We start from the raw sequence: 142,092 nt of genomic DNA, 5'->3' as shown, positions 1-142,092 counted from the left end.
TTTTCTGAGCAGCAGCTCTTTCCCTGGAGAGACTGTGAGCCTTGGATTGCAAAGAATGTTCCCATGCAGCTTCCACAGCACCGCCCGTCGTGGAAATCGGGTTTCTGCCAACTCTCCGGCCGTCGAGGAGGCAGCGGCGGCATCCCGGCACCCCTCCGGCGCGCTTGCCGGGCGGCCCGGGGCGCGGGGCCCGGCTCCCCGCCCCGCCTGCGGTAGCGCCGCGGCGGCCCGCGGGCCCGGGCCCCTTCCCGGCGCGGGGCGGCAGCGACACCTGGCGGCGGGCGGTGAGGGCCGCGGGCCCGGCCGCCCCCGGCTGTCGGTGCCCTGGCGCTCGCCGAGAGCGGAGAAACGCGCCGTGCCCGGGGGCGCCCGGCCGCGGCTCCCCGGGACCGAGGAACGCCTGCAGGCCTCGCCCTCCCCTGCCGTGTCTGCAGCGTCTCTCGGCCTGGCCTGGCTCGCACCTCCTGCAGATGCCGCCGTCTGCCTCAGTCCCGCGGGCAAGGGACGAGAGAGCCTCGCAGGAGCTGGGCGCGCAGTGAGCCCTTGGAGACCATCTGCTCCTTTCAGAGCCTTCCCCCAGCTTTCAAGGAACGTGCTCACCTTGGCCCTCCCCTCCCTTGGCTGCGTCGCAGGCCCTGGTCAGGTCTGGCCACCGCTCCGTGGCCTCTCGTCGTGGCTGAAGTGTGTGTTCTTTTCCGTCGGGTTTCCGCTGACCGCCTCCAAGTGCGAGGCCACAGCCAAAGAGGGGCTGCTGAGGGCCCCGTGTGCCTTGACAGCTGCGTGCTCTGGACGGGCTGTGAGCAGATGGCGTTGGCGAGGGGAGGAGGACAACGCATCGCGATCCTAGAGGAGGCGAGAGCGATGCGAGCACGGAGCAGTGGCTTTTGGTGCAAAGCGTGTTCCCTGCCAGGTTTCTCTCCCCTTCCTTGCATCAGTCACCCTGAATTTGGCTTTGTATCTACTAAAAAGTTGCAAATCCTTAGGTAAAATCTTAATATCACATACAGAAGTGATACACAGCAGAACATGTTTTAAAAATATTCATGCCTGTCTCGAGGCCCTGCTGAATTCTGCACTGAGGTTTCCTCCATGCAACACTGCAAGAGCAGATTTGTCCTTGCTTGAGAACACCACATCTGCAGCACCTACCCATCAGGCTAGAAATTTACCTGCTTAGAAAAATTACCCTGCCTCACAAAGTTACCCTGTCTGCTCCAGTTTTAAGACTCAACATTCATATTTACCCAACCTTTGACAGGAAGCCATGAGAACAGCCCTGACCCTATCAAGACCTCTGATCTGCTCTGCAGGCAGCCTATGGAGGCCTGTCTGGTTGCCTGCTGGCATTTTAACCTGCTCAGCGGGGTAATCAGTGCTCTGACACTAATACCTTCCTCAGGCCGTGTGCTCTGATGGGCAATTTCTTGTCTCTTGTGGTGCCAAGTGTAAGTTCACTGTCTGAATAAGGCTGGGGTACTGCTTAAAATAGACTTTTTATGTGCCGTGTTGGATTTGTGCAATGTTCTATAAACTGCTTTGAAAGGAGATGTTAGTTTATGTATTTGAACTCTTCAGACTGAGGGTTTTCAAAGATCATTGGCATTCACATCCTGGGGTACGATTAAGCCATCAGGTTCAATAAAACCTCTTCCCTTTCTTATTTTTCCATGCCTTTGCCTGAAGGAGTCTCTGATTCATACCTGACTGAGTAAAGAATGTCAAGCAACTCAGCTGCTCTGGGAAGAGGGAGAAATCCCCAATTACTACATGCTGGCATTTCAGCCTCTGTCCCTGCTCTAGGCAATATCATGTGAAGCATTGCAGTGGGAAGAGGTGTGCTGATGGAATTTCAGTGGAGTGGAAAATGCCCTGGAATGTCTCAAGAGCTCCATCACAAGAGGGAAGATGTGCTGGAAATAGTGGGTGTGGGAGATATTCTAGTCTGTTTGGTTGCTCTGTCCCAGTTCAGCTATAGCGTGGAGGCATATGATTTAGTGAATACTCTCTTAAGAGTCTCAGAAGAAGAGGAAGGGTGAAAAACATTGCAAGTCAAGGCAATGCTATGAAAACCAGGGCTCCCACGTCGACAGAACTTGTTGGCAATTGTACCAACCCACACAATTTTGTTTGGGCTTTTCTTGTCCCACTGTGAAGGGGTCTGGTGAAGCAGGTGATCCTGCTCTGAGAGGAGTTTTTTGGGGACAACAGCTGCAAAGAGCTATGTCCAAACGGGAGAGGTTTGATGCAATGGTTACAGGGAGGCCCAGCAGCATGATGCCTCATGGGCTGAGAGACAGATATATGTTGTACAGCAAAACCCCCTCTGGTTCTGTTACGATGGTTTCTGCAGCTGAAGAGCAGCTCTGGTCTTGGGGAAGCACTTCATTGCCACAGAGGATGGCTGATGTAAACCCAACTGTCACTGTTGAGCAATATGGCACACTAGCTGCAAGCTGGAGCCTGGTGGTCACATACTTCCCTACGACAATGACTCTGCAAGCAAAGGCAGCAGTGTTGAAATGCCCTCTGTGTGCTAAAAATGGAGTGAGTGATAAGCTACGCATCTGCCTCCTCCCGGAAGCCCAAAACGAAGGGTCTGAGAACAGCAAGTGCTGACATCTTGGCGATGCTGTGGTGGCTGCCTGTGGGAGCGCAGGACTGATAGACACACGGTTTTGGTATTACAGGTATTCCTGGTACTGTTGGTCCCATGTTTCTGCAGTCGTTTCTGAGGCTTAACCGAAGAGCAGAACATCTGTCCAGGGTCAGACGAGGGGCCAGCCATCCCGGCACCCTATCGCTTAGGGTTTGCCAGCAGCAGATGCCAAGGGAAGAATGGAAGAACAGGGCAGCTGGTATCTCCCCAGTGCAGTCCTGGTCTCCAGTTATCCGTGACCCGGGAGCCTTTCAGAAGTGGTATCTCTGAAGTTAAAGGGCCTGATGTGGTTTTTTCCCCTGATTTTCCCAACTGCTTTTGCCAGCAATGGCCCCTTGAGCAACAGGAGGGGCGCAGTCTGAGGAAGACTGCTCTGCCAAGCTGCTTTTCCTAACATGTTCCCATGCAGGAGAGGGCCTAGTATATATAGTTCAGGACTGTAGTCGCAGAGCAAGAGCGTGTGAGTTTAATACAGGCCTTTGCTTGCTATGCCATGTAGTACTCATCAGTGCTTTGTACCCAGGATGTTCGTTTGATAAGATCTCCAGAGACTGGTAGCGGAGAAACTTGGCCAATACGTGGTTTCTGAAAGTAATATGCAGAGAAAAGTAATTTAGAATGTTCAGTAAAAGACAACAATTAGCATCAGAAGCCAAATTGCTCTCTGTCTTCATTGTCTGTGAAAAAGAATCCACACAAGCCTGTCTTTTTGACAACTGAAATGCTTGTTAAAATTTTTTTATGTTAAAAAAAAAAAAAAAAAAGAGAGAATCGCTGGCTGTCTTTCTAGTATTCCAGATCTGGATTCTGTTCTCAGGGATAATGTGTTTGGAGTAACTGCATTGACATCAGCAGTGAATAAAATGCAGCTCCATAGCTCCTAATTTCTTTAAGAGATGAAGTCTATCAATCTTGCACACCCAGAGTAAGACTTTACTCTTTGTCTAGCCACATAACAAGATTACTGCAAGAGAAAATATAGTCCTTTGAGGGAGTAAATATGGGAGAACATGGCCTTATTTTTTTCAATGATGTGCTGGAATTAAGGAGAGGGATGGCTGCAATATGAGCTTATTTTGAGGCAAGGTTGTGATTCATTCTTGGCACCTGTAAACAGAGAACTGGTCTCGAATGAACAGGGATGGCAGACTTGGGGAAAACAAAAGGAAGTCTGGTTTTCCTCTACTCATATAAAAATCTAGATGTACTAATTAAGAGGGAATAAGAATGAACCCAATCTACCTGAATCCCCTTGACCTCTATTTTTCTGCTTCTTTAGAATGACAATATTAACACTACTATTATTCATTGTATACTATTATTAATAGTGTGTGCTGTACAGCATGTCTTTTGGGTCATTCAATAGTGTGACAGTTAGTGGGGTTTTCTTATCTGTCACTGTCCATCTGAAAAACAGCTTTGAACCTTCTGGTTTGTGTCTGTCTTTTTCTCTTGCTCTTTTTTTTTTCTTAACCAGAAGTCTAAAATAAAAGTGACAAATGCATAATCAACCACGAACAGAAACATCCTCTGTTTGCTGGAGTCCAGCCTCTGACACTCATTGTTGTGTGCCTGCCTGAAAAAGGGGCAGGAAGGGAGGGAGATACCACTTACAGCAAAAGTGGAAGGTCCACGTGGTGTGTTGATTTGTTTTTTCTTTTCTGAATTATGTAAAGAATGGAAATGGAAACAAGGTGTTCATCAACTCAAAGCCCAGGTTAGCCAGTGAGGCAGGGTTCAGCTGAGCGTGCATTTTGCTGAAGGCAGAAGCAAGCAGGCAGACTAGCAATGAAGTCTTGTTCCCACAGGCAGACTGGTGGTGAGGATGCAATGTCTCTGACCTAGCTTGCTGGCTGAAGAGATTCCTCCACAGTGCCCAACTGCACGGGTTAAAGGCCAGGGCTGTGGGAGGATGTCCCCAGTGAGTTCCTCCATCATGCACAGCTCAGCCTTCAAGGAATAGTTGTCATTTTTCCTGCATCATGTAGTGTTTTTTTTAGTGCCTAGAGCTAAGCTGTGGCTTCATCAACCATATTCTGGAGGGAAGGAACTGTGACAACACTCACACCACCTTGGTCCCTGGAGAATACAGCACCGTGAGTGCTTCCAGATGTAAGGCTCAGGTGGTCTCCCATTTCCTCTTCCCCTCCCCTCACTGCGTCATGTGAAAGACCCTCTTTGTACTGTTCTTCCCCTGTGCATTCATGCTCAGCTCATGCTGGACCCCTCAGCCTCACCCAAACAGCACCTGCAATGCTGAGAAGTGTCAGAATTCAGTGACAGCTGGACAAATTGCCAAGGATGGTGTTTAGAGCTGACTGCTGGAGGATTTGCTGCTGGCTTCTTTAGACCCTGGGGCATTGACACTGTGCTGCAGGGCAAGTCAGCAACTGCTGTTCATAGAGATAGCTTGGGAGAAAGTCCAGTAGCAACTGGCTCTTCGAGATTTAATCTGAAAGGTCTCCAAGACCTAGGATGGAGGAAAACAATTTGGAAGTGATACTTAAAAAGGTTAGCAAATGGAGGAGTAAATGGTATTCTTCACCTGGGAGGAGAATCAGAGGGAGAGTGGTTTGGTATTTTTCATTTTGATGTATGAATAATTTGTATTTGCATCTCTTCATACGGTGGCTTCAAAATGATGGCCTCAATTCTGGATGCTGCTGGATGGCTGAACTGGGTTGGCTGAGGAAACTGAGATGACGGTCACCGATGATGGGAATCAGGCCTGACTTGGTAACATATAGCTTTAAATCCTTCATCAAGAAGAGTATGTTGGCTTTGAAGATATCTGTTCAATGAACTATCCCAAGGAAGTCTCCTGGCATCCTCTGAAGGTACGCTGACCGATGGACCAAAGTCTGCATTCGTCTGGCCCTAGCTAAGCCAGTACGGATTAATGAGTGCGGAGCAGCACTGGTGTAGAATGAGCCCAAATTTGTCTGTGTCCAGTACAAACCTGCTAATCCTTCGTGCCTTACTCCATGGCAGGTAAAAAGTTCAAGAACTTGAAACTACAGTGTGAGATGACTTGCTGCGTGCTAATCAAGTGGACTCTGTCACCCATTTTTAGCAACTTTTTTTCAAGTTTTCCAAGAAAATGTTGTGGTTTGGGGAACACTATGCAGAAACCTCTGAGACAGTATTTGTTGGCAGTCTGTAATCCCCCCAGCTTCTCTACCTCCTTTCTTCCTCTTCCCAGAGCAAGCCACAGAGCTGCATGCTGCAAACGTACTAAAAAAACTAGCTTGATTAGGAAATGTTGAGTGCAATTTCAAGGCTATTGCACAGCGTGGGGTAGTGTGGTGACATTTGCAAACTGTAGAGGAAATCAGCTTTGCTGTGAAACATCCACCTTGGTCATCAACATTGGCCTATAGGACTGTGCAGCAATTAGGTGCAGTGCAAAGCAGGGTGTCCTGGCTGGAGGGAGACACTTGATCTCCTGCTGACCCAGTTAATGAGGCTCAGGCTTGTGGTGGCATGTTTGCTAGAAGGTTTTCATTGACTGAAGCTCATGCTGGCATACATAAATAAGCTTTAAGCTAGCAGGTTTGGATAGCACTGTGGGATGCAGGCAAGGGATTCAATGCAGGTCGTCAGTGAAGAATCTCAGCTTCTGATGGGAGGTTTGCAGACATGCCCTTAGGCCTTTTTGTTGAGTGTGCAGGGGTCTTGCTTTTCACACTGATTCAGTTTGATTACTGGTTTGTTGTTTTGTTCTTTTTTTTTAATTAGTCTGTTTCTTGCCCTGGAAATGTAAAGGTAGTAATAATTTGTGCGACCACCCAAGGGGAGCATGAAATATCCATAGAGCACTGTTCCACATGACTCAGATCCCAGATTCGCCAGGCTTGCTACTAGGTGTGGCCAGATGCCGCAAAAATGAGCAGGACAAAATCACTAGACTTGTAAAGAGTCTCCTAAACTCCTGAGATCCAAAGGACCCGATCTGCAGGCGTCTGCAGTTTGGAGGCCGGGGATCCACATTCTTGTCTAGAGGGCTGTTTTTACCTACCAGCCTATCTGCAGATTTAATACCGTAGTTTGGGCATCTGCGTTTGATGCTTTCCACAATTCATTTTTGAGATGCAGTGGCCAAAAAAGACCATTTTGATTAACTGCTCTGACCTCCTGAATAAGAAATGCAGTGCATTTCTACGGTTGACGTTAGAGCAGCATGGGGATGTTTGCCATGAAGGTGAAGCCAATCTTGCTCTGAGCATTGCAGTTTGTTCAGGGCAATTTCATTTGTGGAGGCATGGGTTGACACTGCTCTTGTTCTCCTAATGAAAACATTTGAATAGTCTCTACATTTTGCATACGCATACACACACAGAGTCCTCAGCTTGTTTCTTTGCCTGGGGGCCTGAATCAATTCTGCTCCACACTGTTGTACATCAGGACTAGTATCAGTAAAGTGCAGTGAATCCCATAGATGTAAATGACACGTGAGCAAGATCAGAAATAAGCTGCAGTGTTTTATATATCAATCATATTGCCAGCTTGGTGTAGAAACTAGAAAAAAAGAGTGATTCGTTCAAATCTTCTGTTCATGTAGCAGAAAATGAAGGGTGATGCATAGTTAACTGCTTCTGTTTGAGAAGATAATTGGTAAGATCTCTGCTAGAGATGGATGTGGACTGAGGATTTTGGATCTGAATTTAGGTCTGAGCTTTTGAAAGTTACAAAATGTAGTGGCATTTGCTTTGGGTGTTCTCAGTCTCTCATGAGGTTTTTAAATTCAGCACGGACTTACGTTCCAATGAGAGTGACCAAATGTTTTCTCTTTCAGCACTTTCTTTGTGCTGCATCCCCACAAAGAATGGAAATAAAACATCTGCCCTTTTTTCTTTCCATAGACCTTGTCTTGGAAGTTCATCCATTTCAAAGTCTTTTGAGTACAAGTAGGAGAAAGAGAGAGTGAAAAACAAAGCCTAGGAAAAAAGCTATGCAAACCACATGAACAAATCTACTTCTTTCCCCCATTTAAAGCCAAAGTAAAAACACAACAAAACCACCCAGACCTTTCCATTCCTCTTTTATTGTATATTTTAAAACACAGGCAAATGAAAGGGGAACTGGACAGTAACGTATTCCTCATTATCTAACTATCCCTTGGGCACAAGGGCCAGGTTTTGCTTTTAGCAGGAAGGTTGGCCTCGCTCGTGTCCACGTGCAGGTTCAGGAGTAGCTTGTGAGCACTCCCAAGGAGCTCAGTGTGCACAGTTACTTGCAGGTATAAGCGTTTTCCAGATCAGGGGCTTGTACAGCGCTGCAGGAACAGAATAAAATATGTGGCTGCAGCCCAAGCATGCTGATAACGTAACTGAAAGCTGCTGGATTAATGCAGGCCCTGGCAGCAGGCACTAGAGGATCTCCATGCGGTTTGGCTGCAGCAGTGCGGATGCTAGGAAAGGAAAACCTGAGGCAAAAACTGAAAAGGTGGAAGCCGAGTGCTGGTCCCACAAGAAGGATCCTGAAGTCTCCATCGCACTGGCATGGCTAGCTGATGGCAAAATATAGTGCAGACAGGGTGACGTATTTTTTAATGAGTCCTGGCCTTACAAAATATGCTGTACACCCTGCTGGCCTAGAGAGACTAGGAACATCTCTCTAAAATTCCTGCTTTTGCTTGAATCAATCTGGCTTCTGCATCACTAGCTGTACTGCTAGCTTGAGCACAGGCAGCTCGTTGGCCTCCGTTTCAAGAGCTGTGTTGACTAGTCGTGCTCCCCACCAGGTTAGAGGAAAATAACGCTGAGAGGATGAGGTGTGTACCCGAGAGCACCTCGTATTGCGGGCGGTCCAGGAGAGGAAAGGAGGTGAGCAACAGTGGAACTTGCTTTGGTTATAACTCGAAACAAAACACTGGTGTTTGCTTTTCTGCGCGGGAGCTGTGGATGTTGAGCTGCTCCAGAGACGGGACCTCCGAGACGCTGGTGGGTGTGCAGCGGCACTGGTAGTGGCAGGAGCGGAGGACGGTGCCGGCTCTAACATCAGGCTCTGTGGCCGGGAGAGTGAAGCCCGTCTGCCCACGCGAGTGCCGGGGCACAGAGGAACAGAGGCACTGCTGCCCGTGTCCATGTGTTCAGAAGGGAGATGAGCCCTGCAGGGAAACTTTTGGAGCAAAACTGCCTGTGCGGGCTGGAGAGTCAGCTCTCCCCCGTGAGCAGGGCTCTGCTCCTTACGCAGCCGGAGGGGTAAGAGACCCCTCTGGGCAGAGCGTGGGAATGAGCCTGCCTCTGGAGCCGAAGCCTTTGTGGTGGTTTCTGCCTCGGTGGCCCTCCCCAGCCGAGGGCGCGGGGCCTGACAGCCAGGGGCCGGTGGCCATGCAGTGGCCGGACTTGGGGCAGCTGGTGTGGCTGCTGGCATAGCTTCCCCAGAGACCTGCCCTGGGGCACGAGGAAGGCAGCCACCAGCTCCGTGTGGCCCAGGCCCTCTGAGGGGACACGGTCACACGGGCTGAAGGCATGAGGTGCTTGCCCTCCCCCAGCCGCTTCTCGCCCTGCTCGTGTGCTTTAGGCCGTGGCGGCAGGATGGGGAGAGCTGCTTTCACAACCTGGACATGTTGTCACTCTCATCCAGACATTTCCTGTTATCTAACCTCAGCCTTATCTTCCCCATTCGCAGCTTCCTCTCGAAGGAGGAGCAGCCCCTTCAAAAACGAGCTGTGTGCCTGGGCTGTGCCCCCACCGCGCTGCTCCTGTGCAGCCTGCAGCGCCGGCCCTACGCTGCCAGCCCCACACTGCCGGCCTTGCCCGCCGTGGGCCAGGCTGGGTCAGCACGGTAGGTGTCAGGTCCCCGTCCTGCCTGGTGGACAGGGTGGCTGGGGATGGGGGAGGATCGGTCCCTTGGGGGTGACCTCCTGTTTCTCCTCTGGGAGGTCCCAGAGGACCACAGGGGTTAGGACACCAAAACCTGCAGGGTCTCTGCATTCCTGGCAATGCAGAAAGCTGTCCTCCCACCCCACAGTACACCTTGAGCTTGAGGGGGACTGAAGGCAGCTTTGGGCTCCCCCCCCTTGGCATTGGGAGCATGTCTGCCTGCGCCAGAAGAGCTTTTTGGTATCTCCCTTCAGGGGAAAAGCAGTGGTGTTGGGCAGGGTGAACTTCGGTAAGGGCAGGTCAGGGGACGCAAAAGCCACAAGTCCCAGCTGGGGACCGTGATTCATTGATGAGGATGAATTACAGTTAATAGCGATAGTGATGTGTACATAGCCCGACTTGGTACCAGGATGCATGTGTGTGCGCTCCCCCGGCTCGCACACACACACATGCTGCAGATGAGTTGCTGGCAGTCGGGAGATTTTGATCTAAATTAGTCATAGATGAGACAGCGCATAAAGAGCAGGGGAAGTTGCAGGATGGAGGAGGGTTTTACCAGGGAGAGATGGTGTTCCAGCCGGGTGTGAATGTGCTCCTCAGCTCCTTTTCTTGCTGTCCCGGTGGCTTCAGGATGGTGGACAAAGGTTTACCGCGCACCCTTCTTCCCTCCGCTTGGGTGTCGGGCGCAAGCAGCCATGAGGGCAGAGTCTGGCGCGTTGGGGAGGGGCTGGGGGCTCAGGTGAGTGCGGTGGCTGCGGGATGGTGTGCGTCCAGTGGCCTCCAGGTAACGGGGTTTATTGGGCCCTTCCGGGCTGCTTTTGGGTGAGCCATGAGGCGCCGGTTGCAGTGTTTCTTGTTCTTGGCCTCACAAGCTCTTCCTGCAGCCGTCGCTGAAACCCACAATATCCCCACTGAAGTGTTCGCTGCCTCTTGGAATGGCGCCTTGCACGTGTGACAGGCTCTGTACCCCCAGCTGCAGGGCAGCCAGGACTGCGGCCGGCACCTTGCCTTTCTGTCTCCTACAGCCAGACCAGGCTTGGGGTCTGGATCTGGCTTTTGAACGTCCCCAGCCTCAGTGGCACGTCTGCTGCCAGAGCAGGTCTACCGGCTCCTGGAGGTTTGCGCAGCGGGGTTGGCCTGTCCTCTGGGTCCTCCTGTGGGGCAGGTTTTTGCTATGAATGGCTGCCTGCCAGGAAAGGACGGTTTGCTCCTGGGCACTCCAGGGAAAATCTCCCCGGGGTTCGGGACCCTCTGCAGGAGGGGGGCGGCTCTGCAGGCGCCAGCCGCCTGCCCCTGGAGACTGCGTGAAACAAGGGCAGCTGCGCGGCGGCGGCGTTTCCTCACGGCGCAGGGCGGAGGGGAGAGCCGTGTTCGGCTGCTCCCAGGAGGGGAGCGCGGGGCCACGCAGGCGAGCGGTCGGTGGGCTGGGTAGCCCACCAGCGACACTGAGGCAGCAGCAGCGGGAGGGCATGGCAGGGGGGTGTCGAGGGACAAGTTATGAAACTGTGCGGTTTCTTGTTAGAAGCAGGGCATATTTCTCGGGGGGGGGGGGCCGTACCGATTTTTTTTTTCACGTTTTGGAGCAGATTTCATTGAAGAGGAAGTTGGGACTTAAAAGAGACTAGGGAGTAGACATTTATCATGAAGCAGGGCTAGGCAGAGGGGACGTCCAGCCTGGGCTGAGCAAGGAGGCGTTGCTCTTAGTCTTATGATAAAAACAAGGAAAAAAATCAGCATATGCAGGCCTGTGTTGTTGAGGTGACAGGGTGGCATGGATGGAAGTGGTGGGAACATGTGGCTGGTATTATGCTTCCTGCAGTTGCTTGGGGACCGTCCTCACTTTGGGCTCTCTCTCACCTAGATCCTCTCCAAAGCTGGGACAACTGCTGTACTTGCCAGATCACAGGTTCCAGGAGCTTTCCTTAGGACAGGGCAGCTGCTCACCACACAGTCCTGTAAACTGCAGCCCAAAGACAGCTGGAAGCCTGGGCTGAGGTGGCAAGGGACCTCCCAGTCACCCTAGAGCTGGAAGGAGAGGGCATCACCTCCTGGTTTTAGTGAGGGCAGGGACAAGGGTGTTGCAAAAGTTGTCCCTGAGCTGCTGTTGCAGCGGAGACTTGTATGCCACTAAGAAGGCTCCCTGTGCCCACCTGAGCCCTCTTGGCTCATGGGCAGCTATAGCATCCCGAGCCTGGAGTTGCTCCTTGCGGCAGAGCAGGCAGGCACAGAGCTGCTTTGGCACCTGCCAGCTAAGGAGCAGGAGCTATTAATTAACCAGCTGCACCATTTGGCCTCTTGCTCTGTTTTTGTATTGTTAACTGTCTCATCCAAGTTGGCAGATGTGCTGCAGAGAACTATGCTTGGATATACAAGCCCAGCTTGTCTGTGATGAAGAAAGCCCTTTGGGCTGCAGCTCCAGGCTTTGCTGAAGCCTGCCTGATAGATGAGATTGACCTTACTGAGCTGAATATCCCAACATTTGTCAGGCAAAGCTCCCAGCAGTGTCAGCTGGGAGCACAGGAAGATCCCATATGGAGCAAGATGACATCCAGGTCTGCCATGAACAAAGCCTTGTTTGGGTTTGACTTCTTTATAACAAAGGCTTTCAGCTCTTAGGAGAAGCACACTCCAAGGTAACTGATGGGCAGTTCAGCAGACTGTTCAGCAGACCCTATTGCCCACAGATCTGTGGGGATTCTTGCTTTCAATCCAGGCTGTGATTCGGGTTTCACTAAGTGGAAAACAGAGGTGGTCTTGATTCCAGTTCGAATCCTGCATAATAAGTGCATGAAATGGCTGCAGCCTGCATCTTGGGGCACTGCTACTCAGCATGTGAAAACCACACAGCCACACATTTATGCATGCTGTTATTAGGTTTAGAGTCAAGTATATCCAATAATTTTACTTCTCATTTATTTTTATCACAAGTCACAGAGCAGTCTGACAGCCCTGTAAAAATACCTGAGAGATGACGTGCAGTTTTAAGGGGGAAAGCCGAAGCTTTTTGTGACTTCGATAAGGGACTGGCTGAAAAATTCAGGAAGAAGAACTCCTGTTTTCCCCTCAGAGTATGCAGTTGATTGCTCAGTCTGTTTTATAACACTGAGTTTTTACTTGGAAATACCCACTTCAGCTCGAAACCAGAAGCTCTGACAATGACAAATCCATTCAGATCAGATGCTATCGTTACAGGGTGGGGTAGCAAGCTCCATTCCCATCTGCTGATAGAATTATCTCCCCTGTGTACCCTCCTTTTATCTGTTGCTGACAGCAACATTTCAAGTGGCTGTTTTTCCCCTCAGAAAGCCACAGTGGAGGATTATTTTAAGCTGCAATTGCAGAAGCAGTGCTGTCTTGTTTTGGTGGTTTTTTCTCTCCCTTTCAAGGCCAGCTCTTCCACTGTTAGAAATCAGTATTGAAGTTGAGGGAAGTCTGGGCACCGATACCTGCTGAAGAGCCTGCCTGGCTTTTCTTCATGCAGCCTCCCCATCATGCTTTGATATGGCTGAGAGTCCTTTTGGGGATGACAGCTTCATTTTTCTTTTACCCCTGTGCTCTCATTAGTCTGCGGTGTCTAACTCTCACTGAAAATCGTTTTCAGTCAGAGAGAGTGCATCCCTGCTTTATTAACATCAGCAACAACTATGCAAACCATTCAGAGCTTGTTAAAAAAACTTTTACTTTTCATGGTACAGCAGAGTTTGGTGTGGAAGGAGACTAATTTGACCAACCACACTGAGAGGCTTGAGACAAGGACCCAGGTATCTTTATGACTGGTCTCTTGCTAAAACCCACAGATCAGAGTATTTTGGATTAAGAAACGTTAACTCAGAGCCTGGGCTACATTAAAACTTTTGCACAGGGGTAACAGTGCTGGGAAGGCCCAGCTCCCCGAGGACAGTTTGTCACTCTTCTCCCATGGCCGGTGCCTGGCTGCTTCTTCCTGCCGACAGTATCACCACAGTGGTGCAAGAGCATGAGAGGGATAACAGAAGTCCGTTTTAATTGTGCTTAAGCCAGTATGTCTTTTGCTAGGCTGACCTTAATTCAGCTTATTAACACTGTTTTCTAATGCTCGTGAAATATGCATGCTGCTTTTATCCATTGCAACATACTTCTTTTATCTATGATTTTGATTGATTGAAATTCATTTTGAATTAAGAGCCAGAACAAAGAACTGTTCACTATCTACATCTCACCAAAGGCCTAATGTGGAGGGCAGTGGGAATGTAAGAATTGCAAAGCCTTTGTAGTAACCCAGTCTAGAAACTGATTTTATCTTTAAAGCTGTAGCTGTTCCCTTGCTGTTAAATCTTATTTCACTCTCTGCTGGTTTCGGAGCACGTATAAAGAATATGTATTTGACATTACCATTTTTTATTTTGTGCCTTCACATGAAAAAACCCTTGCCTTTTCCAGGTATATTTCTATGTCTGTAATATTAGACTGGATCCTATGATCATCTGTATAAAATAGAGTCCCAGAAGTTAGAGATAGAAAAGGGTTAATAAATTGCCTGCTGTATAATGCTGTTAATATACTTCAGCTGAATTCTACTTTTGTGTCTTTAATGGTCTGCCTTCCAAAGTATAATTAAGATATCCATTTTAGTTTTTCATTTCGATACTAAAAATAGTGCAGTTGCCTTCTCACAAACTGGTGCCGCTGGTCATGTGAAATTAAAATCAGGGGGGAAGCTAAAAGCACCATGCTTAAAACTCAGTTGTGTCTGGGCCTGACTGCAGAGAGTATAAATGACATTAAAATAGTGTTATGAAGAATGGGTGTGGTTTAGGAGCCATGATGAATTTTTCTGGGAGAGTTGCAGGGTGTCAGAATTTCAAATCTGTTTTTAGCCTCATGTTCTGAACAGTCAACCTCCGAGGACATTGAGCACAGCGATAATTAGCAATGTCTTCTCTTGTGTATGTTTTGTTAGGTAATTCTCTTCAAGTGCATGTCTGCATTTAGTGCACATTTGTTAAAAGAATAAGGGAACCATCTTTTGGTCTTTGTACAAAGGAATAGCATGTGTGTGTGGATACGCTCACGCTTAAAGGTTGGATTATGTCAGTGTAGGGGGTGGAAAGCTCCATTTATTGCAGGAGAGGCTTTTTCTGTCTGCTGGAAATGAAGCAGAAGGGGGTTAGTTTGACAATGGAAGAGAAAGTTTCACTTCATTCCTGAAGAAGTTAATTGTTTCCCTACATGGCAGTTTGGTTTTCATTTAGCATCATGATCCTTACAGCGATTCTGCCTAACAGAGGAGCTTCCTGCTGGCAGGCAGAGGTGGGGACTGGAGTTTGCAGGGACATCAGGCTGCTATGGCTGCATTTTTTTGCAAAAGCAAACACATATGGTGCTGGACTTCAAGCCAGTGCTGGCAGCTGACCTTGCCTCCAGCCGAGTCAAAGATGAACCCCTCCATGTGTGGCAGAGTTGTATGTCTTTTTCAGACAGGCTTGAAGAGGTGCCTCTCCAGGTCTTAGGTCTAGGTTAAAAAAAAAATTATTTAGCTCTCAGTGGTACAGTAAGAGGTAAAACCCTGAGCCCGTTCCTGCCAAGTAGGTATTTTGGTTTTGGCATGCATGGAGCCACCAACCTGTGTTAAATACAAAGTCCCCCTCCTTCTTTGGGATCTGTCAGACTGGTTACAACTGAAATATTCACATATCTAGAATTAGGCACTTTGCTGAAGTACTTTACAAGGACATTGGGGTGTGTGTGACCACTTGAATGCAAAAGTACCCCAGGGACTCAAATAGAAGGAATTAAATGTGAGAAGCCTGAACAACTTGTTTAAATTTAGGGGGTTAAAAATGAAAGCTGTGAAATGTTAGATTATCATGCCCTTATCTCTGTCCAATGCGAAATGGCTCCCCTGCAATATGTTCTCTGGGTCTTTGTCTAGACTTTTTCTATCTAGAGAGACATTGGTCTTCATGATGCTGTACCCAAAGGGCAGGTCTGAGTGTTTGCATGGACATTTTGTCAATATTTCAAGCTAACAATATAGCCATATAGCTAAGGCAGAAGGTTAGCTTGGAGCTCTCGGCATCATTTCCAGCTCCACAGAGCTTCAGCCTTTAAATTAATATAGTGGACATTTTCCTCAGCAGAAGGTAGTGTCTGCTTGTGTGGTTCTCTCACCCAAAGAAAAGTGTTGGAGGGGAAATGTGGGAGAGATGATGATGTTTTTTGCTAACTGTAAAAAGCTTCTGAAGTTGACAGCCGCTTCAGCCCTTCTTTTCCCTCTCCATTTGCCCAGGTGGCACTCCAGCGAAGACCTCTGCGAGCCCACCGAGAGGTGCAGTGCAGCACTGCGTGTATTTGACAAGCTGAGTTTGACACTCAGTGTGCAGAGTGTCAGTTTGTCAAATACCCCAAGTGAGGCATTTGCTGAGCAACGTGGCGGCACACCAAGGGCACTGGCTCCTTCCTCCCCCTCGGATGAGAGCCCTTCCTGTCCCTCTTCTGCTCCTTTCCAAACACCCAGCGAGGTACTGAATGACCCATCCCATCGCTCCTGAATGCGTGACTCTGATCCTGTGCTGTCAGCTTTCCCTGCCACCCCGGCTTCAGAAGCACCTGTTGGGGTACTCCTAATGGCAAATCTGTAAAGAAGTGGTGCTGGTACAGTTCCTCCGATTTGTGAAGGCAGAGAATTGAGCTCTGGCTCCTTATTCTTCGCAGCCAAAGATGATGCTGTTCTCTTCTACAGCATTAATTAGCCAGTTTTTAATTAATAATCCTGCTCAGTTAACAAGGGTTCTGGCAACTATGATCACAACATCATGGGTAAGGGTGGCGTTATCCGTAATACGGAATACTTTCTTTGGACATGTAGGAATCTTTTTTTTATTTGAAGTTGGAGTACAAACTAATGAGGCTGCTGTTTAACTTCCCTCTATCCCATTAGCCAGTGAAAAATACACGTTTGTTCAATTTATTTTTAAATTAGGCCATGGAGTCCATTGCTTCAAGTCCTTGAAGCCTTGTTGGGAGAAGACTCCTTGTTTTTGGATGGTTATTCCTAGTCAGCATGTGCAGCAAGGTTGCCTATTGCTTTTCTTGCATTTCTGCTATTTAGTTAAAGTAATTCCCCCTAAGTCATCCCACTTGAAGCTCTAATGATTGGTAAACATTTTTAATAACTGACTTGTAGCATATCACTTGTACGTGAGGGTGGAGAGAATGGCAGAGGGGGAGTGCCCAGCCCAGTTTGACAAATCAAACTCTCTGAAAGCATTTAACATTGAAAACTCAGAAACTAAGAGAAAATTCCAAGACACTACTGGCTTGTTTTAGGACAGTACCACCAGTAAATTTTGAAATATTTGAGAATATTGATAAATTTTAATACTAAGCTTTTGGTGTTCTTGCTGCAACTATTTCTTACTAAATATTTTGAAGAAGTTGAAATTTGTACGAAGCTGAGACACTATACAATGAATGTATGGCATTGCCTAAGCAAACTGTGTTCTGCTTTTTGAATAGGGCCTATCAGTAGGGTGTATTGTGCACTTCTGGACAAACATGGTCCTACTCATTATGACTCACACTCCCGTGGTCTCCCTCAAGCACCTACTCATGAGACTCAAACATCACCCTGATCTTTATCACTGAGGTCAACTTCAAAAGAGAACAAAATCTATTATTTCAGGGTTTGTTTTGTCCCCAGTGGATCCTTAATGTAGCAGGCAGCTGTGTCCACCCCAACGCTTTCTGCCATCACAGACCTCAAGGTTTCAACAGACCTAAACTTCTGCACCACAGCTAGCCAAGTGTTCATTTAGGTTCTTCATAATTGTTTTCTCATGCATTTCCAGTTTTTACTTTCAGTAGAGTTTGCCCCTCTGCTTTTTAAATAACAACTCCCCCAGTTCCTTCTAGATGGCTAGAGGGAAGGGGAAGAAAGTTAACCCCTTCCTCACTTACAGGAACAAGTACCAAACTACAGGGGGACAGATTTCTCTGAGACTTCCTCTCCCTTCTGCCCGTTGGGCATGGCAGGTTCAGAGGGGCTCTGAAGGCCAGGGCAAACCTGGCCAGTGTAAAAAGCCATGGGCTCCCCTCTGCCAAAGGTGTACTTCAGTTGCTCTGAAGCAAGGGAAGCTGCAAGTCTCATGACATTGTGCTGGCCACTAGAAATAGTGTGTTTTTTGGAGGCACTGTGGTTTCAGAGCAGAAGCTGAGGTTTCCCTTCTGTGCTGGAGCAGAGCTCACGCTCAGCAGATGAGTCATGTCACTGGCTGAATGACCAGTGCAAGGAATGGAGAAGTGCTCTTGTTTGACAGTGATACAACACAGCAAAGCCCTCTGTGGCTGCCAGAAGAAAAATGTTATGCTTCCAACAGGTTTTACTACCAAACATGCCAAAAATATATTAAAAAAAAAAAAATAATCACACACTTGCTGCACAGGGAGACACAACAGCCTTGGCACTGGAGAGAGGCTTTTTGTGTTTCCACTGTTCTGCTGCTTATGACCAAAACCTTTTTGCTGCCCAACTAGAGGCAGTGCCAACAGAAGGTATACCAGGTCTGCTCCAGCTGGGGCATCTCCTACCCCTGTTTTAACTCCTGTTACCTTCTTCCTCTGCAGCTTCTCCCAGGCTTCAGGTCTTTGGGGAAGCTGCCTGGACCTTCTCAGAGCATATCAGAGCTGGGAGGAATCAAAAGTTGGAAAAAATTATGGTGTTACATAGTTAATGAAGGAACTTGGAGCTGAGAGTTTATACTGGCAGCAAATCTTGCACAAATAGGCTAAAAAAAAGAGAGCACCATGTCCTGTGTTTTAGGCCTGGATCTGCTGAGGTGATGGTGCGGAAGCTGAGAGGTTTTCAGTTCCCTTCTCCACACAGCATCAACCGTGCTCCGCACCCCTCATTTCTTCTGTTCTGCATCACCCCTGAGGCCGCTGACACCAGCGGCTGCTGCTCCAGGCTGGTGCCTCCAGGCCAGCTTCTGGCGTGGATGCGCTAGCTACAGCAAACACGCCGCTGCGTGGGCTGAATTACCTCACCGCAGCTGCAAAGCACGAGCGAGCCTGGCGCACGTTTCACGTGGTCCTCGCACTCCTTGGCGGGGGTCAGAGCACAGCTCCCCTCCTCTCCAGCGGGGACGCGGGAGCTGGCCAGGTCAGAGAGCGCAGCACCGACGTACAAGCGAAGAGACCAGTGCTGGGAGCGGGCCCGGGCCCTGCCATAGGCCTCGCAAGGACAGGCAGGGCCTGCCGGCTGCTGCCCGCCTCCCCTGGGCAGCGCCACAGCACAGCCGTGCCTGCGTGTCCATTGCTGCGTTTGCAAAACCTTCGTAACGCAGGCAGGAGGCTTTTCTCTCTGATCTTGCCTGATAATCACCTGATGTCCTGAAGGAGCGGTGTCATCGTAATTCAGAGCACTAAAGATAAACGTGAGGCTCTTCTTCCCAGCACTCGGGATGTAAAAAGCTATGTGGACCTGCTTAGGCTGCTGACCTGGGAAAGGAAGATCCATGGCAGCAGAACCAAAAGCCATGCGGGTCCAAGTCCGTGCCAAGGAGGAGAGCTTGCATGGCCCAGGGCTCACCTGCTTCCCCGTGCTCCGCCAGCTGCACTGGCTGATTTAATAAAAGCCAGTAACTCTCCCTGCAAGTTGGCTTTGCTAAATCCAGGTGGCATCCCCCTCGCGACCCTGGTCTGCTTGCCAGGCCTGTAGGACAGAGAGACCCTGCCTGGAGAGCGCGGCAGCAGCTCCCCAGCACCCCACGGAGGATGCAAACCATTAGCGAGGAGGAAGCAAACCGGGCTGTTGCGTAACAGAGCCTGGTGCCGGAAACGCACGGCAGCTGAAGGCTGGGAAGCTGCTCCTTTTGTAGAAAGGAGCTTTTCTCACCCCCCTGTCCGCAAAGCCCCCCACCTTGCTCCTGGAGGATTAGCCTCCTCCTCTCCCCGCTCTGCAGGGCTGCTCGGGTCCCAGCCCCTTCCTCCTGCTGCAGCTTGTAGCCCCCTCTCCTGCCTCCCTGGGCTCTGGCAGGAGCTGTGGTCCTTCAGACGTCTCTTCTCAGGCTCTTGAGCAGACTCCTCTCCTCTTTAAAAGGGTAACCCCAGTCAAACCTGCAAGTCAAACCGTGGCCATGACTGTACCCCTACGTGTTCTGCAGAATTAAATCAGAAGGACTGAGAAAAGCATAAATTTGCAGGCAACAGAAAAAGGAAGGTGCTGGATGGTGAAATACCAAGGAAGTCAGAATTCATATGCAACAAAATCCTTCAAAGCCTTTTGTATTTGCCATGGGAAAGAAAATACATTGTGCTAGCGAAGCACTTTTTGAGGCATTTTACAAACATGAGCACTCATAGCGCCCCATAACATAGGTCAGCATTAATATGTCTGTTGTAATCAGCCAGATTGACTCGTGTCCCACAGGGTGAATCAGTCTGTTGCGTCCAGGGAGGTCCCTTGCCCAATCATTATTCCAAATGCCTCAAAATTCTATTTTATTAGGCCTCTGGCCCCTACACTGTAAAAATAAAATGCTAGCATTTCCTTCAACACGAATGCTGCTTTCCAGGAGAAAACCCAGAGGGTGGCAGTTAGGAGGCTCATCACCTACAGGGCCATTCCCTCTTTCTCTAAGTAATGAGCTCATCTGATAGCAAAAATGACATTCCTGGGACATCAACCCCCCTCTAGCCGTCCCTTTACCATGCTCTAATAAAAAAGGCTCAAGTACAAGCAGGATGTATAACCAGTATTTGCTGAGCTGTAAAGGCCAGAGGACACAGTTCCCGGCTCCTCGCAGTCTGGGATGTCCTAACACAGGGACAAGCACTTGGGAGTACACCTTGCTGGTGTTCTTGGCTAGCAGCACTGCACCCAGCTACACCTTGATTTGCAGGCTAACGATATTTGTGTTTCCACTCCTTCAGATCCTTTCTTCCTCACCTTGGTCTTTCAGGCCACTCAGAAATTATTTGCCCTTTAAAAGTAGGTAGATAACCACTTGTCTGAGGGTTTCTGCACCAATGGGCAGAGCCTCATTTGCCAAAGCCCAAGAAGTTTATGCAGTTCCCCTGGGTTAAAGCAAGCAGTGAGACTAGTATATTTATCAGAGCAGAAGGCAGACAGGAAGAAGAGTTTCCTCTGGTAAAGTTTACCATTCAATATTTGAAGCCCTGCACAACTGCTTATGTGGAAATGCTGGCTCTCTGCTAAATTCTTTCCATTTCATATTCTGATTCTATTGCATTCACAAGGTTCTCATACTCAGGATTTTTCCTGATGCATATGCTGTTGTGGCTGTTGTCTTTCATGGTGAAAGTGTCACTGGATATTTCAGTCTTGGAATTTGTCTCCTTGTGTAGGCACTTAACGGGGACTTCCACATCAGCCTCTGGTCTTGTGACATCTGCGGTGCTATGGCTGAAACAAAGAGGCATCATTGAGAAGGATGACTAAATCAGAAGTCATTTGATTTACACCTTAGTCAAAGACAAAATCTACCGCATAATCTGTGGAACAGCAAAATTTATATTAATCATCTAGTGAGAACCTGGGAGGCTCTGAAAGACACTAGAAAGTAACATTAAAAGTATTACGCACACAAAAAGCAGCAATAAACAGTTAACGTTGCTACCATAAGCTCTCATGGCATTATCATATTATTCTCAAAAGAGTTACCAGCAGATAGTCTAGCCTTCAGAAAGTGACTGCCAGTACTAATTGGGAGAAATGGCGATGTGTGAGGCTACAGATGACTGAGGTATGTCTCTGAATAGGAAAGTAGTATGAAGGGATTAAAGGCTGAGGTTAGGACAGGGCAGAAGATATAGTCATATAACTGTAAGCAAATACGAATTGCACAAAGTAATACTTGGATAAGCACTGGGACGCATTTCTTAAGGAGAAAGGCATATACAGAAGGAAGTTATCTCGAGGGAAGAGCTGAGAATTCCTATCCTTTGCTTTGTGAAATAATGGTGGGACTTTACTACAGAGAACAGCTTTCCCATGGCATCTGCAAGGCAGAGCAAAGGACCCAGAATATCTTTCTCTTATTCTAACGTAATGAAGAACAGACTCTTGCTACCTCCTGCACTGAAATGTTAATGTTGTCATGCTGCTAACTAAATGGACGCCCAAGGTATTCAGATCCTCCCCTGCCAGTCAAAGAAAATCCTTGGCTTTTCACTGGGAAAAGAGGTTTTTGGGAACAGACATCGGTATGATGCCCTCAAAGTCTTCTTAGCATCCCAGGTGAAAACCTGTACTCACAAAGCAACTTCATAGAGAGGTTCTGCAAAAAAAAGAAGAATCAAAGATGTGTATCAATGTATTTTACCATTAACGTGCTACAGAAGAAAAGCCAGCTGCTCCCAGTTATTCCCACCTGCAGGAACAAGTCTCCCACCCTGCCTCTCGCTAGAAGGGACCAGCTGGGGCTGGGCTTGGAGCAGGGGCCGGGGCGGGGGATGGGGATATCCGGGATGTCAGGGATTTCGGGCATGTCCGGGGTGTCCAGAGCCGTCCGCCCTCCCCGGCCCTCGGACCAGGGCTGCCCTCTGCCGCCCGCGGGCGGAGCTTCTCGCCGCTGACACCGCCCCCGGCCCCGCCCCATTTTCACCCGCCTAGTTCGGCCCCGCCCCACCGGCCCCACCCCCGCTGCTCACCCGCCTTGTTCCGCCGCCGGCGCAGCAGCGCGGCCGAGAGAGCCACGAGCGCGACGCCGCCCAGCGCGGCCACCAGCGCGTAGAGATGCGGGGCCGGCGCGGCCCGCGGGGCACCTGCGGGCGGAGGCGAGAGCGCTGTGACGGCGGCGGCGGCGGGTGGGGCGACCCTGCCGGGCCCCAGCGCCCGCCCGCCGCGCCGGGCACCACGCCTGTGAAGTGCCTTAAACTGAGCGAAACCCGCAGCTGCAGCCGAAGCCCAGCCGAGCCGCGAGGGCCGGGGCTGAGGTCCGCGTGAGCGTTTTCAGCCCCTTTCAGGCAGAAACACAAAGCAAGCTTCAGGCAGTAAATGCACTCCGGCAGGCCTGAGGGTGGGCCGCCGGCAGGGCAGCTCCTGCCTGGAGAAAACCCGATGTTTTGACAGGCCAGGGGCTTGTTCCCTGCAGCAGCCAGGTTTGGTGTTTGGTCTACAGAAGGCATTTGCCAACCTGCCCTTGCCAGTGCAAATCTTAGGTTTTCCAGCACGAAACTCCACTCACCTGTGGCAAGGGGAGGCCCCTCCGAAATAGCATCCCTCCAGGAGACCAGCGTTGCTGTGGGCGCATCTGCCAAAGCGTAAGGGTGAATGCATCATAACCCTTCCTGGACCTGCCCTGCGGCCTCGGGAGAGCTGTGTTTGCTCTGCTGAGCAGCAGCGGGGCAGGCAGCGATCTCCGCTCACCACAGAGCCCGTCTGGCTGCCCAGCGCTGGGGGCTCACCAACACAACGCTCCTGGGCTGGGCATAACTGCTGAAGCTGCCGGCCCCGTTTTGATGAGCACCCTGCTTTGATTCCCTCAGGCTAACGCATCTGAGGTAGACAGAAAGAAAGCACCCATTGGACCTGCTGCTCTCAGAGCGATGAGCCATATTTTTATCCCTGACATGCCATCCTGTGCATGTTCTGCCAGCAGGCTTGCAGGCAGCACGTGGCACTCACGTCCCCCCTCCTCCCTGGCCATCGCCCCAGGGGCCCCTGGCAGCCCTGGCTGACATGGTACATCTCCAGGCACCAGCTCTTGTGGGTGGCTACAGCACAACCAGGGAATGCCTTGTCCTGCTGGGACTCATCCTGGTTTCCACAGGACTTTCTCACTTCACCTCTCCGATGGTGGCTCCCTGGCTGCTCTGGGGTGCTTTAGCATCAGCAGCTGCACCGTAAGGCTCCCTCCCAGCCAGGTTTCTTGCCCCAGGTGACCTTCTGTTGAAGCTGTCCAACACCCTGGTTTCCCAGGCCGTGGTCCCTCCAGCACTGGCTCTGCTGCTGTCCTGGGGGGCTCCAATCCAGCTACTCACAGCTGGGCACCTGTGCCCGGGGGGCAGGGTGGATCCTTTCTATCCCCCCGCAAAGAGGATCTGCAGCCCAAAGGGGATGTCAAGTAGATTTGTCTCACTCACCTTCTCCGTCACTCATGGAGCGCCAGGGCGGAAGAAGCCCTTCCCCGGCAGCCCAGGTCACGTACCTGTGGGCACTCGCTGGGGCGCATCACCTTGGGGGCTGAGCGGGGGTCTGCTGTGCCTGCTGGCCTCAGGGCTGGGCTGCTGTGTGACTAGGCTCTCTGCGGGAGAGACGGGTCATCAGGCCTTTTCCCCCACACCCTGTCTGCAGTACAAGCTAGGTAAGAGCAAGACATGCCAAGGGCAGGAGCCAGGCTCCCATCCTGCACGGTCCTGATCCCAGAGGGACACAGGGGACATTCTCCTGACCCCTCCCATGATCAGGCACACTCCGAAGCAGGGAGGGTGCCAGCCCCTGTGGTTTCCTCTGGGTGGCAATCAAGACACAATTCATATTCAGCATCATGTCTGATCCCGCTGTGGAAGGGGCAACTCCCTGCCTCAGTCTTGTGCAGCGGAGATGAGGAGCTGTAGGCTGGGGACTCACCTCTCACCGTCAGCTCAACGGCGTCGCTCTGCTGCGCAGCCCCTGCCCCAACCCTGTTTTCGGCCTCACAGAAGTACTTCCCGGTGTCGGAGGGCCGCAGGCTGTCCCACGCCAGCTCGGCCCGGCTGCTCAGGAGCAGGGCTTTCCCTCCCGGGGTGCCCCTGAACCAGCGGTAGCTGATGGGGGGGGTCCCGCTGGCCACACAGGTCAGGCTGGTCCGGGCTCCTGCCGGGACCGTCAGCCCCAGCTCTCCGGCCCTGATGACAGGCTTGGTGGCTGCAACTGGAAGACAAAGCAGATGGGCCCGGGTCATGCTGGCCTTGGCTGCGGTGGGGCGGCTTCCTGCCCCCTCCACAGCAGTTCTCGCTCTGGCTTTCAGTGCTTTCCCAGGAGGAAGGAGGGCACCGCTCTCACGTCACCTCTCTGCACAGGTTAAGCTCAGTTCACCCGTGCCTAAAGCCAGGTTTGCACCAGCTATGCCACCATTGCTACTGCTGTATCACACAGGTCCTGCTCTGTTGAGTGGGTGCCCCTTGCAGAAAGGCAGTTCTTTCTAGCACACACTGAGGGTGCTCGGGAAGTGGAGAAGGCAGATTTGGCTAGTACAACACACACTTGCTGTCCCACTTGCTACGAGAACCACAGAGATGCTGGCTACCTGCACAAAACCAAAACCAGATCTGGATGTTGTCTCAAGCACCGTGGGTTCAAGTGGCCCATTGGTAGATCCAGATTGGGGTGTTTCCTAACTGATTGCCCTTCCCCGTCCATCCCTACACCTCCACGAGTGGAGAAGAAGGGCTAACACAGCAAGGGAGGAGGATGCCTCGACACCCAACCTGGATGTGGGTAGACAGTATGGTGTGAAGGACTATTCCCACCAGCTGCTGCTTCTCCTACATGCTCTGGGGATTAGACTGGCTACGCAAGAGTAGGGCTTTATTGCTGGATTTACCTTTGACAACTTTAACCGTAGTGGTCACCTCCTTTGTTATCAGGCTGTTATTTTTAGACCTCCAGGTGACTTGACAGGTATAGCGTCCACTGTCGGGGATTTCAAGGCTCTTGATTAGAAGTGAGGCATCCCCTGGGCTGTGCTTTGGGACGCTGACCCGGTCTCGGAACTGAGACAACAAGACGTGGTCACCAGAATCATCCCTCCGAAAGATGGTAGAGGTGCTATACTCTCGCTCCATACTCCAGATGAGCGTTTGCTGTGTGAAACCTTCAGAGGGTGTGTAGGTACACGGTAAAGTGGTGGATTCCATCCATGTGCCCATGACCTGGTGGTCACCAGACAGATCCAGGAGGGCTGCAGGGAACAGTTGAAGGGAAGAAATAAGAATGTAGCAGAAGAGGAGAACGCCCTTAGGATAGATGGGAATCACGAGGCAGTGGAAGCCAGCATGCAGCCACATCTTAGAGATGCTGTAGACCACAGCCAGCTAAACCAGGGCCTGTCCCCATCTCACTGAGCATGGGGAAGTCAACAGTTGCTTCAACCTCATGGCTATTTTTATTGTTTCTCTCTGGACACTTGCCAGTTCTCAATTCCTCTTGGTACAGAGAGGCACAAATCCTGCTCCTGGTGGCAGCATCACAGCTACAGCCTTCACAAGACCTTAAGGAGCATCTCTTATTCCTGGTCTCTAGCCCCAGCCTTTACACCCTACTTCTGCTGCTTGGCTTTTTGCTTACACTTGGACATGATGAGTCAAACAGCAACGGCCTCCCCCCACTGAGCTGGGATGCTCTGACAACACCACTTGCAGTGTTGACTTCTACCTTCTCTGTGGGAGGAAGGATGAACAAAGCAAGTTTACTGCTTCACTGCAATCAACAATGAATACAACATGTTTGCATTCATTAACGTCACCATTTTTTTAAGCAACTTCCCCGGTGCTCACAGGACCCAGCAGTACAGCTGTGTGGGGAGAAGCGCTTCTCTGCGCAACAGCCTGTCCCAGAGCCAACAGGAGGTGCCAGTCGAGGGAAGGCAAGGAAGGACCTGTGGCTCTGCATCCACGGGGACAGCCGAGGGGACTGCCAGGGCTGAGCATGGTGGAAGCTTGTTTCTGACATGGAGCTTTAGTTTTCCTTTAACAGATGACTTTGAGAGGGCAGGCACAGCCCCATTCTTCAAATCTCACATCCCAGTCAAACACAACTCCTTGATGTGTCAGTCTTTAAAGGTTTTCCATTTCTTTTCTTCCTCTTTTCACAGACTCCCACCGAATAAAACTAAGAAGGGTGGAAGCTATTTAGAAGACTGCTCAGAAATATCCTCAAGGCATTTGGTACACTCAAGATCAAGCATGTTTGCTATCCAGCGTATTCATCTGCACACAATTTTGTTTAAACATCTCTCCCATATTGTTATGCATTGCTGTGTGCCATGAAATAGCTGCCAGCATCCGCTGATTCCCTGTGGAGCAGCTGCTGTCTGTATATGACCGATTTCAACATTAGCAGGGATGACTCTAAAGGAGAGCTGATTGGAAGGAATGGGAGGAACTCAGCAAAAATAAAAATCCCTGAGACAGCATTTTAAAAAGAAATGTTTCCTCCCAGTGACACTTCTTAAACTGGGATGTAGTCTTCCAGACAAACAATGTGAATTCTCCCAGCAGAGGGGAATAGAGCTGGACGAGGCAATAACCTGAAGGGCCATGTCAGAGATCAGAAGGGGGATCAGAGGGATTTGGATTATCTATAACATGTGATAACAGAAAAAAAAAAAATAGAACTCTTCTATTCTGGCCCATTTTCTAAGACGATTGAGCATCTTCCTTCCTAGCCTGCCAGCACCAGCCGTCCTGGTGGCACAAAAGTGGCATGCAGGCAGGAGCCTTTAGGGATCTGTTTTGAAGTGCTGGACCTGGAACAGGAACAGTGGACCAAACCCAGTCTTTCTGCTTTAGCCTTTTAGAGAACTTCAGCTCTGACCTGCATTTCTTGGATCATACCTGCTTCAACCAGATAAGCACCCTGCCAAGCACTCAAGCGGGCACAGGAGAAGAGGGGATGGGTTTTGTGTGAAACCTTCAGAGGGTGAATTCTCCCAGTCTCTCCAGCTGTCTGCCCACTGAGACCATGGCTTCTCTGGGAAGAGCTTCTTGTAAGTAGCAAATTACCTGAATTTAGCTGGACTTGGCTCACCTCTTCTGGCTCACCATACCCCCTTATTCTGCTCTCCTTTTCCACTCCTCCCCAGAAAGGCACTGGTTATGTTAATTGTGCATTAACTTACAATAAGTTGCTTGAGGCAGATGCCAGAGGTCTACAAGGCTGGGTTTTTATGATAAAATGGGGAACATGCTTCAACCCATTTTTCTAAATGTCAGGAGCAATTCTGTGCTTCTGTATACAACTTGTTAAGGCACCTTTCTCCTGTTTCCCAAAACCTTTCTCTGCCAGTGTCAGTGTCACATGTGCCCTGGGAGCGGCACATATATTGAAGCAAAGATTCCAGTAGCACCTCTCCTAATGCACCTAAAGAGTCAGCAGATCAGGAGAGACCACGGGGAATCGTGTGTGCTTGCACCTAGTCTCACAATTACAGCTCCTCTTCCCAGGACCATGCTAACAATGCTGATGCATTTATGAAATTCTAGAAGAATGCATATTCTAGCTTCACAAAGACTGTTTTGGCAGCTAACACACCAGAGCAGGTCCTCTCCAAGGGTCCTGAACGATCTTGTTCTGTTCTTGCTTTGGGGCACAGGAGCTGACTTTTTGCCCAATACTACCCCATCTGCTCCACTCTTGAAAGCACCTTATGGTATCTGATACCAAAGGAGACTCTTGGGAATTCTCAAGCTCTATTTTTCATACAAGAAAATAAAGACTTTTTACAGCTGACAACTTTAAAAAAATTAAGACACTATAACTCAAAAGATTTTCCCTACTCTCTTAGTACTCTGATTTTTGTTCTTATAGATTGAAGCATTTACTCACCATTGCAGCTGATGAAAGCCATCATGAACACCACTAGGTGCACAACTACTTCCATTCTCCCAGGTCCGTCCTCCTTTCCCTGAGCTTTGTGAGAGACCCCCACTATCCTGGGATCAGAATGCAAGTGAAGAACACTTCCCTTTCTTCTGTCCTTTGTCATCTAGGATCCTCTTTCTGAAATATCACGAGTCCATTTCACTGCTGACTTAGGTGAAGAGTAAAAGATTGACAAAGACTATAAAGATCTTTCCAGTTCCATTTCATGTTCCCCTGTCCCCAGCCACTTCTTTTACCATTCTCTTGACTTTTCCGACTAGTGCTCTTTTTTCTTATTCTTCATAATTGTGTGTTTCTTTTTTTCTTTCCTTTTTCCTTTTTTTTTTAATTTTCTTCCACATTTGCATTCACTTCACAGTGAAAGAGCTATATGATGACTACACAGTCAAGCGCTTGGTAGCAAAAGAAAGCAAACTTGAGGATGCCTGTGAAGGATGAATTCAGTTCCCTCTGACTTGTGTGTGATGATATTGCTCAGCAGAGTGCTCAGCATCTCTCTTCATGGTACCATGAGGTCTCAAAACTGGGCAGCCAGAAATGGATTAGAAAAGCACAGGTCTGAGTGCAAGGACTCACCTAACACCATGCACGAGCATGAGGCAGAGACCAGTTTGTTGGTGCTCAGTTCCATTTCCTTCGTGTCTTCCCCTGCTGATGGTACTTGGCTCTTCCAGAACATGCATGTACCAGCTTCTGCAGTGACAGACTCTCTGAGGACAACCCTGTTCACCTCCTGAGTAGGTCAGTCTGTGACCTGAGTGAGAAAGACAACCAGCCCTGGTTTCTTCGCCAAACAGTCTGAGCCTTTTAGACCAGAACACTTAGGACGCCACTTTTACTGGTTTTTTTTCTGTTTTAACAGAAAATATGCAGAGAAGAGGTATTTAAAAAACCCCAACATCCTGCTTTTTACTATGATAGGCATTTCCCTGCAAAAGCTCCATTTTCTACTACCTGCCCAGAAACTGTGCCCTATTGCAGTGCAGCTGCAGTTACACCTACCAGGGCCATGGAAGAAGGTGTGAAAAGCTAACAAGGGTCATCCGCATTTAACGTTACACAAGCTTTTAACATCTACTGGTGATCAGATGGTCACTGCATGGTGCTCTCATTTTCATAGATCACAGGCTGTCTTGGTACACATTTCTGCTGCAATAGTCCAGTTCATGGGCAAAAGTCATCACGTTTCATGCTCTGCAGCACACGCAGCGTTTCCTGAGGAGGTGACTTATGACTGGCAGCAGAAGGACTTCAATCCAGGAGACGTTCTGGGTATGGTCTGTAGGGCTACCTTTAAAAATACATCAAAAAGTTATCAATAGGTGTTATGCACAGGATTAATGTGTGCCTGCTAATTATTACCAAAAGGAGAAGGAATTACAGAGGATACGAAACACGTATAAAAGCAAATCTACTGACCTAGTGAATTCTGTTATAGGCTTCTAATCGTCCACTAAAGCAACTTGTTGGCATTTATTCAATAGACAGGCCTTATCATATAGTTTTAAACAACTGCACCAGGCGAATAGTATCTTCGAGCAGGAGGCAGGTGTGTGTGAAACAGAGAGAGCCGTTTTCTGTTGGAGCTGGGAGGGAAAGGTAACTGGCGTAATTTTGCCACAGCTACGTCCATCACGACAGATAGCTGTTTGCTTTACCTGAAGTGTTTGCATCGCAACTGAGCTCAGATCATTCTCTGGAAGCGCTGCCATTTGTCAGCGCAGGGCAGTGAAAGCTGGAGGCTATCTTCGTTTTCCCAAAGTCAGCCAACTGATGAGAAATGTGAAGGTCTCATTTCAGTCTTTGGGCGGAGGCATGTCCATACTCGGATGGCTTGCTGAATGCGATTTCAGCTGAACTCTGCTTATTGTTGCAGTAAAACTTGCCTGTGGCAAGCATGGGCAGCCTGGAGCAAAAGGCTGAATGTGATGTGCAAGACCTGGTGCAAAAAATTCATACGATGTTTCAGGCTAAGAGCTACCACCAGCTGTCACCCTCCCGAAGAAGACAAGGGAGGCCGCCCCAGCACCCGTTCTTGCAGAGCACATCCTTGTTGGTGCAGTAGAAACTTTTTGCTGCCTTTTGTTCTTGACTTCTTTGCTGAAGCTGCCAGTGTGGTACCAGTTCATACTGCCTGTACCCCACCTGCCCACTCTGCCACCAAGGAGGCATGAGCTATGTTTGAGTCCTGCCTAAAAGCAAGCGAGCAAGCGAACAAACAAGCACTCGTTAAAATTCAAGCAATGTCACTGAAAGAGTGGGTCTGAGTCTATTTTCAGAGAGATGATTTAAAAGCAACATTTTGCACAACCTGGCCCACGACTGCTAATAGAAGCTTGTCCCAAGAAACTTTCCCCTAAGCGAAAGACTTTAAAAGAAGCTGGATTTTGGGGAACATGCCCTGGAATAAGCTGAAAACCCAAGCTAAAACTGCTGATATGACTACTTTCTGAACAGGACATGCAAGACTTCCTGAAGCTGTAATTATACAGGGTAAAAAAATGACTATTTAGCTAAAACAGACACAAAGAACTGTAGTTCCTCAAACATGACGTGACATCTTTCTCTCCTGGGACAGAGATGTAGCTGCTAGTTTTCTCCTCCCTGAGTCACACAGCCCATTTCTTTCTTACCAGAGGGACTCCTCATAGTTTTGCATCTGAACGCATGAAGAAAAAGCCTTTAATGTCTCTCACATTATGGCTAGTTACCTGGTTTATTATAATGAAGTATATTTATTTCAGTGTTTCTGCTTTGGATTGAATCCATTGCTTTCTCCCTTGCGGTGCCAGGCAGGTGAGGCACCCTGCAGCCCCCCACCTTCCTTCCACATACTGGACATAACATGCTTCCAAGCATCATTTCTTCAAGTATCACAGCGCAGGCAAAGTGACCGGTTCTGCAATTCTGCTACTACATATCAGGCTGATTAGAGGTGGCACAGTAAAGTCCACATTTCCCTGAAAATGAGTGCAGATGGGACCTCAGACCCTACTCATAGGGACCAGCTCTGCAGAGCCTGCATCTTGCACTCATGCTTTGACATAGTCTGCCAGAGGCTAGAGAGGTTTACTACAGTTTTCCTGGTAATGAAATAGGATTTTTTTTAGCCTGCAAGGGCTGAAATTCAGTACTAAGCTTTGAGCAAACCACCAAAAAGTAGGTAACTGAAGAAGAAAGGTCTCAAAGTACTCTTTTTTTAATCATCTGCACTCAGAAAAAAAGGCAATTTTTACTGCAAGACTTAAGACATTCTTACTTGGTCCAGCCACAGCCAACTCACAGATCTGACTAAACAGACTGGGGTTTACTGAGTGCTTTTTGGATGTCCCACAGAAGCTAGCTGTACGAGCCTCTACAGTCACGTACACCACAATTCTCTCACGTATACCAGACAACCATATAGACAGTCATGAAAACATCACTTTTGTCCTACCTAAAGAAACAGAAACTTCGTGTAAACGAGCATCTCCTTCAAGGCCTGTGTGACAGAAACCTGGTATCCAAGTGCTTTTTCTGAAAGTTAACTTCGCTTCCCCGGAATTCCCAGGTCCATGACATCAGTTCTGGGTTACCCATTTTCTCGGCCAAATCCTTGCAGACACTTTCTAGCACTAGGAAAGGGACCCATATATATGATGCCATCTGAGTACTCATCTCCTACTTGGTGCCACAGATGGGCTTCACAAATTCAGCTATTGGAGCAATACAGATTTTACTTTTACCCGCCGTTACCACACGCACTAGCTCCTGATGGTTTTGGTAGCCCCACTACCATACCAGAGCTTGCTCTTTGCAAGCTTCCCAGTTCCTCCTTTAGGGGCTCCACGAAGGCTGGCTGAGCTCCGGTTTTGGTAAACACAAGTGCTGCTCTAGAAAGATCTGCCTGAACCTCAGCTTGCCTGTGGCATGCCGCTGTACGCCGTCACGTGCCGCACGAGAGGCACCACAATGGTCCTTTTTCCCAGAGGTATCCCACCCTGATTTAGGAGGCGGTCCCTGTCTTGCACTGTCCAACAGCACATGCAGACATACGACACGCAGAGAACCTAGCTCAGGGATTTCTTTTTGGTTTCATGAACTTGCCCTAAAAAGGTTTATTTAACATCATTAGCTCCCAGTCACGGCTGCCCAGCCAGTGTAAAACTGCTACTTAGCCATGTTTGTCTGGCTACATTGCCCGTGGCTTTGCAATGCAACCGGAACGGAACTGTTTTTTTGATTTCGTGGCACAGCTGAGGGATACCCGACAGCCATCATCCCTAGATGCCCCATGTTCCCATTGCAATAAGTTTGTTTCTGGGATGGAGCTCAGACGGGTGCGCTGCTTTCCAGTAACAGTGACATTCCCTTCCCACTCCCTCCCTACCAAACACATGTGCACACACACGTTTTTAAAAACCCCTTTTTAAAGAACGAGAACATTACTATAGGGCTCCAAAAACTGCAACCTCATCTAGAATTGAAAGATTAAGAAAACATGACAGTTTCCCAGAAAATTTCAACACTGTCCCTTTGTCAGCACACTAAGACACTATCCAGTCATGATTTTCCTGTTGTACTCTGGCAAAGACTTCTAGTGATAACTGTGTGCCTTGCAATGCTATTGCAACAGTCTTCCTCCCCTACTTACCTTCCTGCTGAGGAAGGCTCTTGGAATTCACTGCCTTTTTATGCTCTTCCTAATAGAACTCATTTTCTTTCACATCCTAAACATTTCATTTCATCAGCTCTGAACCTCAAACCAGACTAGCAGCAGCTCTTGCACCTTCGGTTCCCCAAACTGTGGCTGACCACAGCCTCCAACCACCACCTGACACAGCATCCCAAACATGCCAAAGTCTAGCAGATTCCCAGCAATTCCTCTGCTTTCAGAGGGACCTAATACGCTCCTAGGAGCGGAACTCCTGGGCACACACAGACATTCACACCCCCCCCCGCCCCCATTTATAGGCAAAATAAAGAAAAGCCCAACAAAATCTACTAACTTCGCAGTCCTGAAGTTTAATGATTTTCAATTGCTTCTCCATATTTGCAGTAAGCTGCATGTACACGTTGACAGTTTTTTTCCATGACATCACCACCCACAAAAGCTGCTGTTTGCTCCCTTTCCATTTTGAAATCAGTGTTTCCCAGCCCTTGATTTTTAAGTACACTCTTAACAAAGAAATAAAATTTGTGGTACAGGAAATTCAGGGAGAAAACATAAGGTCAGATAAGTACCTGTAAAGTGTGCCTGGCGGTTTGTGAATTTTGATGAACTTATATCATTCATTCCTCTAGTTTCTCATTGGACCTCTGTGTACTTCGAGTTTTCATAGCACTGGATGAGTAGCATTGCACTCCACACATTTCTGTATTGCATAAAAGTAGTACTTTTCCTCGCCCTTTAAAAGTGCTACCAGATAATTTTAGCTAATATCCGTTTCCTTTTCTCTTTGGAGAAACTGTAAAGAGATAGTCCCTATTCATCTTCTCCACACCGGTCATGATGAGCACACATTGTCATTTTGCCTCGTTCTTCTCTTTTTCCAAGCTAAGTGGTTTCAAGCCACTAATTATCTTTTATTACCATTCTCAGCAACTTTTCTAGCTTTGTTAAACCCTTTCAAGATGAGAGACCTACCCGCATACATAAGGTGGACGCATTCCATGGGTTTTACAGTATCACAATCCTGTTTTCCATTGCATTGTAATGCCTTTCCTAATAGCACCTAATACTCTTTTTGAATGCTGGTGAATTTTGAGCTGATGTGTGCAGAGAACTGCAAATGCAAATCTTTCCTAGTGCGAACAGCAAATCTGGGGGCTCACGAATCCTGTATCTGTGTCACCGATATCCCCCTCACCTCTCAGACCACTCATTTTGTTTTACATCTGTCCACATGGCTTTTAATTGGACGTGGTATTGCCCTATTGTTCATTATAAAAGGGTTCTTCTGTAACTCCACAGTATCCATGTTACAGATTTACTCAGGGTAGTAGAAGTTATGAATAACAAAGATTTTCAGCTCCCTACTTACCCTTCAGGCCTCCTAAGTCAGGAGGAAAGTACTTCATGAGTATCTACTGAGGAGCTGTAATTGTGAGTGCTTGCTGGTATTTTGAAAGATGAGCTGGTCATGGAAAAATATTCATATCAAAATAATTTAGGCATATGTAAACAATCCTATCCACACACTTATTTGAAAGAAATTAGATGATTTTCCATATTAAATATGCATTAAGAGAGAATGGAGAAGGTGAACTCAGAAAGAATGTGCCTTGTTGCAGTACCAGAATTGCCCAAGCTGTCCAGCACCAAAACTATAGAAAGTGTGTCTGCATCTTAATGCAAGTGCTGCAGAAAGGCATATTGAGTACAGCACGATGGGTACATGGGATATTTCTTCTTTCTTTACTGCTGCCCCTAGTGCAGTAGGTTTTATCCTGGCTTTAATTGGTCTTTCAGTGTTTCTTAAGGGCCATCTCACATTCAAAAGGACATTCTGCCACCCATGCTGCACCTCAGGCAGATGGAGGAGAAACGCTGATTCCCAGGTCAGCCTCATCCTGCACTTCTTACCCAAAGACGATGAGGATGTTGAGCAGCCCTTGGTGCTGGTTCTACTCCCACCACATGAAGGCTGTGAATGAGGATCCTTTTGGTCATATAAAGCAGTAAGTGTTGTACAGTGCTCTTGGCCTGGGATCTGCATAACATAGCTTTCTTCTACAGAGGTGGTGAAAGGGAGCCGAGAAAGGCAAAATCAGAAGATCTGTACAGCAGTCTGCAACTGAAGTTCCTAAAGGGGTTTGCATTTTCACTGCAGAGATTGTTAAGGCTTCACAAATCATGGAGGAGCAAAAACTGCTTGTCCAGACTATTTTTCAAAGGCAAAGATGAATAGGAAGAAAAATTTTTCCTGGACAAAAGTACTCTTCAGGACTGCTACCTGTGGAGCACTGTTGGTTGTCATACAGTGTCCCCTACTTCATATTCAGATTCCTGGGTGTTTCCAACACAGTCGTACCCATTCTTTTTTGTATTTATTTCCTCATATCTTTTGTTTTTCACGGGCTCCATCACATAGTTGTTTTCTGTGGAGGAGATGGCTTCCTCATAATGACCTGTACTTTCATGCCTTGAAGAAGCTCCTGCTCTCGAGTTATGGCTGAAATCAAAATACAATATGAAAGAAGAGTTGCAACCAGAGTAGACAAAACATCTCCCAACCATCAAGATTTTGAGCAAGATTGTGGTCTGATTCAAACCCCTGTAAACCTGGGCCTTGGATTACAACAGTATTCTGAAGGAGAGAATCTTGTCCTTTGCTTCCAGGTGGCAGGAGAACCTTGGACATTATAGCAGCATTGCATCCAAGCCAGGGAGAGTTTCAGAGGCAGCAAAAGGTATGTAAGCAACACAAGAATTACCACCATTTCTTGGAATGGCACAACCAGACAACTGCTCTTTGCAAGATTATATATATATAGAGAGAGAGATATATGTATTAAAAAAAAAAATGGTTGAGGAATGGTAAGTGGTGAACTGAATGCAGCCCACATCCATGTGGCTTATGATATCTAATATCTTTAAAATGAAGGTAAATCCTCTGAAGAGAAGTGACATCACACCATTTGTTCAGGGTTCAACTGTTACTCTAAAATGCTGCTTTATAAACTGCTTGGGAAGCACAGCACCTGGGCAAACGCTGCTGCCATGTCCTACCATGGCACTCAAGTCATCAGCACTTTATATCTAGATAAGTGGTTCTCCTTGTACGTTTTGACTGGATTATGAGGCTTTTCGGTATAGCTTCTATAGGTTACAAGTAGAGGAGGACGCTGAAACCTGAGTTTAGAAAAAGCTATATCTTCCTGACACAGCTATGATTAAGAGGGGCAAGTTCAGCCAAGGATATTTCAGGGACAAACCAGAATATAATCTGTGCATCAGGAGCCTTAACTTTCTATAAGGGGAATTCCTGTTCTTTGCATTTGAAAAACACACTTGGAATTTAACCTTGGCAATAGTCTTCAATAGGCCCCATTGGGCTGAGGAGTTAATAAACAGCCCTTGCTCATTTTTACGATTCTAATATTGCAAAGGAAAAGGTATTTCTTCCTACATTGTGTGCTGATGTGGAAAGCACACAGATCATCAGCACAACATACTACTGAGCTAACTGTGAACCTCTTCATCCATATAGCTTAAGAGGATTTTCAGCTTGACAGCTAAATAGCACAGTTTTGGGTTTTTTCCCCCTGCTCTGATGCAGTCCCCAAAGACTCATCAACATGTTAGATAAAGGGTTATACTCACAATTTTACTTCATAGACTTGAGCTGGAAAAGAATAAATCAGAAATTTCTGTCAATAAGTTACATTTATATTCTCAAAAAAGAATTTCTATTATGTCTTTGCTGTATATAAGAAAGCAACTTCTGAAGACAGAGTAAGAACCTTAGAGGTCATGTTAGATGGCTGATGACTCCTATTCCCAGGATTCAGTCCAAGAAAATGCAAATCACCCATGTCCCAGCTGTAGCATAACTGGGTCAAAATAACTGGCCCGAGGTCAAAGTTAAAATTGAGTTTAGAAACTAGACTTCCCCAATTCCCACAATTTTCCTATTCATAAGGAGTTCAATAAAGAATGATTTAGAAAGAGGTTATTCTGGATTCCTTTAAAAAAGTATTTAATAATAATTACTATTAATTAGTAGCACAGAATTGTAGAAAGGTAATTAAAGAGACAAAGGGACAAGGAGAAAACTATGGCCATCACTATTAAAAAACCCCAACATGTTCTCCGCACATTGCGGAGTCTATTAGTGAGAAAGGAGACTAAGAACGCATTTGGTCAGGAGTTCTCTAGCATTAGTACAGAAGAGACAGAAACATTCAGTAAATACATCCTACGCCTGAAGGCTAGAAGGGAAATTAATTCATATTGAACAGGGAGAATTAATTATGACCTCTTTTCCTCCGAGTACTAAGGGAAATGTTAAACAGCAGCTGGTGCAAACAGGTATTTTAAAGCAGCAGGTCAAGATTAACTTGCTACTAGGTACCTTAAAAGACCAGATCAAACTTGGCCGAGCAGGTAAGCTCGAGAGCTGCGGGGTGGCCGTGAGGACCAGAGGGGAAGAGCCGTCCCCAAGGAACCAGCATGGTGGAGAAGCCGAGCACCATGGGATGACGTGGGGCGGGGCAGAGACCGAGATCCCCCCCGGAGCCAGCGCAGGCCCGAGTGCCGCAGAGGCCCCTTCCTTACCGCGCCAGCCCTTCCCGCGGCGGAGGAGCACGGCTGGGGCGGGCGGTGTGGCCGAACTCAGGGCACTGGGCCTGGAGGGCGGCTCCATTGCTGCCCGCCGGGCGTCCCCTCCGGCCGGCGCCTGGCAGACCCTGCCCGACGGCTGCCACTGGTTTTCCCTGAGGACAAGAGGCGTCTCCACCTCGTTCGATCCTCCAGCGCCCGTTTTGATCGACTGCCCGGATGACGCCGGTGCCAGAGCTGCTAGCGGTAGCTGCGAGGGCAGCACTGGCCCCATCCCCAAAAACCCTCAACAGTGAAACCAAGCTGAGTGCGGTGTAAAATGCTGGCGTGGCATTATAAAACACATTCAAGTTTTCCAGAACGTTCTACTCACCGTCTTTGGGCTTTCTAATGCAAATGATAAAAAAGACGACAAGGAAAACCACAGCACCGCAGACCACAGCGATCAGGACGACCAGGTAGAGGGACAGGCGAGTCCTCTGGAAATCTAGAGCGATACAGCAGAAGACTTTCTCACAGAGAAGCCCTCCGGGGTCGCGGTGGCAGCAGCGGTTAGGTGATGCTGCCCACCTCCCCCAGGACAACAGCCGCCAGCCCTGCCGTGGGCACGCGGGGCTGCACTGCATGTGCCTGTCCCTGCCCGTCCCCATCCGACCAGCACCTTGCTCGCCTGGCTCCGGAGGCTCGACTGTGTGAGCCGGACAGCCTCGCTGTGCGTACATCTTGCCGAGAGTCTGCGGCCATGAAGACGGCCGGCAGAGTTGCCTAATGCTGAAGCTAACTGAGGCTGTGAGCTGGGCAGAATAGTTTCATTACATGTCATGAAATAAAGGGTCTCAGCTCTGCATCGTGCACCATCTCGCAGAGCCTGGATATGTTAGAGCCCAGAGGGTGTATGAAGAGCGGCATGTTTTCCTGGAACACGTAACAGGAGCAACGGCCAGTTTGATTTTTTTTTTTTTTTCACGTTCTGTATTACCACTCATATGTTCCTCATACTCAAAACGAAGTCCTGATTCCTCATCTAAACTTGCTAAACTGCAACAGGCAGTGTTACACAGCCAGCAAGAGTTTAAAAAAAGCCAAAGAGGAATAAATACGTGTTTTAAATACACAGCCTCTTGTGCATCAGAAAAGAGCAGTTGCTCCAAAGAGGAGGCGGCGAATGGAATACAGGAAAGAAGGAAGGATGGGAAGCCAGAGCCAGTGGAGAGAAGAGCTTCAGCGTGCAGAAGACCAAGGCTTTTTGCATTTTCTTCTTTCAGGGGAGGGAAGTAGGAATGTTGTTCTGTTCCAGTACAGAAGGACTCCAAATGTTCTGCATCCAGCTGTGGGGACTCACCTCTCACCGTCAGCTCAACGGCGTCGCTCTGCTGCGCAGCCCCTGCCCCAACCCTGTTTTCGGCCTCACAGAAGTACTTCCCGGTGTCAGAGGGCTGCAGGCTGTCCCACGCCAGCTCGGCCCGGCTGCTCAGGAGCAGGGCTTTCCCTCCCGGGGTGCCCCTGAACCAGCGGTAGCTGATGGGGGGGGACCCGCTGGCCACACAGGTCAGGCTGGTCCGGGCTCCTGCCGGGACCGTCAGCCCCAGCTCTCCGGCCCTGATGACAGGCTTGGTGGCTGCAACTGGAAGACAAAGCAGATGGGCCCGGGTCATGCTGGCCCTGGCTGCGGTGGGGCGGCTTCCTGCCCCCTCCACAGCAGTTCTCGCTCTGGCTTTCAGTGCTTTCCCAGGAGGAAGGAGGGCACCGCTCTCACGTCACCTCTCTGCACAGGTTAAGCTTGGCTTAGCTGTGCCTCTACCAGCTATGCCACCCATTACAACTCCTACACCCACCAAGGCCTGCTCTGCTGGGTTGATGCCATCTCCATTCCTCTATAAATCATCACTGCCCAGGCAAAAGGAGATCGGGCATGGGCAGGTGAAGCTTGATTGAAGAAAAGCAATGCAATATGCCAGGGACTTCCCCTCTGGTCCATGTCCCTTGGATACACTGAGCCATCGGACACAGGTAGAGCCAGGGACAAACTGGTAAGCAAGAGGCCACAAATCCTCTGCCAGCCCCCAAACCACAGGGCATGGTATCATGGGCAGAATTCCTCTCTCTGACCTATTTGCTGCCACTTGCCGGAGTCTGACACTGCTCAGCAAAACGCTTCTGCATTGGAAGCGGGGGGTCATGGCCTACCTGGTCTATTCAATTCCTAAAAGCCTTCCTGAGCCAAGCCTTCCACTCCTGCACAGCTTCCTTCTTGGGTTTACCTTTAACAACCTCCACTTTAGTGGTGATCTCTTTTGCTATCAGGCTGTTGTTGCTGGCTTTCCAGGTGACCTGGCAAGTGTAGGTTCCCCTGTCAGAGACCTCCAGGTTGAAGATGTGGAGAGAAACGTTCCCTGGGGCATCCTTCAGGACGCTGACCCTGTCCCTGTACTCGGACAGGAGAACATGGTCGCCAGAGCTGTCCCTCCGAAAGACGGTGCCAGAGCTCTGGTCATGTACCACAGTCCACGTCAGCGTTTGCTGCACAAGGTCCTTCACAGGCACATAGGCACATGGCAAGATGGTAGATCCCTTCCATATGCCATTGATCTCATCAGGGCCACTCAGGTCTAGAAGAGCTGCAGGAAGAACGGAGAAAGAAAATTTTTTAAAAAAGCAATCACGGTGAAGGCAGCTCCTGGGTGATGAAGCAGTGGCGAGAGCATCAGCAAGTGGAATCCACCAAATCAAAAGCACGGGCAGTAGATGATAAGGGAGAGTCTGTTCAGGGATGGGCTAACAACAAAGCAACGTGGCACGAGGAAGACAGATGGGAGACAGCCGACTGCTGGCGCTGACGCGTGCCACGTGCAGTTTGGCTCTCCTGCTCTGCGTGGTGCTCGCCTGCAAGCAAGTGAACAGCAGGCAGCGCACAGGATCAGAATTAACAGATGACTTAAACCTGAGGGAAGGAGTTTGTCTCAAGCCTGGGCTGAGCAGCTCCCCGGTCACAGCTGGCGCCTGCCCCTGCCACCCAGCATCGCTCTCAGGGCTTTCTTGGAAAGCCCCGCACGTTAACAGCAAACCACAGTTTGTATGGGTTTTTTTCTCCTCCACTGGCCACTTGTTCTTCTGAAAGACACTGGTTTTTCAGACTAAGCTGAATTTAAGCAATCAGACAAGTCTAAAACTCTTGAAGTTTTCCTATAAAAATGAGGTCCATTGACTTTTCCCCCAGTACATTTTTGTCACTCTTAGGGCTGGACCTATGCTTCCATAGATGCTTCTTTACCCTTTTCTCCTGGTTTCCAAACCTCCCCTTTCCTGGAGGGGAAACACTAGGACTAACGAGACCCTTCGTGCTGGGCTGCTTGCTGTGCTCCATGAAATAACGGTCACAATGGGGAATATGGGATCTTTGTACTCTAAGTACGTAGGCAGCGTTTCCACAGCCTTCGTGCACTGTGGCACTCCACAGCCACTGGGTTTGAAACAACTGAACACTGAGCTGGCAGCATGCAAAGACATTGGCCTTTTCACTGTATTTCTATTCCCAGAACAGAACCAGCCCCATACAAACACATACGGACACACCAGTACCAGGGAAGCAACCACCCCAAGCAGGTGACTTTTCCATAGACTCACCATTGCAGAAGAGAAGACGACTCACAAGCAGGGCTGCTCTCACCAGCATTCCCATCCTTCCCAGGGCTGCAGCCTCTCCCTCTCACATAGGACAGACTTGCTCTCTCTAAGTCAGGGGGTAAATCAGCAACACTTCCCTCTCTTCATCAACAAGAACACAGGACAGCTGCTGATGGTTTATTCCTTCCTCTTTTTCAGAAAAGAAGTGTCTCAGTGATGACTGTCAGAGGTGTGGTCAGAACAGAAGTCCTAAGGGAGGATGAAAAGAGGAAAGTTTAAGACTTGCTTCTACTCTATTTCATATTTCCTGCTGAGTATGCTTTTTTCCCCATTTTTTAATTCCCCTTTAAAATTTTTCCCTTTGTTTCTTTTTATTCCTGAGCACCTATTTCTTCCTCTTTTCTCCTTGCATTGCTTTCTAAATAATATGTTTTAACATGCACATTATACACAAGAAGATCTGAGAGAATACTAATACATAGCTAAACAACCAAGGGCCTTACTATTCATTTTCTTACCAGCTATTCTATGAAGCTCACCACTGTGTTTTAAATTAAGATTCATGAAACAGCCTAGATCTTTACATTACCAGTGAGAGACAGATGATCATTGTAGGTCCCTTCCAACTGAAATATTCTGGTCTGTATCATTATATCCCATTTAAGAGGTAGGGAATTTAGGTATACAAATCTGAAGACAAAATAATTTCCAAGAGCTGCAGGCACCTGGTTTGACCATCCCACTCTATGTCACACATTGATCCTCCTTTCTCACATAGCAATTTAGCAACTTGGTTGAATTGATTAATTGCATTCAATTAAAAACATGGATTAGGGCCATATGCACCTGCATTTCCCCATAGACTACTTTAGAAACAGGTAAACAATTATATGCCTAGAGAGAAAAAAGGAACTTATCAAAGTAGCAAATCTTTGAGACTATGAAATTGTGACTTCTTAACTATAATGAGATGTGTTAGTATTAATTAAAGGTAATATTAGCTATAGTTAATCTTTATTATTAAATAATTGAGCACTAGACCTATCTAGAACTATCTGTTCTTTACTAAAACATTACCATCAAGAGATCTTACATGCCTTTTTCTGTCTTCTGCAGCTCTTAATTTTTCTAATGACAGAAATCTCTTCTGCTTCATTGTATTCGGCTAAATTGATATGAGCGCTTTGCTATCGTTACATCCAAATTCAACATCCAGTCCTCAAATGCAAGTAACGAGAATAGTTAAACGCAATCAACAAAATCCTAGACCATGTTCTAAAGTACAACCCTGCTTTAATGATAGTGAGCCAACGTTTGCATCTGTAGCGTATCTGTACAGGATACCAGAGTGATTGATGCTTCATATCTGATTCAGAAGTAGTGGAAATGTAGGGGAAAAATATTTCTTATAGTCTTATATATGGCTTAAAGACAGCTCCACCTATATTGTCATTTGTAGGCAGCTTCATTAGGTTGTTATGTAATTTCACATTAGAAACAGGGGATTTGTGTATACAGCCCTGGGAGCTCTGACACCATCTTTTTCCTTTTCTTTTGAGGTCTTTTCTTTCACTGTGATTGCTTGCTTTGAACATATATTCTTACCTTAGAGTAATTGGTAAATTACTTTTGGTAAAATTTGGTAAATTACTGCAAAACAATGATGCTTAAAAGCACATATGTATATAGAAGTGTGATTTATTTTTGATTACTTGTTATTAGCATTGATGTAATTATGACAATGATATTGGTATGGATTTGAATTTGGTTCTTTTCAAGTTATAACATTCTGATGTCTGTTCCCCTGAAGCTGGTGATTTTACTACACACAATTTTCATGCCTTTATTTGGTTAGAAAATCTTTCTATGTTGTAGTTGTTTATCAGTCATGGCCTACAGAATCATCTTGTTCAATTAATTTCTTACCATCTACTATATTTGCAGTTATACCTGTAATTAAAGAGCACATCTAACAAGCTTAAGGTCTAAATGCTTCTGAAAATATTCTACTTGATAAAGCTGAAAAAAAGGTTCAACAGACATTCAAGAGATTTTGGGACGTCATTTCATGTGCTCCTCCCTTGTAGCCCTGTATTCCTCCGTCAGAAATTTTCCATGAGATGCAACTCCAACCTGCAGTCACTGGGATGGGGAGAAGCAGGAAAAGCTTGTGTAGGTTGCAGTGTTCGCGTACTTCTTCGTTCAAAAAAGGAAGAGAAAGGAACATGTTAAGTTCAAATTAATGAAGCTCCTTCCTGGGGAACATGGCAGCTGGACAGGAGGGCAGAAGCTCAAACTGGCTTGGACTAAGTCATAAGGGAACCTACCACTAGCAGGGTACGTACCAACCGGGAAGCTAAAACTCAAACTGCTTGACAAAGAGAAAGATGTGCATATATTTATATATTTACATATTTATATTTACATTTACCTTTTTGGCTGGGGGCACAGTGACAGGAGAAGTCTCCTGTCCTTTATACGATGCAAGTACAGACACCTGTACACTAAGGTGACCCTTGGTAGCAATCTCTTGCGTCTGCTTTGGGGAACTATGATAACACAGTACTGCTCTTCAAAATGGCGATCTTGTTTTAGGGGACAGCTAAACATTTTAAGCATGGACTGGATGAGGTGGCATCCTGCAGTCCAGGAGAAACAGATCAAATTAAGTTTTTCTCGTATTCTGGAAAGCTCTGCGTTAGCAAGCACAAAGCAATATGAGACGAAAAAATCAATGGCTAGGCTGACATGGTCTGTGTGGGGAGGGCTAGTCTGAAAGAATATGAAAAATAATTATGAAAGGAACATGTGGGGGCACGTTACCCTTTCTTGCACTATGCTTGCCATGCCTGGGTGTGTTCTTTAAATTCTCAGCACATGGAAGTCAAGGAAAAGCAACTTTTCCGTCCCCAGGTACCGTGATACAGCACAGTAAAACCAAGAAGTGGCAGCCATGCGCGTTGGTGCTGGAGGAGGAAGGAAACTTGCATTATAGTGAAGCAACTGTAGTCATGGGTAACACAAGCTTGTTTTGCACCACGTTGCAGTGGTGTAGTAGTCCTGACCAGCAGGCTGTTGTACATGGAGGGGTTAGTGGTTCCCCCATATGAAGGAAAATATGCTGGCTCTAGGAACAAAGATAACTACTAATGAGAAGTTTTTGTTAATCTTTTCAACAGGTAACAGACGAACTGAGTATCCCCAAAACTTCTGGACTCTTACCCACTTAATGCCATTTCGTCCTCCAGGACTTTCGGACAGAGCCCCATTGACTGCTCCAGGTTATTGAAGGGGACAGATGATTGCTAGACCTTGTCAGTGCTGCTGGGGGGATCCAGAGTTTTCCATCAACTTTGTCTTCATCATTTTCATCCAGTCTTTCATCTTACTCATCACTCCCCATGGCTTCACTTCAGCTGATACATGTTTACATAGACCTCTCATATTACTCGGAGGATACCTCTGCTCCTCTGAGTAACAGAAGAGGATTGGAGGATACTCGCTCCTTTGAAACAGCAGTAGCATTTGTTTTGCGGTGCTTGGGGCACGCTGGTGATCTTCACAACAGCACCTGTTTGTACAACAGGTTCCTGAAGCGGCTCCTGAAGTTGCCATTTTACAGCACAGAATCCATCATGACTTTCAGTTGTCAACCGAGGAGCTTTCCACCACAAGTCCACTCCTCACTAGCACCCAACGCAGTATTTTGAGCTGTACATCACCACTCAGAAAAAACCCACCTGATATCATGTCCCCTCCCTGCTTAGATGTGAAGGCTGGCTCCCAGCAAGCTACCTGCACACAGGCGATGAATAAATGCCCAAAGCCAACCTGGCCCTACACTGTCAGTCCCATTCCCACAAGCTTCTGATTCCATGGCGCATTGAATATGGGTTAATAAACCTAAACTTCCTTCTTTCAGAGCTGTCAGCCTGAGAAACCAGGTGCCAGGCTAACCTTAACATTTCAGTTATTTTTGAACCAGCAGCAGCTGCATAGTGAGATCCCCTGGAGAGCATTAAAGCTCTCCTTTCTAGAAAATTCAGTAAACAGGTCTGGGAAGTATTGACGCACACAGGAACACACATAAAAAGAATGTACAAGAAGCACAGTAACAGTTTTGCAATTCTTGAGTTTAATTACTTCAGCATGTGGGTTTTTCTTGCTATTCAGCCTTCCCCTTCCCATTGCAATCTTTCTTAGGAAACTTGCACAAATAAAACACTTTTCCTAGACCAGTACATAAGCCAGACACAGATGCACAAGTTTTTATTTGCAGTTTGCTTAAGCCTTGTTTTCTTAACTTCTTAAGAGAGAAAGTGTATTAAAAAACTGTTATGCAATCAGATCAAATATCTGACGGCGAGATGCACTGAGATCAGAGGACTACCGTGATGGAAGAACATGACAATAATCCATAACAGGAACTACACTTCAGCCTCACCTTTTCAGGAGAGTTACAGATCAGCCTCTCAAGGAACTTTGTTGTCTGCACTGTGCTGTCAAAACAACACAGAAAAGTCCATTTTTTACTGTTTTCACTGTTGGCAAAATTGAGGCGTTTGGGAAGAAATTGAGAAAAGCAGACCAAAGACAGACATGCAATTCACTTCTTTCCCCCTCTCCCTTTAGCTCACGAAAACTTGAGACTATTCAGCCCTTTGTCTCAAGAAGTAAGCAAAATAAAGAATAGAGTAAGACGTACTTGACAAAAGGCAATTCAAAAGATACAAACATGAAGGGTCACAAGGTAAAGAACAGTTACAGAAGCATGGGAATAAAATGGCACTGTGGAGGCATTACAGATATACGCACACACTCAGTAGCAAGATCCTCCTCTGCAACTCAAAAAATTTGACAATGAAGCACAAATCCAATTAAGCAAGGCCACCATAGATAACATGCATTATCTACTAGGCTTTAGAATATCAGATTCACTTGGATCCTTGAATACAAAAGAACTCAAAATTTATTTGTTCAGAAACTTTGGAGAGAACAAAGCCTGTAGGTAGCCTGAAGTCCTAAAACCGAAAAAGAAATTTCAGGTAGTTGTGCCGGTAGGAAATATCATGTGATATTATACAACCGGTTTTCTACTTGCCTCCAGGCCTCTTCTAGCCCCAACAGTTTTGTATCACCTAAGCAAATTTCAGGTTTATGTGGGCTAGTGGTAGTCTGCTACAAACTTGGTAGCAGTGAAGGAGAAGTTACTATTCCACTGACACCAGGGCCGATGTCTACACTACAGCTGCTCAAAGAAGTTAGGAAAAGTGTAGGAAGGAATTTTGGGGAATGATTTTTTGATGAAGCAGACACACATTTTTGTAATTCAGGGTCAAGGGACTCGCATGCATGTAGTCAATTTAGCTTAAGATCCCACAAGCAGAAAATGCAGGAAGAAGTCTAGTGTTCATATAGGGTCAGGTAAACAAGTAGCTACTGCAAGCAGAAGAGAAATCTTAATGTAAGGTCTTATGTCAATGCAGGTTACCTCATGACTCCTCCTGCCCATTTTAAGGGCAGTTGCTGGACTTCGCTAGATGTGAATCAGTTCTACTCAAAATTTCTGAGTACACATGACCTGTGAGCTAGGTACAAGTTACCCTAGAACTGCCATGCAATGTGCATGAGAAATCAGCATTACGCAGCGTGGCAAGCACTTCCTACCAGAACACCTACGATCCGTGGCAATGGATGTGTGTTAGCATGTTAAAAAGTAATATCCCACAGTTAAAATGTAATTTTCCATAGGAAAAAATGTTCCCTGTACCTAGGAGCAAATCTAGGAGTACGAAAGTGACCTAAGCAGATGCAAACAATTGTAACCACAAACTATCAAAAAAGAAATCTCAAATTAAAAAAAAAAAAAATTAAAAAAAATAAATAAATCTTAATTCCAAACAGTAGACAAGCCACTTATTGAAACAGGCTCTCAGAAAGAGTAAAACCCATGTTTAAAATATTACACACCACATTACTATCCAGCTAATAAAAAAAACAAAAAACCAAACAAAAAAACAAAACCAAAACCAAAACCCAGCCAAACTTTACAAACAGGATACAAACAGATTTCCTTTTGCAATAAGGCTATCGGATAAAAAGTTACAGAATACGCTGTGGTATGTTTACAGGGAGGTTGCTCTTCCCCTCCGCCTAGTGCCTTCATTCCCACCAGCTCTTGTTTCGAGCTTGTGTTCAGTTTTTCCAGATGTGCTCTTTGAAAGAGAACGTCCTTGTGTCTATACAGAATATGACAACCAGGAAGCAGGTGAGGAGAGGTCAAACTTCTTGCTGAGCCATTTCTTTGTTGTCTGTTTCGCACCACTAAGCCAGTTACAGATTCTATGTGAGTTCAGGAAGTTTCTATCTCAGAGGCCTCTTCTATGAAGTTAGCAACAGGACTGAGGAGCAAGAGTGGAAACAGTTTATACTCTCCATTCCCATCTTCCGAGAGGAGAGGTGGATCACCCATTCCCAGAGCATCCAGAGGCTCAGCCTGGTTTGCTGGAGCTGCGAGAGGCAAGACAGTTTCACTGCCTGAGGGAGGATGAAGAGCAGGTTTCTCCTCCAGCGGGGGCAGCAAAAGGTCTTTCGGATCCTCTATCTTCCCTGCAGCTTCACTTGAAGGTAATTCTTCAAATAATGAAAGCAGAGGATTGGCCCTGTACTGTATCAGCTGCATATCTGAGGAAAAACAAACAGTTTAAACTCCAGGCTTCTGTGTCACATAAATGAAGGCTCTTATTCAAGACAAGGAAAATTGGAGAGGCTGCTTCAAAACTTGCTTCACTAAAGCAAACCACACAGCTCTGACAGACTAGATCCACAGCTGCAAGGGGGGGAGCTAAGGCTCCTGTGTCTGTTAGTACCAGTATCTGAAGCACACTTCAAGCCCCTAACACATACAGCATGCAATGGCAGCACTGAAGTAGTACAGTAAGTAGCACTGCATTTGTGGGGGCCATAGCCCATATAGGAGATACTTCCACAAGGACATTTGCAGTTCTGCTCCCGTTTGTGACACTCTGTCATGGATAAGAAAAAGGAAATGGTAAACACCAACATGGGGCATAGGATGGGGCCTCTTAAGATTAGATGAATGAAACATTCCAGTCCTCACAAAAAATTTAAGCCCAGACCAAAGGAGGAGATAAACCATATTACAGGCTACAAAAATTCCATTTCAACACACAGTTTTGGAAGAGTTTGGAACTGTCACAGCTCTCAGTGTTCCCTCCTGCCCACCTTTGCTTCCCGCTGTTTCTCTCTCACTTGCTCCCAGATCTTCAGTGCTCTCTGCCAAGCTTGCAATCTGAAGCAAAATGAACAGAGAGTAAGACAGAATGCTTAACAACAAAATCCAAGTCTTCATTGACTGGCTAACAAAATCAAAGGTGAAAGGAGGAGGGAAGAGAAATGGAACAGTTGACTAATGAGTCCATTTTTGCACAAGAGGGCCAGCAAACAGGAGCTCTCCAAAGAAGGCACAGTGAAAGACAACTTACTAAAGCCAAACAAGCTCTTGACTAGCAAATATTCCAGGACATTTTACCTTCCAAACCAGCAGCTTTATTATAGTCTGTCTTGTTGGAATAACACTGTTAAACATGATTTCATCAATACAATTAAGTTTTGCAAGCACTGCTTGAACACAGCTGCATTTTACCCCAGTTGTGGTCTAAGCTCTCATGACTGGGAAGTCCTATTTTAAATATTATTTCAGGACTACAAAATAAATGACACTTGCAAGGTTTGTTTCTTTTTTTTTTTCTTAACGGGAGTCAATTTTAGGAACTGGACCGAGAGAAGTAAATTTGCGCTGAACTTTTGTATGTCCTCTGAGGAAATTCCATACAGCAATGTTCAGAATAAATACAGTATATTGCATCATTATTTTTTATTTAGTAGTTTTCCTTCAGTCTTCTGACAGACTGAAGACACACAATCTCATCCAAACTATAACCCTAGACCTAGTTATTACTTGGCTAAAGAACACCATGGGAATCCCTGAGGCTAGAAAAAACAAGCCAAGAAACTGTTCTCACACACTTAGGCCAAAAAAAGATTAGATTTTCTACCCTCCTCATTCTAAACAGAAGGTACAGAAGTAACAGATAGGAAAAAAAAAAAAAAATCCCTCAATACAGACAGCTGATTCAACAGACACCAGTTTGTTTCACTCTTCCTTACCTTCTCAGGTGTATTGAGAAAGCAAACAACACATTACTCAAAGCAAAGTGACAGTTTAAATCAGCCCACTGAGTGTATTACTGCAGCTAGGAATGTAAGGCTTGAAATTATCTTTAGAACCCTCTTAAATTCATATATGCCAACAGTGATAACTGGCAACAGTAAATCCAGCAGGATTAGATAAAATGGCAGTTTCATCCTGTGCTATCAAGTCAGTCCCTACCCTCAAACTGCATCAGTCAAAATTTAGCTCTCAACATCATATTAACCCTCCCCATCATAGAAGCAACTCTTACTCTTACATTTTCCATACCAGGGGAAGTTTCCATCAAGCTCATATCCAAGGCTGGCAGCTCAGGGTTAAATGTCTGAAAATAAAACCAGACCATACGTCATATTATAAGGTTCTTAAAACAAAACTTCAGAGAGCTCCTGAAAGGACAGCAGGATCCAGCACACTCTCCATCCACTGAAGCACAGGAAAGGCGGCTCCTCCACAGGCCTACAGCAATATACTTTCAACCTGTGGCAGTAAACTGAGGTCACAGGTGAAGGAAAAGGACACCATTATTTCCTGGTGATTCCAGGTATATGGCCAAGTTTCATTCCATATCATAACGCATAATCAAACACATAATCAAGATGTGATGATATGTGACATAGGCTGAAGAAGCAGAACAGAGTCCAATTTTTTCCTTTTCTTTTTCCTTGAGTTATGTGTAACAAAAATAGTATATGAACTGAAAAAGGCCCTCAGCGTTACCTTGTTAGACTCCTAGAATGACTATGTATCATTCTATCCATAACTATTTGCTTTACAGGATTTTGCCCCCCTCCTGCCCATTACAACATGGAATAAACCAGTAAAGTTTCATAATGCAACCTATATCGGTATTTTTCAGAAATCAGAAAAAGTGAAAAGACACTTACATCGCTGAAAGCTTCAGAACCAAAGTTATACTGCTTCCCAGATAACATTGCTTGAAGCTCTTCAAGGCTGGCATCAATGCAATTAAGAAAATCCTGAATTTCCTCTCTAAAAAGACAAAATGATATAGCACTGCAAGAAACAGTCGGCAGTTAGCGCCTTCTTTCACACCACAAGGCAGGAAAAACTCTTAGAAAAGATCTGCTAACCTCTCAGTTATTACAGCTGTGGGGAAAGGCGAGAGCCAGACAGGGTTGCTCACAACCCAGAACAGCTTATTGCCAAAGGAATGAAGCTGTATTCCTGTATCACCTTTCATGGTCCAACTCTTTGAAGGACAGGTACAAGGAAGACTATCTGAACAGCAAGTATAATAATAGCCATCACATCAAAAAGCAGTTCCTCCTTCCATACCTACTTCCTCCTTCATTTTAGTACCTTTGAATGTTCTCAGATCCCAGCCTATATACCAATATCTGTTTGAGCTAAGGTCTGATGGTGTTCACCTGGGGACAATAAATGATAAGCAAAGGGCTGGAAATAATCTGGATCTGAAGAAACATGACCTATTTTGAAACATCAGATTGTTGCCAAACTGTACACCCTTCCAAGGACAGCGGGCAGGATACAAGGGACAGTGAATGACGCGGAAAGGATGCTGCACGCACGGCGTCAGTACGGAACTTCCCGCTGCGCTGCAAAGCTACCTCCTGTGCTGGAATACTGAGCTACAAGCAACAGGCAGTTCCAAGGCATTGCCCCACATTTTGCAGTGCCAATGAGGTAAGATATTACAGGGCCTTCAGATTACACTGAGTGCTGGGGGCACGTCACCTCAGTACTTCCCCCCTGAAGTTAACCACAGCAGAAGAGCTGACAGGAGAAAGAACTGAAGTTTGTTCCTTGATCCAGTTCACCCTGCAGCCACACGAATGATGGCACTGATAAAGCTCAGGCAACAGAGCAGAGCTGGGAACTGCTTAAGCAGCAGTGCTGCTGAGTGTGAAACCACAGCCCACACGATTTTGGTCCCAGGGGAGTCTGATCTGACAATGCACAAGGGGAATGGACCTTTGCAAAAATGAAGGACACAGAAACAAAGCAACAGCGAAACAACATCAGACTACCACCGATACAAATCCATATCCAGCTCTCAGAAACACAGCAGCACATGCTGCCCTCCTGAAATCATTAACCTTGATCTGCTGTTTGGCAGCACTTGCCAGTGCCAGCAGTTGGTGACAGAAGGGCTGATGTGACAGACTGACCTCACAAATCCTCAGACTGACACATCAGAGGTCAGGCACACTCATTAGCAGAAATGTGACAGATGAACTTGCCCTGATTTTAGTGTCTTTTTCAAGACCTACGAACAAAGGGGCAGAAAATTCAGTTCATCAACTGAATTTCATGACCTTAAAAGGTCCCTTTCAACCCAAAGACCCTATGATTTTATGATCAACGACATTTAAAAAGCTAATTCACTATGTTTTGCTGAACACATCCTCTAAAACTTTGATCAGATCCCAGAAGAAGACAACAGCATAACAGTTTCCAGCAACAAGTTAATACCTGTCCAGTAAAGGATCATTTTGGTTTCCAGTGTTGTTCTCATTCAAGATGGAGTCAATCACTGACACAGGGTCTTCTGGAACACTAGGTTGTGCAGTATGAAGTTCCACAGCAACATTTTCTATTTCACTAGATTTGTTGGCATCATTTATATGAACTGGTGGGATAGGTTCTGCACAGTTTAACTCATTTGGCTGTGATACTTGACAAATAGGTAAGCCAGGATCCAGAGCTGCCTGTGTCTCTCTAAAACATGACCCAAAGATAAACAACATGCAGGAGAATTCATCAACAGCATTACTAATAATTTCAAGTTTAGTATCTCAAATCTTAATACCTAATAAGGTCAAGCCAGTCAAGGGTTCAAACCAACTGGTCTTTACAAAAGAAGAAAAGTGCCTTACTAGAGGCACATGAAGAATCTCTTATTGCAGCTTATACAGATAGCATGTATGAGAGCAAAATATCCCGTTTTGCCAGGCCAAGATCAGCAAAATAGTATATGGAAATCATGCAGGAGAGAAACTCCTAACATTGTGTCTCTGGAAATAAAGGATCCCAAGCTGGTCCATATCTCACTCTGGATGTTAGCAACTAAATGGGTTTTCACAAGAATCTGATGCCACACAAAAGAATGCCTTCCCTTCAGCTATGCTTAGCATAATATTAGCAAGAGTAGTACTGAAACTAGAGATAAAACTATACACCTTGGTTTGTTTATTAGTAACGTATATAGACTGAACAGGGACCTGAATGCCTAAAAGTATGTGCTTTTTTGTCGAATAGACAGAAAAGCCTCAGCAAATTAAATTTCAAGTGCCAGTCAGCTTGACAGGCCTTCAGGCACTCCTGAAGACACATGAGCTCTTTTAAGACACTTTGCTGACCACGACTAATGCTACATGCTGCAAAAAAAGACAGCCTCGAAACAGGCCTGTCATGCGCAAATAAATTCAGAAGCTGTTTCCCAGAACACACACGGATCACATTAACATAACTACCTACTTAGCAACCTAAGCATCAATACTTCCGCATCCTTTAAACGCACCTGGCTCTGCCACTTGTGTGTGCCACAGAAAGGAGACCATCGGTGGCATTTTCCAGGGTATCAGTGATATCTCGAATGATGAGACCTGTACCATTGCCATCCTCATCATCTGCATTATGTTCAGAAAAAGCCACCTGCAGGATACAGCAAATACAATGAGTAAACCAAAAGGTCTGATTATTTTTTTATGTTGAAGCTCCACTCTTCTTGCAGCTTCTCTTTCCTGTTCAGATTTTATCTTTGACTAGTTGTACTGATTTGCATGATTTTACAGAGCAATGCTTTAAAGCTGCCCATTTCAGAACATAGTGCATTTGATTCTAAGATTAGGGCATTAATAGTTATAAGGAAGACTTCGAGATCACTGTATCTCATCCTGTCGAACCCATTGTCTCTTTCCCTGGGAAAACTTACTGCTTGGCCACTCTCCACAGGTATGCGAACATACTGACGACTGTATTTGGAAGGTGAAGCACCTGCAGCATCTGTTAGAGACCTGAGACAAAATGCATCTTTAGTATATAGTTCCTCAGTAACAAGCTGTAGCAATGCCACATACAGTGCAGCAATGGTAAGTACAATCATTCTTCCAGCTCTAAGAAAACTGGCTTTCGGAAATGTTTTTTAGCAAGTGTACTCCAGACAGGCTGCATTCTAAGCACGTTTTTTTGTTTTGAGTAAGTCAGTCACATTTGCACATTTTGAAAGTGTTACCATTTCTGGTAACTGTTCCCTTTGAAATTTAAGATGTATAGTATATTCTCTTCCCACCCATTTTTTTTTAAGTGAAAAATTAGAGGAAATCTTTATTTCATGCTTTATGCAACTTCCATCAGCTTTCTCAAGTTTGAATATACAAGTGATAAAAATATTCTTCATACACCTTAAGAAAAATATCTTGCTTCTAGAAACTGATTTATCAGTATAATTCACATCTGACACTGATTTGTCACCTATCCATTAATTACCTTTTCCTTTTGACCCCAACAATATAATTTCCTCGCATCAAACTTAGTATAAATTGAAGAATCTAAAAAGGAAAAACAAAAAACCAAAAACAAGTGGTCAGCATGGCAATCCTAATACTAAATTATTAATTCCGATTTTACTACAAAATTAGGTAGTTATGTGATTGAAATTAATAGGTAAATTAAAAATCAATTTGTGTTCATGTCTTAAAAAACAAAATTATAGTTACAAATGGCATTGAAAAATTATTCCACTTGGACAGGTTGTGGTTTGTTTTTTTTTTTTAAATGTATTATAACATCCACTAGAGGATTCCAGACCAGAAACAGCTGAGGGATAAACCAGAGAAAATTTGTTCCAGTGCAGAAGCTCCTATAGTTTCTGGGTTCCAGTTGACTTCTTGAGTGGTCTTAAGTCTGTCTTGGTCCAAGATCTTTCACCAGACTCCATTCCATGTTCCTGCAATCTCTTGTTTTAGGCTCCTGTTACCATGCACTGCCTCCAGCCCCATGTTTACCCCACGTCAGCTTGATTTACTGATTTCTTTCCAAATAAGATTCACTGAGATTTCGGACACACTGAAATCCTTTTCACTATGACTTTTCCTTATTATTTTGCTTGTGGTTCTTTGCTGTGCTAACTGCTGGGACACTCAGGAACTGTGAACATTTTCTTTATGCTGTATTAATATAGCCTGTTCAGCTCTGTGTCATTTGTCATTCTACATAAGCAAAGAATGCCATCAAGTATCACAGAGGCAGGAATAAGGATGGTAGCACTGAAGATGCTGCAATGGTACCTTAGACAGCAGCTTCTGTTGTTGACTGTGCTTCTGCCTTAGAACTGCCACTTCTTTCCACAGGGCCTTATTTTCTCTGCAATGCAGAATAAATCAGAAGACAGAGGATGAACAGAGTTTACTTTATATGCTTTAGTTTTACAGCTTTCAAACTTTCACAGTACCTTGCAGTACCAATGACCTTGACCAATGGCAACATTCCTTCCATGGATAACTAACAATCAGTTAATCCAATTCACTAGTATAAACTCTGGGTTAAATTAACTCAATTTTCCATCAGGCAGGACCAAACACTCACTAATAAGGGCATTCTCATCCTCTGCTGCTCCACCAATAATCTTGATCTGAGGTACTCCTTCAAAACCTTAGAATAAAGACTTGGTGTTTGGAAACAGGCTGAGTGTAACACAGACCACTTCAGGACAGTTTCAAAGTTCATGTTTGAGGGTTTTTGGTTTTTGGTTGTTTTTTAAAGGAACAGAGGGAGTGGAGTGAAGGCATCTCCTGAACTTTGGTTGATATCTGCTTGCATACCAATGATCTGAATGAATTACCAGTGCCTATAGAAGAAGGATCTGAGAGAACAGACATGAGAACATGCAAAGTCCACTTCCAAATAGAAAGAAAACCAAAGACTAATTCTCCCTCACTGCATCTAACCCTGTTTTGTGTTTAGAAAAGGAAATGCTTTGATCACCCTAAAAAACTACTCCAGGTGATGGCAACCAAAATGAAATCTCAAGATAGTCCAACTCTCAGTCTTAATCTCTGGTTTGTAACAGAATTATAAAACCAAACAAGATTCAGAATGTTGTATGGGGTGGAACGGGGATTCTTAGAAGGAACTATAACTGCACCTGTTTCCAGTTCAAATGAAACCCACATTTAGAGTCAAGCTCTGTTAGATATAAACAACATTCAATGTATTAAGTGCCTCTGAAACAGACGGGAGTCTACCTCTTCATGTTAGCTAGTCTGATATCCATGTTGTTCTGCTGCTCTCTCATTTCCTGGACTTCGGAGAGTACTTTGTGCAGATCCTCCGTACTGACCTTGAGATCCTCAGTTCTTACTGCAGATACCTAAAACAGGACCAGGTTACACATGCTTTACTACAAACACTGCCCTGCATACTCCTTTCTACAGGAACAGTGTAGCTACTCTGTGGAAGAACAGGTACAAACTCCATTAAAAGATTAGGTAATGCTATAATTCTTATGTACCATAAAACACCATAATTGCTATAGATGACAGTTCTTAGGACAGTCTACACTGTATGAAAAAACCCAAGGTGTCAATGGAAACATGAGATTAGCACTTCGTACGCGTAGACAGTAGATTCACCACTGTAACTCATGACAAAAACCCACCACCGACTGACAGTGGCCTTCCCTCGGGGGTTCTCTCTGGCAGGCCTGGGGACAGCTCGCCCTCTAGTGTCACAGGGTGGGACACCAGCCAAAACCAAACCAGACGGAGTAAGAGCAAGATGATCATATTCCTCTTAGGCGGAGGTAAATCTGCCAGCACAGGAGTAACAAACTTCCATTACGTTTCCGGGCGGGGGGAGAGGAGGGGAGAAGGTGTCTAATTAGATGCATCCTACTGGATTTGAAAATTTGTCCCACACCACTCAAATTGCAGATTCCTGTATTGGTGTTTCCTGTATTACCTCTCTACTCAGTGACATTCCAAAATTATGGAGACTTGTCTCCAGAAAGTTAGAGTCCAAACTGCTCTTCTGCCCACAGCAGAATCCATGAGTGCCACCTCTTCAAACGATGGTGGAAGAGTAATCGGAAAACAAATCACTCACTCTCTCCTCCCCACACTTCCATATTCAAAGTTTTCCAATTCCTTCAGCAACTCTCTCTGCGGTGGTGGCACTGGTGACTAACATACAATTCAGGATTTTGAAAGATAGGCCTGGTGCATCACACATCTGAATGATACGTCCAGGTTTTGTGGGCATAATTTTAAAAATAATTTAGCCAATTACTGACCATAATTGAACCAAATGGAGTTGCACCAGATAACCACCAGATGTCCCTTCCAACCTGCAGCACGCTATGAATTTTCTTATTATTGTACTAAATTCCAAGGGGGAAGTGAAAGCATCTGGGATTGGCCCAGTGAAGTGTTAGACAACTTCCATGCAGGTTGGCTCACAGATCCCTTTTTCCCCAAAGGAGAATGAGATGGTCAGAAATGGACCTATGGTGTTATAAAACAACATCCCATCATTTCATGATGAAACAGAACCTAATTGTTATGCAATCACGCCACAGAAATAACTAACTACTTTCTTAACATAACCCAGTGTTGCAAAGGATGGACTGAATGGCCTGACAGTTCTCCTCTCTGTTTACAGTTTTAGATGCTTCACTATTCATTGCAGATAATACCTTAAGCTGTATCCTAAGTGAAATTCACGGCCATCTGATTTCTCTTCAGCATACCACCTCTCCATGGGGAAGACACTGAAAAGCTGCAGAAAGCACGTAGACATTTCAAATGCAGGCAGCCTGCCTCTAAAAAAAGGGCCAAACGACAACATTCTGCCAAAGTGCAAGGAATTGCTCTCTTCAGAGTCTCTAACTAAATAATAAGGGTGTCAAGACTGAAGCACACCAGTAGAGGTAACACTAAAAGGGAGTAAAATAAAGGAAGTCCTTCATTCAAACTTCCACTCCTGTTAGAGGCTTGAAATCCAGGTTATAGAAAGTACTGAAATATGACTGCAGGCAGTAAAAGAGCAAGAAAAATGAATAGACATTTTGCAAAAATCAGTAACACTTCCTGTGCAACAAATAATAGGTTTCACCAACCTATTCAATAGTTTCATATAAATGTCCTTGGCACTAACTAGAGCTTTTGTCTTTCCATCTAGAACACTCCACCCAGTGCAACACTCTTGGGATACATGGTGCCATACATAACGTCATCAGCTGACTGCCCCAAAATACCAGAAAACAAGGTGTGCACGCCAAGACAAGTTGGCGATTACAGCATCTGGGAAGAGCACAGGCCTGAGTCAGAAGCAACTGTTACAACTACATTTAATCAATTGGGATTCTGAGCAGAGACAGCTCAGTAAAGAATCAATCAAAACACAATTGTGACTCTCAAGCCTACCCTGTGCTTTTATTAACTTGGGCAATGTAGCTACCACATTACGACATTGTAAAGAAAAGATTCTGCAGTTCAAATGTCAACATGATGTATCATGATACTCTCTTTCTCTGGCAGCCAGGATATTATGGGCTGTAATGTGCCAATAGAGGATAAAGATCTGTGCAGAAACAGGTCAGACAAGGCCTGAACGTACAAAAGAGAACTGGAAAGCGCTAATGAAGATGTAGCTTAGTGGCAACATAGTTTCGGAGGAACAGCGTAACTTATGCAAACTCACCCAAATAAACCAATTACTGATGTCCTTGCTAATTTTCAATGAGCAACAAATGGGAATGTATTTTCTTTTACTTCTTTCGCTTTGTGACTCTTTCCAACACTACTATGCTGGCAGAATTGAAGATCGTGCTAGGCTGTAATCGGGTGTGTGAACTCTGGAGTGGAAAAGGGGCTCTAGACTGATAGCTGTGAAGAATGTGGTCCTACTCCACCACACTGCTGAACAACAGCAGGGTGTGTTTTGTCTAAGAGCTAGCAGGAGGAGGCCAAGCCAAGCATTAGCCTGGCATTCAGGAGGGAGTTACAAAGGTTTGCATCATGATGCACAACCTTGGTTCCCATGGAATTTGTTGGCTGTAAAGTGTTTGAAAGCCCCAGACATGCTCTTGATAAGCTAGTTTTCATAACAAAGTGAAGTAAATACCTAAACATGCTTAGACTGTACCTTGCGCTTGATGTTTTCCAGCAAATGTGCCTTCCCTTGTTTGAAGAAAGGGTGCTGGAACTCAATGACGGAGCTTTTCTCTGCTGTAATCATACCGTTCTCCAGAGCAATCACCTTCCTGAAACCATCTGTGGAGAGGTATTAACAAAGTCATTTCTTTCAGTGCAAAGCTGACTGTTACAACACAGGGCTAAAGAAAATCCCAAGGCTACTGATATACCTGCATCACTACAGTTACTGGGAGCAGAAATTATGAAAAACAGCCAAAGTAGCTTTTCTTTGGTGCTCAATAATTTGACTGCTCTGATCTTCACAGCTAGAGAACACGTCCACAATACCATCAAATGACCTTGCAGGCTGTAAGAATAGCATGCGTGGCAGAGACCAGCTAGTGTCCGCAAGCAGGACAGTGACGTCCAAATAATCACAGAAGTTAGAAATGAGATTTATTAGGATATCTTGAATAAAATCTTGTCCCAGTGGAAGCAGAGGAATGGTGCACTTTCCTTTTCATGTCCATCATCCCAGACAATTACATGTCAAAATAAATGCTGTCATGTACCACCGGGGTCTACAGAATAAAGGAAGGAAGAGAAAGTAGTTCTCAGCCTATGCAAACACATGCGGAGTACTTACTCCATACCAGACTGCCTGCATGAATAAGACATTGGCAGCACTATTTCCATCACTGCTTCCAGTACCACAGGGCAGATGCAAGATACAGTTGACAGACCAACCAATTTCTCTCCTTGTTCAAGTTTTTAACATAGTTAATGTATTCCAGTTCCACTGCATCCCAACAGCACTATCATTAGAAAAATCTACTCAAAGCTGGGATAGGTCCAGCAGGAAAAGGAGGCTGCCATCACATTGCATGTCTTTATAGGAATATTTGCATTTCAGCATTCACCCTTGCTACAAGGCAACTGACAATTGTTCACATTATCCTTTGACACTCACATGGTAGAGTCTCAACCCTTGACACAAACAGCAGCATCCACCCTGTATCAAGAGGCTAACTGTATGCTTCCTCTCTCGTGTCTGACAGAATCTAAATAGGCATCAGCTAGAGAGACCAGGTAAGCCTACCGGGCAAAGACAGAGTTCCTCCCCCTTACTCCGAATGGAAACTCTAAATAAGGCAGCCATCTTCTGTGCTGTTTGTACCTTCACTCAGCCCATAAGCTATCTGCTGCAAAACACCTATTTCTGCTGTGTGTTTCAGCCCTGCACATTGTACTATATCTTTGAATTACCACCTCACTCCAGCTTCTTTGCCTGTACAAGTTGTACATGTGTTATACAATGGACGCTACATGATGCTCACAAGTCAAACACAGAAAACATAATGAGAATCTTAGTCCAGCTCAATCCATCAGCATGACTAATCCTGTTTCAGCACAGCAATGCAGGGAACAACATGATCTAGGCAATTTTTTTTCATACACTAGATGCATGGGTGTAGATACGGCCTTTGTTCCTCTAGGTATGCATAAGTTTGCTGTCACCATTACCATTAACACTACCACTGGAGCAAAGTGAACTCTACCCAAGCTTCAGGTACCAGCACATGAAACAGTATCTTTATCATCGTTGCTCAAAAGGACTCAGAAATGAAACACAGAAAACAAAACTAAGCCAAGCTCTACTGTTATTCTTCTCTTTTGCAAAGCAAACTCAAGACCAGGATTCAGGTTTTCAGGAATGAAAGATCTGCCAAGTCAATTGGTTTGTTTAAAGAAATTCAAATTGATGCCAACTAGCAATGAACTCATCAGAAAGAATATGTAAGAACAGCTGATGCTTACACATGTTAAGCTGTCGTATGAAGCTGGAGATATTGTTGTGTTTGAAGTACTTGGGGAGTAGCTCCTTGGCAAACCTCTGCTCATCCAGAATACAGAAGTTCTCACCATTCTGGGAAATAAGCAGAAGTAACAGTTAGAGAACAAGCACAATTTTTCTAAGGTGTTGATCATAAATCCTGACCATGAATCAACAGAGACAGTTCCCACAACAGGGAAGGGCAAAACACTTAGCAAAGGGAATTGTCTGTGTGAGCACTTCTGAGTACTTGGGACTGTACTAGAAAGTTTGAATCCAAAAAGATGGTTACATGGAACACTTCCATTGAATGGGGGATATTTTGAAAGCCCTCAAGTTTTGATCTGAATCCAAAGAAAAATCGTTCTAAAACCCCATGTATCTGCTGCTCTCTTTGTCCACAGGAAACATAAATATTGCTCTAGCACAATGGAATTAATACCACTAGAGGGCTTTTGTCTGCCTTGATCAGCGTTTGCCCAGCTCCTGACGAGATTCTTCCATTGTATGTACTATGTCACCACTAAAAATAACCAAGTAACATTGCAGACTTAATAAAAGTTCAGACAACACAACCCAGCGGTGAAAAAGGGTAACTGTGACACAAGCAGTTTCAGATTTATCATATTCTCAAGTTCAAACTTCCCGAAACTGGGCAGGTCTTTGCATCATTTTTATGTTGTTCACGAAGAGAACAAAAAAATTGTGTTTCTTGTCATCTTTGCCTTTGGAAAGGCTAAACCTCTGGGAAAATAAAGTAGGGAAAATCCCACGGATTTAAAAGCGACAGGGGACAAAAATAAACATCGTGTTGCCTGCGCATGTTTGCCATGTCCGGTGCCTGAAGGCGCACGGGACCAACAAGGCCTATCGCCCCAGTCTCAGGAAGAAAAAAAATTAAAAGTTAATTACTTCTTAGAACGTCTTTTCCACCGAGCGTCACCCCTTCGCGCTAATTACGTGCGGTTGAGATGTTTGCGCGCGGGCGCGCTCCGCTGTGCGCGGCCGGATCTCTCTGAGCGGCCACGCGCGGTCACTGCGCGGGCAGCCGGCGTCCTCTGCGGCGAGGGGGGGGCCGGGGCACCGCGCTCGCCCCACCCGCGAGAGGAGCCGCTCCCACGGGCTCGTCTTCCACCCACCCGCTCACCGGTCCCCGCCCGCGGCGGGGCTCTCCCCGTTCACGCGCCGGGCGGCAGGCCACGCCGCCACCCCCCGCGCGCGAGCCCCCGCTACCCGGGGCCTGGCGGGGGTGTCGGGGCGCCGCGACCCGCCGGCTCGCCCGGAGATAGAAGGGGCCCTGCCCAACCGCCGCCCACCGCTCTCAGCCCGCAGGGCCCAGCGCCCCCGGCCCAGGGCAACTCCGCCAGCCCCCCGGGACGCCCAGCGTCCTCCCCCGCCCCAGGCCCCGCCGCCCCCGCCCGCCCCTTCCCCGCCGCGGGGTCGGCCCCACCCCGCCCGCAGGGCTCGGCGCCCCCGGCCCAGGGCGCCCCTGTCAGTCCCCCGGGACGCCCAGCGCCCTCCGCAGCTCCGGCCCCCAGCCCGCCACCCACTTCGTGCCGCCCCAGCCCCGCCCGCCTGGGCCAAGGCCCCGCGGGCCGCCCTCACCCTGCTCCAGCAGATGACGTCATCGCTCTGCGGGTCCTCCACCAGCGCCCAGAGCTTGGCCAGGAAGCCGGGCACCGGGGCGGCGCCGGGGGCGCCGGGCAGCGCCGACCCTTCCCGCATCCTCGGGCCGCGCTCTCGGGCAACGGGCCGGGTGGGGCGGGGCGCCCAACGGCGGCCGTGACGCTATGCGGGGCGTTACCTCCGGCCCCGGGAGCTCGCTCATTGGTGCGTTGCCGCCGGGCCCCGCCCCCTCGCCCGCCCGGCCCGGCGGCCGCGAGCGTGACTCTTGTTGTGCTCCCGAGGGAGCGCGGCCCCGTGACACCACCGGGCGCCTTTAAAGGGGCCGCCCCGCCGCTCCGTGCCTGGCGCGTCCCTAGGGAGGGCCCACTGTCGGGGCCGGGCCGGGCCGGGCCGGGCCGGGCCGGCCGCGGGGCTGGACCGTGTCCAGCCGTGTCCCGCCCCGCCCGGCAGGTAGGTGCCGGCGCCCACGTGCCGCAGCTCCGGCCCTGCCCCGCGTTCCCGAGGCTCGCCACACCAGGGGCCGAGCCCCCTCCGGGCCAGGCCTCGGGGCCGCGCGAGGTGGGGCGGCGGTCCGGTGGCGTCCCGCGGCTCGAGCTCCGTGTGCGCCGGGGAGCACGGCCGGGCCGCCCGTGGCCTGGGCGCGGCCCGCAGGTGCGTGGAGGGGCGGCGAGGAGCGGAGCAGCCCGGCCCCCGTGGGCGAGAGGGCGGCGGGGAAGCCGCCGCCAGGTCCGCGGGGCCCTGGGGCGGGGGAGCGGGATCCGGCGGCGCGGCCCCGGCCGGCCGGCGCTCTGCGGGAGCGGGCGGCGCTGCCTGCTGGGCTGGGCCCGGGGCGGGGTGGGGGGGCCGGGGCTCGGGCTCGGCCTGCCCCGGGAGGCGAGGCAGCGCCGCTCTTTACAGCCAGACTTTGTCCCGCCTGGAGCCTCTGCATCCTCACTCCGCAGGCGCCCGCCGCGGGAGATGCCTCCCGGCTGACGCTCTCGCCCTCCAGCAGAGCCCGCGTCCAGCCCCGCTCGCAAGTAAGAGATGAAATGGCTTCCTTCCTTTGTTTAGCACTGTTTTCCTTCGTTCTTGGGCGATGGTTTCTCTGCGGTCAAGTGTCAGGGAAGAACCCTGCGGTCAGCCTGTCTGCCTTGGTTAAATGGAAGCTGGTTAGCTACCAAATAGACTGAAATCTAATTTTCTGTTCCTTCAAAATTCCTGTGCTATTAGTGAATCGGCAGCGGGAGGTCCTGGGATTAAGGATTCTGCTATAAAGTATCAAGGTTCAGGGATGGATGTAATATCAAGTTTGGTTTGTGGTTTTTTCTTTAATCAAGGCATGTATTTCAAAGAAAAATTAACCTTTGTGAGAAGTGTTGTAGGTTGTTGGTTTCCTTCACCTTGTGCTAGTAGAGTAAGTAAATGGTGGTTAGCCACTGTGAAGAGACTGTGAGAACGAATCAGCCTGGCCTGCTGGATCTTCATTGAGGTTTTTGCTTTCCTAAGATGGCCACAGAGGTACGTGCAAAGTCGTGATCAAACCCCGGCCTGAGATCTAGATGGGACTCTTGTAAAGTCTGTTAGGCTGTCCCAAAGACTTTGTCCTTGATTTTTTCAACACCAGAGCACATTCATGAGGCATTTAGATTGTCCTGACTTCCAGTTGAGAACAATTTATCTGATAAGTATCCTGATGCTGAAGTGCAGAGCTTTGATGTGGTAAACAGGGACTCTGCCACGTAGAAAGGGTGGGCTAGCGCAGTGGGGATTTGTCTCAATAGGCAGGTTTCACAACCAACTTACAGAGTTGCTGTTCATCCTTGGTATAAAGTCCAAGCTTTGCCCTTTCTTAGGACTTGATATTGCTTGCAAAAACCATTGACGTAAGAGGACATAAAGATTAGCCCACACTGACTGCCCAGGCTCAGCTGTTCGCAGCCCTTGAGGATGGCCACACTGCACTGGGCATGCTTTCCCTGGAAAGCTGCTCCTATGAACTTTGACCCGCGTTGACAAGAACGTCACTTCTCTGGCTGAGTCAAAAGCATCCCCTTGCCCTTCCCAGCAGGGTGTGTGCTGACGGGATGGGAGGTTTCGGGCTGAGCTTTGTCTTTCCCCCTTGCTGTCACTACTGCCTTTTGCTGTTGTTATGGCGTGTGTGTGTGAAACAGCACGGGTACAGCTTTCCAGACGCCTTGCTTTGAAACCTCTTTATTGGCATGGAATGAGTGGGTCAGCGTAGGTATTTCAGCTCCCTGTGAACAACGCCGGTTGCTGGAGCAGCAGTAGCAGGGGATAGGGTCGGTGAGGTTAGTGGACAGTGTGTAGCAGCGGGATTGAGCAAGTGCTCTGCCATCATTCCTCCTCTGCCAGGTCCATGGGGAGGGGGCTGTTCTGTACCTGAGTTTCTTAAAGTGTGTGACCAGGACCTTCTGAAGGGCATGCTGCTGGAGCAGAGCTATACTGTGTCGATGGATGAAAACCATCTTGGTTTTAGAGAGATCTCCTTCAGAGAAAGGAGGGAAAGAAGGTTTTTCCAAGTTGAGAGCTGCTTTCTGTCAACTTCTCAATTTAATGGCTGTTTGGAATGAGTAATACTTGATTATCATTAGGTTATGAGGATAGTACAGCATGTTTGGAAATCAGAAATGAAATTTTGGAAGGTATCTAGTCCATTGCCATGTACTGGGGTTGAATCCCATATATTGTGTATCAGTTGTGGTAAGAGATTTCATGGCTTCCCTGGGAAAGCTGTTCCAGTGGGATGCTGTGCTAGCTGAAAGTTTATAGACTATCCAACTTTGCTGCAAATAAACCTGATACACTCATGTTGCTATCGCCAAAGACAGGGAGAATAAATAATGACAATCTCCTTATAAAAAAAAAAAAACTTTGTGTGTCATGGTTTAGCCCCAGCTGGCAACTAAGCAGCCGCTCGCTCACTCCCCCTCCCGCAGGGGACGGGGAAGAGAATTGGGAAAAAAAACCTCGTGGGTTGAGATAAACACGGTTTAATAGGACAGAAAGAAAGAAGAGAGCAACAATGATAATACCAACAAAGGAATGTACAAGAACAAGTGATGCCCAATACAGCAATTGCTCACCACCCCGTGATCGACAGCCCGTCCCTGAGCAGCGATTTCCGCCCCCCGGCCAGCTCCAGTTTATGTACTGGGCATGACGTCGGATGGTAGGGAATATCTCTTTGGCCAGTCTGGGTCAGCTGTCCTGGCTGTGTCCCCTCCCAGCTCCCCGTGCACCCCGAGCCTGCTCGCTGGCAGGCCAGCACAAGAAGCTGGACTGTCCTTGACTGCTCAGCAACAACCCAAAACATCAGCACATTATCAACAATTTCTCATCCCAAATCCAAAACACAGTCTCACACTGGCTTCTGTGAAGAAAACCAGCTCTATCCTGGCTGAAACCAGGACAGTGTGTTTGACATGATGTTATGTCACCATCCCCTTCATTTTGAAGTTAAAGAAAACTGATTCCTTTAAGCTTTCTTGGTAGGTCACATTTTTCTAATTCGCTTGCTTTCTCTTTCTCTCTGCTGTACGTTTTCTAAGGTGGTGTTACGTGTCTCAAGAACTGGACATCTTTTTTAGGTAGCAGTTTGATTATTGGTTACATCAAGCTTTGTTAATTATATCACTGGATAAGATCTTTCTTAAGCATTTTCATGTGGCTTTTTTAGTTTGTTATCCATTTTAACCCTAAGCTATTTTCTTATCCTTTGGTGTAACTCTGCTGTCCCATATTGCATTAGTTTCTCCTTCATACAGGTATGTTGTTTGAACTTGTATTCACAGAATTGTATTTTGATGATTTCAGACAATTTCTGCAACTTGCCCTGGATCTCTGTTCAGAGTATTTCTGGTGCTTATTCACACCAAGCTTGGTGTCGATTAGAAGTTCTATGAGTAAGCTCCTTTGTGATCCAAATCACTGGAAAAATTATTTAATGGAACTAGACTAACCAAAAAGCCTTGTGCGGCCCATTTGAGATGCACTCCCTGGATTACAGAGAACCCCTCTTTAAAAGCAATCTTTAAAGAAGTTATAGTTTAGAATTACTTCGTAGTGACTAAATCATACTTCCCAGGTGGCTTAGTATAATTAAAGAGATCTTGGCAACAGTTTAAAATTTAAAGATGCTCAGGATTATTTCCCTGACCTTTGTGTGTGGTCCTGTGAGATGATTTGGGATATCAGAGATGGTGGAAAAAACAATCATTTGAAATTCCAGCGCGTGTGGCACTTTCTGCTCAGGACCCCGCTGCCCTAAGACGACAGTTACACAGCATGTAGGATTTACAGGTGCCTTTTCCGCTAACACAGTGCTTGCTGTGAATCTGTTTACCTCATCTCCTGCTGCGTGGAAGCTTACTGAATTGGCAGTATTTTCTCAACACAATGGAACAAAGCGTTTGGAAGAGAACTACAGGCACACAAAAAAAGTTAATCAAACTGTTAGGAGAGAAGCCTGTTTGGTACTGGTGACTGATTAGCAAGGCATAATGTCCATCCAGCTTGTGCATTAATTTTGTCATGGGGGTGATTTTGTTCTTGGCTATTTGAATAATGAGCCCAATAGGACTTCCACCTGATTTCTTCATACCCTCTCAAAATGTCCAGTACCTTCAAACCTTGTGGTCATATTCTACTTCTGTTTCACTACCTTTGTTTCTCTTTTCTCCCAAATAGGTGTAAACTCCAAAAGTGCCTTCACTTCAGGCTATGATGGGCTTGTTTTGGTTGTTGCTGCTTTACATCCACATGCTATCACCCACATTTGCTGGAGATGTCACCCGAGTCTACTACCTGGCGATCCATGAGGTGGACTGGAACTATGCTCCAACAGGGAAGAATGTACTCACTAACCAAAACATTGCACATAACCTGTATGTTTAGTTCTATAAAAATTTAGCCTGGTACTGGCTTAAAACAGTAATTTTATGAGTAACTTCATACAAGTATTCTGGGGCATCTAAGCAAGCAAGAAACATGATCTGATAGATGTCTGATCTTTATGAGCTTAATGTTTAACTTGTTTTATTGTAGGAACGTAGAAACTGTATCAGTGTGAAAATGAATGGTCAGTTTAATGGAGCATCCAGTGAACAGTGCCTGTGTGCTGGCGGGAAGTACAAACACTGTAATAGATTGTGCAATACTCTGCCCTGGGGTTTCATTTTTCTTAGTTCCAGCTGGTGATCAGCTTGTGTGTCCTGAAGCATGATGACTCTTCACCTTGATGTAAATGACCTCACAGAGCTGGCTTGTTTTTGTTTAAGTGGAATTTTAAGCCTTAGACTTAATGGAACTTCCTGCATGAAATTTCAGGGCTTGTTTGAAAAATGTGTTTGTTTTTGTTGCAAAAGTAAGTCTGGAAACGGCAAGAATTACTTTGAGTCACTACAAAAGCAGGTTTTGGTTTTAGTTTTCAAAATACCAAACTTTTTTCTTTGGTGTTCCCCCCTCCCCCTAGCTTTCCACAGCTTTTTAAAGGCATTTGTGCTCCACCACTCCTCATTTTCTATGGAAAATAACCTGTATGTTTTTGACCTGCTCTCAGTCATTTACGCCTCTATAATAAATAACACTTGGGTTCATACATATCTTTCAGAAACAGCACAGCAGGAATAGGAGGGGTTCACAGCAAAACATCAAGATCTGTCAGTTTAGTGTGGAAAAGTCTCTGTTCTCTGGGGATGCTGAATAGACTTAACTTAGTTCACAGAAAAGGACCACCTCCCCCTCCCCCCCCCCCCAAATTGAGGATTAATAAAGATGTTATTGCTGACTCTGGCGGTAATAACAAATGCAGTGGGTTTTGTTTGCTTTCTCTCATAATACATGAAGAGAAGGCAATTAAATTCAAGGCCATTAAATTTAAAAGCAATTTAAAAACTGTTCTGTTGCTGCAAACAATTAGCTAATGGGACTTATTTGTACAATGATTACAGAAGCCAAATTGCTAGCAATAAGAAAAGGATGTGATACTGATATGAATGACAGAGGTAGTAAAATGCTGAAGAATTTTTTTGTTGTTGGCAAGAAATGGACTGGGGGGGAATCTGCAAAATGAAGTATAAATTATCTGTAAACTCTTTCCTAATAGTGGCTGCAGGGATCACTTCACAGAGGGATGAGATCTAGATTGTATAGCTAGAGCCCAGCCCTTCACAATTTTGAATAAGGGCAATGCTGAATGTTTTGGTCTCAGCTGTTCATCTTCTGGAGATATGCATTAGAGTTTGCCTGTATTTCAGGGCTACTTGTATTACTGCAGGGTGATTGATATTAAGGGGGAAGTGGGGGGAGTAACCTCAGTTCTCACTTAGGCCGGTCCCACTAATACCTGGACCATGATTCATCTCTTATCTACTAAGAATTAACCATAAAGAGCAAATATACTCATAAGTTGAACTTTAGTACCTGTATGAGGTTTTAACCCTGGAAACTGGTTATGTGCTGGATATGTACCTGCCTGACTTGTCTGCCATTCTACAAGAAATGCAGAATCTGTTAAGTAGAAAATAATAATTTAGACTGTGAATTTTGTCCAGAGAGCTCAGGAGATTCCCCCCCCCTCCCCTTCCCTCTGTGATTTAGTTGCAAACAGCACAAAGGCATTGAAGTGAGTTTCTAAAAGCTCAATGAAGGCTGAAGCAGGCATGAGAAGGGCTTCAGTCTTCTGTGTCACCCACATGTAACTGTCGGAGAAGCAGCAACCTTCCCATTCCTTGTTTGCACTGCGCAGTTCAGGGGTGCACTTTGTGTCTGTTCGTGAAGAACTGGGGACGAGGCCGTGGCCATGCATGGCAGCAGGCGTCTGGCTGTACTTGTGGCTGTGGTCCCAGGCTCACCAAGCTGTTAATGTGCTGATGTGCCCTGTTGTTTTCACACTCTCAGAAAGCAGACGGGTCTAAGGGCTGGCGCTGCCTGTTTCTCAGGCAGGCTGTGCTACCGTGTCACAGCCGTCAGAGGTCTGGGAGGAGGAAGTTCATGAATGGCTTAGAGCATGCTAGGGTAGAGCACAGGCGGTCCTCTGTAATGGCCAGGCTTTTGGGCTTACCGAAAGGGAAAGCTGTGTGTTGTTGTTACTCTACTGTGTTATTGACCAGCTGTTTTATATAATGCATGACTCATGGTGCCTTTCCCTTTTCTGAATTTAACAGCAAGGCCTCAACATTCCTCCAGCCTGGCAAAGACAGAGTGGGAAGCACATACAAGAAATCTGTCTATAAGCAATACACGGACTCTACGTACACCACTGAGATTCCCAAACCTGGCTGGCTGGGGTTCCTTGGGCCTGTCATCCGTGCAGAAGTGGGGGATACCATTAAAGTACACCTTAAAAATTTTGCTAGTCGACCATATACAATCCATCCTCACGGTGTTTTCTACAAAAAGGACTCTGAAGGTAAATGAGCCACAGCCATAAAGGAGACATATTTTTCTCACTGGGAACTTAAGAGTATGCACTGAGGAGAGATGTCTGTAAAGCCAAGGACTTGGTTAACCCAAAGCTATATTGCTGGAAAGCAACTGCATTTAGGTGTTTAGTGAAGTCATGTGATGTTGAGTTAGCAGGTTCATGGGTCTGGGAGTAGCTTCCTGACCTGAGCATTACAGTACACAGCCTAGCTTGCTTGATTTTTAGAAGAACCTCCAAAGCTTGGTAGTGGGAGAGTGATGCAGAAGAAAAAGAGCTATATTCATTATTTGAAGTGCTGTAGTATGAGTCATGAGTGTGAGGAACTTCAGGGAGTTCACAAGAATAGTGAAGTATAAGACCAAAGAACTGCTATTTGAAGCAACCCATGAGATCGTAGAGGCTGACTGTGGCACATTGCAGAGTTGAAGGCAGAGTAGCAATAGGCAGAATGGTAATCGTCTTTCTGACTCTGTGTTGACCCGTTTACTGGGCAGGTTGCCTTACAATGGCTCTGTGCCTTGGTTTCTCTTTGAGAGAATGATTAAACACTATTTCAGCCTTGGGATGGTGAGTCTTGCTTTGAAATCTGCTAAGTTTATATGTGCAGTGCTCTGCTGAGTAAGAGCGACTCGGTACAAGGTTATGCATGTGGACATCTCTGCTCTTCTTGAATGGATGTTGTGATTGCTCAATTGTTCTAGGATCCCTGTATCCTGATATGTCCCCCCAGGATCAGAAGAAAGATGATGCTGTTTTCCCAGGAGGGAATTACACCTATATTTGGACTGTCCCTGAAGATCACAGCCCAACTGCTGATGACCCAAACTGCTTGACCTGGATCTATCACTCTCATATTGATGCACCAAAGGACATTGCATCTGGATTAATTGGGCCATTACTTACATGCAAAAAAGGTAAAAACTCCAAGAGAAGGCAGCTGAAGGCTGCAATTTCATACTGTGAAGATTTTGTGGTGACTTGAACAAGGTTAGGATGGGAAGATACTCTGGTGGGCAGCTCCCAGCTTAATGGGAAAATGCAGCATGACTGGAGAAGACAGTACTCATGTTCAAGCTGGGTTCTGGTCATTATGTTGTCTTTATCTCCTAGTGGCTGGACAGGTGAGCTTGTAGGCCTCTTGATCTGAGCACGCTGTTTGAATCCATGTTGAAAGCAGGAGGTAGAAGATCTAGTTTGTATATTTAAAAAAAAAAAGGGGACTGTTTGATATCAGCAGGAGTAAGAACACTGAAGGTGTTGCAGTTCAGCCATGCAGTGGCAGAGCTGCTTGGGAGCGAGGAATGTATTAGCAGGGTGTCATGGTTTAACCGCAGCCGGCAACTAAGCCCCACACAGCTACTCGCTCTCTGCCCTCAGGCGGGATAGGGGGGAGAATCGGAAGGGTAAAAGTGTGAAATCTCGTTAAGATAAAACCAGTTTAATAGGGAAAGCAAAAGCCATGCATGCAAGCAGAGCAAAACAAGGAATTCATTCACCACTTCCCATTGGCAGGGAGGTGTTCAGCCATCTCCAGGAAAGCAGGGCTCCACGATATGTAACAGTGACTTGGGAAGACAATGCTGTAACTCCAAACGTCCCCCCCTTCCTTCCTCTTCCCTCAGCTTTATATACTGAGCATGATGTATGGAATATCCCTTTGGTCAGTTGGGCTCAGCTGTCCTGGCTGTGTCCCCTCCCAACTTCTTGTGCACCCCACCCAGCCTGCTTGCTGATGTGGCAAAGACTTATCCACAACTGCAACTGCAGTTTCTCTGAGGTGCACCTGTCCCAGCATGGCCTTCTCCATGGGACACAATGCCTTCAGAGGTTTACCTGCTCCAGTGTGGCCTTACCCACAGTCACAGTCCCTTCAGAATTAAATATGCTCCAATGTGGCCTTAACCCATGGCTGCAATCCCTCCAGGGGTGTACCTGCTCTGTCGTGGGCTTATCCATGGCCACACGCTTGAGGTGCTCCAGCATGACCTCATGTATAGCCACTGATGCTTCAAGGTGTACCTGCTGCAGCATGGACTTATCTACAGCCATAGGTACTTTGAGATGTACCCGCTCCAGCGTGCACTTATCCTTGGGCCACAATCCCTTCAGAGGTAGACCTGCTGTGGCACAGACACTTTAAGATGTGCCTGCTCTGGCATGGGCTTATCCACGGCCACAGATATTTCAGGATGCCCTACTCCCATGTGGACTCTCACCCACAGGTCACAGTCCCTTTGACTTGAGTTCACACTGGAGTTCCAGCCTGTCCAGTACAGCAGCACAGAAACAGCAGTGATGCCCTGGCCATCTGCCAGCCCAGGCACATCGCCATTGCTCTTATCAAAATGTTACCAGGCACAGCAGAGTAAGATGATAAGCAGTACAGCAAGCAGCAAAACAGAAAAAAAGCAGCTGCTAGTGAGCACTAGACTCTAATATACAGTCAGGCAAGCAAGCCCCATGGCAAGCAGAGACACCTGCTGAATAATAGCTAAGCAGCAATAGCAGCTATAAATTTGATCTAGCACATTCCAGTCAAGCCTGTCATTGTCTTGAACAGGGAGATAGTAGAAAAGATTGAGCTTGCTGGAACTCTGCAATGAGCTGTGCTGGATGGTGGGAAAGCATCTGTCTTTTAATTTGTGTGATAAGAGTTACTCTTCTATTAGTGTTTTAATCCCTTGTCTGATGTCTGTTTTTCTGCATGGTGGGTATTCATTCATCTTTTCTTTCACCCCAGGAATACTGACTGGCAGTTCTCAAAGACGTCAGGATGTGGACATTGATTTCTTTCTGATGTTCAGTGTGGTGGATGAGAACCTAAGCTGGTACCTGGATGAGAACATAGCATTGTTCTGCACAGATCCAGGCTCCATAGACAAAGAAGAGGAGGAGTTCCAAGAGAGCAACAAAATGCATGGTCAGTGTCACCTTTGTGAAGCCACTGACTCTGCCCAGACACTCCAGGAGTGTCAGTGCTCTGGTAGTTTGAAATGCACTTTTTGCTGTAGTATGCCAGGGTGTGGGTAGAGGGGAGAAGGGTGACAGAAAGTGCTGAGATCATGTGCTAGGCAAACAGTATCACAGGGACAGTGTAACAACTCCAGAAAAAAGTCTAATTTTGATTTAATGTTTGGCTTGAGTGAGCCTTTGTTAGTTGTTTGGAGATTTTGAATACACTTCATTTTACGAATGAGTTGTGGAGCTGGGCTGTCCAGAACAAGAAGAGGAGGATGAATTCTGGTTAGGTCCATCCTCCAAACATGTCTGCACTGTGATCTGCTGGCAGAAGCTCTGAAAGCCCCTTTTCTAATCTCTGATTTTTGGCTTGCTTGGTTTTGCAGCTATTAATGGTTATGTGTTTGGGAACCTCCCTGAGCTGACGATGTGTGCTGGGGATTATGTTTCATGGCACCTCTTCGGGATGGGCAATGAAATTGATGTTCATACAGCCTACTTTCATGGAGAAATGCTCAATATTCGAGGCCATAGGACAGATGTAGCCAGCCTCTTCCCAGCCACTTTTGTTACAGCAGACATGATCCCCAGTAACCCTGGGAGATGGTTACTGAGCTGTCAGACCAATGATCACATACAAGGTAAGGCAGAGATTGGATTATGTCCTGCACTCTGCAGCCTCCCTTTTTTTCTCCCAGTGTGGTCCTGTTGTGTACAGTGTGGTAGGAGAGAGTGCCTTGGGCATCATTCCCACTAAAAATGTCCCTGGATGAATGAGATAATTCCTTGTCTTGTGTAAGTTGGGGTGGGTTGATTATTGATGTGCAGGCCAGACTTACTGCAGATGACTCTTACCACTGTGTGACGTTCAACGTTGATCAGCAGTGAAGACAATAAATTTGGTACAGCTGAAAGTGAAGATGAGGCAGTGCCTTAAGAGCTCTAGTCCCTGTAAGGGGCACTTGTGTGGTACATCTGAGGATAGCAGAAGGCTCTATTTGCTCTCTGTCCATACTTCCGTAGCATCCCATATCTAATGTAAGAAGCTCTGCTCATAACGCAAAAAACTCCTTGCTGTGGGAACCACCTAATCGCCTTCTCCCAGCCATGTGCCTTTTGGGGCATCAGAGGAGGAATGGCCAGTTTGTGGTAGCAATGTGGGACTGTGTTCATTGCCTGGTCAAATTGGATAACAGGGGTTAAGCACGTGTGTCCCTTCTCCATGTTTTGGACAGCTGGGATGAGTGCACTCTATGAAGTCCGGCCCTGTTCTCAACAAGCTCCGGCATCTACCCTGGAAGGGAGAGTTCGGAAATACTACATAGCTGCAAAGGAAGTGCAGTGGGACTACGGACCTTCAGGGCTTGACCAAAGCAGTGGGAAACGGCTGAGTGAGGCAGGCAGGTAAGCAAGAGGCTGACGGGCTAGGGCAGTGTTTGGGAGTCTCTGGTCTGTGTTGGGGAGGCTGCTAATGAAAGTGTGGAATTTCTTTCTTACCAAAATACATGCCTGCAATTCATGTGGAGTACATTTCCTGGGAAAGCAGATCACCCCATCTGGAAACATAGGCTGGTGTAGCCAGACTATACTGAGAGCGGTACTGGGTTCATAGCCTTACCCACAGAATCCAGGAGTCCCGGCTTATGTAGGACATCAGCTGCCACATTTGTCTCTGGGCTTAACTTCTGCTTGCTGTGCCTGAACTAGGAAGAGATCCATGTATTTGATGAACTATGAAGAAAGCACATCTTGCAGCAGACACAGGGTGGCAGAACTGGTTTGCAGACAGGCTTCAGTGTAGCCTGCTGCAGCGGGCAACTTCTAGGAAATCAAGTGCAGTGACCTCGATGACAGTCTTCTGTCCCACATGTCAAATGTGATAGCAGTTGGTGAGTGGTTTCCCGTTCAGACTTTGGCTAACTGAAACAAAGACATTCCTCCCCCTCTATTCCCTTCCCTGGGAAGCTGTTGGAGAGGATATACCTCTTCCAGATAGAGTAGAAATGCGGAGCAGTTAATGATTTACCCAAAGCCACTCAGCAACTCTTGTAACAGACCTTAGAACTGAAACCTCCTTAGACCTGTGAGCTGGCCTTGTAACTAAGCTGTCTCTCCTGCAAGGCATGTTACGGCTGTGTGTGTGGAGAGGGTGGTGGCAGAGGAAATAAATCTCTCTTAACTGACAAAAACCCTCACACAACAGCTGTAATGATTGCAGTCGTCCCCTGGGCTGTCTCCTGGCCTCTGAAGAGCTCAGTGTTCTAGCACTGCCTTTCCATTTACTGCACTGCAGTTTTGTTCACTGCCCTCTTTTGCACACCTTGTATAGAGGTGCTGTTGAATCCGGCTGTTTCAGCTGGGAGAGGGCTGCATGCCAGAGGTGCTCCCTGAACACAGCAGGTGGATGAGTCTGTAGGTCGAAAAAGTTTCAGGGAAGCTGTGCTTGTTCCAAACCAGAGATGCTGTCCTTGTCTGAAAAGCTGCTTGATTTGGAGATGCTGCTGGCATTGTCAGAGGGGTGTGGGGAGGGAGCAGGAGAAGAACAGGACTGATTTTCATAGAAATGACCTCTCATTTGCTTTTTGCTTTAGCCCTGCTGAGCAGTTTTTCAAGCGTAGCCCCTACCGAATTGGGGGAGTCTATTGGAAGGCAAAGTATGTGGAATATACTGATGAGAGCTTCCGTGAGGAAAAGTGGCAATCAGAAGAAGAGAAACACCTTGGGATACTCGGTAGGAATCATCCAGCAATACAAATCCTCTCTCAGTGCCAGTGGGAATGTCAGGAGTACCAGTTGGCTGTAACTGTCCTCTTGTTTTGTGCACAGAGGAGGTGTTTCACAGCAGTGACATCTAAGAGTGAGGAGCCAGACCTAGGATGTGGAATGGTAGAATAGACAGCATCAATTTTCTGCTGGGGTAGTCACCTGAGGTTAGTAGTAAGGTCTGAGCAACACAGTATGGTATCTGTAACGAGAGCTAAACAGGCCACAGTAATAGCCCCCAGTTACGTGGTTTTGACTGAGCATCTTCAAGGCATGCCACAAACCCCACTTTCTCACAGCAAGCTGCTTCCGAGTGAGTGCTCTGTCTCTTATAGCCAGGTAACACTGAGGGTGGTGAAGAAAGATGAGAGGAAAAAAATAGGCAGTCTGCAAAGGCAAATGAATCGTGCATGAAGGCTGTGACGTATGTGGTAGAAGCATATAGGTGTGGTACAATTTCCTGCATCAGCAGTGACTAATAATCTAATGACACCAGAAATTAGCAACAGCAATCCCAGCAGAGACCACAGAAGGAAAGAGCACATGGAGTAAAATACAGATCTGGGAGCGGGGAGAGAATAGTGGAGAGAGGCAAAAAAGAAGTGTAAGCAGCTGAATAAGAATTAAATGGTGGAGTTATGCATGGGAGAAATGCAGTGTAACTGTCAGGTGCTGACAGTGCCTTGCTGGACCTTGGGAATGAGGAGGGGGAAGAAAAAAGAGTTAGCATTACCAGCAACAGCCACATTCCTATAAAAAGTCAGGTGACTGAGGGAGAACTTTATAGAAAGAAATTGCAGGTGTTTTCTACGGGTGAACTAAAAACACTGAATGACTAATTGGTGAAAATCCCTGGTCATAAGTGACACCTATGGAGGAGTTACATAAACACATTTGAACTGGCTAATTAAAGCCAGCTCAGTAAAGTCGTTGGGATGTCTAGAGGAGATGCTGGGCCATGAGGGACTGAGCTCTGGGACAAGGAGCGGCTGAATGCCGTGTGGTGCGGACAACCCAGGCTGCACGGGCATGCGCCGCTGGCTTACGCTGCCTGTTCTTGCCCTAAAGTACACGAGGCTGTGCTGTGGCGGGGGCTGGGTGGTTGGTTGCTGGCACTGTCGGTGTTCTTCACGGGGCTGTTAGGCACACCAGCGGTGGGCACTCAGCAGTTCCTCACCCCGCAGCTTGCTCCTGCTGCCCTCCATGTGCTTTCCCCCGCAGCGGCTGGCTATGGTGCTGCCAAAAGTCCCGTGTGCTTACCAGATGCTGTGGGTAGCCTATCCAGGTCGCCAAACATGCAGCAGGTTGCTTGCTTTTTGTTCTGAGTCTGTTCTCTGTTGGTTTTATGACCTACATCAGTTGCCTGAGATGTTTAATGAACAGTGGGGGTGGAGTCTGGGCTGTCCAGGAGGAGAGGTATGGGGGAGGAAGAGGCAGCCTCAGTGGTAGAAGGGTTGCAGTGGGATTGCCCTGCGGTGGACCAGCGTGCTAATATGGTCCCTCTGAATGGCAAGGAGCAGTCCAACCCCAAGTCTTAATTGATGGAGGCAAGCGGGGCACAGCTCCAGGCCTGAGGCAAGTCCTCACACATCAGGAAGGCGAGTGGTGTGTTTACAGAGGGCTTGGCTTGGGGTTGCTCTGAGGAGTCAGGTTGCCACCCGAAGGAGATGTTGAGCCCCAAGGCAGCAGTCTGCTGGGGTGCGGAGCAGGGCCTGGGGAGGCCACAGTTACCCTTGGCTTTCAGACGTTCGTTGTTGGGGGACCTGAGCACAGGGAGGCCCACTGAGATGTGCACGTCGAGGCACAGGTCTCTGCCCGTTTTGCCAGGCAGCAGCCTGGCTTTCCTCGTGCCCGCCTGTGGCCGTCAGGAGTGGTCTGTGGGCCTGGGGGTCTGCAGGCCGATGGGAACCGATAGGTGTTTGGAAGGCTGAGGGGACCCTTACGTAGGTGGGTGAGGGACACGTGTCTTTCCGAGGGCATTTCAGCACAGTTAGCCAATTTGTTATTCCATCTGTGAAGGCCTGAAGCCTCTTCTCGGAGTTCTCCTGCAGACCTAAAATGCTTTCAGATAATTCTTGTCAACACCATGCTCCTGCTGTGTGGGTTGAATGGCCTTAGGTGGCACCAACACGTGAGACCATCCACCTTTCTTCTGCATTTTCTGCTCCCCTCGGCCTGGGCGGAGGGTGGCCCTGGCTGCTTCGGTTTCCCTGGTCACCTGGGGAGTTGCTTAGTTGCTGACATGCTCTCTCTATTTGTGTAGGTCCAGTGATCAAAGCTGAAGTTGGAGACACCATCCTGGTGACGTTTGTTAACAAAGCCTCCTGGCCTTTCAGCATCCAGCCTCACGGAGTGTCCTATGGGAAGGCGTGGGAAGGGATGCAGTACCATGATGGTTTGTGGCTCCCTTTTCTCAAGTAATTCAATGGTAATGCTGGTGGTGGAGCTCTGCAGCCCTTAGCCCTTCTGTGCTGGGGAGCTTCTGCAGCTGGGAAGGACTGGATGTGCTCAGGAACTGGGTGGAAGCCAATGTGGTCCTCTGAGCCTGCCTGAGGCCTTGCCGAAGGAGACTTTCCACTGAACTGGTGCCCAGGGAGGATGCCAAAGGGAGTATGGTTCCAGACGTGCTCTTTTTCAGATGAAAATTGTAAACCAAAGCTCAGACCATTTCTAGCTGTTTGAGACCCTGTGAGCAGAGGAGCATGCCCAGTGCGCTGCAGCTTAGATAACCACGTGCTTCCAACGTTCATCTCCCCAGATGCAGTGGGATCTGCTTCATTATTTCCCATCACCATGCCAATCTGCCATGGCATCAGTGGGAATTTAAGTGATACTGAGAGCAGCTAGCTATGTGCCTTAAACACACCTGCATCACACCTCGGAGACGCTGGGTATTTTAGTGACAGGAATGAAGTAAAGCTCAGTATGAAAGGAGCTGGTGAGAAGATGTAATCAAGTTTGTACAGGGACTTTGGGAATAACCATGCCAATCTCTCTTTTAAAGGTCTGTCCCAGAATGGGGTTTCTGTTGCACCACTGCACAACTTTACATACCGCTGGACTGTGCCGAAGCATGTTGGGCCCATGTCCAGTGACCCTCCCTGCCTGACCTGGATGTACAGCTCTGCTGCGAATCCCATCAAAGACCCCAGTTCAGGCTTAGTAGGGCCTCTGGTCATCTGCAGACCGGGCACTTTGGATGACAACAACAAACAGGTAAAAGGGGTTTTCCTGCCATGGTCTTACTATGGTCTTTGTTTTCTTGTAGAGAAAGAAGTATCAGCAAAACATTAGGGAACATAATAAAAACAAGTGTACAACAGTGTGAATCTAGGGGAGTTGAATCAAAGCCACAAGGCAGGTTAGCGCTGGGATGGTTGGTGCCCAGCTCTCGGGTGGGAATGGCTAACGTTCTGGGCTCCCAAGGGCTGCCCTTGAAATTTTCTGAGCTCTGCTCTAAAACTCATTGACAAACTTGACTGAACAACTCTACCTTGGCTGTGGCTTTATAGGTAACTTTTGTCCTGAGACTTGCATAGCAGGCTGCCTTCAGAGGTATGTGGAATATTCATTGCAGGCTCGCAAATGTTGAAAAGACCTTTTCACTTACAGGTGGTTTGCTTGAATGCTCTAACACTTTGAGATTTGGGTGAACTGCATTTCTTCTGCAAGATCAATTCATTTTCAAGCAGAGCTGACTACAATAAAAGTCTATGAAAATCCATGTTAGTCTTTATGCTTTTGATGAAAGAGAGGTGAAATCTGAAGGGCGACCAGAACTTACTCTTGGTGTTTCACTCGGGGATAGTCTACTCATGGCAGTAAGTCTAGGGAAGACAGTAAATTAGTATACTGTGGAAGTGCAAGACAGATTAGCAGAGCCTTATTGTGGAAAACAATAGGCGGCAGAAAAACAACCTAGTACCATCCTGCCTACCTTGCCGTGAAGATCAGGGAGTGGCTGGTGAGTCTGAAAACAGCTGCCACAAGAGCCTCCCCAGAGGAGTTTGCTTTCTGTCGGCTTTCAGTGGTGGCATGATGTGGCTAAATTAGGCACACAGAAGAGATCAGCAGGTTACACAGCGTGGAAATGTGAGTCTTCTGAGCAGAGAGGATTGTGAATATATACAGCCCACTATGTGAAGGAGTTGTGATAATGATAAAATATTTGCAGGTATTGAAAGTGTGTAAACAAAACAGACAGACTTGTTTGGAAAGATAGGACAGGGAAAAACCACCTGGGGCAGCAATTCTGGCTCCACAATCTTAGGCAACCCTTTAATGAATGCTTAATTGGGGAAGGTGCATGGCCATGCCTCATGCACCCATGTGTGCTGCCAATTGGGAATCACTTAGCTCTCTGCAGGGCATCTTCCTGGGTAGCTGATATCAGAATGAGAATCTGGACAGCAATAAGGATGTTCTTTTAGTGGGGAAACACACCATGCTTTGGAATGCATTTCTTAGGAGAATTAACATTTTCAAGGATTTAGGGTAATAAAAAAAATCCCCAATCCAGGCCTGTGGTAGGAGAAAGGAGGGGTGGAACCTAGTCATCAGCCTGCCTTGTGGGCTGGGCTCTGATCTCAGGTCTGATTTGGACATGTGGTGAAACCTACGCCTAAACATAGGGATAGTGGGGGAAGGAGGCAATGACTTCATATCCTTGGCTGAATTTTGATCACTTTAGTCATATGAAATATCATGGAAGATCTGGTGGTGCCTCTTGTGGAACAAGAGAGGAACATTCGACATGGGTAAAGGGACGGAGCTCTGGTCCTCAATGAGCCAAGTTTTAAGGTAAAAGGGAATATGAGAGCCAGGTAAAACAGCTTTAACTGTAAGGATAGTTAATGGGTGCATTTTAAAAATTAACAGCCATCATTATGATTATGTCTTAGAAAGGGATCGACAAAGAATTTTACCTTCTCTTCAGTGTGTTTGATGAGAACCTCAGCTGGTATTTAAATGCAAACATAAAGTACTATTTGAGAAAGGAAGAGACTTCTGTGAAAAAGGATCATGGCTTCGAGGACTCAAACAGGATGCATGGTAGGGACTGATGCTGTTCTGCATGCAGTGGGAATGAACCTGCAAAACATGGGGTGGTGATCACCTAAAGACTGAGCTGGGAAGCTGGAGTGGCTGTGCTGCATTGGCCTGAGATCAAGTAGGGGTAGAGTCAGCAGGTGGGACATGGGACAAGAAGCACAGCTGCCTCGGGAAGCGTGTGCTGAACATATTCAGGGGTGAATTACAAGCAAGCCACACTTCCACTGGCAGGCCTGCCCCTGTCAGTGTAAGCACAAAGTGAATCTCTCGCTGCTATCTACCTGCAGAGAGTTAATTGTTTTCTCCTTTGCAGCTATCAATGGACTTATGTTTGGTAACTTGCCTGGGCTGAATGTCTGTGAAGGAGACAATGTGTCCTGGCACCTTCTGGGCTTGGGCAGCGAAGCAGATGTACATGGAGCGGTGTTTCAGGGAAACACCCTGCAGATGAATGGGATGAGGAGAGATTCAACCAATCTGTTCCCCCACACATTTGCTACTGCCTTCATGCAACCTGATAACAAGGGTAAGTGCCTGCACATCTAACTTTGCAGCAGGAAAAGTCTCCTATTGTAGTACTTGCTCCTGTGGCTGATTCTTTAGCACAGTGTAAACTCTTACAGGGTCAGCTATGTGTTAGATCCTGTTTGGTCCCAGTTATGAGGCCACAGGCCCCATCTTTGCATCTGATTCTGGAGAAGAACAGGAGATACAGGATCTTGTCCCATATTGTCCCAGACTAATTCTCTAGGCTGCCACTTCCTATTCAGTGTTTGTAGTAATAGCTCCAATGGACACTGCTTGCCTGTAACCCAGGGAAACATGCAAACATGTCTTTCAGAATAAAGTAGGAGCCAGTTGCCAGAGATTAACTCCCTTGACCACGGCTTGCAGAGATTCATGTTTATGGCAAACTCCGGTCTTCCCAGTTTGCAGGATAGGCACACGATACTGTCTCATTCACACAATGTGATGGCCTCATCTGCCAGTTGTCTCCTCCCCTTTGGTATTTCCAGGCTAGATCTTTTACTTAACCAGTGTCTCAACAGTGGTAGCACAGTTATGTCACTTTATGGGTTTCTTGACATCTAATAAGCTGGTTATTGTGTAAGAGAGCCTCCTGAGATGATTTTTATGTAGGACTTTGTTGTGCCATTCCTGCTTGGTTTCTCTAACAACCTCTTTTAATCACAGCATGTGGCAGCCAAGCTCCCTAAACAAACACCCAGATACACACAACACACATACTGATGTCAGCTATGTCACAAGCTTTGCAGCTGTTTCCTGGAATCTTTAGAAGTAGCTGATTCCTTGTTCATGCTGCCTCCCTCAGGGACTTTTGAGATCTACTGCCAGACGAGCAATCACTACCAGGCTGGAATGAGGGAACGCTACTCCGTTTCCAAGTGTGGGAAAAGGGATCCTGCTCCTGCCCTTCAGTACAAGGGTGTGCGGACATACTACATCGTGGCAGAGGAGGTGGTGTGGGACTATGCACCTGACCGAAGCTGGGAGCAGGAACGCCACAACCATTCTGTGGAGAGGTAGAGGCCTTCTGGGGAAGCCTTTGGCAAAGGTTCTCAGTAGACCTTGGTGAATCCTGTTGGGCATCTCGGCTGTCTTGTGACATGGTGCATATGCCACTGGTGGTGGTGCTGCTGATGGGAGGTGCAGCCCCCCGCATCACTGTGCCCACCTTTGCAGCCAAAGCAGGTCTCTGGGAAACCTATTCAGCTAGTGAACCCCTTGCCACAAGTTAGCTGTTTATTCCCTGTGAGCTTTTGGGTATCTCAGCAATCATTCTGCATTTCTCAGCTACGCTGATGTATTTTTGAGCAACGAGAATGGACTGCTTGGCTCCAGGTACAAGAAAGCAGTTTACAGGGAGTACACCGATGGGACTTTCCAGACCCCCAAGGCCAGGATGAATGGTGATGAACACCTAGGGATACTAGGTAAGGATACATGCAGAGGGTACATCTTTCACTCACACAGCAATGGGGCTTGGACTCTAGAGCTTCAGTGGCTAAGGGCTGTAATCTGAAGGCCTCCTACATATTTAGGCATCTGCTGTGTATACAGGTGAGGAGAAATTCAGACTGTCTCCTATTCAGGTCTGCCAGCTTTGGAGAAAGAGTCCTGAACACAGCTTGTAGTAGAGAAGACCAGGTTCTCATGCCTGTCTTTGCACCAGCTTTCTTTCAGGCCTCAGGCAAAGCATTTTTCACACCTGCATTTCTCTGACTGCAGAACAGAAATCACTGCTTACTTCTAGAGAGCAATATGTAGCTGTGAGAGAAATGCTTTTGGGGCAAAAGCAGGCAGGCCTGTGGAAGTGAAGGAGCACATGGTGTCTGGAAGTCTGTTGAGACACAGCTCTGTGGTATTAACCCAGGACTGTAAGTGGTGCCAGAGCAGCAAGGCTGGGGCAGTATATGCTATTCAAAATAGTCTGCAGTTCTGATTTGTGACATTGTCAGGCCAAATTGAGTATTACCACATTTTTTGAAACCAGAAGCAAGGCATGATCAAGATGCTGTAAAATTTAGCACAGCGGTATTCAGAAATCAAGCCTTAGCTGTGCTGGGTGCAGTTAAAATGCCTAACAACCTTCATTTCCCTCATTGTGAAACTCGCAGTCTGGTTTTCTAAGACCTACTTGAATTGGGACTGACCTCCAATTCTCTTTGTGGGAGGTAGAGATAAGGTAGAGAAGAGGGAGGAGAACGTCATAAATGCTATAAGGGAATATGTCTGGGGAGAAGATGATGAAAGAGAGGTGGGAGTATCCTCAGGAGATGCTGACCGTTTTTGCTAGTCTCATAGTACATTCTTCCTATCGCAAGGCCCTTTTCTGTGGGCGGAGGTGGGAGACATTCTCAACATCGTGTTTAAGAACAACGCCACACGACCCTACTCCATTCATGCACACGGGGTGCTGGAAAGGGAGACAGGACAGCCGCAAGTAGCAAACCCTGGTAAGTCACTGCGGTCTCTAGCCGTATTCCTGTATGGGCTTACGAAGCTCACTTTAGCCTATAGCTAGACTGGTTTCCTTAAGTAGGCTCTGATGTACTTGGTTTCTTATGGTTGAGAACTGGAACTGAACAGTAACTGGTCTTTCAGGTTCACCATGGTTTTAGTGATCTCACATGTGTGGGAATGGCAGCCCTGGGAGTTCATGTTCTGCTCTGCTGGTTAAGCATAGCACAAAGTATTCTGTGTGCAGCCTTATCTGCCCTACTGAGTATGGTCTGTCCGTAGGAAGGAGAAAGATGATGGCAGTTCACAGCTCAGGCAGTCCTTGGTAGCCCTGGGCTGATGGCCCATGATGGGGGAAAACTGCCCCTCTTCTTTGGGACCTATACTTTTTGTGATGGGCACAATAGCTTGAAAATAGTATGAAATAAGAGAAATGCACAATTGCTTGCCAAGACGCTGACTGAAATCACCAATTTGTTTCACAGTCCAGATGCCAATTTGTATGATTTTTGGTCCCTTCAACTTGCCCAGGCTGTCTAAGCGACAAAAAAGTTTTCAGCCAGGCCCTGTCTTTCTGAAATGTATCGCTAGTATGCAAAAGAGTAATTTTAAAAACATATTTGAATGGGCATCATGAATATACTTCTGAGAGAGGAAGGATCATCTCAAGCTCCATCTGTACTGAGGAGAGGTGGAATTTCCTTGGTCAGGTCCAGTCTCAAAGGCGGCAGTTAAAACAGAGTTGTGCTGATACCTGATGGTGTGTGCAGCCCATGACCCCTCTGCTTTGCTTGAGAGGGGAGCTTCCATCCTGCTTTTCAGTGTTTGGGGAAGGAAGATGCAATGTCCAACAAAATCAGAATTGAATTTGCACTTTGGAGACAGGATCTTCTTTTTTTGTTACGCTTTGCATGCTGCTCAGCAGACTGGCAAGCGAGTGTCTCACCGTGGTGTTAATGGTGCTTCTCTGTCACTCAGGTGACATTGTGACATACCGATGGGAAGTTCCTGAGCGATCTGGTCCAGGGCCAAATGATTCAGCCTGTGTTCCTTGGATCTACTACTCCATGGTGGACCCAGTAAAGGTAAAATACAAGTTAGAACCAGAAAAGCCCAGGTAGACCAATTTTTCACCTCCTCTAGAAAACAATGCAAGCTGGATAGAATTTAGAGATTGGCCCAGCCAAGAGGTAGAAGAACCGCCTGGTGACATGTCCAGCATTCTGCTGGGAGAGGAAATCCTCCAAATTTGTCCTGATGTTTGTCCTTATTTTTTCCTAACACAAACCTTCATAAAACAATTCCACTCTCCTTGACACTAACCTTCCTTCAGTTATTGGCAGGATATGAGAACATCTCCCAGTAAGTCATGGTTTCTGTTAGTGAGAACCATAGGGCTAATCAAGAAAGACAGAAATTGTCCAAAATTAGGCCCTATGGATAAAGCAGGAAGATTTGAGCATTGCTAGGATCAATCATCATAGCACTGATTTCACAGGGAAACAACTTGGAGGATCCTGTAATAAACCATCACATTCAACCCAGAGATCATTGCCTTTTTATCTCAAGTTGCAGATGTTTTTGCAGCCACAGACTGAAGAGTATTTTGACACCATTCATATTTATGACTTTTGGATTTGCATTTGTAAGAGCATGTATAGTCTCAGTTCTTGTCCTTTGGTAGCTGATTTTCACCAATGAGAGTACTTAGTACCACCGTTTGTTTTAAGCGGGGTGGTGCAGGGAACAGCCTATGTGGTTGCTGAAAGGCAAAGAACTGTGTATAAAAGAGGGTGAGAAGATCATTGCCTCAGAGGTGTTTCTCCTTCATTCTGATTAGGATATGTACAGTGGCCTGATTGGACCCCTGAAGATCTGCCAGAGAGGGGCACTGCAGTCTGATGGGATCAGGAAGGATGTAAAGAGGGAGTTTGCTCTACTGTTCCTGGTTTTTGATGAAAATCAGTCCTGGTACTTGGAGGAGAATGTGGAACATTACAGTAAGAGAAATCCCAAGGAGATCAACCTGCTGGATGACAAATTTGTGGAAAGCAACAAAATGCATGGTAATGCCTCTTAGGCACCTGAGCACCTATTATTATCTACACAAAGTTGTTGTTGATTACGCGACCTCCATAAGTAGTCAGCCACCCAAAAACCAAGAGCCTGACTCCTAGTGATTGCCCTTGTCCTCTTCCATTGTCAGTGGCATGAACAGAATTAAACTGTCTGTTGTTCTAAGTATTGCAGCACATATACGGCACAGATCTTTGATCTACAATGAAGGCTAATCATTCAGCTGTCCCTGTCAGGAGGAATAGTAAAATATGGGCCAGAGAGGTTAATCTCTGATGCGTCTGAGTGGCTCTGGACAGGAAAGAACATCAAATGTGAGATTAACATGTCAGACATTTAATTCTGTTGGTCCCAGAACCTTTAGAATATGTTAGATTTCAAATTGAGTGAGCCATGTGGCTGCAATACGTGGCTCAGTTGTTTTAGCTGACTACCAAAAAGTTTTCTGCCATAGTAGGATGAACACATTTTTCTAAATTAGCACATTATTTATGATAGTTTTTCTCCATATTATATCTGGATCTAGCTGAAGCATTCTCAGCCAAACAAGTCCCCTGGCAGTTGGGGAGATAACATAACTCTTCACTATTCTTATGTATACTAACATTACTACTGGTTTTGTACAGGTGATATAAAGTATCTCCAAATGTTATAATTGCTAACCAAATATTGTAGCTGGCAAAACCAGCACACCGAAGTTGTATGCTTGTTTTGGGCTACAGAAGGTGCCTATGGCAGATCTGGGAGTAAAACACTGATGTTCCTGCCCTCAGATCATGTTTCTTTCTCTCTTATTGTCATCTGAGCATGAAAGTTTCCGTGTGTCTGCCATAGCACTCAGCTCACTCACTGTTTTGGTCCCTTTCGTGCATTTGCAGTCAAAGCGGTATTCCTTCTTGCTGTGATAAATATGAAATAAAGTCTTGCCGTGTAGTGATTTTACAAGGTATCAGCATGTAATGTGTACAGCCAGCATGACGCTCTTAGAATGACAGGGTTACCTGTTGGCAAGATTTACCTGTTTTCATTGTTCAGCAAGTAAATTGTTCAGAGATTTATGTGTATATATCTATATACATGTTTCCACATCATTGGGCTAAGAAGGCCTTTTTTACATATTTTGACTTCTAGAAACAACGATCTCTGGCTGACTGCAGATTTTCAGCAAGAGGTAGTTTTTGATATTTATTTGACCCAAGCTACAGCATGGCCTTGGATGCAAATCATTGTACTTTTCCTATCTGTTAACAGAGTGAATAGGTAGCTGAGCTGGAGGGAGACTGCCAAACTTTTAGGGGACTGTCGTGTGGAAGACGCTAACTGCTGATGCACTGGTTGCTGTATGAGCTCTGTAGCATCTAACTTGCCCTGCATGTTCTTCCTTTGAGATGGTTCAACATCTTTACCATTTCAATAACAGGCTTTTCTGTTATCTCTGTTACTTACTGCACAGCAATCAATGGGAGGCTCTATGCGAACTTGCCTGGGCTGACCATGTTCCAGGGTGAGTGGGTGAACTGGTACCTGCTGGGAATGGGCCAGGAGGTTGATGTCCACACAGTCCATTTTCATGCTGAGACCTTCATATACAAGGTAAGAATATCCCTGCTGATGGTAAAGCAGAGACTGACCACCAATATCATCACTTTTGCTCGAGACTGGTGAACTTGAATTTCTTGAATGACTTCACAGCAACTTCACCCAACTAGGAAAGGGATGTGATTTTACACATCCAAATCTGACTCACTGAGCCTCTGTATTGTGCTGATATGTCTAGCTTAACCCTTCTTAAGATTAGGCATTACCAGATGGTGTTTGCTTTCCCAACTACAGCCCTGGAGATGCTTTTTGAAATCTTTTTTTTGAGCTTTTAAAAACTAGTACCACTGAAGTGGTCTCCAGTGACACTGACAGAATTTGCTTTCTGAAAAGATGCACAGAGCACTGCATGCTAACAGCCTCCCTTCCTGTTAACAGAATGGCAAAAACTACAGAGCAGATGTCGTGGATCTGTTCCCTGGGACCTTTGAAATGGTGGAGATGTTGGTTGGGAACCCTGGGACATGGCTGCTTCACTGTCATGTGTCTGATCATATTCATGCTGGTATGGAGATACTATTCACAGTCTTGCCCAGACCAGGTAGGGAATTATCACTGATTGTTACCATAAAACATCTAACAGCACTTTCCAGTACTGCTGCTAAATTCTGGGTGTTTGCATCGCACTTACATACCATAAACAGCCAGTTAATTGAGCAGATAATTACTTAAGTACTATTAATCTAAGATGCTCCCTTTGAATATGGTAATACCTGCAGGTGGAATTAATAAAAAATTGGTTTCTGGGGCTTACATTGCCTATGTTGTCATTATGAGTTTTATTTTAGCTTGTGTCTGAGAAGCAATGTTCAGCCATCAGCCAGTAATTGTTCTTGCCAAAAATATTACCTGTAATCTAAATGCACATCCTAAGGCTTCTCATTTCACTAGGAAACACTGGAAGAGGTGCTCAAAGGTGAGTGACACTCTGTGCTGAGCTTGGCTGCAATGGAGTTAATTTTCTTCATAGCAGCCTATAAGGTGATGTGTTAGATCTGTTACTAAAACAGCATTGATAACACACCAGTGTTCTAGCTATTGCTGAACAGCACATGCACAGTGTCAAGGTCTTCTCTGTTTCTCACTCAGTAGGTTGGGGTGGGCAAGAGGCAGGGAAGGGACACAGCTGGGACAGCTCACCCAAATTGACCAAGGGATAGTCTATGCCATATGACATCATGCTCAGCAATAAAAATGGGGGTGAGTTTTTCCGAAGTAGCCATTGCTCAGGGACTGGCTGGGCATCAGTCTGCAGGTGGCCAGTGATTGCTTTTGCATCACTTTGGAGTCTTTTGTTTTGTTTTATTCCCCTTCACTTATTAAATTGTTTTTATCTTAACCCACAACTTTTTTTTTTTCTTGCTTTTGTGCTTTTGATTCCCTGCCCCATCCCACTGGGGGGTGAGTGAGTGACCCTGCCAGCCAGGGTCAGCCCACCACACACTCAGAGACTTTGATTGTGCTTTTCTTTTGAAGGCCATAAAGGGTTGTGCAGCAGGAATGGGTCTGCTCTTGAAGCAGGTAGTGCAAAAACGCTCTTGGTGTGATGTGGAGAGGGCAGATGTTGACAGGAGAAAAGAAAACCTGCAAGCCATGGAAAACCATGCTGCCTCTGGATCTGATCCTTGCCAAACGTGCCATGCTCTGGATTTTCTACCTGTTCAGCTCAACGCTTTCTCACCTTCTTTTTGTTTCCTTTCAGAGCCAGAGCTTGAAGTTGTAAGCTACAGTGCAGGTATGGTATACATACATTGCACTGCTAAATACTGTCTGTGTGAGGTGGAGGAGGAAGGGAGATCTCTGATCAGTACAGAGATTTACATCTGTGTGAGAGGGGAGGAGCACAAACACCACTTACAGCCTCTCCTCTGTCAGGCTGGGCAGTGTGTTAGTCTGAGACCTGGCTGCTGATGGATAACAGAGAGGGTTCCAGGTTGGTTTGGTTATCTGTCCTCCAAATGTCTGCGCTCTGATAAAAATAAGGAAGTTGGGCTTGTTAGGCTTGTTTGACCAAGTAAGGTCAAAAAGTTTGTTGGCCTCACGTCCTGTTGTACTTGCGATATATGGATTCATCTTCAGAGGAGAGTGCAAGCTTAGAAACTGGCAGAGATGCAAAAGGAGGTATTGCAAAGGAGGTGATTTTTCTTACTCCCTTCAACCAAAACCCAAGGGGCACCTTAGATTAGTTGTCCTCCCTACTTGGGCTGTCAGTGAGTATGTGGTTTAGGGCATTTTCACATTCATCATTACTAGCTGAAGGGACCGAGTCAGCATGAAAACAAGTGCATCTGCCTTCTGGTCTGTTCTTCCCCCAGGAAAAGAGCTGAAGCGCATGCCCTGTCTTTCAGGTGTTTTAAAGAACAGACATTGGAAGACATTTGGTTGAGCAGCACCAGGGAGAAGGGGAATAGTAGATAAGATCCCTTTAAAATTTTCTGGTGTAAAAGTCTTTATAGTTTGTGGTGGTGATTTCTTTCCCTGATTTTTTTTTTTTATCCTTCTCCAGCTCCATTTTTCAGCTGCTGTTAATAAATCCAGCAGAGCTGATTTCAGAGCCAGCTCAGAACAGCCGTCTACCTACAAGTCTTCAGCCTTTGTCTGCTGATCTTTCAGTTATTTCCTTCCCAACAATGTTTTCGTCACTCAAAATGGGCATAAAGAAGAGGAGTAGGAAATGTGTCAGAGCAGTAGTGACAATATTAAATAATGCAGTTTTATACCATACTCGTGCATCAGCCTGTGTATGCTGACCAGGCAAAAACTTTGATCAACAGTTGTTACCTGTGCAAATAGCCACTTTTCTCAAAAGGTTTCTGCTGCCTCTGTGTGGAAGCATAAGAGAGCTCAGGATCTTAAGTGACTCACCACTGGCATGACTGAGCAAGTGCACTCTGAAAAGTGGTGGTTAGGACAACAGCCATGTGCATGGGGAGCTTGGAGCAGTGTGGGGAACTTGCAGCAGCCCCGGTCTGGACACATGTTCTCGTCTCCGTTCTGTTCCCAGCCCAGCCACTGACTCCGCACACAACCTCCCTTGTGACTGGGGACAGCAATGGTTAGCTGGTTGGGCTGAGTAGCGGTGAGATATGGTGAGGTCCTGGGATGGAGTGGATTAGGGAAAGAACCATTCATTCTCAAATTTCTGTGTGACCTCAGGAATGAGGGTCTGTTGGGTGGATGGCGACTGGGTCTCCTTTGACTTGTTTTGATTGTCTTTGGGTCTTTCTTTTCCTCCTTTTTTAGTATTTCTTGGAACCTTTCAGTTGTGGTATTTCTGGTTCTCATTGGAACTATCTTTGTTTGTGTCTCAGAGTTGCCATCTGAGGATAAGGAGGAGTCCCAGAAGATCATGCTCTTTGGAGCTAAGCTGGCTCAAGGGCAGATAGAGGCCACAGTCATCACCCTAGCCGTTGCAGGAATGGTGCTTTTCCTGGTTGCCTGCTTCCTTATAGGAGTGGTCATCTATCTCGAGAGACAAAAGAGGTTAAGACGCAATCGGAGGTCCATCCTGGATGACGGATTCAAACTCATGTCTAAAAAGAATTCAGGACTGTAAAAGCCATGTACAAACTTTGGGCTGTGTGCTTGGAGCAGAGGCTGGATCATTGTCCACAGCAAAGATTTTGGGGCATCATTTCAATCGTACACTGTACTTCTAGAAGCTAAGGAGGGAAAGCTGGGGCCCTGACTTCTTCATATATCCTCCTCAACACTCTGTAAAGAAAAAGTCTGTCCAGGAGAGATCTGAGGATGCTTTGAACTGGCAGAAGACAAGTAATAAGAGTAAAAAGGTCCTTCTAAAATGCTTCTCTTCCCTGAGAGAGAAGGAGGTATTTCCGCTATTTTCTTCTCTCCAGAACAATTCCACTATAGTCTTTCTCAGCAGACTAGTTTAGGCCAGATCCAGTCTTGCTCTATCACTAGATCTGAGTTGGGAATTGTCTCCCAAGAAACTGTGAGCCTTTAAAGTAATTAATCTGAAAGGGGAAGATAGTATTTTCATTTTTGTGAATCAGTTAAGAATACAGAAGCGAAAATGTTCATTTAGATTTGGATTGCTGTTTTTTGATAAGAATTGGACAGATGCAAATTCAGGGCAGTACATGTCATGGTGTGAGAGCTCCATCAAGGACCGTGACAACAGCTGTGCTATCAGCCTTGCTGTGACACATCCTTCTGCTCTTGGCACCCCAGGCAATGTGTTTTGATATCTGGCGTCCTGTGTCTTGTGCTGGGAGAAGCAGGTTTCCCAAGTGCTGCAGAGCACCTCCTGGTCCCTGCTCTCCCTGCTACGGCTGCCTGCCAGGAGCCAAAGTGTGGGGGTGGGTGGCATAGCCTGTGACTAACCCCTGAGCTCTGTAGCCCACCCCACAGGCTGTGGCAGCCATCCTGCAGCAGCCGCTGTGCCCACACACATAGTCGCATCGCCCGGCATGTGGTTCCCTATAAAATATCTATCTTCCTGGCTCACCTGCCGACTCCCCATTATCTAAGTGGATGCAGGTTAGTGCTTACATATTTCTGTCCCTGATTTTAAATTGGAAAGGGCGTAAAAAATCCTTTCTGGGTGGCTTTCAGAGGCAATTAAAGCAGAACCAGCTAAATGGCTGTAATGATGAGGGACTGCTGTAGGCTATTTAGGTATAACAGCTCCATTTTATTCAGAACAATAGCTATACTTAATCATGCTCAATTCATATTGGATCCCTGCATATTTCCAGCAGCCCTTTCCTTTGGCAATGGGGACAAAGCTCATTAATTTCCTTTCGTTACACTTCATTAAGCCTGGTGAGGAGCTGAAGGGCTGTTGGATGCTCTGAACATAGGTACTCTTTGCTGATTGTCAGCCCCAATTCAGCTGCTATTGCAAACCAGAGGTTTACAAGCCCCCCAGTCCTGGGTAACTTTTAGAAGCTATGTCATCAGAAGTAAGAACTGGGCAGGAAACCTTCATATTTTTCCCTGCCTTGGCTTGTGGAAAAATAGATTAAAAGATGTTCTAAGCCCACACTTTCTCAATAACTCCTTTGTCTCAGTATTTACTTTATTCAAGAAAGCAGAAAGAGGGAAGTCAACCCTTCCTTCAGTTCTTCAGCCAGTAGCCAGGGCACTAAGCTGCACGACAGCAGACTTTGGTTTCGGTGCTGGCTCTGAAGCAGGGCAGCACAGGGACTGGAGCTGGGTATCCAGACTTGCATGTGTTCCTTAAAGAGCAGGCTGCCAAAATTCTTCCAGTGTAATGTTTTTTGGGCCAAGTGGAGCATTGGTGGTGGAGGTCTCTTCTTCAGCATTGGTAGTTAGGACACTCTTGAGCCCACACCCTGGAGGAGGCCTCAGCTGAGTGGCTGTTCTGGAGAGGACTGTGTCCTCTGATAAGCGGTTCCACCCCAGACTGAGAGAACTCGAGGGAAAGCTTTGGCCAAAACCGATCATTTTGCTAAAACTTTCTGTTGCAACAAACTGTGACAAAGAACAGTTTATCAGCAGCTTCACAACTGCCTCTAATCAGAAGTTGGCTTTCCCAGCCGGTGGGCGTACGAGGAGGAGAAGGAGAGATATCTGTTTCACACTTCTGGTGACTCCAAGCTGGAGGCTGCGAACAATGTGTGTTTGCTTTGGCAGCAAGCCTTCTGTCTGAGCATCCTACAGAGTCTTGTTTGTGCTTATCCCTGATACACGTATGGCTGCCAAGGAGTCACCTTCTCAAGAAGGCAGCAAGGTGGGCAGGATCAGTCTCAGCACAGCTGGTCCACAGAGGGACACTGGGATTGCAACAGCTCCCATGCTGAGCTGAGGTGGTAGGTCATGCAAGTGCTCCTGCTTCTTTTTCCAGTGCAAAATAAACTAGCTAAGGTAAAACTGTTCTATGGGGGTTCAAGATAAATGGTTTGACATAATGCACACCGGAAAGGATGAGAAGTGCTCAGGTAATCCATTAGCATGGCTCAGCTCATAGGCCCGGGAGGATAGAAATACATGTATACATGCTTTTAGTTAGTTAAATGCTATAGGAAACTTAAACCTCCACAAAAAACCCCACCCCACTTTAATACATGCTGCCAGTAAGAGTCTGGAAGAGATTTGTCTTCATGGAAGAACTGGTCTCTCCAGGTTTTGTATGGGATAAACATAAGCAGCAGCTAATATTTCCTATTGTGTTCACTTCTAGGTAGTGCTTTTTGTCTGCAGTTCTAGTATTATCCTCCTAGGCCCCAATTAGATGTGATAAACTTTTCAGAGGTTTACCTAGATGACCACTTACCTATTTAAAGTTACCCACACTCTCCAGGCTGTCTTAGGTGACTGCAAAGTTGACTCGTTTACATGGCAGCAGCTGGGTGTTTGCGACAGGGCGGAGATGAAGATCCCTTTATTAGTGCTGCCCTTTGCTCCGTAATGGGCACAGTCACCACGGCGTTACTTCAGCAGGCAGGCAATCGCACCCTTCTCCATGTCAGCGCCTGGCCAGTGTTCAGCTGACATTCCTTTGTACTCCCACTCACGCTATGACTGAGAGATGCGCAAGTCAAAAGCAGGGTGCCTTTTGGATGTGCACATGGAAGTATAAAATGCGGTCTTGATTTTTTTTTTTTTTTCTCAAAGCACAAAAGTTAATGTCAAATTAACCTGAGGCCCATCATAAAAAAAGACTAGCACTGGTAATTTTCAGGGGAAGGATTTGAATGTCTTTCAGGTGTAATGCAGTCTTTGGTTCTGAATTAAAGAAAGTATGGCTTAACATTCAGCTTGTTTTGTAGTATATATTCACCATGTGGACTGTTTGCAGTGGTTATAATTTTGTTGGCACAGCAAATTATAGGAGCGATTGTAAGTCCAGAGCTATGTGCGTATATACTGCTTGGGGACAGGAATTCAAGCACAATAGCAGCCAAAATGAGGTGATCTGCAAGATCACAATCAGAGGATGGATCTGAGTAGAAGTAAAAGCTGGCCTCCAGCTTAGTCCTGTATGGGATATAGGAATAAGGCAACATGCACACAGAAGGTACCAAATTTGCCAAAGCACTAATCTCAGAAACAATTGATGAGTTTAGTCACAGACTATTCTGGTGATGTGAGAACAGCAGGACTGGGCATGTGATTGATGAAACTGCTATTACTGGAAATTAGCATTTATGGTGTTAAAATTCAAAGATGTTGTGTCTTGGAAATCAATTTGTTTGTTACTTTCCCCAAAATAGGACCAAAGTAAATCTATTACTCAGCAGGTGTTCTTTATAAACCTTGTATCCTTTGGTGTTCTTGAGACAGGTTTCCTTCTGCATTCTTACACCACAGGGAGGACAGGAGAGAAAATAGTCACCTCTCCCCAGTGAGCCCTAGAGGAAGAGTAAGGGAGTAACTCCAGTCGGTTGGGAGAAGGTATGGGCAAAAACCATGTTGTGTAAGGGACAGTTAAATAGGGGCGATGCTGCTGCTGGCAGTATGTCTGATGGGTGCAGGAGGGAAAAATTCTCTGTTATTCAGCATCATCAAGAATAACAAAGAAATTACGTCTTTGTGTACAGAAGGGATGTTGGTGTGGTGGGAAGCTTTGGAATCTGTCACTGTAAGGAGCTTGCAGAAAACCCTGCCTGTAGGACCTTTCTATCAGACCCTTCTTTTTCTTATTTAGGGGTTATTTTCTTCGAATGAAAGCTTTCACTTGAGAGGTAAGCAAAGAACAGCCATCTGCTTTTGGTCAGGCTGACTTGCTTTGTGAGAAACAAGCAGAAAGCAAAGCTCAGGATGCCCGGAGAGCGCGGTGCGTCCCTGCCTGCCCGTGGGCTCCTTGTGTCCAAAGTGGCAGCTGCCGTGCCGCAGTAAGGAGGTTCAGGTCCCCAGTCAGAAGATTCCTTCTCTACTTGTCAGTGCAAAATACGTAAAGGTCCTGAGTCAAACGTAACATGGAGAAGAGGCCACTGGCATGAGCCCCCTCTTGCAGCTTCAGTCGCTCCAGGTTTGGTGTTTACCCAGCAGTCGTTTTACAGGACTCTGCTGTTGCCCCAGCTGGGAGGCAGTGGGCTGAGTAATTTACAGCTAGATTTGGGTGGGCTTTTCCAAACCTAACGTGTTGAACGAGACTGAGCATAAGGACTGCAACTAGTCCAATTTATGGACTGTCAATTGCTTAAGCACAAACAAGCCCTGAAGCATAGCAGCAAGGTGTGTGTTAAACAGTGGCTCATTAGCTGGATTACACTTCACTGAAAGCGCTGCAGTGCTCTCGCTCATCTCATCTAGAGGAACTCATTCGTGGGGCATTGAACTGAAATATTCTTCAACCTTCTTTCATCAATACTGTGTGAATATACAATTAAGTAGGTTACAACTGCCCTGCGACCACAGAAAACTTCCTTTCTGCTTCCTTCTTTCAGTGCAAAAGAAATAATTCTTCTTGGGGAGAGAGTTGTTTTGTTTAATCCGCAGTTTGGCCTGGATGTTCAACATCATGTCTATAAGTCTGTGTACAGATCCTTGTGGACACACACACATTTTTGCACTGGCCCAATGTACAACATCGTATTAAAACAGTTGTATCACCACACAGGAGGCTCCTCATCGTCCTCGGAGCCTCTGACAGCCCCGTGGCCGGTCATGCAGATTTCATGTGGGAAGCTCCCCACGTCTGCCTTGCTGTGCTCTTGCACGTGCAGCTCAGTGTAAAGCTGAGCAGGTGTGATCCTTTTCCATTTCTCAAAAGCATGACATGCCTTAAGTTGTAATCTCTTTTTGTTTCACAAGAAAAAGCCGACGCACATTTCCTGACTGAAAGGTTTTGCTTCAGTAAAACTGAAAGAGGCATTCCAGCTTTGATTTTGAAAAACCTGAGGAAGATTTATGTCAAAACTATGAACTGCCTTTCAAAAGGTGTTCACAATGGAAAATGGAAATTATCCCTTCAGTTTACAAAGATGTTTTGATGCTACTGGAATGTTTCATGTGATTTTTACAATGTATGATTGAAACTGAAACCATTCCAAAAAAAAGGTATCAATAAAGTCTTGACACAAGTTCCTCCCACCTTCTTATTTTTTTTGCATTTCAGGAGATTTATCCAATCCATCCTGTCATCTGAAACTTAGATGGCTAGCAGATATACTTACTCTCTAAATAAACATAAGGTGGGAGAAATACAGTTGTCTGTTTTCATACCTGAAAATTGCTTTAAGGAACAAATACCTGACTTGCTCAGTGTCAAAGAGGCAATAAACTGGTTAGGCTAGGACCGGAGCCTGCCACGACTTGATTTTGAGTTTATCCCTTTCTGCAGCCATTGGCACAAAACAGAGGCAGCTTTCTGGAAGCGCCAAGGAACATCCTGAAGCAAAACTGTCATCGGAGCACAATGGCTGCCCCTTCCTCGTGAGCCCACACTCCTCCCACCGCTTCCCTCTCCATCTATGCTCCGTCTAGAGATTCTGCTGCTCGCGGCTCTTGGTTTTCCCTCTGCAGCCTTCAGACATCTTCAGCTTGGAGGTGTTTGACGAATTAGGCTGCAAGAACCAGCCAGGATCCCTTGGCATTGCTAATTGGCAGCCTGAGAAGCCCGGTGTGTTGATGAACCACCTCTGGGTATTGTAGTCATGACTCATGCCTTATGCCTTCATCAATATTCCAGATGCATAACTCAGAAATGGCTTCCTCATGGGTGCTGTTCTCTTCCTAGAACGAATGGGACCTGCAGGCTGGAGGGTTCAGTGTGAAATTGCAAATTGTAGATGTAATAAATAGCAGGTTTTACTGTTGCTTTATAAGGAACCTTCTAGGAAATCTGCTGCTGGTATCATGGCTGAGTTATGTGATTTCCCTTGGGTGAAGCTCTACAAAGGTTTGATAAAACTGATTGCAGTGTTTCATTAGGCAGCAAATTCCCAAAAGGCTGATCATCCATCAGAGCATCCAATCATTGTCAGCAATGATTCAGGATGTGAGACAAGGCCACATATTTTACCTCTTTGACAAACTCAGATAAATCACTGTCAAGGTCAGTCATCGTGTTCAATCATGTTAAAAGCCTGAAGACTGGTTACAAGGCTCACAACAGAAGCGGAGGGGTTGTGGGGAAAGGAGCCTGGAATGATTCTGCTCAGCCATGGTAATGCAATGGGTGGAAGTGCCCAGGCGCACCAGTTTAGTTAAAATAATGGTTCATGCCTACATGCTATAACCCAAGGGACTATAAAGAGGCAGCTGGCATCTTGAAAGCTTACATAAGGCTTCAGGAATAAATTGCTACTAGCTTCTTTGTATTCTAAGAATTCAAATAGAAATAGGTGATGTTGGCATTTCATGCTGTGTTACGGACAGCAATTTCATTCTTACGCAGGGGAACATCGGTATTGCTGATACAGAAACCATATCAGAATTCGGTGGATTTTGAATAGTGAGGTGAAATGGAACCAAGACTTAAAATTCTTCTCATTCTGTTTTGCCCAAATAAAACCAAACACTTTCTCAGATTTTGCTTATATTCAATCTGTCTTGCAAGCAATAATTCAGTAATCATCAAATACCCGTGTCCTGATCCACTGCAGTGTGTCTGTGGTCCCTGACAGCTCTTTAGCCATGCAGGCATGGTCCGCTATGACTTCCCTGTCAATCCTGTTCTCTTAGGCTGCTTCCTACCCCATTATTTAACTGTCTCTATAACCTTACTGCCTCAGTCCTGCCGTGTGACAGTGGCTGCTTTACGGGCTGCATGGCTGTGTACCCACCAGGATCCCTCTCACTGAGTAGCTCTCCCAGGGTCTCCTGATGCTCTAACACGCTCCTGTGGTGTGTTAACTGGTGCTTCGGGTCATTTGTAATGTCAAGCTTTACTGCCTCTTCTCTCTAAATTGTGAATCTCAGAAAAAGAGCGTATTTGTTTTAAAAGCGTGTTCCCATGGCAATGCCACATCTGGATCTTGTAAATATTTGGGAAGTGTATATTGTTAATCAGGGGAAAATGAGGCTGACCTCAATTACGCATTAGGTGCCTATTCATAACTGGACACCTGCATATAACTGGGCGGGTTTGGAGTCAGTGGAGTGGATGATGGTTTTGGTGGAACAGGGCATGCACGTGTGCTCTCATGGTGTCCAGTGGGTTATTAAAGCATATGTTCAGAGAAACCAGGGTTGGTGATTTATGCCATGAATATTGCCCAGCTCTTGAGGAGCCAATTAAATTCTGAAAAAAAGAATCACTTTCTGCCTACAAGACTAACTCCTCTAACAGCTCTGAAACAATTGCTGATACCGATTCTCTTTCCCATGTCTGAAAAGAAGACAATTTGTTGCTCTCAGACCTTAGCTAGCTGTCACTTAAATTGGAAATTTTAAGTCTAGACTGGATTGATGAAGCCCCAGGTTCATTCACTCACCCTTTTTTTCATCTCTATCCCACAGCACAGTGGGGATAATCAGGCATTTTTTTCACAAGTTCCTCACTGCTTTGCAAACACAGTGAGAGTTTGTCAGCTCACCTGGAGGCCATACATATTTATTCTGGCGCTTGCTTTTAGATTACTTGCACTTCACGCAGAAACCAGTGTCGTTTATAAACGTCCAGATAAGCCTGGGAACCTGCTGTTTGTTCTCGGCCATTTCAGCCCACGGGCGACCCTGCGAACGAGCACGTCAAAAAGAATTCCTTTTGCTAAGAGCTCTGCAACAAGCTGTGAGCTGGATTTGCTGTTAGGAAGCCTTTCGAAAGTTCCAAAAGCAATGGCTTCCGAGGCGCTCTCCTGCCGGCTCGGCCCGTGCCGTTTGCAGGCGCTGCCGCGGTCTCGCTGTGTAGCTGGGCTGCGATCGCAAAGCGCGTGTTCCGACGAGCACCGCGCAGGCTTCCAGGCTCCGGCGGCCGCCGAGGCCTCACGCTGCTCGACTGTAAGCCTGTAAGCGTACAAAATACTTGCTACCAAAGAGGTAACCGCGGGGTTGGAATTCTCTGCTCCGATACGTGGAGAGCAATCCTAACGCTAAAGCCCGCCCGGGCACGCCTCACTTGCGCAGACCCGCGTGTACGCACCTCCTGGGAACCAGCTACGGACCTGAACGCTCTACCCGAAATAACGACTGAAAGCTCACTCAGGAGGTTGTGCTTCGAGGTACGGCTGGGTGAGCAGGTCAGGGGAGATGGAAATAAGGCATTTTAAAGCCTGATGAACCCCACCTGAGGGCTTGCATGTGTTCACCTGCACCTTTCTGGGGTCTGTCCTTAGGCTGCAAGATGCAGGGGATTGCCCCTCTTTCTGTAGGCTAAGGATATATAAATTACTAAACTGAATGGAGGTGAGCCAGAAGATACCTGTACGCTTTGTCTTAAGGTAATGGAAAATAAATTTCACCGTGTGGAATGGAAAGGCAACCAACATGAACCGCGCTCGCTGCGCTGGGCTGCCCAGCACTACGCACTCCCTGCCGCAGGGCGCCATCCACGAGCCTCAGAGCTCCGCTGGGCTTCTGCCAGATTCTTGTTTGCTTGCGATAAAAAAGCATATTTTCAGTAGGTCACCTGCCTGTTGCATTTGGCATTTTGATGCTAAAACACTAGGAAGATACAGAAATAATTCGTTTCATTACTGCTGAGTAAAGTCCTCCCTGGCATCCCCTGGTTATGTGTTACAGCAACAGTCAATTGGCCGTGGCAAAACACGATGAGCCAAGATTGCAGAGCACAGTTCAGAGGGGTAGGATGTATAGAATCAAGTGAGGGAATGCCTGCGGGGGCTGTGGAAGGGAGGGAGGCTCCCGGAGGAGCCTTAGTCAGAAATACGAGTTGCAGTTTGTCCGTGGGGCTTCCAAGTGACTTCTCTTAAGGAGTGATTTTAATTTATCTCATGCCTCCATGAGAGACCCATGTAATGACCTGCTCCATTGTCTGCTGGCGAGATGTGGTGAGCTATCAGATGCAAGTACCCAAAACTTCTAACAAGCCATGTGCGGAGGAAGCCAAGGATCCCCTTTCAAAACATAAAGACTCCTAGAAAGTCATCAGGCACAAGGGAATGGCTTGGGGAAGCCAGGTTCCTCACCTACCATCGTGGCTTGGTGTTTGACCTACTCCTGAAGAGTCTTCTAGGTCTGGCAGGGGGGGAGTGGCTCCTTACACTTATTAAGAGTGGATTGCAGCTCTAAGTAATAACATGCTTTGAGAGAAAAGAACTTAAAAGGTTTTGCAGCTAATCAGAACATGCCATCAGTTTACAAATGTATGTTTTGCTTCTAGTTATCAAGGAACAGAATAAAATTTCGCATCATATTAACTAAAATATTGAGGAATGTGCTCTAGAAAAATTGTTTTATTCCTTTTCTGGGCTCCAGGCAGCTGTATCAGAGCAGAGATAAGGGAGATTGCTGAACTTCCTGACTTGTGTTTCTTGTGGCACTGAGTGAAACCCAGGCACTGATCCCCCATGTCATGATGGGTGGCAGGGTCTTGACAAAGATCACTCAAGAAGAAAAAATATAGCTTAGGTAAGGTGTGAACCTTTATGACATATCCCCCAGTCTTACAGACTGCTCTTTTGTCTCCTTCCTATATATGCTTTCTATCTTCTCTAACATTTAAATAAAAACCAAGGCAGGCAGAGATAAGATGTCTCATACGGGCAAGTGCAAGATATTTGCTGGCAAGCGTGTGTTATTAGCCACAGTCGTGTACCGGTGGGAGTAGCTCAGCTGCAGGAAGGCAGGTTTGGAAGGGAAAGATCCCCATGCCAAATCAACCTGGATAGTACCAATTTGTTGTTTAGAATCAAATGTTTCTCATTTCTAGCATGCTTTATAAGGGCGAAGAACCGGCAACGTCCACGTCAGCTCTTGGTTTCTGCAGCATCCCCCCACGCACGTTCCCCGCATGGACGCAGCTCCCCAGTGACCCCCCGGCTGGTGCTGGAGGGGGCAGCTCTCTTTGGGGTACCCGCGCGGGGTCTGGAGGACGGCGGGGGTGGCAGGGGCAGGGCGCAGGGCTCAGCGGAAGCCGCAGCCGCCTGAGGGGGCAGGTCCCCACCGCTGCCCGGGGAGCCGGACTCACCCCGCTCCTGCCCATGCGGGCCGTCTCCCCACGGGCCGTCACACTCTGCTGTCCCCCAAGTGCGCTCCGCGCTGACAGCCGCCGCCCGGGATGATGAGCGCTGCGCCTGGTGACGGGTGTCCCGGGAAAGCCCTCAAGGCTGATGGTTTCAGAGCTGGAATAGCACGGAGGAAATACTTGCCGCCCTCTGAGCACCATCCGATGAAAGCCCTGACTCTCTAGACCGGGCGGTTTTCTTTCATGAGTATATAAACACGATACCCGTTACTTCACTCAAGCAGCCAGAAGGGAAGAGCAGGCGGCAGCTCCCCCCGGCCGGACAACACAGCGTTCGGAGTCATCACCAACCCTCCGAGTCACACGCAGGGCAGGTCACCGCAAGGCACCTGTAGTAGGTGGCTCTGGTCCATGTCACAGCTGCGCCAGGTAGAGCCCCCGGCCCAGGAGGAGCTCCCCCCCCACGGCCGCATCCCCAAAAGCTCTTCCGAGGCTCCTCGCTCCCGGCTGCGCCCGCCGGCCTGGAGGCGCCGACCCGCTCGCTGTGCCTGCAGGCTGTGCCGGGCCTCCCCAGCCCAGGGCCGCGGGTTCCGGCCCTGGTAACGCCTCTGCCGGCCTCTCCAACACGCCACCGAAACACCTCCGTTTGCGCTGGTACCCCCACTCACACGCCGAGACACGTTTCGCACTGCTGTCACAGCGTTTCGCACTGCTGTCACAGCGTTTTGCACAGACGTCAGCGCACCTTCCAAGCCCTGTTTTTCAGCTCTGAGAAGTTGGCTGCATAGAAAACGGGGGGAAAAAATCGTGGTTGTCCGAGATGCTAACTCGTAACAGACGGACCAAGGTGGAGACTAGAAAGTCAGGGCTGCTTTTGTCTTCACTTGGCCTACTTCTTCTATAGCAATAAGACACTAAAACAAATAAAAATCCTAAAGCGAATGTCTCCGCAGAAGTACTTTCTTTGATTTTTGTTTCCCACACAAAGGGATCTTTTCAATGTTCTTGAAAATTTGGCCAGCTGCTTATGATTATTACTGCTTTACCTTCCAGCAACTCTAGCTGCTCAGCGTTTGCTCCAGAAGCGTACTGCCCAACACATGTCAAGGCAGAACCGCGGATCGTGGGATAAAAAGGTATCCTTTGTTTGCAGGGCTGCTTGTTTTGCTTCAGGTTGACTCACACAAATGTTCCGATATGACTCAGAAAGAGCTGATATTTAATTACGGAGACATTCTGTACCAGCATCTGAGGTTTAGCAACTTAAGATGCTGTTGCCGATAACAATAACTTTGCACTAATAGCCACTTCCATTCAAGACTGTCAAGGTTGTTTGAGCATTATCCTGTTCAGTTGGCTGAAGGGGTTTAAAAAACAGCCAGGCGCAGAACCCTCTGCCCAGCTTGGGAGAAGTTTGGATGTAACCCAGGGCTCCTTTGCTTCAGATTGTCTGTAATTAAAAATTCATAATACCTTCTGGAGGTAAGATTTATGTGCAAATCACATACACCCTGGTGGCCAGCCACATAAAACCTTTTTTGGCCAGTGTGAGAGGTGCTGTTGTTTTGAGCGTAAGAAACAAGACATCTTGTTCCCAACCAGATTATTTTTGATCTTTCATGGGGCTAAATTCTGGGAAATTTTAGGAAATCACAGACAATAAGAGTGCCATTCATTTCAAAGGCATCAGGATTAGCGCTAAAGACAGGAATGGCAGTTTTCACCTCTAAGCTACTTTTGTGAAATTAGAGGTGCCTCTCTGTATTTTGGCTTGGTCTTTGGTCGGCAGCTTTCGAGCTGCTAGGATACCATTTACAATAGACTTGTGCTTCCAAACAACATCTTCAACTTAGCTGAGCTAAGGGAAAGCAGTAAGGACGTCAAGTACATAAATCACCTTCCTCCAGGTGATCCTCCTTCTCCTGTTCCCCATCTCAGCGGTGCCAGCAGCCGTGGAACATTACGGCAGCACCTCCCAAAAGCCCAGATGCCCAAGCCTGCGGGAGCATCCTGGCAGTGCCCAGCAAGGCAGACAAGCAGCTCTAAAGCTGAGGACAGAGTGCTGCACTTTTCAAACCCACCTTTTTTGTTGCTAGGACTGCCCTTTATGCTAGCGTTAAGGTACTCACAGCTGTTCATGGTCTGAAGCATTAAGCAGAGTCCCAGGTGCTCTTTCTATGGAGATGAATAATTAAACCAGTGATTTTATAACAGAAGCCTCGCTTGACAGTAAGCAGTTCCTCAAGTGCTCAGGCTGTAGGAGAGCTCTCTCAGAGTAAAAGCACATGGTTCCTGGTTGTTTGAAGGTGAATTCTCCTCTCTTGAGTGCTTGAAGAGACCGGGAGCTTCTCTGGCAGGTGAGTGGCTTGTGACTTTGGCCAGCTCTGCTCCTGTTCCTCCCTTATGCCCCCCATATCACCACAGACCTGCAAAGTAAAGTTGCAATGAGTCAAACCAAGTAACTAAGAAGTGAATGGGGAGAAGCATCTCCAACTTAGATTAAACTCCCCAAAATCTCCCTGTTCCCTGCTGACTTCAGGAAGCTGCAATTGCTGTATGATCTATTGATAAACAAAGGAAATATAAACCCTCAAAGAAGCTCCCTTTAATTTAAGTTCCTTAATTTAGATAACCAGCAGCAGAAGAGAAAAAATGCAGGAAGTTGTAGTCTGTGTTGGAAAGTTCCCACATAGGAACTCTCCCATAGATTTTTATATTTCTTTTCAAATCCTGACTGTTAGGAAAGAGGTAATACAATCTCAAACTTTATTTATTTCTCTTCTGCAGTTCCCTCCTTTCAAGCATTTCTTCCAAGCTAAGAGCCTCATAAATTCCTACATGCAATTGTGGTCTTTGTAGGAAATTTGTTATGATGATGGCTGCAGCCCCAGTGGCATCATTCCTGTTTGAAGTTCTTCAGTGTTAAAGAAATGAATGACGCTATCTTAAAGGGTGTTTTCTGGAAGCATATGAGGTCTTGTCAGACTTGCATCATAAAGCAAAACCTTCAGGATAGTTTGATTCAGTCCCTTTTTTTCTTTCCCTAACATATGCTTCCCTGCATCAGCCCAATAAAGAAAAAGAATGGCTTTATCTATCTTTCAGAACATTTTTCCTTTTTTGTTACATTAGTTACTTCCAGGACAGTGAATAGTTTAGAGCTTGCTAATGGGTCTTGCTGAGCTGTCTCCCTTCTGATTCATAGGGAACACAACATGAAAGTGTTCTTGTCCCTTACTTATTTAGCTGGCCGAGGTACAAGACAGCCTCTTTGATTTTTCCTTTTTCTTTTTTTTTCACTCGCTCTTGTAGATCATGTTGCAGAGAAATAGTTAAGCATGGAAAGTCTTAAAAAAGACTGAATCATTTCTACTCTGCTGATCACTAGTAATTTACAGTACTGCTAAGATCTTTAAGATACCAGTTACTTGGAATTAAAAGAGTTTCAAGAAAGCTTTTAGAGGGGAAAGTGATTTACTGGGGAAAAGTTAGAGGTAGATGGCGGTGATGGTGGAGGGACTGCAGACGTGGCTGGTGCTATCGCTGACCCAAGGGTCAGAAACCTCAGGGAGAGCAGTGCTGGGGGGGGGATGCTTGGGGGTTGCAGGGCACTGATTTTGTGGTCGGGCTTCTCCTGCGCTACAGGATGGGTCAGGTAAGCCCCATTCCTTGGAAGCGTTTTGGTGCCTACAGCCCGTTGAATGCAGCGGGCCGAGAATTCCTTCTGGGGTGCCCCGAGCTCCCCAGGGCATTACAGCAGGCACGGCGAACGACTCGCCCTGGAGTCCCGGCTTCTCCTCCCACACGTGCTTCAGGCTCCTCGTGCCACGGGGGGCTTCCGGCCCCAAACCGGGACCCCCGGTGTGGCTCGGTGGTGCCGTGAGGGTAGCGCCGCGCCCACTTGCTGTGGGCAGCGCATGTGGAGAGCAGCCCGGGGCTGTGGCGTGGGGAGAGGCTGGTCTGTGCTGGCGGCTGCCGCACATCCTTCGGGAAGTTCGGGCGTCTCCCGGGTGGATGCTGGGTCCCGCAAATCCCAGCCCGGCGTCCGACTGCCCAGGGACCCGTTCCGTTAAACCCAGCACCAGTGCCGGGAAAAATGAACTCTCCCGTCGGCGGAGAGGCGAGCTCAAGAGGTAGAAGTTGTTTCCACCAAGGTGTTGTCTAGTTTAAAGCTGATGGCAACACACCAGCCTGTTTTCTAGAAGAAAACATTCACCCAGGTCTTTGGAAAAGGGGCCATTTCCCAAGTGCACGGTGGGCTGGCACAGATGCCATGCGGGGTGGAACTGAGAGAAGGCTTTCATCAGCGTGGAACTGGCGCATGGGAGAGCCGGATCAAGCCCAGCTCTCGCCCTCCTCTTGGAAATACTTTTATGCAGTAATTTTTCTAAACACATCCTGTGTTTGCCCCGTAATCATGCCTGCGCCTGGTCACCACATCGAATTACTGGTGGTACTTTGAAAACAGAGCTGTTCCTCCATTCCAGCTAGCAGGGACGCACGCACCCGTGGCGCCGACGCTCCAGCCTCGCCTCTCCCGCAGTGGCCCTGCCTGCAGCCGGGCGGCCGCCGCGCGGTTGGGCCACGGGTCCGCAGGACAGCCGAGCCGGCCGGAGCAGAGGCACCCACGCGCGGGCCGGGGCACGGCGGCTCCTCAGGGGAAGGCGGAGGAGCGGCAGCACGTCTAGATCTGCGTGCTGGGCCCCCGCGCGGCGCCGTGCCGGTGGTGTTTCTGCCCTTGCCCGAGGGCAGGGACTCAAGGCTGGTTGCGAACGCTGGTCTGCCTCTGCAGTTCTCCGGCAGCACAAGCCACCGCTTACCCAGCCCTCCTGCTCGAACTGCCCTTCTCAGGGCAGCCCCTGAGCACCTCCAGCCTTTGGCGGGACGGATGGGCCCTGGGGTCAGAACTTCGGCGTCCTCCTTAAAGTAGCTGGGAATAAACAAAGAGAGTTTAAGTTATCCCGATGTACTTGAGTTATCACTTAGCATTGAATCAAGATTATTGGCAACAGCAATGAAATCGTGACAGCCCAGTTAATCAGAACTGTCACTGCTAATGAGCTGTGAGCCACCTCCCTCCTGCTGCTGCCCAGAGCTGCTGTGGGGGGTCTCGGACGGCCCCCCTTGGCGCAGGGGGAAGATGCCGGCGGCGCAGGGTTGGTTTGCGTGAGCTGGCTCCAGGGGTGAGGAGGTGAGGGGGGCTGCTGGGATAACCCGCCCGTTGAAGAGCAGGGGCCGCAGCTGGGAGAGTCTCTGTCGGAAGAGAAGCGCACGGAGGTCGCTTATGCGAAAGCGGTTCTGCCCAGGGAAGCGAAGCTCGGGACTCCCAGGCGAAAGGCTTCGCTACTTTCTGCATGCTCTGAAAATACTCATTTTTTAAGGGCCGCCTGAGCTCAGTCACTACCCTTGAAGACCCCCTCTAGTAACTGCGCCTCCGGGCTTCCCCTGCGCGCGGGGCCGGGGGGCGGTGCCGCAGCCCCGCGTCCTGCTGCCGCGCACCAGGCCCCCGAGGCAGACCCAGGAAAGAAACGCGAGTTCCCCTCACTCGGGGAGGACTGTGCTGAAAACACATCCTGCCATACTGCAGAGAGCCAAAACTGGGCACCAAAACCAAGCGCGTGCCGTTCAGGCTCTGCGCGCGGCTCTCCCCGCGCTCGGTTTCTCCGAGCTGATTGCTAGTGCTCCCCTCCCGGCTCCCCCCCAAACGAGGAAGAGGAGGCAGCAGGCTCCCAGAGGCAACGAGGAGGAAAGCTAGGCTATGGCAGAGAGAAGGTAGCAGCTGCGTAATTTCACATAACAAAGCGATTTTGGGAGGTTCCAGCTCATTCTCGTACCATAGTAACGTCTCCCTCCGTGCGGCTGATGCAGCCACGGCCGGGCTGCGCGCCGAGGTGGATCGGCGTGAGAAACGGGTTCTTAAGGACCGTAGACCTTTGATCAGGTGCAGAAGTGAAGCTGTGGGTCTGATTTCGATTCCTGCAGCTGGCCGACACCTCCCTAAGGAGATGTCTAGGCGCAGGGTGGAAGGTGATAAGATTTAGCTGGGGATGGTCAACAACCCCCTCAAAGCAGCCCCCCGCACCCCCCGCCGCAGGGGCAGGCGGGAGGGTCCTTACGGAGGCGACCTGCCAGTTTCCTGCCCCGCAAACAGGCCCTTTCCTGGCGCTCAGCCGAAGCGAACGACAGACGCGAAGCTTGAGCCTCGCCAGCGCGCCGCGCGGTGGCGGCGGCCTCGGGGAAGGGCTCTTCCTGCCGGCGGCGCCCTCGCCTCCGCGTGTCAGCGCACAAGAGGGAGGCTTCCGGTCTGGACTGCGTGGCCTGTCTACCCCCGGATTTTTTGGATGTTGAAAAGAGATGTGGGAGTTCGTAGATCATTCGGGAATGTGAATGCAGCATGCGGCCTTTAAAGGAAGTAGTGGAGGTAGAATGTTGGGTTTTTTTCTCTTGAAAGCCAGGAGTTTTAGTGAGTGCAGCTGGGGATGTGGCAATCCTGTTAAGGAGAGGAAATAAAGCATTGGCTAATTCTGCTTTTCTTGGAGCAGAGTTGAATGAAGTGCAGTTGAAAAGAGAGAAGGAACTGAATGCAAGAAATGTTTTTTATAATATGAATGCAAACTAACCCAAGCTGAAATAGTCATCAGTGTTTCAAAAACTTAGCCCCTAAACCACTGAGATGTTTGAAGAAATGTAAAAAAAAAACAACAGCAACAACGGAAAATGCCAGAATGAGTGAGAGCCTTTGGAAGAGACTGTGAGTATTATAAGGCCAAAAGAATCCAGTGGGAGACACCTGGGCTAGAAGGGCTGTAAAAGAATGCCGTGGCATAGATGAAGGTAAGGATGCTACCGCAGGGTGAGCTTCTTCCAGAGCTGCTAACGTCCACATACCTGGGACGAGGCCATTGTCCCCTTCTCACTGTTATTCTGCCATGACTTCCCTCCCTAGAAGACAGGCTCCCTGCACAGGGCTGTCCCCTCCGAAGTCCTCTGCCTCCTCCAGCGCCACAGCAAGACCCTCGCGAGCTGACAGCAGCCAAACGCGGTCACCGCGGTCTGGCTTGAGAGGCTGAAGTAGGAAATTTTGGTTTCGCAGAGAAATATTTGCTTCCTAAGGAAAGCAAGATTTTTTTAGATTTTTTTTTTTTTAATTGAATGGGGTAAATTTTATTGTCCATAGCTGAAATTTCAGATTGCTATTGATTACTTTTATGTCCTGGCTTTCATTAGATTTTCAGTGAAAAAACTGCATTTTCAGGACACAAATATAACCTGCAGAACACCACCTATTCTGCAGTCACTTTCTGAAAAAGCTGTTGTTCACGGACGGGTTTTACAACTGTGTGTTTCAAGGCTCATGTCATCCCTGCCTCCAGGGAGTTTTCAGAAGCGTTTCAAGGCTTCTTATTTCACTTTTCCCTTCAAACAATAATTTATCTTCTGCATCACTTATTAAAGGAACTGGGCTCTCAATTCCCATTTGAACACTTGTAGCTGCTAATAAAATCAGACTAGGGCTTCTTTTTGGTTATTTTTCGGAAACATCGGAGCAGTTTTTAGTCTAGTGCATCTTTGCATCCTCCCAGAGGAGTTTTCTTCAAACTAAGGAAAAAAAGGCACAACAGAAGCTTCCACAGCAACTCCCCTGCCTCTGCCCATGGGACTCGGCTCCAGAACAGCCTGTCTGGCTTTTTCTCCCGGCATTGAATCCTCTGCAAAGGAAAAAAACCCACGACATTACCTGAACCTGGCAGTGCTCGTTCCCACCTCCGGATGGACTCTGAGCAGCAGCTGCCACATCGCCGACGATTGCCTCTCCTGTGTGTCTTGTCTCCGCTGTATCGGCCGGATCTTCCTTGTCAAGAGCAAATCTGCAGGGTTAGCGTAAGTTCGTATCCTGAACTGATAGCGTGTCCCTTGGTTACTTTGCCTTGTTTTTACTTTACAGCCATTTGATACTCACAGGAAATAGGAAATAACATGAAATTTTAGAATATAATTTTGTACTTTTTCACTGCTTAGAATTATGTGCCTACAATCCACTTGAGCGTTTTGCTGTGGATGACCTATATGTGCTACAGCTGATCTCTGCTGTGTGTCTGCCACACTGAATTAGAAATAATTGCAGATACATTAGAGAAGTCACGGAAAACCTGTCAGGTACATTTGTACCAAGCTTTATAAAGGTGACTGGCCAGAGCTAACTCCCACTCTTGATTTGGGAAGTTCTCCCTCTCCCAGCAAGGGACATCTCTCTCCGGGAAGGGAGCAAAGGAGGATCCCTCAGAGCCGAGTTCCCTCTCAGCACATCTAATGCAAAAGTGCCACTTTGGCAATAAAATGCAATAACTTATACACGTGCCCTTCTCCAAAGACCCCGGCGTAAGTGAGCTGGTACAAACAGACATAAAGTCCTCTTGGAAGAAATTCAACAGAGAGCCTTTTTCTTTCACGTAGAGTCCTGCTGAGGTGAGGAAGGCTGCGAGCGAACGAGATGAACGCTGGTAGGTCCAGCCTCCCTCGGCCCCTCTGAGGATGGAGAGTGGCCATGGTCCAGCTCTGATGGCCCGCAAGGAATCTGCTTGCAGAGAGGCTCTGGGTGGCAAAGGGTTACGTTCCTCTTCAATGACAAAGGGCTGTGCTGAATTAAATTGTTCTTGCAAAAAGAAACCAGCAAACATACTCAAACGTCTCTTAGCACAAAACATTAGAAAGATTTGCACTGGATCCAGGCTGCAGAACAGGATATTTTAGGCATTTCAGGATAAATGTACGAGGTGCTGTGTGTGGCTCCTTCTAGTTACGTTTGCAAAATCTGATCCACGGTCATATGGCATTTGGACCACCAGGTCACATAGTTCTTCACCACTCACTGTGGATATTTTTACAGGATGCTCGTATGTCAGTCTTCGCTATGGGAAGGCTGCTCCAGCATATCCACAGCACTCATTTTCAGCTCCTCACTCGAGCATCAGCGTCCTGGGTAATCCTGCACAGGGTGTCTGATTATCTGTCCCTTTCTTCTGTCTGCAAAATGGGAATTGTATTTCGATACCTCCCAGCAAAGCTGTGAGAATAAAAGCTCAAGCACTATTTCAGGGAGATTTAATTAAGCACCTTGGCAGATAGATAGTCTGTGCCCAGCACCTTTCTTTCACATTTTTCTGCACAAAGAGGAATCTTTTTCTCTGTGGGGAAAAAAAAGATATTGAAACTGTACAGTGTCTGTTTACCTCAGGGCAAGCCACTGAAAAGAAATCACAGCACTTCAAGGAGGACCTGAATTAATTAGCAAGATGTACTCTGGAATGACTAAACTGTGCTCCACGCGCTCCGTTTCTGGCTGAGCATCTTCTCATGACGAGATCCCTTTAGCTCTGTCCTTACTGACGCCGCTCTCCGCAGCAGGACGCAGGTATGAGCAGGCGGGTGTTTTGCCCAAAGCCCAGCCTTGCTCTAGCAGGGGGGTGCCGAGCCAGGCCAGCCCCCAGCCCGCCCCGAAGGCCGACAACCAGCCGAGCTGGCAGCCTGCGTCGCGTCTCCCGTTCGGGCCGAAGGGAGAACGGGGACCTCGTCAAGTGACGCAGGGTTTGCAGAGTGACGTTGGCCCTTGGGTGCCATTAGGAGCCTTCAGAGCTTTCTGCATTGTAATTCTGAGCGACGTGGAGGCAAAACCTGGTGGGAGAGCGGACGCGAACGGGTGTGGATGGAGGCTTCATCGAACCTGAGGGCGTTCGGCCGGGTGCGGTGAGGACGTAACGCCCGGCTCGGCACGGCTCATTGTTCCCAGAAGCAGAACCCCGTTTCATTTCGAGATAATTGGCTGGAACAGGGTTTGCCTTTCCTTCGGTGCTTGTTCCGTATAACATGTTCTCCTAATAATGGACTCTTCCCCATCTAAAGCTGTCGACAAGCCCGGCAATAGAAGGAGCTAGCAATTTCACATGTGTTTAAAGGTAGTGCAAAGAAATTCATCCGCCTCCCTGTCAGCCCTGTTAACTGGGAGGAAAGTTTTGCGGTGACTTGGCACAAGCTCCTGGTTAAGGGTGTCCTGCAGTAAGTCCCCGCCTTGGGGGGGTCTTTTTCCCGAGCTGTCTGCTGGGTCTCCCAGAGGGAGCAAACGGGCGAAAGGACTTGGGGAAAGGAGTTTGCGCACTCACATGCTGAGCTAGGGTTTGGTTTCTGCTGCTCAAGAATCCCATGGCAGGAAGGGTCAGTTGCTGGGAGAGATACAGGGCTTTACCTCCTACTAGCTCCTGCAGAAGCGGAGGCCCAAACGGCTCAACTGTCTTAAATAATCATCCTTGACTTTGCAGACATCCAAACTTTGAGTCGCAGGCTGATGCCGAGGGGCCATCCCTGCATGCAGACTCTTCGTGTCCTGCCCGGGCGGTACTGAAGACAGCAAGGTGACCCTGAGCACACGAGCACGGAGGGGGAAGTGGGAGGACAGAACTGGAGCCGGTTTTTTTAGTGTATTTAAGGGAGAATTAGTAAAAACAATGAGTTCAAAGCACCTTTCGCTCTGAGAGCGGGGGCTGAAAGGACCCGAAACAAAGAAGAAATACCACCAGGCGCTGCCCAGTGCACGGAGGCTGCTGTTCTCTACTGCAGGCTGCGAGGTCAGAGACCGGTTGCCCACGCTGGGACACTTTGATCCTCAGCAGATCCTTGATGGTGCTGGGTGAGGCGCCGGCAGCAGTAACGGTGTGTTACCACAGGCAACGGCAGCCCCGAAGCTCAAACTCTCCATTCTCCTGCGCGGTTCGTACCCTGCCCCTTCTCGAGAGCTCCTCGCCACCAGATATTCTGATGCTGGAATTCAGGGACCCGTCTCCGGAGCGCGATCCTCCCCCTGGGGGAGATGCGGCTCTGCGGGGCCCCGGCCCCGGCTCCAGACTGCCTGTCTGCTGCCCTGAAAACCAGAGACGCTGCCAGCAGCTCCCTTGGCCAACGCGAAATGATCGAAGAGCTTAAACGATCGAAGAGCTTTCGTTCAGTGTTGGCGTCCTTAAGTGCGGCATTTCTTGGAGGCTGAGGCAGACCGGCGATCGCCAGGTAGGATGCGTGATCATCTGCAGGGATCCTGTTTAGGTGCGAATTTAATCGGTTTGGCAAGAGATATGGGGCGCTGCACTTAGCAGAAAGGGCTCTCATTTTTGGGCCGCACTGAATTATTTAAGTGTTCACAATGCGAAGATCAAACTGCAGACTTTCTAAACTCCCTAAATAAACTTTTACCTGCACCAAACACACCCATCGATTTTATTGCCATCAAGAAGGTATAGAAGGAACTAGTTGTCAGGGAATGTTTCTAATTTCAATGTTAGCAGCTGTTATTATTTCAGGGTTGCAAATTTTATGATTTTGCCTAAAAGTCTGCTCTCAGTAAATTAGAACGTTTTGTAAAAGCTGGATTATATCTGCAATGGCTCTCACATCAAGAGGCTCTCACATATGCAAGAGAAAGCCTATGGTGAATAATGTTAGTGGGGGTGAAGGAACACGCAGATAAAACTCCTGTTGCCAAGAGCTGCGGGCTGAGCAAATCTCTTCCTCCCCAGAAGCCAAGTCTCGGTGTACCCGCACAGAAGAGCGTTCCCCAAAGCGTCCTGATGCCCCAGAACACCCTTGCAGTGCAACAAAAGGGCTCTGGATGCCTTTTAAAGTCAATGCGCTTTGGAGCGTTGCTTCCACAGGTGGCTGCGGTTGCAGCAATGCCGGGGGCTAGTCGGGCGAGCGCAGGCGTGGCGCTGGCTCTCGGCCGGCTGCGCTCCATCCCGGCCCTCGCGCCGCAGCGGGACGCCGCTGCTGGCCGGGCCAAAGCTCGCCTGCCTTCCCCTGTCTTCAGGCGCGGTCTGCTGGAGGCTTTACTGCTGACAGTAAGCTGTTCTGCACAGTAAACGGCTCCTAAGTTAAATATATTTATGATTTAGAATTGTTAGCATCTGTCTGAATTACAGAGTTGCTTCATTTAATTCATTACTGGGGTAGTCACTCCATTATCACTAAACATGGTTTATTTATTAAGTCGTCTTATCAAGTCCGTGAAACGTCCTGCAAGGCTTCTGTGCCTATTCATCCCACATTTTCTGAGTCACAAAAGCGGTACTAGTCATTGCAAATGAAGAGGAATACGGTGTCCTCAGTGCATTAAAGCAAATCTGAAAAAAAGAAGTTGTTCCCAGATCATGGTTTTCAAGGACTGTCCAAACTCTTATTTATAACACACGTTTGAGTGAAAGAAAAGGGTTGATATATAGCTCTCATTGTTTCTGTTATTTATCAAAACTGTACTTAGAAAAGTGTAAACTATCAGCTTCTCTAGGGAACAGAAGTCTTTAAAAAAGCTGCCTGATGCAACAGGCACATTGAATTTTTTCTCATTTAGACTTTGGAATTCTAACTGTTGAATTTTCTCCCTCTGGACAAGGCTCAAGCACTGAAACTTCTCGTCTACTCCAACTGCTTTCAAGTCTGAATGGCAAAGCAGAGACATTTTCAAGCTAGAAATTCTCATTATTGCACCTGAAGACCTTGTGTTAGATTTTGCCATAATTGGTGCGCTCCCTCCTTCCTGTGGCGCGGTCCCCTGCGGACCCTTGCCTGGGAGGGCAGGGGATGCTCTTGCAGGAGCGGCCGGTTTCTCTGTGGGTTGCTCTCTGGATCTCCATTGTGTGTTCCGAAGCAGAAATGGTGCAGAAGTGGGAGCAACTTCAGAGCCTCGCTTTTTCTCAAGCAGCTCTCATGACCCTTCCCCACTGGCGTGGAAGGCTTGTGCTCGGCACCAGCAATGGAGCTCGGAGAACGACAGGCAGGGACACAGATGAGAAGCTAAAAAAGGCACCTTTGGAGCACGATGAGAACTTTTGCATCAGGAAAATGTTCAGTGTAATGGCCTTGTATTCCCAGTATTTCTCTTATTTCCTCTTATGAGGTCTTTACATGCCTCATAAATATGAAATATAATAATCTGCAGGAACCTGTTGGGACAATTTTATTTGCCCTTGCAGTCTCAATACTCCAGTAATGAAAGCATTTTCTTTACATATTCATGGGAGCAGACAGGGACAGGCTTTTTAATGCATACACCTAATAAGACTGTGGCAACACAGCCTGGGGAGAAAGACTCCATTATTTTCATGATTTGGCTCATCGTTAAGTACTGTCCAGCAATGAAGATGAATCATGTCTTTAGAAGCCATTTCTTCAAAATTAGCTTAAATTAAGGTGCAAGAGTGAGCAGCCTTGACCCTGGACACTTTTACATACTGTACAATGAAACTGAGTGCCGAATGATCTGATTTATCTTTGTCAGGCAGGAAAAAGTCCCTGCAGGCGAGTACCGGGAAGGCACCACGAACCCACGAAGTCCCGTGACTTGTCCCTAACAGCCGACAAAGGCCATACAGCCTGTGCTTTTGCCCAAGAGATCACGCCGTCCCATTGCTGCTCGTGAGAGACTTCATCGAATGGGAAAGGCGAGGAGCGAGCGGAATAGCGTCTGAAGACGGACCGTAGCAATGACCTGTGAAAATGCTCATAATCTGGTGTTTTAATGTTGCCACGGCGGGGGGAACCTAGGAGCGTACAGATCCAGACCCAGCTGCTCTCTAACAGACCGGTTAGCTGCACTGGTGAGGTGCGAGTTTCTATTTAAAAAATGCACACATCAGCTCCCAGGTAGATTTACAAAGTTAGGGACAAGAATTGAGTCAGGTTACGTATGCTGACAACACGAGTCGTGTGACTAGCGTCTGGTGACAGTTTTGGAAAATTTTAATGGTGAAGTTCAGGCATTTCCTCATCTTACCTGTCAAAGCAATCAAATGTATGTCTTTTATTTTTTTAAAGTAAGTGCTTTGATTCTTTGGTATTTAGATTTGCTAGACTACTGACAAAACAAGGATCTGAATTTTTATGGTATAGCCCTGATTTCTTTGGCATTCATCAACACTATATGTTAGCTCTATTCAGAAAGTGGATCTTCTCCTTGACTGAAATTCAGCAGTTTGACATTTCTTTTTGATACAAAAAAGCACCAAAAATGAAAATGCTAAATAATCTTATGAAAGTGAAAAGTTCCAAAAATTCTCGACTCAAGTAGTATCAAAATGAGAAAGCCAAAAAAAAAAAAATCTTCTATAGAAACAAAGGTTGACTCTGCGCACTTCAAACGGATGTGTTTGAAAAAGCACATTTCTCCCTTGCTTTCTCCATTTGGCTCGGAGGAGCCAGCACAAACGTTAAATTACGGTGCATGACGAACACTGAATTCTGCTGGAAGCGGCTCAGGATGTTTGTAAGTGGATAATAACTGCAGCAAAACAGCATGTGATTGCTCAAGTGTTTGAACCTTTGGCAGAATAAGTCAGTTTGCAAAGAACACTGTAGGATGAGTAGCATGCCTTTGGCACGCGGCGCGTTTCGCAAGGCTCCACAGAGACCGGGTTTATGCAGGTGCATCTAAACGCTGATCGGCCAAGCCGTTGTCCTAACGCACGGCAAGGAAATGAGAGGGCACGCTGGCAAACGAGCGCAGCATAACCACGCAGTGGCGAAGCTCCAGGATGAAGCCCTGCGCGTTCCCGCAGCCTCTGCCATGCCACCGTGGAGATGCTCGTGGTGCTCGCTCGCGCTGGAGCCGGTCAGCGCAGCCTCTCAGCCATGCCAGGGCTGCGGCGAGCGTGGCCGGCCGCCCCGGCTGCGTCTGCGGCACAGGCAACGCCTGCGCGCCTGTCAGCCAGGGCACGTGTGTGTGTCGATGCACCGGGACACACGGCTGGTGGCATTCACCACCAAGCCCCCCGCAGCAGCTTCTAACAGCCTGCGTCTCCAGAAGATGTGTGCGGGGAAATGGTCACCATTTCTCCTTTGGTAGCCAGAGCCCCGCTGCTGATCTCGCGCGTGCCACAGTCCTACACATTTTCGGCTGTAAATGATGCGTTCGTGACTTACCGTCCTCCGGATAAAATCCTGACTGAGTTGATTAGTATCCTTACGCAACAGAAAGGGTGAAGAAAAAGATGAAAACTGCGCGCCTGCCGGTTTGCACCCTGACCCAGCCGCTCGCTGGCTCAGCCCCCGGGCCGGGGGCAGGTATGGGCCGGCTGTGGGCCAGGAGAGCAGAGGGGTTTGGGGGTGCTGAGGGAGGGCGCAGGGGCCTGGTGGCATCTCTGAAGACACATATGACAAAAACATGGCAAAAGACGTTCTGAGTTGCCAGGCAAATGCTGGGATGCCGAAGGTGAGAAGCTGAGCCTTGTCTCTGGTCCCGCATGAAAACCTGCCTGCTCCCTCCCTTCTGCCCACCCAGCAGCGCGGCGCTGCCAGCCCCCCCACACCCCGGGGCGTGGGGCCCGCTGTGGGAAGGCAGGACAGGAGCCCAGAAACGGGCTCTTGCCTCTGAGTTTCTGAGCTCGGAGCCGCGGCCGTGCTGCAAAGGGAGGGAGAAGAGCAGGGATTCCCACCATGCTGCTGCCCGTCGCTCCCGCTTCCCCCCCACCTCCCGGCTCAGCGCGCCCGGCGCCGAGCTGCGGCGGGAGCCTCCCTGACCCAGCAGCACCCTGAAACTTCTGTTCTCGTTCTCGGGTTGCATTTCATGTTTTATGCTGTCCTCCACGCCCCGGGGGAGCGAGAAGGGGACGCTGTCGGGCACAAAGCTGGGAGCTCTCTGGAGGCAGAAATCCTCGGGTGTTCTCTGTCTGCACGAGCTCGGGGAGGGAGGGAGGGAAAGATGCTGCAATTAGGAAAGATGCTTCACCCCACGTAGCTGTTGTGCTGGGTACCCAGGGAGGAGGAGGAGGAGGAGGGAGGAGGAGACAGGGAGGATCAGGGCACATCCACTCCCTGTACTCCGCTGCTCTGCTAGATCCACACGTCAGACTCTCCCGTCGTCTGGGAGCGGGGTTGCAATACACCTCAGGATGCGCGAGGAAGAGCTAGACTGTCGGCTGTTCGCTGTGCCGTGTGTCGTCTGGCAGGCTGCATACAGCACAGGGAGAGCAGCGCCCGCTCAGCCTCCCAGCAAGGCTGCTTCAGCGGAAAGCTCAGGGGTGCTCTGAGGATGGAAAGAAAAGGGAAAAGCAGCCCTTGCTTTTTTGATTCTGACAAGCTCTGAAAACTCTGGGGAAGAAGAGACCTGGCGGATGAAGGACTATGTGGAAAACCAATAAAGCAGATTTCCAAGGAGAAGTTGCGGGAGAGCAGCCAAACAGTGCCCTGGAGGGAATATTCACTAGGATTTCTTCCTAGGTGCAGAGAGAAAGCGTTTGGGGATCCCTGGTATTTCAGCACCCGAATCAGCCTCTCTTTATGTAGGACATATGGGACTGAAGGACAGCAGCTGGCAAATCTCTGGAGCAAAGCTCACGTGCAGTCAGCACGGGAAGAAGGACCCATTTATCGACTCTTTTATGTAGTTTGCAGCCACGGCGCAGATTTTTAAAATGCATGTGTGTGTGCTCCCTCCTGCAACCACTGGCTTTAGCAGCTGAGCTGCCAGGAACGAGGGCAGAGAGGAACGTGCAGCCTGCCCGGGGACACGGGCAGCGCCGGAGCGGTGCTTCCTGAGCCATGAGCAGGCACACGTGGTTCCCTTTGCAGTACATCTCCAAGCCCTTCTGGAGAGCCGAGAATCCCAACACGACCAACTTCTTCTCTGCACTGTACGGCTTCCCTAACCAATCCTTCTTCCACAGTGATTTGGACCTGGAGGACCTCGGGGACTTTGGCAGTGGGACCAAGTATGAGGGCGAGTCCCAGAGTCGGATGGTGAAGGCGCTGCTGATAGTAGCCTACTCCGTGATCATCTGCATCTCGCTCTTCGGCAACATCCTGGTGTGCCACGTGGTGATCAAGAACAAAAGGATGCACTCCGCCACCAGCCTCTTCATCGTCAACCTGGCAGTTGCTGACGTGATGATCACCGTTTTGAACACCCCCTTCACACTGGTGAGCATCCGGCTTGTCTGTGTTTCACTGCTGCCTGTGTGTGCCTGTCAGCTGTGTACACGTGTACTGACGGGGCCAGGACGGGCTAATACGCAGAGTTTCTTTTGGCTCCCCCCGCTCTCCTTTTGCCTGCCGGACAAGCTGCGGTCGTGTCCCCTCTCCCCGCAGCCCCTCGCACGCAGGCAGGGCTCGGTGAGCAGAGCCGCGGCTCTCGTGCCCCCCTCGCAATCCCGTTGGGACGCGTCGCTCCTCCGCAGCCGTCCCCCCTCTTCCAAGTGCGGATGTCGAGGCCCCGTTGTCTTTTGATGGAGAAGGAAGCGGGGACAAGTCTGACACTAGAAAGTCCAATTAAGTGCCAGTTTCCTACGGAAACAATGCAAACGAGGTCAGTCCTCATGAAGATGATCGCAGGGGAAACCTCTACGTCTCCGCTGCGCCGTGGCAGCTTGGCGTGCCTCTTACTGGGGTACTACAAGCTGCTTCTTGGGGCTGATTGTCCTTTGTTTATATTCAGTTACTAAACAATATAAGACATAAAATAAAAGAAAAGAATGAGGTGGAAAGTATCAAATGTATTCATTTCTTGCCTCACTGTCAGTCTATAAACAACGTGTAAGTAGGATGCCCGTATCGCTGAATTTGACACAGCTGTCTGGTGTGGAAGCATACCAAATACTCCTGCTTCCGTCCTTGGCAGAGCTGCCCATAGTGTTCCTCTGCCTTCCGAAAGCGGTTCCCGAATTATCAGTCTGAATTCACCTTTTCTTAAATTGATCTTGTTTCTTTGGTGGGATTTGCACCCCGTAACCTGTTCAGGGAAAGGACGGTGCCCTCGTGTGTGTTTGCACAACAGTCACACGTTAGGCACAAGCAGCTAATAACTGCAGTCTGTCTTAGGAAAGCGATATACATCAACTTCAAAGAAACAGCACATCGATACATATTCAGTGACAGAGTCATTACTACTAGAGTTGTCTCTACCGGGAAATTAATTAGATTAATTGAAAACAGATTAGCTAGTCTTGACTAAATTTCTGTATGGGCAGATGTTTTGTAGTAACTGTCCATTACTTCAAATTAGCTTAATCTGCTTCCAGAATGAGTTACGTTAATTTGGAATAAATACTGCGCAGTCAGGAGTAACAAGGGAGCGAGACAACAACTGTTATTCGGAATAATCTCCTCTGCAGAAAAGCCGCAATAAGCAGCACCTCTCTGGGATCTAGTGAGGAATGCCGTGCTGCCCGTGGCACTACGCCTCAGGACGGCTTTAAGCGGCTGCCTCCCTCCCTCCCTCCTCTCCGCTCCCGAGCGCGGCTGGATTTCGTGCCCAGGTGGAGGTGGCTGCCGTGCCTGCAGAGGTCAGATCAGCGAGGAACGTAGCCCAGCTTGAGAAGCCTGAGTTGCTTTTTCAACTGGAGGGTAAAATTTTCCTCTCTGTGTAACTTAACTGACACCTCTGAAGTTGCTGCTGATGTATCTCGCGATACAAGATCAATACGAGATACCATGCTGTGATGCGAGCAGCGTCGGGCTTGGAGATTAGTGTGCGAGCAGGATGCTCGCTCCATGTGCTGTTTCCGAGCACGGCTGGCGACTGCAGACCCCAGAAAGAGCAGAGACCCAAGGCAGGCACACCAGGGTGCTCCGCAGACAGCCGGGCCCTAACTCGGAGGTCTTACCTCGCTATTCCCTCGGTGACGTTTTCTACCATGAAATTATCTCACTGAGTTTTGAACCCGTGCAACTTTCAGCACCCACAAAGTCAAACACGCAACAGTTTTTAAGGAGGCAAGCTGCTGTTTTTCCCTGCAGAGCCTCACCAAGGAGTCGAGCTAAGATTTCTTTACATTTTCCAGAAGGGCCATGTTACACGTATGCACATACCTACACACGCGCAAACACTCGTACACAGAGAACTACTCACGTGGATTTGTTTTCTCAGTATAATAAATCTCATCTCTGTTTCAGAGCCTCTTGCATAGTCACTGTTTCCCCAGAAAAGCTGAGTATAATGCATCTACAAAGCACAAGGGAACTGTTAAAGCAGTTTTTCCTTACCGTACTCCGGGGAAGCCTATTTGCTCCTCTGCAGATAGTGCACGCTCTTTTAATCCAGCCACGTCTGTTCTCCAGGTGCGGTTTGTAAGCAGTACCTGGGTTTTTGGAAAGCTGATGTGTCACGTAAGCCGGTTTGTTCAGTACTGCTCCGTTCACGTGTCCGTGCTGACCCTTGCTGCCATCGCTCTGGATCGGCACCAGGTACGTGATATACACCACCCCTATGTTTGATAGAAAACAGGGAGCTAAGTACACAGTTTCTTCCCCTTCAAATCCCAGTGCCTGGAAACCTGCGTTGTCTTGGGAATTGAGGCATGGAGGGGAGGATTCCAGCTTTCATGGCGGTGGATAAAAAAAAACATGCTTTTTTGCAGCGAGGGTGATCAAACACTGGAACAGGCTGCCCAGAGAGGCTGTGGACTCCCTGTCCCTGGAGATACCCAAAACCCAACCCGAAGCAGTCCTGGGCAGCCTGCTCTAGCTGGCCCTGCTTTGCACAGGGGGCTGGACTCGGTGGTCTCCGAGGGTCACTGCCCGCCTCAGCCACTCTGTGGAGGACAACCCTGGCAGCATGGCAGGAATATATTCTGAAGTTCAAACACCGGCAAGACAATGCATTATGTCAGGATTTATTTATGATGAGTCTTACAGTTTTTAGGCTTGCCCCTTTATTTTGGGATACCTAAGACGGGAATTAGTGAGAACTATGTTAGCACATTCAGTTCAAGGTGAGAAATTCTCCTCTCCTGCCCCTGCCCCGATACTTTTTTGGCACATACCAACCAGGAAAACCTTACCGGTCAAGCAATGAGTGTAAACCAAATGGTTTCCTTGAAGTGTAATGCCGTTTGTAGTTTTTGCTTAAGCTGATAAATGCAGTGCACTGGCAGAGCAGATCCTGCAAGGTGTGCTCTCGGGCAGACTGTGTTTTTCCTGCAGTGCTGGAGCCACAGAAATGGTTGTTACTGAAAAGCAATCTCACATGACAAATGACATGGCTAGATGAAATTCAAAGCAAGAACAGATTCCACTCTGATCATCTGGGATGTGCTCCATCTGGTGTCAGAAAATCACAATGCCTGCCAGCGTATAGATCATCTGTTTCTGCCTTTTTCACCACAAAAAGTTTGGTAGTCTGCCCATGCTATATGCTATATTGCAGCACCTGAAAGCGTTTGAAGAATGATTAATTTTAATCAGTAGATTCTGGGTTGATTGCAAAGCATGGCTAGGTATCAAGAAGTCTTCGTTCAACTAAGGCCAAATGCAATGCCTGCCTTTAAATTCAGTGGAGTAGGTTCCTCAGAACTGGAATTAGCTAGTATGGCCCAAGGAGATAAAAATAGGAGTAAGGAGGTGTCACTGAGCAAAGAGAAATCAACACTTGCCTCTAAAAATATTGCTAGTCCTCAGAGGTACCAGAGCAGACAGATGCTCCAGGGGAGTTGTAGAAGCTCGATTAAGTAGATATTTATAATGAGACTAGAAAAGACGTGCATAAAATACCTAGGGCTTCATCAGCTAAAAGATCATTTGGATGACATGATAGGTCTATTTTTGATTATTGTTTCATTGCCTAATATAATCATCTGTAGTGCATGTAGCTCAGCGGACACCTAACCATCACGATCTCTGAAGTCAAGCTGATGGGTGACACGGGGCATGTTTCTCTGCTCAGGGCACTGGGCCAGCAATAACACTTAACACTTGCACAACTCCTTGCGTTTTCCAGCCCTTATACTGCCTGAAGTCCTGTAAAATTAGTCTCTCCTTTCTGCGTTTTAACGCTGGGGGGATGCAGAGATGCTGCAGTGCTTCAGACTGCAACATAGGGCTGAAAGAGTGACCAAGATGTTGTCATATAAAGTAGTCCTCCTCAGCAGGAAACACACCTGGACTACATCCTGCTGTAGCTAGTACTGCCCAGGGTAAACCGTGAATGTAGAAGAGACCAGTCTTCAGGTTTGCTAGTGCTATGTTGGCCAAAGGCCAACATTCAGCCCTGGTTCTCAAGCATCTCTTCTCTGTGCCTTGCAAGTCCACCAAGTGCCAAATGTGAGCACCATGGCTGCCATCTGTATTGGAGACCTTGTCTGTAGTAATTGGGAGACTTTTTACACCCTACAGTACGAGCCAGAACAGCCTCTTGGCTTTCAACTTGTGCCACACTTAATGTCCACGCTGCGTATTCCTTGCTGTCCTGGAAAGCACACATGCCGTTTGCTTCTTAGTGATCAGCGTGAAATGCTTGCTCCCGGACATGGACAAAGCAAAGATGCATTCTCTTGTTCTTGCAGCTTGTTTTTATCAGTTGAAGACATTGTAAATCCTCAGGATCGGTTGTTCTCTGCAGGTTATCATGCACCCTCTCAAGCCACGCATGTCCATGGTGAAAGGAGGGATCTGCGTCATTATCATCTGGGTTATGGCCAGCTGCTTTTCACTGCCTCATGCCATTTATCAGACTTTGACAAGATTTTATATAGGGTAAGACATTTACATGGTGCATTTTTTATATGACATATGCAGCTTAATCAAAGCCCCACAGATTTGAAGGCACACATCTCTCCATCTGTGTTATTAAAAAAGAAAGTATGGTGAAACAAAGAAGTCTTCCTTCTCCTTGAGCAGGCGGTGTGTTTCCCATGAAAGGGCAATGAAAATCAATGGAAGTGCTTTCAGGCTTGCTTGTTATTTGATCTTGGCCCAGAGATTCAGCCCTGTAATTTGAGGCAGGTACAGAAGAGAGATGCTCTTTGTCATTAGAGGGCACAGATGTCAATATGGATTATTTTTTTCTTTTCCTGGGGATGTGTTTTTTTCACTGGGGCCAAAGGTCAAACTTAAAGCAAAATTTTCCATTGGACATGGCGCTAGCCCGTGTTACTGAATTACTTCTGCTATATGTACTTTTACTGAAACTTGTAAGAACATCCAAGATGTTTGTTCCCCAGGTGTTGTGTGCATCTGGTAGTGGAATTAACAGTTCTTTCTCTCTTTGATCTTCAGAAACAGAACAATACGAATGGTCTGCCTCCCCAGCTTCCCTCCTCCTGCTGATCTTTTCTGGAAGTATTTGGACTTGACTACTTTTGTTCTCTTGTATGTCCTACCCTTGCTTGTGATCTCTGTCACATATACCACGGTGGCCAAGAAGCTTTGGCTGAGAAATGCCATCGGGGACCTCACCATGGAGCAATACTATGCCCACCAACAGAAAAAGAAGATGACGCTGAAGATGCTGATGGTGGTGGTGATTGTCTTTGCAGTATGCTGGTTCCCCCTGAACTGCTACGTGGTGTTGATCTCCTGTAGGGCCATCCACAGTAGCAATGCCCTGTACTTTGCTTTTCACTGGTTTGCCATGAGCAGCACTTGCTACAACCCCTTCATTTACTGTTGGCTGAACGAGAGCTTCAGGTCTGAATTGAAGTCCTTGCTGTGTGTGTGCCGGCGAAGGAGTGCAGCCCAGAGTCATGCTCTGCGGTCCATCTCCCCGCCTTTCAGGCACGCCTGGGTTGAGAACTGCCATTATAAAAGAGGCAGTGTCTGCCAGAAGGCAAGGGCATCCTCCCAGAGGAACTCTGCAAAGACAGACATATCCAGCGTTCAGCCAATTGTGGCCGAAAGCTAAACCCTTCATCTGATGGCCAGGCAGCATCGTGTGGTAATTGCAAAATCACAGGAAAAACTGAGTTGGAAAGGACTGCTGGAGACCGTCTAGTCCAACCTTCCGCCCAGAGCAAGCTAACTTCAACGTTTGATTGGGTTGTTCAGGACCTTGTCCAGTCAGGTTCTCAGAAATCTCTGGGGACAGACTGCCCACATGTGGCTCCAGAGTGAGGGGTATCGAGGGAATTTTTCATTGGAACAGTCAGCAAAAATCAAAAGAATTCTTTAACAGCACACAAAAGCTTTCACAGCCAAAGCAAATAATGGGAGCCTACATTGATTATACACACACCAACTGATGCATACTGGTTTAAAGTAGATGGCTGTTTTTGCATATAGAAACACTGTATTGATTCCATCATTTCATTTATTTGTAATCTACTCAGGATGAATAACGTTTATAGCCATTCTTTTATTTATACCCAGCACATCTCAGCCGCTTGCTCTGCTGTTACAGAGATGCTGCAGCTCTGCCTGTCCGCCTCGCTGCCACCCAGCCATTTCCCTGCAGCACGGCGGATGGCCGTGCCTGCCAGTGGAGGGGAAAAGAAATCGGAAAGTCTCAAAAATCGCAACCGGAGCACAGCTTAGAAGCAGGGTAGCAAAAACTCCATTTGTGCAAGCATTCTTCTTTCAATGGCTTGTTTTGTTCTGTCAGGACGTCTAGTAGCCACTGTAAAACACTGCTTAGACTGCAATCTCTGGTCAAGAAGGAAATTATGCAAGTGAGCTCATTCTCAGGCACTAGCTAGCTGAGGAACCAACCCTCCTCAAACCCTGTACCAGCCATCATTTTGCTAAGAGCTAGCCCCGGGCAGGTCCCCAGGCTGGGTGACAAGGGCCCGGTGGCTACATTCAGAGGACGTCCTCAGGGGCTGTGGACCAACCTCCCTCCCTCCCCTTCCAAATCAGGGGCGGTCGCTTGGCAGGCCGGGGTGGGAACTGGGCTGTGACCAGTTTCTCCAGCACTGGGAGCGCAGGCTCACCGTAGGCAAGCAAACCGGGAGTCTCGCTCTGCATGTGAGGGAAGGTGAACGGCAGACTCGCCTAAGGGCTGTTGGGTCCACACAAACACACTGCACAAATACGGCTCTTTACCTATTCTGTGGAAAACTTCATGGTTAAGAACAAAAAAAGTATGCAAGCACTCGGAGGTGGTGAAGACTGAATTGCCCCACCAGGTTGTATACAGAGCCAAGAGGGCTGCCCGGCCAGTGGTACCTGTTCTGCTGATAGCTGTAGGGCTCTGCCATAGTCTCTAGGCTTTCCCTCAGGGATGTCTCACACCATTATATTTCCTAAGAAACCTCTCTATTGCCATGTTTTGACATTGTTGATCAACATTTCTTTAGAGTAAAATCTAAATTATCTTCAGCTTAAATAATGCTTTCTTTTTTACTAGCTCTCAAGAACTGTGTCCTTTGTGGCTTCATCATCACACTGGCAGCCCTTCCCCGGCATGTCAGCCTGTCTGTCTGTCCATCCCAGAGCTAACCCGCCGGGCAGCAGCGATAGCTGCTTGGCACCCCGCTTCCCTGAGCTGGGACCTGCCTCGTAACTCCAGCAGTTGGGAACAGAGCCGCAGCTTTTAAAACCGAAAGGCGGGAGACAGAAGAAGTTGGCACTAGATGGAAGAGTTCATCTGAAAACCTTACACCTGTGCCTGCTCGGTAAAACCGAGCGTCTGATCATGTGCTGCAGCGACGGCCTCGCGTGCTGATGCTGGCACTCCTGCTGCTCTTGGTGCCGATCGAGTGCTTTCAGCAGCGTCTGCCTGTTTGGAGCAGCGGCTCCCCACACGTCACGAAATAGCTGAGATTCCTCGGCACGTGGGCAAGCGGGCGCGCGGTGCCTGGACAGCCGGCGCAGGCAGCTGCTGGCCCGACGGGTCACGGTTGGAGCCAGCCCCGGCATTTCAGAGCTGGGCTTGGATCAGCAGTGAGAAATATCCAGTGGGAGCATGTGGCCAGCTTCAAACTAGCGGCTGTGAAAGTTCACCAAAGTTGCATTTTTCTCTTCCTTGGAAAGAATAACCAGTTTCCTTGTTTGCGTCCATTCAGTGCTGGCTCGGCCTTCGTGGTTGTGAAGGATTTAGCCTCAAAAGACAGTGCGAGGAAAATGAGTTCCGTCCTTCCCATGAAAAATAATACTAATTACACTTCTACAGCTTGGCGTTTTCACTGAAGACTGGCAGTTTGCTACAGCTGCGAACCTGGGTGGAAAGACTGTTTAAATTCGCAATTCAAGATGCTTTGATAGGTACAAAAATATTAGCATGTGACCTGAGAGTATATTTGCATCTAAAAAAGAAACTGAGAAGCTGAGGAAAGAATAAGCATAACGGAAATCTTGCTCCTTCCTAAGATAATCGTGGGAAGGGGAGAGGATAGAAGCACACCAGGCGAGGAAGGGAGACCTCGCGTGGCTTGAGACACCGCAAAACACACCGGCACTTCTAGTGCCAGGGCTTCGAGGAAATGCTCCCCTCCTACAAACGGTGGTCGCGCGTCCCTACTGCTCGCCTGCAGGAATTACTCTGCAGAAGGATGCACTTAGAGGAGGAAACTGAATTAGAAAAATCTCTTCAGAGAACAAGCACCCAAGACTCAGACCTCTTCTCCGACTTGCCTACGGGAAATGTGTTTAACAGACTTTCTCCTGTGGGCTTGATCGTGTGAGCGTGGGTTTTTTTTGTTTACGCTAATAAAGAAGCAAAAGTGGAAACATGAATGGAGCTGGCACAGTGGAGACAGACATCTGTCTCTTTCATTTTACGTTACAAGTAAATAACAGCATAAACCTGATATTACTATGAAGTTGGGTTTTTTACTGTCGGGAAGACTTGGAATTCATACCATTGCAAATGGCATCTCCATAATGTAACTGTCTGGAGGGTTTCTAGAAACAAGATTTCTCTTGTTAAAAAAACAGACAAACCACAAACCCAAATACAGCTTTGCTAAGGTGTGTAGTTTAATGAACCATCTTCTCATTCAAATGTTCTTCTTTTTACATTGGAAAAATTCAATGAAATTAAATAACGCAGTTTGCACGTATATCCCTAACGTGCTGCCAGACAACTGCTAGAATTCATTGCTCTGGAACAAATAAACCAGAGTCTGTTCTTGCTACTCATCTTTTCATGAGGACAGCAAGCTGGGGCCGGCTTCCTTCAGCCTTTGCACAAGGGATGCACGGTGTACAGCAAGGTCAAAGCCACAGCGTGCCTGTGCGACTGCGGCGGGCGTGCAGGGACGTCCCTCAGCTGGCGAGGTTTCTCTGAGGGCCAGTTTGCCCCCAGAGAGAAAGCTGGCGTTGGCTTCCTAACTGCACCTCCTATGCGAGCCCTTACACAAGCAGCGCTTTCTTCAGTAAGAACCTGCAGTCTGGCAATGGTGAGCTGCCTTAGAAAAATATTATTTCCTTGAGGTGATGGTCAAAAGCTTATGTTTTTGTCGAATTCTGGCAAACTGCCATCACTATATCCAAACGTCTGCTGGATGCTCTTGCTTTAATACGAGCTCTGTTAAAATCTCTGTATGGTTGGAAAACAACGAGATTCGATCCACCAGTGTTTTTTGGGGGCTGATAACAGACAAATAAAATATCTGGTTCAGGACCCTCTCTCTCTCCTGTGGGTTTTGTGTAACTTTTGTAAGTTTTGAAAGGGAGATATTCCCCCTTACAAGAGGATTAACAAGAAAGCATAGACTGCTGCTTCTGACAGTCTCAAAACCATGACTGAAACTTATGTCTGCATGTGTTTTGACATCATTCAGCATGAAAAGCCCTTTGTAAAACGCAGAGCTATGATTACCCCAATGAGGAGTCAGCCATGGACATGAGCCGACTGCAAGAGCCCTTTCGTCCCCGCGCGTTTCACTGCAGCTCCGTGCAGCAAACCTCTCGGCAGCACTGCTCTTCGCCTGGGTGCCTCAGTCGGGACGGGAGCGTGGGCACGTCTAGCTTGTATTCAATTCTTAACCGTCCAATAAGCGCTTCCATGAGCGGGAGCACAGCCTGATTTCTTGTGCATTTCTCCCGAGCGCTCCTGCCAGGATCCTCGGCCATCTCAAGGACCCTTCCCCTCGCCGGGGACCTCGCCCTCAGCTGCCGCCTGCAAATAGGGGAGGGGACGGGCACCGCTGCGGCTGCTACACCTCTGCCGCGCTTTTTTGAAACTGGTTAGTGAAGTCATATTTATTTGGGACGACCTGCTCGCTAACAGCACATGCAGTGTGATCGTGCAACACCTGGTCTCTTGGGCCAGAGCTGGAGGTATGACAGCAAAGTCTCAGGCAGGTAGCCTGGAGACTGAAGTTGCTACGTCAGCTCCCAGCTCCTCCGTGCTGAAAAAAAGCAATACGCCAAATACAGAGTGCCCTACATCTGCATTAAAATAACCCTTTAGTGCTCAAAATGTTAAAATTAGGTGACTATACCCAAAGAAAATAGTCTTTTATTGTCGTCTCTGAAGAGCCGTTTCTTCTCTCTCTCCTTTTGGAGAAACTTTACAAGGAGAATAATGAGCTTGCAGCTGCGAATTATTAAACCAGCTCTAATCCGCTCCATGCAGCTCCAGAAGGGTCAGAAGACTCCCTTCTTGAGGGGGTCAGATGTGTGTAAGTATTTTAAGTCACCGAATAGAGTGATGAGCTATAGACAGCAAACGATGAGGCTAAGTACCACACAGCATCACAGCCAAGGCGTTTGGCCCGGTTGTGTGTACTGGAAGGTGGTTCAGGCAGGTAACGAGCGATCCTGCTCTCTATGACCCTGGTGTCAAACCCTTGTGTAAAGGGTCGGTGCAGCACAAGCGGAGGAAGGCCAGCTCGCCTCCCCGCCGCGCCTGCGAAGCTGAGCGTGAGAGTGGCCGCAGCACCCGCTCCCGGCATCCCGCAGCCCGGGCTGCTTGCACTGTCAGCTGGGGCTGCGCGGGGACACGGAGACCTTCCGGCACCGCACCCCCCGCCAGGCTGGGGCAGCAGAGAAAGAAGCAACATCTTTGTTTTATGCTAAAAGTAACGGCTGCTGTCCTAGATACTGACCTGTGTGCCTGGGTTATGGCTCAGTATTTTATAGCACCTGACCAAGGTTTAATAGCACACGGTGGCACGAAATGTGCTGTGAAACCAGAGCAAGACCTCTGTAAAAGAGGTTCCATGAAAATTTTTTTTTTTCTCACTTGGAAATAAAAGATATGCTCTTAGGAGCACAGCTCAGTGAAGAATGACATTGCCATGTGGCACGATAGAAACACCCATCGTTCTCAGCAACACAGGTAAAGCAGGGTTGGCACTAAAGGACTTCTTTTAATATGGAACCGTCTTTTTCAGATGCAAATAGTCTGTGCCGTACCACATACCTCTGCAGAAACAACCTTATTGCTTTCCTGTTTAATACTTGGAAAAAACCCAGGGGTCTAAAAATGACATGGATGTTTTTTCCTCCTCCAGCAAAAGCGAAAAGCCGAAAAAGCTGTTTCTTTTCCTTCCTCCATAACCTGACTCAAAGGTCCTTAAATTCAACGGGAGAGCCCTCACCGATTGCGGGCAGGCCTGCATTGGGCGCCTGGCGCAGGAGAGAACGCGCCTGCGCTGCGACCCGCGCCCGGCGCCGGAGGCAGAGGCCGAGCAGGGTGTCCTGGCAGCCTGCGGGCGCGGGACCCCGCGCCGCGGGCTGGGGGATTGGGCTCAGCCTGAGCCACCAGCGCTGCGCCGGTTAATTGGGTTCACTTCACAGCACCGCTGAAGCGCAAGGCGTGGTTCTCTCCTAGCCAAGACCAAAAGCCTTTATTCTGAAAAACGGGGCGACGCAGAACGAGAGAGGTATATGTAAGCAAGAGGAATGGGGAAATACATCCCTCCACAGAGGGGCATTCTCAGTTTGTCTTTACCTGTGAAAAGAGGAAATCTGAAGATTCATTGTAAGGCTCTCTGCCTCCCAACCACATTACTATAAATGTGTCAGCCTGGTAACCTAAATTTAGACTCAGTTTAAGATTATTGCTATTACTAAATAATCCAATGCTAATTGTGCAGGAGATAAGCTTGCCAGTGGAGCTAACTATTAGCTAATTGTGTAATTATTAAGCTGGTAAAACTAACAGCAACTTCACTTCTACTGTGGACTTTGATCATTTTTTGAATTTTTAATCACTGACTCAGATTCAAGAATTGCTCCTTGTTGCTGATTCTTTCTTTACGAGAAAGGCGTTAACGCTCACGATGCCACCATTTGCACAGAGATTGGTGTCCAGTAAGGTGAGGAAGAGTGGGCCTGACATTTTATATGGCAAAGTGAGAAGTCATTCTTGTTTTCCTAGAAGACAATTCTCAGCTTTATCAAGTGGAAAACCCTCACCTGTGCGCTGACCTGTAAACTGTCCCCAGTTCATTTTCATTTTTAATATTCTCCTGACAAGAAGTGGACAAGAGTAAGTGGGATTTTTCCTGACATTCATCTCGTAGAAATCTGCGGTAAAGCTGTCTCACGGATTGCTTAAAACCCCACCGGCTGTTTGTTGGCAAGGTGCTGCTCCTGGGCGGGCCACCACAAAGCAGGGTGTGAAAGCACGTCTCCAAAGGGGCACGGAGCCGCCGCGAGAGGGGCGGGATGGAGAGGCGGGAGGGGGCTGAGGCGCTGGCGACTCAGGAACGGGCCACGGACCTGGAGGGCGGCACACCGCACGTGCCACGTCACGCCACACCTCGCACCCGCCGTGCGCCCAAAGGCCTGGAAGATTCAAGTCTGTTTTCCAGCCGGAACGTGCCCCACTGAGGTCCTGACGTTACTGAAGGTCTTGCAATTCCTGATCAGATTAGCATTACCGGCACTGCTCATCTACTTCACTTCTGCAGCTGCGCTTTGCTGTTTCAGCTGACGCCTCGGTTCGTTTGCTGAAACGCGGGCATCCCTTTCTCTTGTGGTTTGCTTCGCTTTGTTCCAGAATGTGGCAGTGAGGTGTGGAACAGACTTTTCAGGTGAGAAAAACCGATGGCCCCGATCGCTGCCAAGTCAAGTGTTACGGACTGACCTGCAGCAACTTGGGAGTAACTTCTGCAGGTTTTGCCTTGCTGATTCAAAGCTCACGTAGCACCTTATTTCCCAAAGGAAGGTTTACATTAAATAAGCGTGAAAACATAGCAGCTCTGATCTACATAACCGCTTCCGTGAAAAACAGAGCTGAGATACTAATAATTAATGACTGGTTCTGAATCGGAGCTGCTGAGAAGCACAACAGCCAGCATCATTAAACAGAATAACGAGTTGGAGGCTGTTCCTAGTAATACTCCTGTGCATTCACTGGCGTACTCCTACTAACGTACCATATTAATAACGTTTTCTTGTAGCATGTTGAGAAAGAAGCCGCTTTCTTCTTTTTCCGTTATCTCCGCTTCAGACAAATGTTTGTGTTATGTTTTAAATTTTCAACTTGGTCCAAATGTTTTATTTGGTTTCTTTAGGGTGGAGAAAAACCCCTGGAGTGCCCGGGGGCTGTGAATGAGTCGGCAGGGAAGCGCGCAGGTCCCCTCGGGTGTCAGGCTTCGCGCGCGGCACCCACCCGCTGCGGCGCCGAGGGAGTCAGAGCTGCGTGGCAATGAGATAAAGCAAAAAGCGGCAGAGGCAAGGAGGTAATTAAGTGTTGTTCCCTGAAATCACACTTGTGTTTAGCGCGCACAGAGTCCAGAGGGGAGGAGAAGTGCTCCGAGGATCAGATCAAAGCGGCTTTGGGAGCTCGCTGCTAACGACAATCACCCGCGGTTCTCGCTGCTCCTGCAGCCTCCTGCTCGGTTCAAGTCTCTCGTAGCAAAGGCCATTTGCTGTCCCCCAGAGCGAAGGGCGCCGGTGTCCAGCCTCGGGAGCCCCCTCGGCGTGGGCAGGCGGCTGCCGGCGGTGCAGGGCGCTGCACCCCCCGCTCCCGGCGCCAGGGAGGCCTCGGCCGTGCTCTGCCCGGCGGGGGGTTCAGCCGCCTGCCCCTACCCCACCTTCCAGCCTCTGCCGACGCCGGGCCGCAGCTGTGGGCTGGGGTGGAAGACGCCGTTTAGACGGAAGAGCAAGGCCCGGAATAACGTTTATGCCTCCCGCTTCGCCGCAGCCGCCGGAAGCGCTCTCGGCGACGCGGAGGCGAGGCCCCAGCGCCCGGCGCGTGCTGCCCGGCCCCCTCGGCGCGGCTGGCGCCGGCAGCGCGCCGGAGCCGCTGGTGGAGGCTCCGCTGCCGGCCTCGCCCACGGGAGCCACCTCGCGCCGTGGGGCCACGGGGGGGCCGAGAAGAAGCGAGAAGGCTGGAGGAGCAGCGTTTCCGCGGGCGAAGAGTCAATGCGAGGGGGGACGAGGGTTTGCCTGCCTTTCCGCAGCCTGAGGCACAGAGGTCTGGCCATGTCGTCAGCAAGGTCGGAGTCAGCTCTGCGCCCACACGGGGTAAAATTAAACTAGGGGCCGTCTGGTCTCTTCCGAAGCGTCGCTTGGAAAGGGATGTTGTTGCAAGAGTTGCACTTAAACTGACCGTATTTTCTTCCGCCAGCATGTATTATCGGTTGCCATTTCTTCTGTTTTTCAAGAGAGGAAAGGGCAGGAGGAGAGTAAAGAAAATGTACACACAAAAATGAGAAAAGCAAACTGAGATTAGTAACTAACTCTATCCTGAGCCGGGCACCGAGCTCCCAAAACAGCACCGCTTTTCCCCACCGCCTCCTTGCGTTCCCTTCGCTGGGGTGCCTTGGGAAATGCCTCGTTCACGTGCTCGTGTCTCCTGCTCGCCGACTTCTTAAAGCGGACCTTTAAAGGGATTGTTCGGGTGTGTGCATGCACGTTGCTGGAAGTTCACCTGCAATTCAAGAAACCCAAGGTCCTGATGAACCAGACCGCCATCCTTTCTCAGGGATTGCCACAGTTTAAATCACTCGTTGCTAATGCCAGTGCTGTAATGCTGGCGCGGTGCCTGCTGCCTTGGCAGAGCTCTCTGGGGCCTCAGACATAACAGACATCTGAGGAGTTCTGTATCTGAGTTGAAAGAGCACGTTAAAGTAAATACGATAAGGTAGCCTGATCTTGCGTTCCTAACGCAGCCCAGCTGGATAACTGCCCCGAGTCCCGACTTCCCGGAAGCGATGGCACAGATCGGCGAAGGAAGGGGAGCAATGGTGTTCAAAACGCTTCTCTGACAGATCCGATCAGCCAGCCTGGCAGAGGGGAGAGGACTTTGGCAGAGGCCTTTGTACTCGCAACCATAGAAAACAATCAATAGAAAAGCTTAACTTCCTGGACCTATGCTGCATAGTGAGTTAGCAGACGAGTACCTCGTTACTGCACCACTTTCTGCAAGGAAGCCGTGGGTGGAGGAAGCGTGACTCACTGCAAATGCTGGGATAAAAGGCACTGTGCAAATGAACAAATAAAGCACTTGCAAGTAAGCTCCGCTGAGTGCCACTATCACATTCTTCTTGAGTCTCAGGACGTTTCAGGATCCACTCCAAAAGTCCTTCGTTATTCATACGACTAAAAATAGGTCTTGACGGCTAAATTGCAATGGGCAGCCAAAGCAGAGGGTAGCCAAATACCACTGATACGCTGAACTCAAAACTTTGGACTTTTCCAAAAAAGACAAGGTAGGTGACAAATTTCCAGTGAAGTCGAACCAAATGTAGACAGTGTCAGTTTTCATCCTCTGACACAACGTCTCTCCTTTCCAGCTTATGACTTGTTAGTAATAATATTGCACCTAAATAGACACAAAAGCCCACGATTGGAAAACACTTGCCCTGGGGAAGTTAAACAGATTAATCCCACAGACATTTCGCCCAGTCATTAACGTGTCTTCCAGAGTTTCATCGCCTCTCTGAAGGCTGTTTTGAACAATGTGCCATCTTTTTTCTCCATTTCTTCTCATGAATGGGCATCCTGTCTTTTGTCCACTCTTCTCCTGAGTCCGCTACATCAGTCTCAAAATCACAAGACTTGGTATTTTTTATATGGAACGCGCAACGTATGCAAGGTTTGTTTCCATCAGCTGACAGAAGAAAGGAGGCTAAGATCATAGTGCTATGCAGAGAGTATCAGAAAAGGAGGTGTTGGCTTAGTCTTGTGAGAATAATTCAAAAAATGACAACATTAAAAAGTCTACGGAGGAATAAAAAAGTGGAGTAATGTCCCTCTCTGTCATCAGAGTGAATGAACGATGCTGAGGTACGGAGGTCGGACTAATTCGGGAGGACCAGAATGACGAGAAAGGGCACGTGGCTGTATGGGGCTGCAGAGGAGGAGGCCTGTGTGCCTCCTTCCAGCCCTTCTCCCAGCACTGGGGTGGCTGACGTGCACCGTTAACGCCTGTGAAGAGATGGGGAAACGAAGGCAGCGAGACCACCGAGACCACCATCGCGGTGGGGTCAGCCTGCCCTGCAGCAGCGACCCTCGCCCCGGGGCCCGCAGCCACTTCAGCGGGGCACCCCAGGCTGCTTCACATCAACAGCGGCTTGAGAAAACACGGAAAGCCGCTCGCCTTGCTGCAACAAGCCTGGCAGACTTCGGAGACTGGGGGTCGCATCCCCAATCCACAGCGGGATGTTCAGCGCCTCCGACAGACTCGCCCTTCTGTGGCTTTCGCAGGTGCTCGCCTGCTGCGTGGCACGCTCCTGGCATGGCGCTTCGTCCGTGTCATTTACCGTCACGCTGCCTCGGGAACAGCGACGCTAAACCCGGCCGCGCAGGGGACACAGCCGCGCGTGTCCGGGCTGAAGGGGCTCTTCCCGAAGCCCGTTGCCCTGCACGCTTCTGGAAAACTCTCCCGCCCCAGCGTGAGCAGTGAGGTGCAACTAGTGCAGCCGTCTAACCTCGCAGCTGAAAACACACGGGTGACAAGGTCCTGAATCCTCCCAAGCTTTGAGATCCTAAAAGGGAGCACCTCAAAAACAGTATTTGCTCTAATTTGAGCAAAAGCTGACGATGTTCCTGAGGGAAATCAGACCGTGCTGCCTCTCTCCCTCGCCCCAGCCACGCAGCGGCAGGCGGGCACACGCCGTTCGGGGGAACGCTGCTTGTGTCTGTGCCCGCCTCGCTGCTGGCAGGCTGCGAAGGACCCCCAGGTTCATCTCCCCGCCCACCCCGGGGGGGCAGAGCTGTCGCCATCCGCAGCCACGCGCCTTCCGAAACCCTGCTCCAGCAGGGATGGGGCATCGAGGGCCGCTCGGAGAGCCAGGGCTGCTCCGTCGCTGCCTGCTCTGCCCATCCCCTGCCTCGCTGCCGACGGCTGCCTGGGTGCAACCGGCCGGCCATTCACCCGGTTTTATTTTGGAAAAAAGCATAGGGTGGAGGAAAGAGCTGAAGGCAAGATCTGCCGTAAGTCTCTGCACAGGTCACAGTAAAGAGAGGGAAACTGAGGCACGGGAGAAGGACGGGGGCCAGCTGCTGCCAGGAGTGGGGCTCGGCTCTCCCCACGCACCAGCCCCGTGGCACACTGCAAGGGTGCCGGCTCCCACCCTAAAACTTCGCTGGCTTCCTCACCTTGCTGGTTTCCCTTATCCCATCAATGGAAATCCCGTTTTCTCACCATGTTTTAGCATCTGAAAGCTGAAGATGTGAATGTCAGTCATCTCTTTCAAATTAATGCCTTGCTAAAGCTTTTCTGAAGGAGTAGGGTGGAGCTCAAACCCGCACCTCACTAACACCTACTCACCTTCAGTGTTAGGAGTAATTACTTTGTCTTTGCAAAAGTTCTCCGAATGCTTTAAGTGTCGAATACTGCTATTACTTGCCACTAACTTTTCTTTCTCCTCTTTCTTCCACCTGCAGCTCCTGCTGTGTTTAGCAACAAGGGTCAGATTCAACCACTCGAGTTGGTACCTCGACACGAAAGCCCTGCCTGGGGAGCAAGGCATGGCTCGGTGTGTATGGACAGGCGGCAGAATCAGACCATAAATAAATTCCTATAAATCACCGCTCGTTTCCACAGCTTTCAGGAGAGGAACAAAACATCCCCTTGGCTGTGTAGCCGAATTAACAGAGCCGTTGCTGCAGCTGGTTGCACCACAGCTACACGCAGGTCATGGCAAGGTTTTCCGGAGAAGCACCCAAGCCTGGCGTGCCGCGGATCAGCCCGACGGGGCCAGGCACTCCAGTGCCCAGCCAGCCTGTGCCTGCTGCGGCAGCCACCTCTGCCCCTCGACTGCCTGAGGGCCGGCGACCTACAGGGGCTAACAACATCGTGTGCCAAATACCCACAGGCTAGAGGTTATTGCTTGTGTGGCTACCTGCAGCGTATTATCCTGGTTTATGTGCCTCCGGGGTATTTTCTGAGTTTCCAGGTGCGGGATCAGGTCTTTCTGTTAACCTTTTGGGAGAGCGCTTCCTTCTTGTAACAGGAACGCAAGCAGGAAAAAGGTTTCATCTTTTCATTTCGTATGAAAAGCTACAAAGCTTTCAACTAAAGTGTGTTGTAAAAGCAAAACACACAATTCTCACGTATTTCTTCTTTTTTCCCTCCTTTTTTCTTTTAGACAGAAATAACAATCATCAGAAGCATTATTAAAAATGCTTTCAGTCTGCCATCATCTCGAGTTGGAATGACACTCCTGACAGCTGCTTTATCACACACTGCCAGCTCCTGCTTTCAAGAGTTATATAATTTACAATGTTTGTTCTTACTCAGGAAGGTCATCAAAAAGTTAAAAGTTGATAAATTCAGAAAAATATCAACCACTTTCCCAGGCTGCACTCCTTGTGTTTGGAGAGATGCTTCAGGCTAAAGCCAGAGCTCTGCAGGAAGGAACAGCTTTGCCCAAATCCCAGAATTATTCCTCTTCTCATCTCTCCAATACACTCCAGAGTTAAAGTGGGCTTCTGGTGAGATGTCACCCTGAAAGATTTTTATCCTGCGTGAGATGAAGCTGATGAGAGTGCACTATCCATTGCTTAAACACATAGAAACCCTCCCTGGGGTTTAGCAGGCTTAACCGTGCATATAGCCTGGGGAAAGCACAGCGTTGTTACTGTCACATGGATGACAACAGATGAGATGGCTAATTAGGGCTCACTGCTTTAAAACATCCACACTTTTTTTTCCAAATACATACATGCTTTTAGGTTACAAAATGTAGGCAGCTGATGGGGGTGCCACAGGAGATTGTGGATGCTGTCGAGTAACGTGAGAAAAGGAGTCGAAGCTTACTGAAGACAAGGACCCTGCCAGGTGTGACAGGGCAATCCCCCTCAGGTGTGTCCCCAGCCAAGCTGCGGCTCATCACCCAGGCTTATTTCTAGGAGCCGGCTCCCCATTCTTCCTCTTTAGCACCCTGCTCTCCTCCCAGAAGATGACCAAATCCATCGCATCCAGCTCCCAGGGAAGGGTGAGCTTGTTGCTTAGTCTGTTTTTTTCCCCCTGTGCCTCTTCCCTGATTTCCTGAGTTGGTCTCCTGCCCTGCAAGAGTACAGGTAACGAGCTTGCCTTAGAAAACTTAAGAGAAGAGGTGGTAGTAGGCCAGGTTCCTCTAGCTATCTCCTGTTGTCATGGCATGTACCAAAAGGTACTTTGGGGAAACATCCTTGATACAGAGCGAGCCAGGCACTGTGAACCGTAAGTCCAGGTACAACGGGGTAACAGACATTCGAGGATCATTTGCGGTCCCCTGTGCCTCCGAGAACAGGTGTCGAGTGTGCTCTGGGATTAGAGGTGTGCTCTGGTTTCTTGCTCTCTCTACTGAGAAGAGCTGGTTTCCACCCTGGGGCTCCCTGCTACGGCTGCAGGCTGGCATGGTAGATTTGCTTCAGTTGTGTTCCTCCTTTTGAACAGAAAGCACTTAAGCCTTGCCCTAGAATGTCTCTTCTCTCCTGGAAGAGTCTCTTCAGTCTGTATTTTAGCCTTTGCTGTTTTGGATTCTGAGTGTGAACTCTGTCACCACTGAGATTAAGTATGATTTTGCTTTTCTTTTATTTGCTGAAGCTGACTGGGCTTTTAGGCAGCAGTCTGTAAAGCAAGGTACCTAGCAACATGCAGTTTGTGATATTTTCAGTCTAGGAAATTCATATGATGTGCTAATGACCCTGGTAATTGGTGTGTGTGGATACATGTTTGTTCAGTTTCCTTTGTGGTCCGAGATTTTTAGATGAACTGCATCACCTTGTTCTTTCCTACAACAACAACTATCTGTCTATCGGGACGTTTTTTGTCCTCATTGCCACGGCACCTTTGTGTCTACCTGAGGAGACAAACCCCCCTGGTGTCCACCTGGCCCTTCCCCTCCGGCAGCAGCGGGGAGCGACGGGCGCAGCCCCGACCGCGGGGCAGCCGGGAGCTCGGCCTCGTGTCCGGGAGCTGGAGGGGCTTGTCCTGAGCCCGGCCCTGCGTGCCCTCCCAGCGCGGCCATCTCTAGTGTCCAGCTGGCACGTCCGTCCCTGGGCTGCCTGACACGTTAGAACCTGGCATTTAAAATGAGAAGAGCTCTATTTTTGTTCTCTGTATGAAAAAGTTAAAAAAAAAAGTTGGAAAAAAAGTAAAGTTCAACTCTGGCATGTATGTTTAAAGAATGTGTAAATCGCTTCAAATCTGAACCATGAAAGCTTTCCTCTTTTTTCTGAAAACATGCACAGTTTTCTCAAGCAACTGTTTCTACTGTTTCTAGAAATAGTAAGTGAAAAATATAAACTTCTGCCTCTGGGTAAATAAAAATTATAAATTTTTCTGGTGAATTATTCACCTGCTTTAAAACCAAGCAAACCCACAACGACGACAGGAAAAAAGCCTGCAGAGGCTCTGCCTTTAAGGAAAGCCTTCTCCGTGTCCCCTTCAGCAGCCTATTGCTGTCCTCTTTCGGCGCGGGGACTAGAGGCGTTGGGCATGTAACAGGGCTCGGGGCCGGGGGGATGGCAGAGACCGCTGGGGGTCCCCGCCTGGTCCCGCCAGGCCCGCAAAGCTTCCCCAGAGCTTTCCATGCAGTGACGACCTCGGGCGCTCGAGGTGGAATCGGCCCTGCTACCGCGCCACGCGCTTGCAGCAGCCGGTACCGCTGCGGGTGCCTTCGCGCGACTGTCACCGGACCCATCCGCGCTGCCGGTTTTGGTGTCGCCTGCTAGAGGTGAAGGTTGTGACGCGTAACCCCTGCATGGGGCAAATGGAGGTACCCCAGGGCTTCCTGCTGCTCCTCTGCTGCAGGCTTTTTGCCAGTTTCCCCAAAATCCCTGGGGTAATTCAGAGCCACAGTGAGGAGATGAAAGTGATAAAGGAGTATGTGAAGCCAGTATGATGGCTGTCAGTCACACAAGACTCAAAATCTTTTATGAAAAAGACTAGTTGAACAGGAGATCTAGCCAGCAAAAGTAGTTGCAAATTGTCATGGGAAAATAAAATTTTATTTTAGCTTAAAACACTAAGTAGTGTTATCAATCTTAAAGTAAAAAAAAAATCTTGGGTGAAAAATATTTTCCAGCAGCAACTTTAAAAAAACATCCCTACTTTATAATATTTTCCTATTGCAGACAACTCACTTTCTGCTTGAAAACTTTTTGTATAGGAATCTTCTGCTGTTCTTGGCAAAGAGCTTACTTGTGTATTTCTTTCACTGGGACACAGACATCAAAGAGGGTGAAAAAAATGAGCTGTTATTTTCCTTCTTGTCCCTACTCTGACTACCCACGCTTAGGCTTCCTTCCAGGTCTCTGTGGTTTGGACCCACCTGTAGGCTTATGTCACCAACTTTATCAACCTTAGTTTAAAGGTTTCCTCATCAAGTTAGCAAGTTGGCAATGAAAGAAACTCTTCCCCCTGCTTCAGATGGACCTTGTTCCTGCTCAGCAGTTCTCATTACCTGGAAAATAATTTCCTCCGGGGCTGCCCGTGCAACCAGGCAGGCACTTGCCCCATTTTCCTCATGTAGCCTGTACAATTCTGAAGGCATTGGATACACCACAATTTGACTTTATTAATTTTAAAGCATTTGAGCTTTGCTGATGACCCTACCAACCTAGTAGCACTGTGATAGTCTCTTTTTATTTCTTCAGGGAGCGCTTGGTAATACAATGTAAGCCACAGAAGAAAGAAAGATCTTGAAGGTGAAATGCAGAAAGAGTGGGAAGAGAGAATTGTAAAAGTAATGGTGGTGTTCTGCTAGGCCCAGGGAAGTTCATGGGAGGATCACCATGGCCTTTTATTACTTGATTTTTAGAGCCTATTGAAACAAATTTCAATGAGCTCTGATCAGGGCTTTAAAAATCCTTACGAAACCTTTCCTGGGCCGATGGGATCAGGGAAGAGGATCCACCTTCCCATGAGTGTCTGGGCATTAGGTACTTCATTTTGACCAAGACAAGCTAGAGTAATTCCTTTGTTTAACATCTTTTGGGCCTTTTTCAGGGAGAGATGCTGCAGCAGTATCTCGCTATCATGTAAGGTTTATAACTGAAATACTTTCTCTGCTGACAGTCGGTGGTGGAACATAAGCCAAGTGAAGACTTAGTTTCTCTTGTCAATGTATTTTACTGATTTGCCAATCATTACATTCTAGTATGAAGAAGTTAATGGTTTGAAGTGACAATAAGTGGTGACAGGAGCAGCGTTGCCCATGGGGTCCTCAAACTTCTGAGCAAACAGGCAAGTCTACAGGATCAGAACTGACCGTGACTCTCCCAAATCTTGCCTAGCTCCTCAAATGACCAATCTCCAAACAGGACTCCAGCATAGGAAGGGGTCTCGGTAGAGGAGAACAGGTTCACGAAGTTTGGAGAGACTCCTGTGAAGGCAGAAACAGGGGTTTCTAGAAAGATAGATTTCACCTGGAAGAGCTGAGAGTTTAAAACACTGTTCCAAATAAGCATATGCTTTAGCTTGTCTGAGCTGAGCCAACATTAGGGTGGCATGAAGCCTGTGAGAAATAAATAGAAATGATGCTGTGAGCACAGAATCAGCTACAAGCCGTCAGCATTCCTCTGCCACTGCATCATAACAGGAGCAGAGCATCTGGGCAGCATCATTCTTGAAAAGGCCTCAGATCTGCCAGACTGGGCGAAACCCATTGCTTCATGAGCCCTTTTAAACTGGGGGTGAATCCCTCACTATGCTTTGTCAAATATGAAGCAGCATCAGTCTCTAGTTCCACAGTGCCAGAGGCTCTGGTTTCCCCTTCTTCACCCTTGAAAATGTGCATATATATGTGTCTATATACATAATACAAGTACATGCACAAAAATATACAAGCCTCATTTGAAATGTAATCCCCGTCATAGATACTGAATGTGAAGGGCAGACCTATCTTCACAGAAACTAGTGGAATTAGACAACAAATAATTTTTGCCTGAGATCTTAGGAGATTGGATCACATCTTGGCAGTTGTTGCAGTCACCACCCTTCCATGATGCCTTGCGAGCTAGAATAAATATTCATTGAACTGATACTTCTGGGACTTTTTTTCTGCTCAGTCATACCCAGAGGCTCTTCAGTAGTATCACTAAGTTTTCTTTAGGGATAATCACAGATTCTCTCGGTTTCAGAGATAGGAAATCCAAGGCACGTGCAAGGAACTTGTGTCTCAGCAGCTTCATCTACTCATGATGTGTTTGACTGATACTCCTCCTCAGACAATCACGGCTTGTGGAGAACGATAGAGGTACAGGCTCATGGCCAAACTGAGGAGCTCATTTGAGCAGTGGAAGAGTTAAATGCTGGTGAGACAGCAACTGTCAATGTAAATAAGCACAGCTTGTTTAAAGCCTTAGAGGGTGTGTGGCAACTGATAAGATGCTGTCAGATGAGGCAGCCAGAGCCTGTTCTACCCAGGCTCTGAACCACTTACGTTTTGACACGGGACTTTTCCCACTACTTTTTCCCAAGCAAGGCAAAACTTTGACAGGCATAGCTTTAGTTGTTTTCTAATCTTTTTAGGTCTGTAAGCCTTGCAAGCTACTTCCCATCCTTCCCATCACTTGCGGTGACTTTTCCATAATGGAAACTACTTCCCCCCATGTCTGGTGGGACCTCATCTTCTCCGTTTCCTTCTTACTCTGTCGTCTTTTCTCTTCTGGTGATGCTGAACTAGTCATCTCAGGAATAAAGCCATTGGGGGAGGAGGGTGCAATGTTCCTTTGCAGTGATTAATGGGCAGTGTACTTGGAGCTAAGAAGTGAGATGAGTCTTTAGAATAACATTCATCAAAGGGAAGAGCTTTGTTGGTTGTTAATTTATGAGGGAGAGTCACTACCCTCCCACTGTAGGCTGATAATCCGGAACTGACTCACTGGCTAAAATTGTTTAAACCGTCATATTCCTGAAGTATTGCATTTCGGATCCAGGCTTAAAGGGCCAGGAGCATAACTGGCTGACATCCCTACGCATGTGTCACCATCCATCTTGAGGGAATATTGCAGCAGCAAGAGCAATCTCAAAGCTCTGGCCATTGAAGGTGCCTCCCTGGTTGCTCCTATATAACCCCAGTTTCCTCTGTTTTCCCATGAAAGTCACATGCTTTGGAAAGCAGCAGTGAGCTTAGGAAGCTGGTAATTTGGATAGGACAGAGAAAAGAGATTCTTCCCACCAGTGCCTTCTGAGGGGCTTGGTCAGGCAAGCTCTTACAAGGCATGCCAGATACACCCAGGCAGAACTGGAGCGATCCTCACAGCTACGCTTGCACCGAAACTGCGCAGTTACGTCACATGCCTAGCAAGGGGGAAGCCTTCCGCCTCGGTGGGAAAACCTTCTGAGCCGGAGGGGGCTCTGGCCTGCGTACCTCCCTTCTTTGGAGAACACCCTTGCCTCCAGCCGACGCCCACACGGAAAGGTTGCTTGAAACCC

General features: G+C 47.8%; 5 protein-coding genes across 5 annotated transcripts; 2 read left to right on the top strand and 3 right to left on the bottom strand.

The window, feature by feature from the left end:
• Positions 1 to 20,676: 20,676 nt before the first annotated feature.
• On the bottom strand, positions 20,677 to 28,067 carry LOC309408394 (V-set and immunoglobulin domain-containing protein 4-like; the record flags this gene model as incomplete). Its single annotated transcript, XM_082004209.1, has 8 exons — positions 20,677 to 20,887; positions 21,740 to 21,761; positions 22,135 to 22,248; positions 22,671 to 22,736; positions 23,634 to 23,729; positions 24,056 to 24,337; positions 25,011 to 25,367; positions 28,013 to 28,067. The coding sequence occupies 8 exons, from the start codon at positions 28,065 to 28,067 to the stop codon at positions 20,677 to 20,679; spliced, it is 1,203 nt and encodes a 400-aa protein (XP_081860335.1).
• A 6,957-nt stretch (positions 28,068 to 35,024) lies between these two features.
• On the bottom strand, positions 35,025 to 41,627 carry LOC309408393 (uncharacterized protein; the record flags this gene model as incomplete). Its single annotated transcript, XM_082004208.1, has 6 exons — positions 40,956 to 41,627; positions 39,593 to 39,949; positions 38,171 to 38,955; positions 37,705 to 38,125; positions 36,375 to 36,396; positions 35,025 to 35,223 (listed from the first exon to the last, which is right to left on the bottom strand). Exons 1-6 carry the CDS (start codon positions 41,008 to 41,010, stop codon positions 35,025 to 35,027), a joined length of 1,839 nt encoding a protein of 612 aa, XP_081860334.1. The 5' UTR covers positions 41,011 to 41,627.
• Positions 41,628 to 46,279: 4,652 nt separating this feature from the next.
• LOC309408242 (heat shock factor protein 3) lies at positions 46,280 to 61,881 on the bottom strand. Its single transcript, XM_082004032.1, has 13 exons — positions 61,747 to 61,881; positions 60,126 to 60,234; positions 58,318 to 58,445; positions 55,419 to 55,543; positions 54,462 to 54,537; positions 53,662 to 53,723; positions 53,108 to 53,189; positions 52,694 to 52,827; positions 51,646 to 51,891; positions 50,076 to 50,181; positions 49,448 to 49,513; positions 48,201 to 48,267; positions 46,280 to 47,639 (listed from the first exon to the last, which is right to left on the bottom strand). Exons 1-13 carry the CDS (start codon positions 61,864 to 61,866, stop codon positions 47,308 to 47,310), a joined length of 1,653 nt encoding a protein of 550 aa, XP_081860158.1. The 5' UTR covers positions 61,867 to 61,881; the 3' UTR covers positions 46,280 to 47,307.
• Positions 61,882 to 66,471: 4,590 nt separating this feature from the next.
• HEPH (hephaestin) lies at positions 66,472 to 90,176 on the top strand (the record flags this gene model as incomplete). The annotated part of the gene is made up of 20 exons (XM_082004270.1): positions 66,472 to 66,650; positions 68,931 to 69,175; positions 69,892 to 70,104; positions 71,931 to 72,110; positions 72,535 to 72,789; positions 73,384 to 73,552; positions 74,740 to 74,879; positions 77,175 to 77,306; positions 77,916 to 78,127; positions 79,813 to 79,963; positions 80,277 to 80,489; positions 81,297 to 81,507; positions 81,779 to 81,918; positions 82,810 to 82,941; positions 83,924 to 84,030; positions 84,786 to 85,011; positions 86,475 to 86,614; positions 86,999 to 87,161; positions 88,323 to 88,355; positions 89,932 to 90,176. Exons 1-20 carry the CDS (start codon positions 66,487 to 66,489, stop codon positions 90,174 to 90,176), a joined length of 3,471 nt encoding a protein of 1,156 aa, XP_081860396.1. The 5' UTR covers positions 66,472 to 66,486.
• Positions 90,177 to 117,170: 26,994 nt separating this feature from the next.
• LOC309408285 (G-protein coupled receptor 83-like) lies at positions 117,171 to 123,285 on the top strand (the record flags this gene model as incomplete). Its single annotated transcript, XM_082004079.1, has 4 exons — positions 117,171 to 117,590; positions 119,727 to 119,852; positions 122,005 to 122,138; positions 122,661 to 123,285. Exons 1-4 carry the CDS (start codon positions 117,213 to 117,215, stop codon positions 123,283 to 123,285), a joined length of 1,263 nt encoding a protein of 420 aa, XP_081860205.1. The 5' UTR covers positions 117,171 to 117,212.
• Positions 123,286 to 142,092: the final 18,807 nt, after the last annotated feature.

The sequence above is a fragment of the Phaethon aethereus genome, assembly GCF_964289735.1.
Source record: "Phaethon aethereus genome assembly, chromosome: 10".
Classification (NCBI taxonomy): domain Eukaryota; kingdom Metazoa; phylum Chordata; class Aves; order Phaethontiformes; family Phaethontidae; genus Phaethon; species Phaethon aethereus.
Note: the sequence above shows the minus strand (reverse complement) of the source record. Positions and strands in the feature narration are given on the sequence as shown.

Coding starts and splice junctions, on each gene's coding strand:
- LOC309408242 (XM_082004032.1), bottom strand. CDS start 61,866: ATGCGGGAAGGGTCGGCGCTGCCCGGCGCCCCCGGCGCCGCCCCGGTG. Junction 58,446..60,125: donor CATACGACAGCTTAACATGT/GTAAGCATCAGC, acceptor ACCTCTCCACAG/ATGGTTTCAGGAAGGTGATT. Junction 52,828..53,107: donor CTGTGGAGAGTGGCCAAGCA/GTAAGTTTTCCC, acceptor TGTATCCTGCAG/GTGGCTTTTTCTGAACATAA.